The following is a 143,270-nucleotide window of genomic DNA, read 5'->3' on the forward strand; positions in this document are numbered from 1 at the left end:
TAATCACCATTTTGAATTGCTGAGCTTTTTATGCCAAAGAAGATTCCAGAAGCGTATCTATTAATGACCTTACAAGTGTTCCAGCTGAAAATAAATCCTAGAATTTATCAACTTATGGGAGTCACAGCAAATCAGTGTTAGAGGGGACTTCATTTTTTAATGGAACTGAATAATTTTTCCTAGCAGCCTGGTGCTATACAGAACAAAGTAGGATGAGAGTAGAGTCAAATAACTAGCCTGTCCTTTACAGTCCTGTAACACCTGGCTCTTCAGCCTCTCCAGTTTCATTTTCCGTAACCACTCAAAATAGGATTTCTACTGGTGCTTTTGGTGTTCTATGAACATTTTGTATTAATTTTTACCTTTCACATCTCTGTGCAGAATCACATGCCCTTCCTTCTGCCTTCTACCCATTATTCAAGAGTGGCTTCAAATCCAGTATCCTCTCTGAAGCCTTCCAATGTGCTCAAAAACCACCAAACTTCATAAGCAGCAAATCATGACAAGTGAGAATACATGCCTATAATTAATATTTAAACAACATCAGATAAACATTCTGGCATGACCAATCTGACACGCCATTAATGAGGCAGCATTGCATGTGTGCATGGTTTCTGAAATCAGACCTGAATCCCATCCTGGCTGTCCTTATCCTATGACAGCCTCAGATATGTCATCTGAAAAACATGGATAATTCTTACGTCCCGTGGATGCTGTGAGTCTTTAATCCCACAGTCTCAGTAAATGTTAACTGCTGTAATTACATTTATTATTGTGTGTAAAGAAGCAGCTCACTAAATGTCTACCATTCACATTATTTTAAGTCAACCTGTACTTTTTGTATACTCACTTTGTAAGTTACTCAGTGCTTAAAATGAGTATTGACATGGTTTAAAGGTGAACTTTTTTTTAATTACTGTCGCATATGAACTCACACGGATCAAAACCAGAATTCCACTTGAATAGCGAAAATTTGGTGTTGCCTGCTCTCAGCCAGGAGAGCATGTGACTCTTGATCTCAGGGTTGTGATTTCAAACCCCCCGTTGGGCATAGAGCTTACTTAAAGTAGCCGAAGTATCTAATTATAAGGAAAGTGGTTAACTAAACCATTGTAAATGTATATTAGAAAATATTATGCAACCATTAAAAATTATGCTTCTGAGGTTGTTTATTAATGTGACAAAATGCTTATGATATCATGTTAAGTAAAATATTTTTAATGCAGGGGTGGTGGCTCAGTCAGTTTGGCGTTGACTCTTGATTTTGGCTCAGGTCAGGATCTCAGGGTCTTGAGATCAAGCCTTGCATTGGGTTCCATGCTCAGTGTGGAGTCTGCTTCAGATTCTCTCTCCCCCTCTCTTCCTCTCAAATAAATTAATAAAGTCTTCAAAACAAAAATTTTAGGGGCACCTGGGTAGCTCAGTCGTTACGCATCTGCCTTCAGCTCAGGTCATGATCCCAGGGTCCTGGGATCAAGCCCTGCATCAGGCTCCCTGCTCAGCAGGAAACCTGCTTCTCCCTCTCCCACTCTCCCTGCTTGTGTTCTCTCTCTTGCTGTCTCTCTCTCTGTCAAATAAATAAAATCTCAAAAAAAATTTTTTTTTCATGTAAAACTATTAAGACAATATCATGTGAATATACATTATATATGCACAAATGTATGTATTTATAATATACACTCAACATATATTATTTATGCATGAGAAAAATGAAGAATTTCCCAATTTCCACACTGCTCATATATTTTATAAGGAAAAAAATCATGATTTGTATATCAAAGGCCCTTGATCTCATTTCCTAAATGATATTTTCTTGTCGACAATCTTTCTCCCATTCCCAGAACTTTCTCTTTTCCCCTATATGCTCTCTCATTTCCTATGCTTCTCCCCCCCTGTAAGAAATCCTTAAAGGAGATGGAATGCTGCAAAGACATTAGAGGACAAGCGTCCTGAGGACGTGTACCATAGCTTATTGATCTCTAAGCCAGCTTGGATGTGACAGCCAAGCATGGAAGTAGAAACTCAGTAGAATCATATTGAATGCATGAGTAGAGACCCAAGACATTGAGAAATGGAGTAGATAAAAGAAAATAAGTGTGAGATTGATTTAAAAGGTAATCATAAGTACGTATGGAGTCCCTTATTCTAAGTGCTTTATAATTCTTATGTTAATCCCCAACGCAGCACGGTTGGGACTGGCTAGACAAATTATGAGCATCCGTATAATGGCATGGTATGCAGCTGTTTAAAAAACAAAATAACAAGGGGGTGCCTGGGTGGTTCAGTTGGTTGGGTATTGACTCTTGGTTTCAGCTCAGGTCATGATTTCAGGGTCGTGAGATCGAGCCCCACATCCGGCTCCATGGTCAGTGAGGAGTCTGCTTGAGATTTTCTCTCTGCCTCTCCCCTCCCCGCTTGCGGTCTTGCTCTCTCTCTCAAGTGAATAAATAAATCTTTAAAAAAATGAGGACTCTATTTTATAGTGATTTGGAAAGATAACCAAGAGATATTAAGTGAAAAAAGCATGGTGCAGAACAGTATTACGTTATGCTACCATTCACAAGGAGGAGACTATGTATTCATGCCTGCCTGTGTAAAATACTTATGGAAAGACACACAGGAAGCGGACACCGTGGTTGCCTCCCAGCCATAGAATGGAAGTGAAACTGTACTTTAATTCTTTTTATACATGAATTTTTGAGCCATGTGAATATACTAGGGATTCAAAAAGGTAATTAAATGAAAATGGAGAAAAATCATTATCCCCATTTTCAAATAAGCAACCTGAGATTGAAGGAAATGAGGTTCCCTGCCCGCACCAGTAGTAACAGTCACACGTACGGAGCATGAGCACGTACTATGTCCCATTCCCCACGATCGGTACTTGGGAAACATTTTCTAATTTATTCCTCACAGATCTATGTTGAAGTTTTATGTTTAAAACTCAGTGTTACAGCTGGAGAACCTGAGGGAAACAAAGAATCTATTTTCCAATCCAGGACACTTTTGGAAGTGATAATTACTCTGGGACAGCAAGCATAAGCCAGGACCCAGGGTCACTCTGCTTAGAGAAGGCAGATAGTGTGCCAGATGTCCTGTCATCACGGCAGAATCGGAACGCGGTCTGTGTCACTCCACAGCCTACACGCCTAACTGCTGTTTACAGATAAGCAAACGAAGGGACAGAAAACTGATGTCGCTTGCAAAATGCACACAGCTGTTAAAAGTGCCAGTTCCGGCCTCAAATGTGGTCCTTCTGAACCCGAAGCCTATACCATGTGATGTGTCTCTGGTTAGAAATCTAATAATCCTTTGGCAGAGGAATTTAAGAAGGGAGGATGATAAATCTGTAAGAAGAGGGAAAGGATGGGCAGAGCCCCAAGGTAAGTCCTCTGGTACATTTGCCCCCATCCCCATTCAAAGACCCCTGGAGAGCATTTAGTTGCCAAACGTCTGGGAGACTGCTGACTGCAGGAGTATGTGCCCAGTGTTTTGGGGACGGTGGTCCTGGCCTCACAGAGCTTCCTTCCCATCCGTGTTCAGGATCAGCTTGCATAGATTTGGGGGCCTTTGGCTCTTTCTAAGTATTGGCCACCACAGTTCGTCAATGATTGTTCATAAGGAAAAGCAGATAATATATGCTAAGAGTCCCAGAAGACTAGAGAACAAGAAGCAGCTTTTTCAAATTGCTTTCAGGAAAAGGCTGATAAAGTTATGAGTGAAAAATTGTTTTCTGGACTACAACTCACGAAGCCTTTTTATGTGCTATGCCCATTATAGAAAAGTTTATGACCTGGGAAGTTTAGAAAATTTTCGTAATAAATAACATTTATTTTTGTTAGTGGTTCATGCTGATGCCCATAGAGAAATTATGTGAAAGATACAGGAAGTTTGGGCATGTGGCTGCATAATTGGAAGGAAAAGGTCAACCTAGGCATTAGGACTAATTCAACTATTATGTAATTAATTATAGAATTATAATTAGAGTTATAGATATGTAAGTTGATTACTTTGAAAAGACGAACAGATGCCCTGAAACCCTCTCTCTTCTGATCCCTCCAGTCCACAGTGAGGAATACTCACAAACTGAAAAACATTACTGAACTGGGGTGTGTGTGTGTGTGTGTGTGTGGTGGTGGTGGTGGTGGTGGTGGTGGTTGGGTGGGGTGTGTTAGTTTCAAACAACTGAATCCATTCTAACTAAATCCACAGAGATTTTATTGGTGTTTTGAATAAGCATGACGATTACTGATCTCAGAATGTTGTCACTGGAAATATAATTTAAGAATGAGAAGGGGGGGGACCCTGGGTGGTTCAGTCGATTAAGCGGCTGCCTTTGACTCGGATCGTGATCCCAGGGTCCTGGGATCGGGTCCCACATCGGGCTCCCTGCTCAGCGGAGAACCTGCTTCTCCCTCTCCCTCTGCCTGCACCTCTGCCTACTTGTGCTCTCTATCTCTCTATCAAATAAATAAATAAAATCTTTAAAAAAAAAAAAAAGGGAATGAGGAGGACACTAAGACTCAGGCAAGCTGTTTTTTGTATAGTCGTTCAACAAGCATTTTTGAGCCCTAAGTAGCCATCACTGAACAGAAATCCACAGCACTGGGTTTCCGCTCAGTCTCGTTTCCCAACAGGTTCCTTTCTCTCTCTGCATGGGCTTTAAACAATGCAGGTTCTGGATTACTAAATCAGCATCTCTAAATGACCTGGAAATCTGTCATTTCAAGCTCCCTAGATGATTCAGACACAATTTCTGAGTATGGAATCTGCTGGTGTAGTTGGCCCTGTCATAACGGTGTTGAGTGGCTGAGACGCTTGAGAAGCAGACCTAGGGCTGGACCCTGACCCTGACCTCCATGTTGCAGCATCTCCCACAGAACCAGCATGAATCTTCATTATAGGCAAGCAACTAATCCTTGTCTTAATTTGAAGTTAAAAATGGTGCCAGTTTTGTCATAGTTTTTATTTATAAATATCTGTGTCTTTTAAATAGGGAACAAGGTTTGTGTCTTGAGAATCATTTTGGAGACGTCACTTACCCCTATGTGAGTGTAGATGGGTCTGTTTTCTGGCCTATAGAGGAAGGGGGTTAAATTGCATCATCTTCAGGATGACTTTCTGACCTAGAAATCTATGATGAAAACTGTTTTTAAATCCCTTCTTTCTTAGCTGTGGAAAACAGGATTTGAACCTCTAGGTCATTTTGCTTTTCTGTGGCTAGTATTTTTGTTGGAGGACCTGTCAAAAGATTTGTCTCTTTCGACCATCTTAGAAGTGACATTTCTCGAGTGAAAGCTTGCATGGTTTTACAACTTGGTGATTTATATTTTAATCAGCACACTGGAAGCTCATTATCTGTCAGATAAGAGTCTGGTCATTTGATCTGCTCGTCTAGGTCCCTTGGTGTCTTTGCCACTCTTCTCCTGATAAGGGAGTTATTGATAGCCTTCGTGGCTTTAATAATTTATCATCATTGATGAGCGTTAAAAGTTCCCCAGAAGGACAGCCGACAGCCTGTCTTTATAACACCCTCTTCTCCTTTCTTGTCCTTACCCTTCCAAGAACTCCTTTCTTTTCCAGTAAGAAAAAACTGCCAAACAGGTATCTCAAGGAGGCATAGACCATAGCCAGAATCCTAACACCTCAGAAATATTTGAGAATCCCCATGTACCTCTGTCTCTTCCTAACTTACAGAGAGCTACAGTTGCCACACTTAGCAAGGGAAATATAAGATACCCAGTAAAATTTGAGATAAAGCATGAAATTTTAATATAAGTATGCTCAATGCAATATGCTTAAGTATTTGGTGTTTGTCTGCATTGAAATTTAATGGACATCCTATATTTTATTTGGCAACGCTAGAGAGAGTACATACCCTAATGATATCCTAAATCCACCCGATGTTTTGAAATCTAACTTCCTTTGAGACTTGCTCCTAATTTAAACCTAGAATGAAATGTTTGTAACACCTGAGACTTTATTTATGTAAATTTTAACAACTACACACAACTCCTCCTTGTTTTCAGAACTTAATAGAAACAAGACTTAACTTGAAAAACCTAAGCTAGATATTTTCCTGTTTCGTAGTTTTTTATTAGCGATTTCAAAGACACACATAAGCAAAGACAGTGATATAATGCATTGCCCACACTTTATTTACACTCTATCCAGTTTTTTTTTTTTCTTTTTTGTTGGGATGTGGGTGTTTCTACTGCCATTCCCTAAGTCAGTGGTTTTGACCTTCACCTGTGCCTTATCATCACCTGGAGACCTTTTTACATTCACAGCCCCTGCTTGCCTCCCACACCAATTAAGCCGGAATCCTTGGTGGGAGAGCCAGACACCAGTCCTGCCCCGGTGATTCCAGTGAGCGGCCAGGGCTGAGAACTAGTTCCCTGAATGAGAATGGTGGAATCAAAGAAGTAGTATTACTGCTGAATCGTGTCCTTATATTTCAAACTCATCTTCAAAATTACTTCAAATTATTTGTGGTTTTTTTATGTCTTTTTCATGTGTGTTTCTCTGTCTCTCGTAGGTTTTAAACCAGTGGTCCTCTACTCGTTAAAATCATCATAGGATGCTTTTTAAAGAAAAAGCCTGGGCTCCCCTCCTGGAAGTTGGGCTCTAATTGGTCTGGTATGGAGCCCAGCATTTCTGGGTTTTGAAAGCACCTGAGGAGATTCTGAGTTTAGGCAGAATTGAAAGCCAGTATTTTTTAATGCGTCAAATACTGATCTAGCTGATCATCTGAGTCTCCCAGGGTACTTTTTAAAATTTATTAATTAATTAATTTATTTATGGAAGAAAACACATTTATGTATTTATTCGTTTCTACTTACAAGTCGAGTCACAGACATCAAGTAGACACAGTAGTGCCTGGCAATCCCTTGTCAGTCTCTGGTCTAACTTCTCTTCCCTCAGACCTCCAACCGTCTCTCTTTCCTTCTCACTTTCTTTCTTATTTTTTTTTAATTAATATTTTTTTTAAGAATTTATTTATATGACAGAGAGAGAGAGATCACAAGTAGGCAGAGCAGCAGGCAGAGAGAGAGGGGGAAGCAGGCTCCCTGCTGAGCAGAGAGCCCAATGTGGGGCTCAATCTCAGGACCCTGAGATCATGACCTGAGCCAAAGGCAGAGGCTTAACCCCCTGAGCCACCCAGGTGCCCCAACATTTATTCCTTCATTTGAGAGAGACAGCAGTGGGGAGGAGCAGAAGGAGAGGGAGAGAGAAATTCAAGCAGACTCCCAGCCGAGTGCCCCTGAGATCATGACCTGAGTAGAAATCAAGAGTCCAATGCTTAACCGACTGAGCCACCCAGGCGCCCCTACTTCTCACTTTCAATACAATTCACAAAAGAGAAACAACTCATCTTTCCAGCACCACGTCCACCAGCCTAAATGCATTTGTGTCCATATACTCTGCCTTCCCACTGTGGACAGAGAGGAGCTGTCCTTGTCCTCCCCAAGGTCAGATCCTGCTGGTACACAAGAGCCAGTGTCTCCTAGGTAACTTTTAAAGCACACATGTAATTGCCCAGCTTCATAAAGTAGGAAGAATTTTGAGGTGCTAGGAGGAGGAGAAATGAGGGGTTGGCAAATGACCTTCAGAGTAATAGGTATAAATGAGGGATCCTGTCGAGGATAGCTAAAGGACTTTTGAGAATAAGGATAAGAATGTCTAATATTTTGGAAATATTTTATTTCCGGGGCCCCTGGATGGCTAAGTCGGTTAAGCCTCTGACTTTGGCTCAAGGCATGATCCCGGGGTCCTGGGATGGAGCCCTGCGTTGGGCGCCACGCTCAGCTGGGAGTCAGCTTCTCCCTCTCCCTCCACCCCTCCCCCGATCCTGCACTTTCTTTCTCAAATAAATAAAATCTAAAAAAAAGAAATATTTTGTTTCTTCTGCTGTGTTTCAATGTAAATACCTTTTCTGTTGCTCCCAACCCTTTAGAGAAGGCCGTCCCATGTGCATACAGCAACGCATGCCCACACCCACATGAACCGAATGAACACTGTCCGGCCCCGCCCCTGGAAATGCTATTTCAGGAGGTTCAAAGTGAGGCCCTGACATCAGTGCTTTAAACCCTCCCCAGGCCCCTGTGCCAAGTGGCCAGGTTTGGCCCCACCGATTGTAGATGATACAACATCACAATCCATCCCATTGACATCTGGGCAAATTGATGTTGGGGAACATAACATCAATGGCAAAACTGGGTTTTTGCAACAGGGAAAAAAAGAAAATCTGACTCTTATTAGGCCTCCATCAGATCTACTTATCTTTTTCTCTTTAAGTGACTCTATGAAGGAAGATACAACCTTTCTGAAATAGGACATTAGAAGACCAAGGAGGTGTACAGAAGAAATGAATAACAATACATTTTAAAGCAGGCTTACTCTCCTATACTATAAAAACCAGAGAGGAAGCATGATCTACAGAACAGTCATGAGCTCCAATCCAAAGATATCATTCATTCATCAAATACTGAGTGCCAACTAAGAGACAGGGACTGAGCTAGGTCCTTAGAGCTCAGGGTGTGGTATGACCTCAGGAATCACAGTCTAGAAGAGACCAATAATTACCATCAGTGGGAGGAAAAACGTGAAATTACCTAGGTAGTAAGTATAAACCCAGTCCATAGGGGATTAGAGAAGCAGGAGACAAAACCAGGCTTTTGAAAGATACAATGACCAGGGTATAGGGAGAATGGAAGGCGAGTGAGGGGGGAAATAGCATTTCTTATCAGAGTGAATGGAACTGTAGGCATGGACACCATGGCTTAAAGCAGCATGCATGGTATGTTGCCTGAAATATGGGTGGTTCTACAATACTGTCGTGTAATGTTCTGGAAGAGTTGGGGCAGGTGGAAGGCATACATACATCAGCCCGTCGTTCTTGGGTATTAGGATGAGTTCCCAGACTGGCCATAAAAAGTTAGCTGAGAGATGGGCAACCAGCCTTGCTAGTCTAAAACAGAAGACATAACGGGGTGCCTGGGTGCCTCAGTGGGTTAAGCCTCTGCCTTTGGCTCAGGTCATGGTCTCAGGGTCCTGGGATCGAGCCCCACATCGGGCTCTCTGCTCAGCAGGGAGCCTGCTTCCCCCCCCCTCTCTGCCTGCCTCTCTGCCTGCTTGTGATCTCTGTCAAATAAATAAATAAAATCTTTAAAAAATTAAAAGAAATGCAAGACATATGATCTCTATTTGTCAGATGCTGCTGCAAAATCCTCTTTCTCCAGACTAATCTGCTCATATCTTCCTTATTGGTACTTGCCTGGATTTATGGTTAGGCTTCCTTTTTATTCTGTACTCTGGAATTTTTAACCTCCTGGGACATAGGCACTTGTTTTTGTGTGTTGTGTTTGTGGTTGATCACACGACCCTGAGTTCGCTGTGAGTGTAATTTTCAGGTGAGGAACTAACTTTTCACCCCACAGGGATTACGTCGAGCAACGTCAGTAATCCCCCACATCCCTATGGTTCCCACACAGACACCTGTTAGCTCAGCTAACCGCCATCTCCTTTGCTCTTACCTTCCTTCAGGTGAGAACACTGGCTGTAGTTGTCGTGCACTGAATTTTTATTATAAGGTCTATAGTTCAAATATACAGACAGATACAAAGAAACATGTAACCAACGCCCGTTCACTTACTGCAAGGCTTAATCAGGTCTAATCATTTTGCTCTATTTGCACCAGTTTTTACAAACTGAAACATTGTAGATATTGTAAGTTAAAGCTCCTTCTCCTCTCTGATTCCCCTTCTTTCTGAAGGAAACACCACCCTGATCCTAGTGTTTCTCATTATCATTCATGGTTTTATACATTTACTACATATATGTGTCCATAAAGAACATATAGCATTGCTTTATACATTTTTAAGCTTTGTCTAAATTACTGCATCCTTGAAGTATCCATCTGAGCCTTGCATTTTTATTGAAAATTAAGTTTTTGAGATTTACTGATGATAACAAATAGATTTAGGTTGCTTTTTAAAACTACTTTATAGGGGCACGTGTGTGGCTCAGTCGTTAAGTGTCTGCCTTTGGCTCAGGTCATGATTCCAGGGTCCTGGGATCGAGCCCTGCATCAGTCAGGCTCCCTGCTCAGTGGGAAGCCTGCTTCTTCTGCTTCTCCCCTGCTTGTGTTCCCTCTCTCTCTGTCAAATAAATAAATAACATCTTGAAATAAAAAAACTATAGTGTGCAATATATCACTCTACCAAAATTTATTTTTTATTGTGTACAGATAGACATTTGAGGGGTTTTTTCCCCCAATTTTTCAGTGTAATAAAGCCATAGTGAACATCCTTGCACACATTTTCATGTGCACAAATGTACTGGGTTTTTATTCCTTGATCATTTACTTATATTAATAGCATTTACTTTGCAGCATATGTATACATGTGTATTATAATATTGCACTGACATTTTCAACTTTTGACCTTTCACTGGTCATCAGGAATTTTCCTTCTAGAGATGTTCTGAACCGTGGAATAATTTAAGGACTAATCAAATGTGAGTACAGCATTGGAGAGGAGGATAATATACCTTCAAGAAACTTGGGGTCCGTTTAAGGACAGATCTTGCCCCTTTTCCTGATTCCTTAACATGTAAATGGTCAGCGTCAGCCCGAGTCACTATTCCCTCATATCGACTGAAAGCCAGCTGCCTGCAGAATTTAGCCGCTGAATTTAATGCGAGCTGTTGTTAAAAGCACTCACATTACTACTTATTGCCCTGGGAGGAAAGAAGTCACAAGTGTTTTTTTTTTTTTAATTGATTTTAACTTCATTTGATTTATTAGTGGTGGCTAGCTACTGAGCTGTATGACAGGTGCTCTGGGACGTCCAAAGATGAAGAAGTCCTCCAAGAAACTCACAGTTCCCCAAAGAAGAGATGCTTAGGAACAGTCATCTGTCAGATTTTGGCGTCTGAAGTAGGCTCTTTATTTTCTCCTTTAGTGACACTCAGGAAATGCTTGTCTCCTGCTGTTGACGCATCATCTCACAGTACTATGGATCATGCTGAAGAAAATGAAATCCTCGCAGCAAGCCAGAGGTACTATGTGGAAAGGCCTATCTTTAGTCACCCGGTCCTCCAGGAAAGACTGCATAAGAAGGACAAGATTTCGGATTCCATCGGGGATAAGCTGAAACAGGCATTCACGTATGTTGTGTTTTAACCAACTTCTTTATTCCATCATTCGGTTATGACAGAAGCGAGGTCAAATATATCAAGAAAATCTGGTGTGGTGGGGAAAAAATGGTGAGCATTTAGGATTTGCAGACTGTCCACATGGTAACTCAGGGATGGGTACTTGAGTAAACCCCGGCTTCATTATATATTTTACCCTATTTATTAAATTCTGATTACACTTGCCTCCATTTAACAGTTTATCTAAACACCCTGCTTTCCCAGACTCCACCACCTTCAAAATATCCATCTCTTCCCTTCGTCTTTCAGGAATGTTCCAACCACTCTGTCTTTTTTTCCACCCTGACTTCTACCCCATTTGGCACCACCCTGAATTTAAGTCCCATTGCAGGCTGTCAGGGACACTCAGTGTCCTAGGACTCTTCACTTAGGAGACATTTACACAGCCATGTTGCAGGTCTGGGAATGGTAATACGTGTGTGCCTGACATGTGTCTCTTGAGAGCTCCCGGGATTAGGTTTGATTGCTGCCTCTGGACCCTTGGGACCACATGTCCATGCTCTGTGTTCACCTAGCTTCATAGGAACCCTCTGCTCTAGGTTTGATCATCAGGAGAGTTTTAAAATGTATTCACTGGAGTCAGACTGAGTTTTAATCCTAGTCCCAACCACCTGCCAGCCATGTGCTTTTGTTCCTGCTCTATAAAATGGGGATGTAAGTCAATGTAAGTCATGGTACTTACATCATAGTTACTGGGGGTTAAAATCTGTTAATATATACAAAGTCCAAGGCATGTGGCAAGCAGTACAGAAGTGTAGCTGTTATTAATATCTTAATTTTCTAAACAAGGAGACGCATCTAATCTAATTTGTTTCACTCAGATTCATGGCTGTTGCCACAGTTGGCCCAGATCTGCTTCCAATATCTTCCTTCAGCTGATGATCAGATACTTTTGTAAAGACATGGTACAAAGTACCATGCATACTGCAAGAACGCATTGTCTTTTGAATGGAACAAATTGCTTCCTTGTCACCCAGAGGACTTGGGGCTATCCTGGTGGTGATGGAACCCATCTGTCCATCTCTTATTCAGTGACGTCTCTGATGACTGGCATAGACTGGCAAAAGGACTGGCCAGGGCCCAGAACATAGTCTACATATCAAAATTAATTGAACTACATGGGGATTAAATGCAGGCCTGGGTTTTATTAGCATGATGTTCCACCTAATCAAGACAACCAGACACAGAATCCGCTACTGGACACCAGTGAAAAATGGCGTCTTGTTTTTTGTTTTTTTTTTAAGATTTTATTTATTTTTATTTGGGGGGGGCGAGAGAGCATGAGAGGGTTAAAGGTCAAAGGGAGAAGCAGACTCCCCATGGAGCTGGGAGCCTGAGGCAGGATGCGATCCTGGGACTCCGGGATCATGACCTGAGCCAAAGGCAGTCGCTTAACCAACTGAGCTACCCAGGCGACCCAACAAATGGTGTATTGAGTTTACCTAATCAAAGACCCTAAAGCTTTGAATACATATCCATAAAGCTCAAGTACTCGTATAAATTTCCTTCATTTTATGAGGACAGAGAAGACTAAATGGGCCTGCTGGTCAGTGGTTCCACATTCACAAACTTACTAAATCAGTAAGTAATTCCCCCACTTTGTTTTTACACCAACATAGAAAGTACATTAGGATTTCATCTGCTAAAATAGTAGCTTCCAGTATATCTCAATTATTTTGAAGCTAAATTCTTCTTATCTTTCATGGTAAGTTGTAGACCATCATTATGGAGCCAGTTCAGATGTTGCCATTTAAAAAAAAAAAAAAAAGGTTACATGCAGATCTTCTTGTTTCTGATGTCTGTAGAGTGGAGGAGTCATTCTTATCACAGAATGTGAATTTTTCCTTATTGCTCCAGGATATAGGGAAGGGAAAATGCCTTGGTGTGAATTCTATAGAAGTGTTCCTCATTTTATCTCTGGGGTTTTGTTTTGTTCTGTTTTGTTCTTTGTCCTCCCAGATGTACTCCTAAGAAGATACGAAATATCATTTATATGTTCCTGCCCATAACAAAATGGTTACCAGCATACAAGTTCAAAGAGTATGTGTTGGGTGACTTGGTCTCAGGCATAAGCACAGGGGTGCTTCAGCTTCCTCAAGGTTAGTAGGTCTATTTATTTCTTTGTGTTGTTTCCCTTGCTACCATCTCTTCAAGCAATTGTTGACCTTTTTTCCTGTTTTCTTTCACCATGGTTGCAAAGTCATAGTTTTTATCATATCATACTAGTAACCTTTTCCAGTCTAAAGGAATGCTTCAGAAACATTTGACCCTTAAAAAGCCCAGAGACAGTAGTAGTAGACTATGATGATATTAGTTTGCAGATCACTATATTTCTAGGAACGGCTGGGCATGGCCTAACTTCTTGCTAAGTTAATCAGTCACCTAATGAATGTGTTGTTGGAGTTGTCATTGTTAAGGTTCTTGACTTTTAAGTCCATACTCTAATTACAATGGACAAGGATATGTTGAATTCCTCTACATATGTGTGATTTTATGTGTGATATAAGAATTTAAGAAAATGCTCATTCATTTATTCATCTGTTCATACATGTTTATCAAGCATCTGCCCAGCCCTCCATATCCTTATGGAATTAACTATCCAATCAAGCAGAAAGGTATGAAGCAAATAAAAGCACATTTAACTGTATTTAACTACATTTAACTACAGACAGTGTCAAACACAATGAAGAAAAACACAGAGTACCAGAAGATAATAATAGGGGAACCGAACTTAAGTAGGTAAGTCACAGAAACTTCTGAGAGATTTGATCTGAGCCCTGAAGGATGAGCGGGGGCAGGTAAGGAATGAGAGGAAGCACACCTGAGGCAGAGGGCATAGCATGTGTGAAGACACTTAGCAGGAAAAGAGTTGCGTATTTGAAGACTAAGTTTGAAAAATTCACAGAGAAGCAACTTGCCAGGCGGGTTAGGGGCTGGTGGCCAGCAAGGTGGGCAGTGCTAGGTCTATAGAGCCTTGTTGGCCACTTTTTGGATTCTACTCTGAGTGCACTGAAAGCTATCACCATGCTTTCACTCGGGGTTTCTTTCTTTCTAAGAGGTCGCCAGGACTGCTGTTGGGACGAGGGGTGGGGATTGACTTGCTTGGTGGGAGGGCTACCAGAATGCAAGCAGGGAGACCAATTAGAGGTGACAGTACTCAGTATAGGGAAAAGGTGATAATGGCTTGAACAGCCTCTACATCAGTTGGGCAAGAATCTGTTCCATTCTCCAGTTTCCCAAAAATTAATTACAAAATGATCAATTTGTTTAAAAAAAAATCACTTTCCCTCATGATCAGTTAACTGTTTTTAATTTTCCAAGTGACTGACTTACCAGATCTTTTAAACAAAAGCCTTATACCAGGTTTAGGATGGTTTTTCCCATCCATTTTGGCACCAACACCCCAAGGGCACAGAAGAGGTGGGGAACAGAGAGGAGGACACCCAGAGGCTCAGCCTCTGAAATGGGAAATAAGGGAAACCATCAATGAGTCAAGTGGGACAGAAAAAGTGGCAGGGAGTGACTGCAGTGAACCTGGGTAAACTAATACTTCAGCGAAATCCGCAGGGTCGTGCCTAACTGGGTTAAAATGCCATTCTGCAGATTTATGTTTGACCTGTTAGCCGTCTTCCATCTTGAACTAGGGTGGTGGTGGTAGAAATGGAAAGAGTTAGAAAGATGCACACTATATTTTATGGTGAAATCAGCCATATTGGCTGTTGGATTGATTGAGGGGGGAATGGGGAAGAAAGGCATGTCGAGACCTGCTCTAAGGTTTCTGGGCTGATGAGTTGGATGTGGAGACACCGAGGAGGGAGGATGGTCAAGAATGACTCTCGGATTTCTGGTTCTCACCTCCGAGGGTTGGAGGTGTCAGTGGCAGGCATAATAGACTACAGGAGGAATGGCTTTGAAGGGTAAGTTTGAACATGTTAAATTTGAAATTCTTGTGAAATAGACAAATGGAGATTGCATGTTTATATTTAAAATATGATGGGCTAAAGAGAGCTGTGGGCTAGAGATGTCAGTGTGGGGATCTTTGACATACAGGGAACATTTAAGGCATGGAAGGCCACCCAGGAAAAGCATGTGGAATGAAAGAAAGAGAGCCAGGATCAAGCTTTGCCCAACGTTAAAGACCAAATAAAGAAGGAGGAACCAGCAGAAGAGACCGAAAAAGAAGCATCTGGAAAGGGGGAAGGAGAACCAGGAGCTTGTGGTATTACAGAAAGGAGGAAGGAATGATCCAGTAGGTTGAACACTAACAGGTGTAAGTCACCCCACAATCAAATTCATATGGATAAGGCATTTTTCTGCCCATCCTTAGTCAATGAAGATAGATAAATAGGAAAAACAAAATGTAGCAAAGACAGAGATCCAAAAGATAGTAAGTTGATTTCTTGTGGTTGGTAAATTATTAGTAAAAAGACTTTTTTAAGCATTGAATTAATAGATTCATGAATTTAGTTGAATTCTCTCTCTAATTCATTTAAAATTCCTATAAAATGATGGTAAAAGAGAAGAAAATGGTGTAAACTAGCAAGGACAAAGAAAACGGGAGAGCAGACACCATGGAGTAGGAAAAAAAAAAAATGGCAAGTGATGGACGAGTGACAACTGAATTATCAGAGTGGGGGAAGCTGGTATTTGAGTGTCTGCCTTATGGGAACGTTGGGAAATTGGCAGCTCCAAGAATTGTCAAAGGTGAGAGTCAGGCAGATGGCTAGAAGCAAGAGGATTGGTTGAAACTCTGTATAATAAGTAGCAAGTACATGGACACCCAAGTCCCCACTGACACCATTCAGTGGATGGCAGTGAAAACAATGAAAGATGTCAGGGGGAATGAAGTCTGCATGTTGACCTGTGCACTAACAAGGTCAACTCTTCCTTGCCCTGCACATCTCCAAAGAGCCTGCAAGAACTTACAGCCCAAGGCAAACGACGACCCATCCCCAGAGAAAAAACGCCAAAGTGACCACTGGGGGTTCCCCGACCAAGATGCTGACTGGTCCCCCAGTTGCCATATAGTAGAGTTCATCAGTAAATAAAGGGGCTGATGCACACGAACCTCCAAGAAGAAAAAAAACAAACAGAAAGAAGGACCTCGTTGGGCGTATAAATAATGGAGAGGGCAAAATAAAATCTTATTTTTTCTGTAATATTCTCAGCAAGTTATGAAAGCATATTGAATCCATGAGATAACAACAGGATGTGATTTTAAAGACGATTTATTTGGAGAGAGCGTGTGAACAGGAGAAGGGGCAGATGCAGAGGAGCTGACTGAGCCACCCAGGTGCCCCGGGATGCAATTTTAAAAGGAGCCTTCAGAGAACAAGAAAGAGCTCATAGAAATTAAAAATATGATAATTGGAACAAAAAACTCCATCATAGGGTTGGAAGATAGAGGAAATCTGGAAATGGAAGAAATAGGTGAGTACGTGAGCAGTAAGAAAGGTGAGACAGGGACACCAGAGGATCAGTCCTGGTGTTCTGTTGTGCATCTCCTTACAGTTCCAGAAAGAAGTAGTTAAAAGGGAAGAGACTATCAAAGAATATTTTCAGAATTGAAATACATGAGTTTTCAGACTGCAAGAAATGACAAAGTACCCAGCAGAAGAAATAAAAAAGAGGCACACCATAATAAAATATCAGAATGCCAGGGATAAAGAGAAGATCTCAAAACCTCTTAGAAAGGGAAAAAAAGTCAGATAATTATGACATAACTAAGTGGAAGCTGAAAAAATAGGAACTCAGTAGCTGTTTAACATCTAAAACTGATATACAGAATAATAATGCCAACACATTATTTAGAGAAGGGTTTCTCAGCCCTGCACCCTGCCGGGACAGCCCCCATCCTCAGACAGTCATGATAATAAGAAATGTCTCCTGACATTGCCAGATGTCCCTGGGGCGGGGTTAGGGGGAAAAATCCTCTCTGTTGAGAACTGTGAGGTAAATGGTAGAAAAACAACTGAACAAGTTGTAAGTAAGCACCTTTGGGGAGCAGAACCCTGGGGGTAAGGCAGGAGAGAGCTCACTTTTCTTTGGAGCTTTTTTTAAAGTACTGTTTGGCTTTTTAAACTATGGGCATGCATTGATTCCTTTTAAATAAAAATTTAAAAATAGAAATTTAAAAGAAAACCATGAAAATGACATATTATTATATATGGATTAGGGATGCTTCCCCACTGTTCTGTGGCTAAAATTTTTTTCTTCACAACATGACAACGCATTAAGTGAATTTTCTAGTTGTCCCAGATATTGGGCTGAGCCCCCTGAGCCGAGAACAAGGGTGTTTATTGTCTCCACATTCTGAAGAGGATGCCAGACCATCTATGCAAAACTAGGAGTGAATGACACCAAACCATGTCTTTAGTGCATCACTTCAACCGGATGCACTTGGGGACCAGGGAGATGATAGTAAATTTGGAGTGAGAATTTTCTAGAGAGAGGTGAAAGCACTATACATCTCGCCTCCACTTAAAGTCAAGGTAGAAGTGACTCCGAGAGAAGCATTCAGAGGGCTAGGCACGTGTCCTCTGGAGTTTTGGGGAATTGTTGCTGCCTAATTCTTGCAAGAAAAAAAATTCACAAATAAAAGGGTGTAAACTGCCCGCCCACACAGGCAGAATGGAAAGCCCTCCCGTGGGCGTTGCCTGCACTTCCGGAGTTTATTGGGGTAAAAGTGCCAGGCTTTCCCGTCGGATAAGTGAGTGCTCTGGAAGGTAACGAGGCTCGGCTCCTTTGAAAGGTACCTGCCCAAGAGGACTGCCTATGGAGGAGAGGAGCGTATGTCTGTGGAGGAACCTGGAAGAGGTGTAGGAACTGGAAACTGGGAGTGCCTTATTGAATGCCCACAAAAACACCCCATTAGAGAAACAGCCAGCATTTGGCCTTCAACAAAGATTGTAGCTACACCAGTCAAGTAAGACTTTCTGCCCTTATTTAGGTTGGAAAAGAATAAAACAGAAAAAAGTCCACCCTTTGGCAAAGAGGAGATGACGGGGAGAATGGTCTCAGCCTGGGTGTAGGACTGGGATGCAAGGGTGGGCAGGTTAAGACCCACCTGTTTAATTTCACATGGCTCTCAGCGAGTCCCTTAAAGCGCCAAGAGATGAGCACATAGAACCCTCCACTTTCTAACAATCTCTCCATTTCTGCTGGTTTCCATCCCACAGGGTTAGCCTTTGCAATGCTGGCTGCTGTGCCTCCCGTGTTTGGCCTGTACTCTTCATTTTACCCTGTTATCATGTATTGTTTTTTTGGAACCTCCAGACACGTATCCATAGGTAAAAGCTTAGAGCTGACGTTTTAGTGCCATTCCGTTTGGATTTCCGAGCTTTGCAGTGTGCCGAAGAGATCGCATGTCTGTTACCAGAACATCCACTTCCTCGAAACTTTTGTTACTGGACACCCACTAGGGGCTTTATAAAAATAGACTCCCCCCAGATTTCCAGAATGAATAGCTTTCTTATAATCTTGGCACAACGAGGGGGGAAAAAAGACCATTTTTCTTGTGTAAAAAGAGCAATTGTTGAAATCTGGGAAAGAAGTACTTTAGTTCGTAACATGGTTTGCTTGTATCTGATTTTTCTTTTCTTTTATTAGTGTTATTGCATGTTCCTAGTTACTATGCATGTGTCGCATTTTCATCCTGTTTGAGGCTCTGAATTATACATGACTTTTTCCCGGTGTATTTAGGGTGAGACTTACACAGACTTCATAACAGCCTTGGTGCCGCACGAGGCTGCCACCAACACACACGCACACGGTTTCCAATGTCTGGTGCTGGGTAACACATACCCCCCAAATGTAGCAGCTTCAAATATTTGCTTGATTATCTCGCACAGTTCCTGTTGGGTCAGGATTTGGGAAGCGCTCAACTTGTGCCATTCTCGCTCAGGCTCTGTGGGGTAGTTGAGAGTCAGAGGGGGAGCTGGAGCAGCTACTCTCTCTCTCCCACCTCCCCTCCTCCCCCTCCATCCTTCTCTCCACCAGATCCTAATTGAGCTTGTTCACACTCAGGGCCCCAGCACACACAAGTGTTGCATCTGTCGATGGAAGCCCCCTCACCTTCTGTCATGTAGCCTCAGAAGCCATGCAGTATCACTTTTACTGCATTCTTTGGGTGACTAGCATGTCACAAGCCCATTCAAGGAGATTCAAGGAGAGAGGAATCAGATTACCTCTTAATGGGTGGATGTCCAGGTTCTAGAAGAGTCCATGGGATGGAAGGTATCACTGTGGCCATTTTTAGAGAATACAGTCTGTACATACACAGCTCACACATAACCCAGGGGCAGAAGGCTGACGGAGAGCAGGGCAATTTTATCAGCCTCACCTGTGTCTCCTTGAGAACCAGCAACAACCACCGGAGATATGCTGGAAATCATTGCCTCAACTAATGCTTCATTATGTCAGGTCCATTTGCTGTGATTAGCCTGATGATTGGCGGCGTGGCTGTCCGACTAGTACCCGACGATATCGTCATCCCAGGAGGAGTAAATGCAACCAACGGTACAGAAGCAAGAGACGCCTTGAGGGTGAAAGTCGCCATGTCTGTGACCTTACTTTCAGGAATCATCCAGGTAATAGTCACAGATGGAGAAATGGGCTCTCATTTATCCATTTCATAAATATCTATTGAGCCTTTGTGGCTGGTCTACATGGTGGGCAGGGTCCAGCCAGAAGAGGTCCAGAGCTCAGGGTTCAGCGCACCCAGGAACACCAGTCCCGCCGCACGCCTTCCTGAAGTGCGTATTTATTAGGAGGTAGCAGGCCTCAGTTGGGCCCTTTAGAGATCCCCAAAGCAAGAAAAGTTTAAAGCAGGATTGATTAGTAATGGGAAGAAGGCCCCTCTTGCCCGCTTGGAAGGACGGGGAGGGGACATTGACTCAGCGTGCCCCCAGTTCTGAGGAGCAGGGAAAGTACAAGTGTGCCCCGTGCAGCCCCAAGCGGCCCCCAAACTTCCACTGTTTTCTCTGTGACCCGTGTTTCACCTGTGACCTGCTTCACTACCACAGAGGCAAGACCGTAGTGTTAGAAAGTGGTCCGGAAAGAACGCGTGTGTGTTTTCTGTGGGTTTTCACCTCCTGCTCTGTCACGTGACTTCTTTGTTTCTTTGTCATTTAAAAAAAAATAGTTTTGCCTAGGTGTCTGTAGGTTCGGATTTGTGGCCATATATCTGACCGAGCCCCTGGTCCGGGGCTTTACCACCGCGGCAGCTGTGCACGTCTTCACCTCCATGTTGAAGTACCTGTTTGGAGTGAAAACAAAGCGGTACAGTGGGATCTTTTCAGTGGTGTATGTAAGTCAGCTGCTCCCGACCGCCCGGTACCCGCTTTGCCTTCTTACTTCCCCTCTTGTCCTCTGTACCTCTGTCACCTTCGAGGCTCACTTTTCCTAGAATTGAAATGGAAAAGATCTCAGTATTCTAAGACTTTTCTGAGAACCCTTTTCTGTGACTTTTCAATTCCCTGAGGGGAATTGAACCTTAAAGTCCTGTTAAGGACTATTAATAAATAGGCGATACCTCACAAGGAGTTTTGTATCAGGCCTTTATTTGGTGACCTCACCTTCACCCTCATTAGCTGAAGAGACTGCTTTTTCTTTAGACCAAATTATGTTCTCTTTGGGAACTAACATAATTTAAAGGCATCACGGGAGAACATATCTGTCTCTAAAACTGCTTACTCAAGCAGGCCAAAAAAAAAAAAAGTAAATCTATAAAAGATTTAACCAACACGATTATCCATTGAATCTAATAAAGTCTACGTCGACCCTTGCACCTGAATCAGAGAAAATATAAATTATTTGCAAGCACATAGGGAACAAGCACATAGGGATCATGTTAAAACTGATCACAGATTCTAAAAATTCCTTATTTTCTCACACAGTGTAGTAGAATTAACAACCGATAACTAAATATAGCTTTAAAACCCCCATACATGTAGAAAACAACCTACTTCTAAATATTCCACAGATAAAGAAGAAGTTATAAAATAATTAAAATCAAATGACAGTCAAATGCTTCATATCAAAAGTTCTGAGATGCTGCTAAAGCTAGTGTTGGGCAGAAGAACCGATGGCCTTTGCGGGTGTTTGTGTGCCATTCACCACGCTGGGCACAGTGAGTGAGCAGATATGGTCCTTGCCCTCGTGGACCCCTGGGAAGGCAGATAGTCAACCGTTAATTGCGCAAATATGTAATTAATTGCAAACCGTGTTATGTGCTATGGAGGAAAGGTACAGGCGGTTGTGAAAGGTGAATAGGGAGACCTTTCGATTAGGGAGCTGAGAAAGTCACTATAAGGAAGTCACATTTACATTGAGTCCTTGATGGCTGAGAATGGGACCAAACTGTAGGAACATGCCCTAAATAACTAAATTCTTCATTTCCCATAGTAGTTGATGACCTGTTTCCTACACGGAGATTTCTCTCAGTGCCCTGTCACAAAGGAAATAGAACAGATAAGCCCCTGAGTGTGTTCTAGGCATCGACAGGCAAGGTGTGTAGCCTGGGCTCAGTGTAGCCCACTGTCCCAGGGGCCACATGAGTACTGACCACATTTGGAGTGCTGAGGCTGCAACCCTAGGATAAAAGTAGGAGACTTTTTTTTTTTTTTAAGATTTTATTTGTTTTTGTGATAGGGAGAGAGCACACATGAGTGCGTGAGAATATGAGCAGGGGGAAGGGGCAGAGGGAAGAAGAGACTCCCCGCTGAGCAGGGAGCCTGACGTGGGACTCACTCCCAGGACCCTGAGATCATGACCTGAGCTGAAGGCAGACACTTGACTGACTGAGCCACCCAGGCGCCCTGGACACTTTCTTTTCTAACTCTCCTGGGCTTCACCCAGACTTCAGCACGCTCTTGCCTTTGAAGTGGAGCAGTTTGCTTTTTCATCTGCTAACCATGACTTCTTTTTCCCTCTCTTGCCCCCAGAAAACTTTTCTGTATCTTTATCTTTGCATTATTTTGCTGATATCAACCCCTAATCGTTCCTCATGCTCAGGATTCAGCCTAAGGGGTACTTTTCTGAATATGATAAAACTACATTGAGCCATTACCAAATCTCAGAACATCATAATGTAAGATTGTTGGATAACAGTTACAACTACAGGGGCACCTGGGTGGCTCTGTCAGTTAAGCGTCTGACTCTTTCTTGATTTCAGGTCCACGATCTCAGTGTCATGAGATCGAGCCCAGCACAGAATCTGCTTGGGATTCTCTGTCCCTCTCCCCCACCCCTACTCGCTCATTCGTGCCCTCTCTCTAAAAAAAAAGAAAAAAAAATTGGGGCGCCTGGGTGGCTCAGTGGGTTAAAGCCTCTGCCTTCGGCTCAGGTCATGATCCCAGGGTCCTGGGATCGAGCCCCGCATCGGGCTCTCTGCTTAGCAGGGAGCCTGCTTCCTCCTCTCTCTCTGCCTACCTCTCTGCCTACTTGTAATCTCTGTCTGTCAAAATAAATTAAAAAATTTAAAAAAAAAAAAATTAAAACTATAAAGTTGTATGACTGGGTAAAAATGCCTCCTAATAGGTGGGAGAGAGAGATTTCAGTCTGAGAACTTTTCACTAGAAATACACAGTGATGGGATGGCCGGTGTGGATTAGTGCGCTAGTGTGTCTGTCTGTCCAGGGCAGGGGCTGTTGCTTGATGTAACCTCCAGTGTTCACTGTGTTACAGAGTACAGTTGCTGTGTTGCAGAATGTTAAAAACCTCAACGTGTGTTCTCTAGGCGTCGGGCTGATGGTTTTTGGTTTGCTGTTGGGTGGCAAGGAGTTTAATGAGAGATTTAAAGAGAAATTGCCGGCACCCATTCCTTTAGAGTTCTTTGCGGTAAGTCAAGTCAGCTTTGGCCACAAATGCCTGGCTCTCTTGGTGAGGGATTTGTACAGGGGAGGAACAGGGAGTACTACTACCTTTTTTCTCCCCGTTCTGCCAAGAGAAGGTTAGAATGTGTCAAGGGAAACCTTCACAAATACGCTAAAAGGAAGGTGTGGACAGAGATGATTTTCAAAATCTAGGTGAAGGCCATCCATAAAAATTGTAATATGAATTATCTTTGATGAGATTATGGGAGATTTTTCTTCCTCAAAATTTTTATTGTCTAATTGTTTTATAACGAGCACCTACAACATTAATAACCTAAAAAAATGAGGCTATTTCCATTTTTAAAAGATCAAGAGACAAGTTCCCAGACTTTCTTGTTTGGTTTCTGGCCCTTCAAAGCCAAAAGAAATACCGAACAGTATTAAGTAGTTAATGCATTAAGTGGTTAATACATATTTACAACTTAATACATATTCACATCTCACGACTTAGGAACTATTGTAAAAATAATGCACATGCCATGAACTACTGTATGTTCTATTATGTTCTTAAATGACTCCAATGGTTCATTAATAACATTACCTTATCATTGGTTTCCTGCAGCTGCCACTACTGTAAGGACTGGTTTGCTGCCCCAGCCAGCCCTCCTCCCCTGGATGGCCCACTCAGAAAGTCAGAAAGTTCAATAGCAGTAGTTCTTCAAGATGAAGGAACTTGCTTCTCCTCCTGTTATTTTTCTGTCGCACGTCAGTAAGGGCTATACTTTACACGCCAACTAAATCTGACCGTCCAGGAAGGCTCACGCACAGCGGCAGTCTGTGACCCTGAGTGTAGCTGAGGTGGGAGACCGCTGTGGGGCTGGCCGAGGCCTCGAACCCCAACGGGTGGGGACACAGGGTCAGTGGAAGGATTGACACACTGTTGGTACCTCCCCCTCACAATACACTCTCCAGCGTTCCTTGTTCCTGCCATCTTAGTCAGAAAGGCAGACGCGGCTTCTGGAAGGGTTTATGGCTCTTTCTGTTTGCAGTCAGCCGGCCAGACACCTCAGCAGGGAACAGAACAAAATTAAGAGGAAAGAATGCCAGGCTACAAGGCAGCCTTGGAGTCCATTCTAATTTTGGGGGGGAGGGGCCATCAGGAGCAGTTAGAAATGCTAGAGGCTAACTCTAATTCTGTTCTTTAACACTGTAAGTTGAAAGTGAGAATAGATTGTGGTGGTGGCAGTTGACTTTTCATCTATGAAGGCACATTCAGATTTGTGTCTGTTCTAGGTGGTGATGGGGACTGGCATTTCAGCTGGGTTTAACCTGAAAGAATCGTACAACGTGGATGTCGTCGGGACACTTCCTCTGGGGTAGGAAAACCATTTTAAGTTAACACTGTGACTTGAATAATCAGTAGATTTACTATTGTTTCTAACTCCTGCTTTAGTATTCTTACAATCAAAATCTCTTTTTCTTTTCCCTACATATCAAATAGCTGAGGCTTTGGGTTTTTTGGGATTTTAGAGTTGTTTTTTTTTAAAGATTTTATTTATTTATTTGACAGAGAGAGATCACAAGTAGGCAGGCGGTGGGGGGGGGACTTTTTTTTAATTGTAAAAAAAAAAACCCATAACAGAAAATTTACCATTTTAGTCATTTTGAAGTATACAATTCAGTCTGTTAAGTATATTTGCATTTTTGTGAAATGGATCCCATGAACTTTGTCATCTTGCAGATCTGAAACTCTATACCCATTAAACAAGAATTCTCTATTCTCCTTCCCCACCCTCCCAGCCCCTGGCAACCACCATTCTTTTTCTCTGTATAAATTTAAGTACTCTTGGTACCATATATAAGTGGAACTCTGTCTGTCTTTTTGCGACGGGCTTATTTCATTCAGCGTAATATCCTTAGACTTCATCTGTGTTGTAGCAAGTGACAGAATGTGCTTCCTTTCCAAAGTCGAATGAAATGTCACCAGTGTCTGTGCACCACGTTTTGTGTATCCATTCACCCAACCATGGACCTCTGGGGTGCTCCCACCTCTTAGCTGTTGTGAATATTACTGCTGTGAACATGAGTGTGCAAATATGTCCTCAGGACCCTGCCTGCAATTCTTTTAGATACATATGCAGAAGTGGGATTGCTGGATCATAGGCTAGTACGATTTTTAACTCTTTGAGGAACTTCCATACTTTTTCCCATAGTGATTACACCATTGTACAATCCCACCAACAGTGGTATGTAGTGTTTTCTTTTATTTCCTGTTGCTTAGCACTTGCTGGTTTTTAAAATCTCTCTTTGGATGGCATAGGAATTAAGGGCCAAAATACCTAGATCTAGCCTGACACTTATTATCTGTGTGACCTCAGGCAAGGCACTTACCCTCTTAAAGCCCCAGTCTCCTCCGCCATCAGGTTGGCACAGCATTCACTCCTGTCTGGGGGCAGCTGTGAAGTTATACCTGGAAGTGATCACCTGGAAGTGTTTAAGACTTGCCAGTTGGAAGTTCTATGGCTCATTATTTCAACAGATTTTTTAGTTTCAAGTCCTCTCTTCTTTGCTTCATTGATCTCCTTTTATCTAACTCTACCTTTAAAATGTTTTACTATTCTATGTTTGAGGAAGCTAGAATAACTATGAGCCTCTCTTCCCACCTCATTCTGTTCCTCTCTGACATGCTCTGGCTATCTCTGCATCTCTCTGTGTGTCTCTGTCTTTCTGTCTCTTGTACTGTCTCTTCCTCCTGCCATCCTTCTCTGTCTCTCCAGATGAGCAGAATCAGGTATTTGCCCAGATGCTGGGCATGGATGAACCTGACCTGCAGCATCAGGCCTTGCCTCTCAGATTCTCCTGGGAAACACAGGTCCAGGAGTTTCCCTTGAAGCCAGAGATCATCACCCACCCCAGAGCAGGTGTTGAAGGAGGAAGCATGCACTCCACTTCAAAACAAGGGATTGCTGGGAACCTGGGTGGCTCAGTGGGTTAAAGCCTCTGCTTTCGGCTCAGGTCATGATCCCAGGGTCCTGGGATTGAGTCCCGCATCGGGCTCTCTGCTCAACAGGGAGCCTGCTTCCTCCTCTCTCTCTGCCTGCCTCTCTGCCTACTTGTGATCTCTGTCTGTCAAATAAATAAATAAAATCTTTAAAAAAACAAAAAAAAAACAAGGGATTGCTGTCATGAACGTGTTACTTAGGATTCCATGTAAAAGTATGACCCAGTAGTAACACTTGCTTTTCGATTTGGACTTATATTTATAAAATGCTTTTATACCTGCCATCTCCAGTGGTGCTCACAAAAACACTATTGACATATATGCTATCTCCATTTTACACAATAAGGAGTTTCTTTTATGTAAGCATATGTTTATTGAATGCCTATTATGTGCCAGGAGTGCGGCAGTTAAAAACAAAGGCAGCCATGCAAGCAAAAAAATGTCTGCCCTCCGAGGAGTTGGGGGGTGGGTGGGAAGGGGACAGGGGAGAATGAACAGTGAAAAGTGCTGTGAAGGAGAGGGAGGCCAGCAAGGGATAGGGCGGGGCTGGGTTGCTGTGTGAGGTAGGCTACCAGAGAAGGCGACATTTGAGAGACGGGGATGCGGCTTAGTGGCTCACCAGTGAGTCCCAGCCTGGACCCAGAATACAGTCTTCCGATGCTCAGTTGCTTGCTGTTTCCATTACCTCACACCTGGGTCTCTAACAATTAGTCATATGCTAAACAAGCATTCGTCTTTGATTAGCTCCAATAGTTCTATTCAGGAATCACAAATAATTTGATTAAATGTGAATCCTTACATTTCTTTAAAAAGATGTCTCCTTTTAAAAATTCACATACAGTTCACCACAGTTTCTACCCAGTACCTTCCTTTCCCTATTGCATTGTACCCAAATATGTTGCTTTTCCTCCATGTGTGAGAGCCATCCTTTAAAAAACAAAAACAAAATGGAAAAATTGTACCTTTCTGTAACTTGGCTCCCCTTTCTGAACTTTGCCCAAAACCAAGCAGGAAACAAATAATGCTTACCTCACCACCTATCTACATATAATCATACCGTTTCCGTTATCTCTGAGTCTTGCAGCCAAAGGACAGGTAATTCTAAAATGGGGTCTTACAAGAACATCCATTTATTTGCTCACAATCCACAATCCAGGTGGGAAGCTGAGTGGTCTCCTGCTGTCACTTGGGGTCGCTCGGGCTGCTGTTAATGTCTGACAGTGTTGCTAGTGGGCTTCACTCCCATGTCTGATACGTCAGGTGGAGAGCTGGCTGGAGTCTTCTCTCCGGCATGGCGACCCTGACAGGAGAGCCAGACTCTTATGTGGTGACTCAGGGAAACAAGACAGAAAAGCAGAAGGTGCCAGGTGGCTAAAAGCACTCACACAGCTTCACTTGCCCCACGTTTGGTTGGCTAAAGCAAATCTCAAGACCAGCCCAGATTCACCAGAGGAGAAGCAGATCTCCCTGCAGTGCGGGAGGAGCAGCCCATACATGCATGGGAGGAACTGTTGGCGGCCATATTTGAACGCAAACTACCGCACTCATCTGTACACGCACAAATAACACACACAGGACTGTGTCCAGAAAGTGGCAGTTGACTCTTAAAGATGCCAGTCATGGCAGTACATCCTCGTTCTTGGTCTCCTTTCCTTAACTCATTCCAGTATACATTCTTTTCTCCTGTTCTTCTGCGGTCCCAAATCTGCTGCTTGGGCTTCCCTCCCGGCTAATACTTCTTCAACAAAGTACAAGGGATAGACAATAAGTTTTGCAGGCAGACCTCCTGGGCTGGATTCCTTGCTGCATCTCGAGCAAATAACTTAACATCTGCAAGTATCCATTTTTTCACCAAAAATTAAGAGAACAATGGCACCTAGTGAAGAGGATTGCTGTGAGGACAGATGGGATGACATATGGCAAGCATACAGCATGAGACGTAGGCTTAACTTAATATAGAGGTTTTTTTTTCCCCTTCTCCCCCTATCTTTCCCTAACCCCAGAACTTGAAACATCCCCTATATCACTGTGACATGACACAGTCGGAGAAACAGGTCCAGGGAGGCAGGTTCCTCATGGTTTCTGTTGTACTGGTGCCCATTTGTACCTGAGCCATTGGCCCTTGGACAGGTTGCTTAGTCTCACGATCCCTTGTTTTCCTCCTCTGTAAACTGGGGAACATGGTGGCACCTTGCTCATAGGGCTGTCAGAGATAAATAAGCACAGAACATGGCACAGGGGAAGCACCTAATAAATGGTTGTTATTGTAAAAAAAGAATAATATGGTATGTAAATTGATTGATGTTCCTATGTAGCCCAATGCCTTGAATTGAATCAAGTGCCTTTGAAAACCCATAGTGCCCCTTTCCCCATACCATTCTAGGAATCCCTATTCTGTTCCTTTAGGACAAAAAAGGGTCCCAAACTATGAGACTGGACCACAAAAACTGGGTTCCCTGTTGGTCCCTCCAGATTTCCAGAACTACCAGGTGAGACACAAAGAGTATCATCTTCTGTTGCTCCTTTCCCATGCTAGAAACTCACCTAAAGGGACCCTGGGAAGCAGAGTCTGTACTTGAAATAACAGAGGGGAGCAGTCTGGACAGCAGTTCTCCTCTAAGACAGCCCTTGCTGAACACCCTTCCTGCCCTCAGACTTTGGTTCAGATGTCTTGTGCCATCCGAGCCCTTCACTGACCCTCTCTTCTTCCTGTTCTCTGTCTTACTTACACCTGCCATACAGGGTGTCAGGAGGTATGAGGTTACTCCTTTTCTAAATAAAACCGCATCTAATGTCTGCTGATAACCCATTCAGGTAGGAAGCCAGTACTCCAGGGCTGGGACCTAAAAAGAACCCCTGTGTGTCAAAGAGGGTGTTCCTTTTTGCCAAACCGGAGCAAACAAGTATCGAAGTGTTGATGACCTCATTTGTAGATGATGCTGTTCTGAAATGCCCCCCACTAGCTGCATGTTCTTTTCGCAGTGGTCACAGTGCTTGGGTTAAAGTCAGCTTGACCTTTCAGGTTACTGCCTCCTGCCAACCCGGACACCAGCCTCTTCCACCTCGTGTATGTGGATGCCATCGCCATAGCCATTGTTGGCTTTTCGGTGACCATCTCCATGGCCAAGACCTTGGCAAATAAACATGGCTACCAGGTTGATGGCAATCAGGTAAAAAATCATTCATTCCCTGCAGGTGTTTCATTATGGTATAATCACGTGCTGGGCTACAGAAGGCAAACAATTTGGATTTCTCTGTCTTGTTAGAAGAACTTCTAATTTGATGTTGGAGGTATTAGAAACATGTATTTCTTAAACACTACAGTTTTTTTCATTATTTGTGTGCATTAGATCTTCAGAGCACTGAGGTACCGTCCTACCTCATATCATGGGTAGGGGTCCTGCTGGGAAGAGGTAACTTTTGATGGGAGGCTTTCAGTTTGCCATATGCCGACAGATGTTATCCCTATTTTTTTTTAAAGCTCACAGCCTGAGAAGCAAATGTTTTTCTAGAACCATTTCTGGGAAGACTTTCTTGGTTCATTAAACTTGGATATGTGATTCATTACTCAAACTCCACATTATATTTTCTGCCACCTCTTTTTTAAAAAAAATTTTAGAAGGATGGGAGAAGGGGCAAAGGGAGAGGAAGAGAGAGAATCTTAAGCAGGCTCCACACCCAGCACAGAGCCCAATGCGGGGCTCGATCTCACGACCCTGAGATCATGACCTGAGCCAAAATCAAGAGTCAGCCACATAACTGACTGAGGCCCCCAGGTAGCCCGCCACCTCCTTTTATAATCTATCTATAGAGAAGATTTTTTTTGTTAAGATTTTTTATTTATTTGCCAGAGAGAGAGAGTGAGTACACACAAGCAAGCAGAGAGGCAGGCAGAGGCAGCGAGAAAAGCAGGTTCCCTGCTGAGCAAGGAACCCGATGCGGGACTCGATCCAAAGACCCTGGGATCATGACCTGAGCAGAAGGCAGCGGCTTAACCAACTGAGCCACCCAGGCGTCCCTATAGAGAAGACATTTAATTTGAATACCATGAGCCATAATTTTGGCATGACAATGTCTCCTTTAATACACTGTGTATTTCTAAGAGAAGATGAAATGCTCCACATTCCCACCAGACTCAGTGATCCAACTAGGATGACCAGAGATAGCCATGAGAGCAGGGGTCACCCACGGGTCCCAAGAGGACACTGGCATGTGCTCCTTGAAGAATAAGAGTCCAAGCATGTAGAAGATGCCAACAGTTCTGTACACCAATAACTCTCCTGTAACAAAAATAGTTTGTCCCTTTTTGCTGCAAACTTCTTTTTACCAAAAAACCTATTAATTGTGTAAGAGAGTGTGTTTGGGAAAGTGGGGGGTAGGTAGTGAGTGCAGCTTTTGCCTCTGACAAAATAAAAGCTCCAAGTCTTTTTCATGCTAAAAAACCTCTTGTCTCTGGAAAGAGAATGAAGAGACAGCTACTACAGAGCATGTGTCTTAAATGAGCCATCATGCCTTTTTTTTTCCTGAAGAGTGACTGACCTCTCATGTGCTTTGTTTCAACATGGAAAAGGAGCTCATTGCCCTGGGACTGTGCAATTCCATTGGCTCACTCTTCCAGACTTTCTCCATTTCATGCTCCTTGTCTCGAAGCCTTGTTCAGGAGGGAACTGGAGGGAAGACACAGGTGTGTATACAACTCGCCTCTGAGGACGGGTAGTTTGGAGTGCTAAATTTTTTCTTAATTATTTATTTGTTTGACAGACAGATTACAAGTAGGCAGAGAAGCAGGCAGAGAGAGGGAGAGGAGGAGGCAGGCTCCCCACTGAGCAGGGAGCCCGATGCGGGGCTGGATCCCAGGACCCTGGGACCATGACCTGAGCCAAAGGCAGAGGCTTTAATCCACTGAGCCACCCAGGTGCCCTGGAGTGCTAAATTTTAATCCCTTGATTCTATTTGGAACCCAAACAAAGCCGCTGTGTCTGAAGCCTGGTGTTCCAGTGAGCTGTGTAGTGAATCAGAGAAAGGCATGAATGGTTGAAGTGAGTCACAGGCACTGAATCTGTAGGGAAGAGGTATATTCTCCAGTTAAACTGAGAATTACACAACACTGCCTGCTACTGGTAAATCTCAGAGTTCAGAAAGGGATGTTGCCGTGAGAGCCTGAGGCTGGATATGGATGGTCAGGATGCCAGCACCATCCAGTAGAACCTTCTGCAGTCTTGGAAATGTTCACTATTTTGCATCAGCTGATATTCCAGCCACTAGACAGATGTAGCCTTTGAGTACTGGAAATGTGGGAAATGCAGCCAAGACCTGAATTTTGCATCATATTTAGTTAAGATTTTGAAAATGTAATAGCTAGATGTAGTGAAAAGAAGGGCCATATGTACCCCAATGTTCATAGTAGCAATGTCCACAATTGCTAAACTGTGGAAAGAGCCAAGATGCCCTTCAACAGACGAATGAATAAAGAAGATATGGTCCATATATACAATGGAGTATTATGCCTCCATCAGAAAGGATGAATACCTAACTTTTATATCAACATGAATGGGACTGGAAGAGACTATGCTGAATGAAATAAGTCAAGCAGAGAGAGTCAGTTATCATACGGTTTCACTTGTGGAGCATAAGGAACAACAGGGAGGACATTAGGAGAAGGAAAGGAAAAGTAAATTGGGGTACAATTGGGTAAATTGGGGAGACGAACCATGAGAGACTGTGGACTCTGAGAAACAAACCAAAGGTTTCGGAGGGGAAAAGGGTGGGGGGTTAGGTGAGCCTAGTGGTGGGTATTAAGGAGGGCACGTATTGCATGGAGCACTGGGTGTGGTGCATAAACAATGAGTGCTGAAACACCGAAAAAATAAAATAAAATTTTTTAAAAATGTAATTTTTTCAGTGTTCCAGCATTCATGTGACTACTGGCTACCACATTGGACAGCAGAGTCTCCTTTGACTCTTCTGGTCCTTGTGGGTCTTGGGTCATTATCGCCTTTCTCTCACCCCAGGCAAGGGCATTTCTGTCAGAGTTTTTAATCATTTCAGCCTCTATTTAAAAGCTGTAAGAGAAAACAAAACTTGAGAAAGGGGTGTGGGAAGGAGTTAGAGGTTTATATAGTGGCTTTGATGAGTTGCCTGAATCCGTGTTTTCTTGATCTTCCCGCAGTGATTATCAAAAGACTAAAAGCCCCTTCCGTGTGTCTTCTCTCATTCAGCTTGCAGGTTGTTTGGCCTCACTAATGATTCTGCTGGTCATATTAGCCACCGGATTCCTCTTTGAATCATTACCCCAGGTGCATAGTTGGGACTTGGCGTGAAGTGTTTCCATGTGTAGAGATTTTGCTATTTTGTTTGTTTATATTTTTGTGGCAGTCTCATGGGTTTTTACTGTAACCCTAGCACAGTGGTATGAGAAAGGGCCAAAGCTGGGACCGAGATCCCACTCCACAATCTACAGCCCTGCCCCACAGTCTGGTACCTTGGGAAAGCCGCCTCGACATCTCTGGGTCTGACCTTCTTTATCTGCAAAGTGGGGGTTTGGACTGACTCATCTCCAAGGTCCCTTCTCTCTTTGATCTTCCATGCCCTTGTACTTCCATTAAAAATCTGAGATGACCTTTACTCTGAAGACAATTGTTTGCCAATCTGTTTAATCTAGCAGAGATGAGGGACGATACAGAGTGGAGAAAATCATAGTGTAAGAAGACCACGGGTGAGATAATTCCTCGAGTAGCAAGCTTAGTTCTGAACCTTTTAACCACCATGCAGGTTTGCTAGTAGGCTATAAGCCTGGTTTTCCAAGGCCCATTTTAGCTAACCAAATCCCGGAGATCCAGGTGTTCATGGCTCCAAAGTACCATCACTGCTGCGTGCGAGACCTGCGCAGGGCATGGGGCGGGCAGTGGGAGGACAGTGAGGAACCAGCAAAGGGGGCTCTGTTGCCATGAGAGGAGATGCATGTGTGATGTGCTCTGTTTCAGGCTGTGCTGTCGGCCATTGTGATCGTCAACCTGAAAGGAATGTTTATGCAATTCGCAGATCTCCCGTTTTTCTGGAGAACGAGCAAAATAGAACTGGTAAGTAACAAAGATGATTGTTAGGTTAATATGTCATTGAGACACGTGGATGAATGCTGGTAAAAATGTGAGAAAGAGAAGTTAATATAGTCATTTGTTATATGTGGTATGTAGTCTGGCAAGGTTAGGGTGTGTGTATGTGTGTGAGAGAGAGAGAGAGAGAGACTCTTAGGAAATTTTTAACATGATTCTACATAAAGCTGTCTGTCTTTCTTGTAGACCATCTGGCTTACCACTTTTGTTTCCTCCTTGTTCCTGGGATTGGACTATGGTTTGATTACAGCTGTGATCATCGCCCTGCTGACTGTGATTTACAGAACACAGAGGTGAGTGTACAAGTTGGGATGGATGTCATTCTCCTGCCTAGAACTGCAGTGTTGACTTTAAATATATTCTATTTGTTGACAGATGCCATTAGACGGGGAGCATCTTGGTTGTGAAGGGGATATTCCCAGAGTCCAATCCCTGACATATAGGGTGTGTTCGTTCTGTGAAAGCTTGTTGAAGGAATTCACCCAGAAAAACAGCTCACAGTCATACCATATATTCTAATGCACAAAGTCCTGGTGCATACCTGCTAAGAAGCACCAGAGCATTATAGCAAGTCCATGGAATGTGAGATCAAAGACCTTGAGCCAGATTCTGGCTTTGCCCATCCCTCTGACATTGAACAGCTCACCCCACTGGGTCTCAGTTTCTCATCCATGCAGCAGCAGAAATAAGCCTCGTGTGTAGGATATAATAAGGGAATATAAGGTGCTCAAGCACTAGTATATGTCATTATTACAGAATCCAGTTTGAGCCACATTGTCCTATAAAAAGAGGAGGGCTCTCAAAAATTAATGTTTAAAATCTATTCAAACCAAACTTAAGAAAACTTCCTTCTAAGCTAAAGAGATTTTTTTGTTTTTTTTTTTCCCCATACCTTCAGTTGATTACCAACCCTAGGAGTCAGAGCCTCTTATTAGAAACCGAAAGAAAGATCTCCTCTCCTACTTTAGAATGAGAGTAGGAAGACAATTCTATTGAGTGGATGAGAATTGGAGTTACACATTCCCTGGCGTGGCTTGAACTTTGCACCATTCACTTTTGCTCCCATCTTTAAATGCCCAGGTCTTTTGTTCTAACCAGATTGTGTGTGTGGGGTGTGTGGTAGGTGTGTTTGTGTGTGTGTGTATGAAGAGTGTGTGGATGTGTGCGTCGTGTATGTCTGGGGCAGGCTGTGGAGGCAGGCCGGGAAAGGCCCCGGGAATGTGATCCATGTGAAGCTCTCTGCAAAGAATATTCCTGAGCTCACTAGCAACTCCATACATGACATGTAAACTTTGCAACTTCCTGTTTAAATCACATATGGGGCCTGGAGACAATGGTGTTTTTATACGCTGTCCCTATGTCTTTAGTCCCAGCTACAAAGTCCTTGGACAGCTTCCCGACACCGATGTATATATCGATATCGACGCATATGAAGAGGTAGGACTTTTTTCTCATTTTAAATGGTAGTAAGCCAGATAAATAAAATCTTTTAAAAAATAAAAAATAAATATTTGTAAGCATGTCATGGGATCAGCTGACTATCATTTTTATGAAGGACAAAAAGTGGGGCTGAGAAGGAGGGATGTTGCATTTAGAATGAAAAGCTTGAACTTGAATTTACTGTCTGGATTCAGTTTTAGAGTTTATAGTCTACATTAATTACTCAACTTCCTAATATTTACTTTTCCTCTTTAATGAAAATAAATAGATATTCTTGGAATTAAAATATATATTTACCAAATACTGAACCTAAGAGGATGGTTTGTACATGCAAAATTTTGCACCTTCAAAATTGTGCAGTTCCTTGATTTGGACTCTCCTTAGGGGGCATCTAGAAGACTTGTACAAAACCTTTTAAAATTGGCTTTGTCTCTTTGGTTTGCTTTATGTTTGGGAAGAAATTCTCAGACCCACAATAAGCTACTGGGAAATGAGACCGGTATTTAGATTGTTCATTCTTCCTCCCTCTAAAGAATTCTGTGGTGGGTTTGTCACTTCCAAGCTGCATTCTAGAGTTCTTCCAGGCTCCTGGGGAAAGCATTCACTCTGTTGAACTCGGGTCTGTTTCAGCTCCTGCCTGCATTCCAGAGATGAAGGAACATAGCCTCTCTCCCCTCCATCTGCCTGTCCCCACAGTCCGAGCAGCAGCCTGCCCTCCCTACCAGTTTGTTTTCTTTTCGCTCTAACAGTTTTCGGTTCCTTCTTTGTGTTTTGCGGTGAATATGAAACAAAGACTCTTAAAAGAAATGTGAAGATGTGCATATGAAAGGCTTTCTTCTCAGACCTCCTTCCTGCAGGGCGCGAGTAGGTAGGCTAGAGGGATGGGATTTTATCTAAACACGAAGAGGGCCTTTAGGGACCTCTGCACTGATTTTTCAGGTTAGAGGAGGGAGGCGGGTGCAGCTTGACTCTGAAATATTTCCTTGTGTTAAATTCACTAACATTTTATTTCTCAGGTGAAAGAAATTCCTGGAATAAAAATATTCCAGATAAATGCCCCAATTTATTATGCAAATAGCGACTTGTATAGCAGTGCTTTGAAAAGAAAGGTGAGTCCCAAGAAATTGATTATTTTTGAGGGCACCTGTGGATTGACAGGAATGTGAGGGACCCTTAATTGTCTTGATACACCTTTTATACTATTTCATTCTCTCTTTCTGTCTCTCTCTCTCTCTGTTGCGGTAAAATATGCATAAAATTTACCATTTTCAGTAAATTCAACATTCAGCAGATGGAATTAAGTACATCCACATTGTTGTACAACCAACACCACTAACACCACTAGTCATTCTCTTTTATCGTGGGCACCTACTACCTTTTAAAAAAAAATTTTTTTTAAGAAAAAGAGTGAAAAAATAATTTTAGGTGTCTCACTTTTCGGATCATGTGGGTTCCTTTTGTCGTGATTAAAACTGGACCCCACACCACCCAGCATATAAGAAAAAAGTCTCTTAAATATAAGAATCTGATAGTACAGGATTCCTGGGTGGCTCAGTGATTAAGCGTCTGCCTCCGGCTCAGGTCATGATCCCAGAATCCTGGGACAGCCCCGCATCGGGCTCCCTGCTCAGCAGGGGAGCCTGCTTCTCCCTCACCCATTCCCCCTGCTTGTGTTCCCTTTCTGTCTGTCTGTCTCTGTCTGTCTATCTCTCTCTGTCAAATATGTAAATAAAATCTTTTTTAAAAAGTACCTGAGAGTGCATTTGAAAAATACTCCTTTGAAAATTCTCTTTGATACTTCAGGGTGTTCCCTGCTGCATCCTGCTAAATGCACATTAGGATAAGGAGAGTTACTCATGTTTCTTTAATGAAGGAGTCGCTCAGCTCAGGGTGCCTGAGGGACAGATAGAGCAAGAGGTGGGGTGATAACTTGGCTCCAAAAACAGTCACCGGGGAGATTTGAAATGTATTGCATTGGGGTGGGTTCCTGGGTGCCAAGAAGTGATTTTGCATGGATTGCTCTTCTGTAAAGACGGGAGTGAACCCAGCAGTCATAATGGGAGCAAGAAGAAAGGCCATGAAGAAGTATGCTAAGGAAGTTGGAAATGCAAATGTGGCCAACGCAACCGTTGTCAAAGTGGTGAGTGGTCTCGTGGCTGTAGCTTTCCCTCTTCCCTTGATCTGCACCGCCCCCCACCTTCATTCGTGATTAAAGTCTTAATGCAACAGGAAGCCCCCAAAAAGGAAAGCTTAGAAACAATCGAATTATGCTTTATGTATTAAAGATACAGTTATGAGAATGCTTCTGAGAAAGGTAGGGATATGAGCCCCAGAAAACATTGTTTAAAAAAAAATACAGGGGGGACACCTGGGTGGCTCAGTGGTTTAAAGCCTCTGCCTTCCGCTCAGGTCATGATCCCAGAGTCCTGGGATCGAGCCCCACATCGCATCGGGCTCTCTGCTCAGCAGGGAGCCTGCCTCCTCCTCCCTCTCTGCCTGCCTCTCTGCCTACTTGTGATCTCTGTCTGTCAAATAAATAAATAAATAAAAATACAGATCACACAATAGTACCTTAATAAATTGTACCAGGGTGCTGCGTCATAGATTCAGTCAGCTGATAGTAAAAACAAAACAAAACAAAAAACCCTCAAAGGCTGGATTTTGCTGCTCAAGCATGTGGTAACTTGTGGCCATGCTGAAGTTAATGGAACTGTTTTAGAAGTGAGCAGAGGTTGGATATGATGACTAAGGAGAGTGGATTTCATTGGACAAAACCAAGATGCAGAAGAGAAAAAAAGAAACTGAGCCAAAACCGAATATTATGTACACATCCTTTGTCTGTCCCATTACAAGGTGGGGATATGGCAGATATTTTAGAAGAAGTCTGGTGGAGTTAGTGGCTTGAGAGGGTGGGGACTAACTTTCCCGTATAAATCTTTCTCAGAACCAACACGTGAGCTGTTCATAGACTTCTGGTTTGGTTTACCCGTTGACAGGATGCGGAAGTAGACGGAGAAGATGCCACAAAGCCTGAAGAAGAGAATGATGAAGTAAAATATCCCCCGATAGTCATCAAGAGCACATTCCCTGAGGAACTGCAAAGATTTATGCCCCCCGGGGAGAACATCCACACCATCATTCTGGATTTCACACAGGTCAACTTTATTGACTCTGTTGGTGTGAAAACCCTGGCTGGGGTAAGCATCCCCTTAGATGAGGCATTTCATAGCTCTGTGGTGTCAGTAAAATCAGAGAGTTGAACTAGGGTCCCCTTTCAACTCTTAAAATTCTTCTTTGAGATTGTTGTTGTTTTCAACTTTTGACGGTGGAAAATTTCAAAACCATACCAGAGTAAAGAGCGTGGTGTAACGAGGCCCACTACCACAGCTCATCAGCCCATGGGCAGTCATGCTGCATCCAAACCCCCCAACCTCCCACCCCCCTCACCCGCTGGCCCCTTCCCCTACCCAAAGCACATTCCCGCCATCGTTCTTTGTGAATATGTCAGGGGATAGCTCTACAAGAAGATTCTTTTACCAATCAGTACCCCAACCCCTTTATTACACCTACATAAAATCCAAAAAGAATTCTTTAATAGCCCTTATTATCACCGTCCATATGAAAATTAAGAGAAATACAAAATTAGTTTTAAACGTTTAGCTCAAAGATGTGTAATTACCAAAGCAAAATAGCTCAGGTGAAGGCACTAGAGACTTGTGTCACTAAGTACAGACTGGTAGAGAATTGCCTCAGGCCCAGAGCCGAGAGAAACTAAACTTTATTTCAACATTATTACAGATTGTTAAAGAATATGGAGATGTCGGTATTTATGTGTATTTAGCAGGATGCAGCGGTGAGTATGCTTCTAGAATGGGGAGAAGTTTTAACATTTTGGGTTCATTTCTCTCTCTCTTTTTTTTTAATAACTTTTAAAAAGTTTGGAATTATTTTCCCTGAATTTTCGATTATTCTTCTGAAAATCACTTTGAAGCTAGCTTTGGAACTAGTCACTCACACACCTCTCTCCTGGGCTGTGGTGGCAGGCCTCCTGACCTGGACTTGGAGGGAAGGAGCTTATCAACCACTGTTCTGGGCTGGTACATTTTTTAGTAATTCTTTCATGGCAGCCCTAAACATAGTTCTGTAAAATCATTTAGGTTTTTCCATGACAATGCCTGCTGTTTTTGCTTCATAATAAGTTTTGTTTGAAACTGTACCTGCAAATGAAATCTACACAAAGGCATCACTTTTCCCCTGCCAGGATGGCGAAAAGGAGGAATGTCCGACAGCATGCGCCGTAGGCACTCCGTGGGAGAACAGGGACTCCCAGACGTTGCTGGCAGGAGTGCAAAATGGAACAGCCTCTGCGGAGGGCAGAGTGGCGTTACCTTTCCCAATTACAAACGCACTTTACCCTTTAACGGAGCAAATCCAGCAGTGAGCTGTACATGCTCAAAATGACATGCATACGTGGTTGACCATCTAAAGGCAGTTCTAGAAACTGATTACTGTCTATAAAAAAAGGCTGGAAAAAAGTGTCAAAGAAAAGGGACCACTTAAATAAACGAGGATATATCCACACAATAGAATACCATGTAGTGGTTAAAAAATAATAATTTTTTAAAATCCAGAATTTTATATCTATAAAATGCTAAGGTTTTGAGTAAGAAAAAAGAGAAAAATAAAAACATATATTTATATTTACTTATATTTGCATAAAGAACTACTGAAAGAATATGTAAGAAAATAGTTTCCTGGATAAAGAAAATGTGATATGTGTATGGGTGTGATATATATACTGATGTATACTACACGCACACGCACACGCACACACACACACATGCACACACTGGAATATTACTCAGCCATCAAAAAGAATGAAATCTTGCCATCTGCAATGATGTGGATGGAACTAGAGGGTATTATGCTAAGTGAAATAAGTCAGAAAAAGACAAATACCATATGATTTCACTCATATGTGGAATTAAAGAAATAAAACAGAGGAAGGGAAAGAAAAATAAAATAAGATAAAAACAGAGAAGAAGGCAAACCATAATGGAGGGGGATGGGGTAACTGGGTGATGGGCGTTTAGGAGGGCACTTGTTGGGATGAGCACTGGGAATTGAATGCAAGTGATGAATCACTACATTCTACTCCTGAAACCAATTTTACCATATATGTTAACAACTACAATTTAAAGAAAAAGTTGAATTAAAAATTTGAAATTAGAAAAAAAAAGGAAAATAGTTTCCTGATACTACTGGGGTGTGATACCATGGGGACAGGATTGGAGTGACACTTTTTACTCTATCATTATAATATTTAAACTATAGAAGAGTTCTCATTTTTTTTTAATGGTCAAGATAGATACCCAGAGTGTGGACTGATTTTCCTTTCTTCTTTTATAGCCCAAGTGGTAAACGACCTCACTCAGAATCGATTTTTTGAGAACCCGGCCTTGAAGGAGCTTCTGTTCCACAGCATTCACGATGCGGTGCTAGGCAGCCAGCTTCGGGAAGCCCTCGCTGAGCAGGAGGCCTCGGCTCTCCCTCCCCAGGAGGACTCGGAGCCCAACGCCACTGCCGAAGCATAGATGAAGAACTTGGATGGGATGGGGTAGGCGCCTCTCGTGAAATGACTCATTGTTACACAGTTTAAGTACTAGACACTAGTTTTTTCTTCCTAAGAGTAAATATCAGTATAGTCAAGGCTTGATTTAGAGGGTGAATGATGCATAGAAAGATGTATCTTACTTGTGAGGGTTTTTTAATTGAATATTTCAGAGATAAACTGTCCTCTCGTCTGCATTTCTTGTGCAGTGACTTTTTTTTACTTAAATTCAATTAGCCAACATAGAGTACATCCCTAGTTTTTGATGTAGTGTTCAGTGATTCGTTAGTTGCGTGTAACACCCCGTGCCCATCACAACACGTGCCCTCAGTACCCACCCAGTTTCCCCATCCTCCCACCCACCTCACCTTCTGCAACCCTCAGTTTGTTTCCCAGAGTCAAGAGTTTCTCATTGTTTGTCTCCCTCTCTGACTTCTTCCCATTCAGTTTTCCCTCCCTCCCCCTGTGGTCCTCTGCGCTATTCCTTATGTTCCACATATGAGTGAAACTGTATGGTAATTATCTTTCTCTGCTTGATTTATTTCACTCAGCGTAATCCCCTCCAGTTCCAGCCACTCCGATGTAAATGGTGGGTGTTCATCCTTTCTGATGGCTGAGTGATGGTCCATTGTCTGAATGAACCACATCTTTTTTATCCATTCATCTACTGAAGGACATCTTGGCTCCTTCTACAGTTTGGCTATTGTGGACATTGCTGCTATGAACATTGGGGTGCAGGTGCCCCTTCCTTTCACTACATCTGTATCTTTGGGGTAAATACCTAGTAGTGCAATTGCTGGGTCGTGGGGTAGCTCTATTTTTAACTTTTTGAGGAACCTCCAGACCATTTTCCAGAGTGGCTCTACCAGCTTGCATTCCTACCAGGAGTGTAAAAGTGTTCCCCTTTCTCTACAACCTCTCCAACGTTTGTTGTTTCCTGTCTTGTTAATGTTAGCCATTCTGACTGGTGTGAAGTGGTATCTCATTGTGGTTCTGATTCGTATTTCCCCAATGACAAGTGATGTGGAGTATTTTTTCATGTATCTGTTGGCCATTTGTATGTCTTCTTCGGAGAAGTGACTGTTCATGTCTTCTGTCCATTTCTTGACTGGATTATTTGTTCTTTGGGTGTTGAATTTGAAAAGTTCTTTACAGATCTTGGATACCAGCCCTTTATCTGTAGTGTCATTTGCAAATATCTTCTCCCAGTCCATGGGTTGCCTTTTAGTTTTCTGTGCAGCTTTTTATCTTGATGAAGTCCCAATAGTTCATTTTTTTGTGCAGTGACATTTCTGTTACTCTTCAGTATTAGCTTTATAAACTGAGCACTTAAGAAGTTATTTCTTTTAAGTACTTTACCTACAAATCAGACATGCTGTCCCCAGGTGGGTAGTGGCTCCTTGCTCTTATACTTCACTTACAGGACTTTTGTAATCAGATTTATCTAACAGAAGGAGCAAACACACAATTTTCTAGAAGTCCTTTTAAAACAACCTTTTATTATTTAACAGCCAAAAAATTAGGAAAAAAAAATAGAAGAAACACATTATATTGCTACCACTCAGAGGTTATCACTAACACTTTAATGCACTTCCTTCCACATCTTTTTCTGTGTATATATATTTTCCTCTTTTAACCAAAGGAAGATCATATTCAACAGTGCTCTATAATCCATTGTTTTCAATCAATATTCCTTGCTTTCTCATTCCAGAATACTTTCACCTCAGACCATATATTCAAATATCCGGTCGTCCTCAAATTTGTAGTTAACCAACTGTAGTTGGTCTGTCCAAACTAGTACCCATTTTGTGACCAACACTACAACTGGTCACGTCCCTTCAAGTCCCTTAGGTCCATCTTAATCCAGCATAGTCCCTTTTATGACATTGGGTTGTTTAAAGAGACTGGGGCAGTTGTCCTGTAGAATCCCATCTTGTTTTTTCAATATGTGATTTCTCTTGTCCCTTTATTTCCTGAACTACCTGTAATCTAAAAGTTATATCTAAAAGTTTCATGGTTTGAAATAAAACATTTTTTTGCTGGAATTTTTTTGCTGTTATCAGACATATGCTTTAAATCTCTTCACATTAGAAAACACAAACTCCCTAGTTGACCTACCATTAACAACGCTAAGGTAGATCACCAGATTAACAGGACAGCCTAATCCCCCACTTAACACTTTACCATCCGTGACTAGTGAGTTGCCTATATGATGCTCCTTTGGCATTGAATGAATGCCCAGTTCCCCATTAGCCCTTTAGGGGTTTTAACATCTAATAATAATCCTTGCCTGAATCAATAATTTTATTAAGGTTTGATTTTTTCCCATTTCTCTCATTTCTTCAGCATTTATTAGTTCCTGTTTCTTTATAAACTACAACTATTCTCTCCTCCACTTGAGCTATTTGGTCATCCTTAAATGCATTTTTTACTGGGAAGGCAGGTTAAACATTTTATTTTTTCCATTTAATTATTAACTTCAAAGTAAGGAGTTGGTTTAACAGATGATGACAAATTAGGTCCTTTTATATCTCTTTTTTTGTGTGTAATTATAGGCTCATGGATTTTTTTTTTTAAGATTGTATTTATTTGACAGAGAGAGAGGGAATACAAACAGGGCAAGTGGGAGAGGGAGAAGCAGGCTTCCTGCTGAGCAGGGAGCCTGATGTGGGGCTCCATCCCAAGACCCTGGGATCATGACCTGAGCTAAAGGCAGAAACTTAACCAACTAAGCCACCCAGGTGCCCCGGCTCATAAATTTTTATAGTTTTAATGTTCTTCAGTTCATTATAATTATTCTTTTTGGGGTTCAAATTGTTACAACTGTGACCAGAAGTTTTGTTGTTGGTAATAGTAAAGTAACCTTAAAGGCCATTTATTTAAGAGAGTTAACTCCTAGGTATAATTTAATATCTTCCTCAGGAGTCCATACAAGTTATCAGTTAATTCTTCTAAGCCTGTGAGTGAGTAAAATGCCTATTTGAAGCACTCTCAAAGTTGTCAAAAGGAGTGGGGGAGAACTTTAAGCCAATTTGTCATCAAAAGGTCTTAACTCTTGTAGTTCCAACTACTGCTTTATTCCAAATCAAAGCACAGATATGCCTAAAGCCTCCTCTGCTGAGATTTCCTGCTGATAATCAGAGTTGTTTTTTTTTTTTTTTTTTTAAGATTTTATTTATTTGAGAGAGAGAGAGTGAGAGCATGAGCAGGCGTCAGGGGAGAGCAGAGGGATAGAGAGAAGCAGGCTCCTGCCTTCAGCAGGAAGCCCCATGCGGGGCTCAGTCCCACGACCCACGACTCCACGATCATGACGTGAGCCGAAGGCAGACGCGCAACTGACTGAGCCACCCAGGCGCCCCTAATAGTCGGGTTTTTTTAACGTTTTCATAATGACTTCTTGTTTTAGTTTTCCTGAAGAAAACACTGCCAGGAGAAAAGTGGTCAGATCCCAGGAAAGAACTATGTTAGCATGGGTCTGCTCCAACCAAAACCTATGGTTTAACTGTTGGGTTTCTCAGTAGCTTTACTAATTTAATTCAAAGTAGACCCCTCCTTTCTAATCAGTTCTTAATGTAGATCTAGAGTGAAATCAGATTCGCATCCAGTTAACTTCTTTTGAAGTCCCCACAAGATCAGATACATCTGCATTCAAATACAGACTGCCTTCTGAAAGAGCACTTAGCTGTAGGACCTCAGCTTTAGTGGAGGTTTTTGTAAAAGGACCTGCACCATTTCAGCCACTAAAGCAGAACTTAATAATTTTTAAAAAAATGTTATAAAATACTTCATCTCATATACCTGAGCAACCGTCTTCAACAAATGCTTTACGTGCGCGCGCGGTAGATATTAACAGCCTTGTTGTTTGTGGATTGAAAACAGTGTACAAAAATAGTATTTACCTGTATCTAACCGATTTGTACTTAACTTTTTGCTCTTTAATTTTCAACCTATTTTGAGAATTTTACCATGTACATAAAAAGCATTCATGTCTTACTGAAGGGAAATCTGTTTTTGTTTCAGTATGCCTCTGAGAATGTAAGAGTGCATTTCAAGATGTTTTATTTCTATGTGAATATGTTGGCATGTTTTACTGAAAGTTATTTAATATACTAGAAAATTTCCTGAGCTCTTTTAAGTATGCCTCTAGGTTCTTCTTTCTGGATCTTCATAGCTACTAGTATCTGCTTTCTATTTACTCAGCCCTGGTTCATATTGTCTTATTGCCCTGTCAAAATGGGCATAATCCACAATGACAAATACCAGACTTTGCTAGTCTTATTTTACAACAATATGGGAAAGCCCTGCCTTCAGGAAGAGTCCCACACAGAGAAGCCCTTTGTCTTTCTCAGATCCTACACAATGTAACAGTGGTTGATTTCTGCCTCACGGGTAGATGGAGTATGTTTGAAAATGATTACGAACCAGGGCCCGGGAAACGAATTCATGTCACAGACATTGACTCTATGTAAAGTATCTGGCAGCTTACAGTGGGATCCCAATCTCCAGTCTTATCTGCAGTGGGACTCAAGAGAAACGAGAAAGGGTAGGAATTCTCTACAAGCCCTGGGAGTAGCTCATTGTAGTTTCCAGGTAACATCTAAAATACCCATTCCATGTGGTTTGATCCTTATTCTTAATTGTTCAACAGAGAAAGGAGGTGCCTGCCTCCAAAGGTACGTTTTGAGAAAACGAGTCTGCCCTCACGTGTGCATGGAGAGGGTAACAAACGCAGAGAACCTGCCCTGGAGTGCGTTGGTGTGTTTCTCTGTTTTGGGGGGTGGGTGGGGTGGGCTTGCATATGCCCTCGTGAGAGGCTGAGGGAGAGGGAAGATAGGGTATGGGGTAGGGAAGGCTTTATCTATAATGTCTGCCCCTTTAAAGATAGTAAATCAACTTAAAATTTAAAATCAAATAACGTCCCTGGTGTGAGCCTATGCTTTGAGTGCAAAAATGCTGTTGGTCCATTTTAGTGTATCTTTCAGGAACGTCTTGAGGATTCACTATGCTTAGATTGTTGATAATACAGTTTGAGTGTTGGTAAGAGCTGGTTAAAGAACTGATAAAAATACTGCCTTAAGTCTCCATATAGCCAACCAAAATGCATGCGATGGCTTTGAAACCCCTCAAATCCCAAATGTTCAAATGCTTATTAGCCCTATAGCAGGTAACCTGCCGGCTTACTGACTTGGATTTAATCAAGTCTGAGCATCTCAAAAATCTATCTTGCCTTTGAGAAAAAGCATACCAGACTTTTCACTTCACTTTATGTGACGGATAAACCTGAGCTTTGTGGAAATTAAGTTTTTATAAATCCAGTCACTTTTTAAAATGTTTACAGAGTATTTTTTAAAGATCACAACAGTATTTTTCTAAAGTCATCAACTTTGTATTCTGATTTATCAGCCCCCCAATACATGTAGAACATACATGTGTGTCCATAGACATGTCTGTGGACTCACATGTACATACATGAGGTGGAGGGGGTTACTGGTGAATGTGTTCATTTTTCTCTTTTAAAATAGGGTACAAAGATGCTAATCTAGATAGGGTTAATGCTGTTGGGCAGAAACACCCAAATTTTTCAAATAATTGTCAGTTTGATGTGTGGCATTAGAGTTTCATCATGTAACTGAGCTGTTAAGATTCTCCAGAGCCTACAACATGTTAGGCCTCAGTAAGCTCAATATAGCCAGTTTGAGTAATCCCACATTGGTGCATGATACTAGTATGTGGCTCCCTGAAAAACTGGTAAGACTTCAAATTCAAAGAGTGTGACGTAAATGCTTATATTTATCAAAACATTACAAAAACATATATCTTCATTTATTCAAGTGTATTTTATAATAAGCCTAACACCTAAAAAGGGCTTGCTCTGTTTCATACCTCATGAAAGACCAGGGCAGGCTTAGAAAAATTGTTCTGATCCATTTCACAAAAAAGAAAAAGAAAAGAATGCTGGTTAGATTTTATGAATGAAGGGCTTTTGTACTTCTCTTTGAAAACTTTCATATTTTAAATATTTCAATACAACATTTAAAGCATTTTCTATGTTGTCACTTTTTCTTCTGTGAATTAAAATGTATCGAGTTCTTGCTATTTTGCATTACTTTTTTATGACTAAACTGCAATAAAAACATTCTTTATTGTGCTTGGGTCTCAATATTTGGCAGGGAGGCTAATGGTGGTGCAAGATGGGAGAGGATTTGTCTGCACAAGAAATAATTTGAAAAAAAAGTAATTTGAGAGATCTGCTGAGGATCCCAATACAACTTTATTTTTAGAAATACCTTGCTTTAAAAAAAAAAAAAAAAAAAGAAATACCTTGCTTTACCAGAAGTCTAACAGGAGCTTTACCAATATTTTAAGTCATTAATTTATAAGATGAAAATAAGTACTCTGTATGAAACCAATTCTGGATTTTCTAAATTGGATTATTATGTGTACATATTTTTCTTTCTGCTTTACTACTTTGCTAGTCATTAAAGTCACTAATTCGTCTTGATTAACTTGAAATCAACTCAAATGGCAAAGTAAAACCTAATATATCAGATGCTTCTTCCACTTTAAAAAGTTTGCCCAAAGCTTTATCATTCAGTGTGGTAGGAAAAAAATTTTTTAAAAACCACTGAAACACGTGGTCCTGTGCCTAGATGGGCTGCTTTGATAAGGGGCAGAAGAGCATGAAGGTGAGGAATACAGGTACGGAGCTGACAAAGTTGGCCATGAATCCCAGCTCGGCTACAAGTATATTAAGCAGGAAAGTTTTTGCACGCGTTACATCAAAATGCATTAGATCCACCACACTGGGTAGATGGGAGGACACCACTGGCACCCAGCCAGCATGTGCCTAGCATGGACGTGGTCTAAGCAGGCACTTTATGATATGGGACCCTTCAATGGTAGTGTAGTGATCAAAACATAATCAACATACATCATAATAAGCTTTTCTGCCTAACGACATTAGATACCACTTTTTATTGTACTACAAAGACATCTGAAGAAAACATACAATTTGAAACGCTTTATTTTTGTGTGTGTCCTGGTTATTAACAAGGCTATTTAATAAAGTTAGGATTCCAGTGAAAGGAAGTTTTCATGAAAGCCTTCGGGGTCAGTTGTATGTCATATAGCGGGGAGTTGCACTGAATTTGGCGTAAGACTTAATGACCTTATTTACAGCCTCCAAGAAATCCTTCTCGGTAGCAATTTTTCGCCGTGCTCTGATGGCAAACATGCCGGCTTCTGTGCAGACGCTTCTAATCTCCGCACCTTTCAAACAAAAAGAAAACGACAGGCTTATCAAAGCAGCCTGAACAGACAGACCAGCAAATGTAACGAGCAAGACCTTTCAACCTACCAGTGCTATTTGGACACAGTCGCGCTAACAATTCAAATCTGATATCTCTTTCGACACTCATTGAACGGGCATGAATCTTAAAAATGTGAGTCCGACCCTAAAAATGGGGGAACTGATAAATATTAAAATGGAAAAACACAGGAAGAAAAAATTTCACACGAAGGGACTCTTGGGATCTCTGAAACGAAATGACTTTCTTACCTCTAGATCAGGTAAGCTGAATTCAATCTTTCTATCCAGTCTCCCTGGCCTCATAAGTGCTGGATCCAGGGTGTCTGGTCTGTTAGTGGCCATCAGCACTTTAATGTTACCTCGAGGATCAAAACCGTCCAGCTGATTGATCAGTTCCAGCATCGTTCTCTGCACTTCATTGTCTCCTCCAGCACCATCATCAAAACGAGCCCCTGAGAAGACAAAAGGAAAAATAAGCTCCTCGACGTCCACTCGAGGACAGCGCGACGCATAACCTGAGGTACTGTCACTGCCCGCTCCTTTTGGGACACCGGAGCGCATGAACGTCTCCCTGGGAAGCACACGCTCTGAGAAGAGCCTCCTTTACACAAAACTGATTAGAGAGGGCATCTTTCAAAGGGGCTCATCATAGATTTACGGAACAGAGGCTTCTTTAAAGTATTTTTTTTAACTTCTTTAAGGAATTTTGTTTTTTAAGTGACTCAAGAACACCTCCACTTTCAGCACAATACACGTCTGCATGAGGCGACAGAACACATGCGGACTCGAGCGCTATGATGGTGTCTGTATGTAAGAAACGGTCATACTCTTCCTTCCAAGTTTCTCAGAAACTCTCCTTAAAAATATGGCTAAATCCATAATACAGCACACTGATTCTGATGTATTATCTGAGCTTAATGTCAATCTCTCATTTGCAACCAAAATTAAAAAAAAAAGACCTCCAAATATATACTCTCATTCTTAAGTTGTATAAATACATAAGGTTGTATTAATGTATTATGTATATTATAAAACACACAAAAAATTGGAAAACTTTTAAATGAGATTAAAAATACAAAGAAAAATTCTAGATTTCCTTCCTGTACCCTAATACTACTTTATATACAGTGTACTTTGGAAGCCACAGCTTCAGAGCATTCTGACATCATAAAGCTTATTCCAAAACTACTATACAAATAACTTCAGAGTCACAACACTACATCGATGCACTGTGGTCACGTTATGTCCTTCCAAGACATTAACCACAGAAATGTCCAAACCTAACATCCAACCAGTCTAAAAACAAGATTCTAGGTAACCTAACTGCAGTCCCCAGAGAGCATTAGAGGGTACACTATGTTTTCAAGTCATTTGTGTCACTAAGTTCATTAAGTAACTGTCTGAACATATGACATCTTTTGAGCTGTTAAGAATTATTGGGGCGCCTGGGTGGCTCAGCTGGTTAAGCGACTGCCTTCGGCTCAGGTCATGATCCTGGAGTCCCATGGTCAAGTTCTGCATCAGGCTCCCTGCTTGGCAGGGAGTCTGTTTCTCCCTCTGACCCTCCCCCTTCTCATGCTCTCCCTCTCAAATAAATAAAATCTTAAAAAAAAAAAATTATTACTCCCAGGATGCCTGGCGGCTCACAGTAAATTGAACATCCAACTCTTGATTTTTCCGCTCAGGTCATGATCTCAGGGTTGTGATATCGAGCCCCATGTCTGTCTCCTTCTCTCTCTGCCCCTCCTCTCTCCTAAAAAGAATTACTACTCTCATAAACTATAACAATAGTCCAGGCCTACAGAACAGTTTAGTGTTCAAGGTCTATCTCACTTATTAACTTTTTTTTTTAAGTAGGCTCTACCCCAGCGTGGAGCCCAATGTGAAGCTTGAACACATGACCCTGAGATCGAGATCTGAACTGAGATCAAGAGTTGGACGCTTAACCAACTAAGACACCTAAGTACCCCTATGACTTACTTTAAATTTCTCAAAACCCGTGAAATAAACAAGGCAGGAATTATCATTTCCTTTATATGGTAAGCAACCAGAAGCTCCGTTAGTTGGAATAACCTGCCTGCATCACACAGCTAATACTGTATTTCATCAAATCCACAAAGCCAGCAGTAACATTACTTTATGTATACATTATGGAAAACCGCCACCAACTAAATTATGCCCTAGTGCTTTCTTATCACATTAAGTGAAGCTACATCCCCAATTAGAAATTGTTGAAGTGTGAAAACGTGTGTCACGTGAACAAAATGAGGAAAGGACAAAGATCAAGACTTTCAGAAATAACAACGCTCCATCTCTTTTCCTCTATGGCAGATCTCTGTTGTCTGTTAGATCTGCAGCTCACACATGCCAGAGCTCACAGGAGAGCTGGAATTAAAATCCTCTACAAGATTAACACATCAAGAGAACTCTACACATATTACTTTAGCATGCTCGTGAAAAACCAATCCTAAAGTAGTCCTCTAAAAAACCACCTACCTCCAATAGCATCAATTTCATCAAAGAAGATGAGGCAGGCTTTTTTCGTTCTGGCCATTTCAAAGAGCTCACGAACCATTCGAGCCCCCTAATGAGAAAAATAATTCAGAACTGGTTTAAAACATTTTTTAAGCACAGTAAGAATCTACGCTTCAAACTTTCCAATATTCCTAACAGTATTCTCAAGTATTAATAATACCTAAAGCTTTTTTAAAAAACTGAAGTTGGTACCTATTCCATCAAATTAATCTTATTACCCTCCAAACAGTATTAATTTCATGATTCTATACCTATTAAATAGCCAATACTTCAAGATCTGAAGAGGTCAAATGAACACTTGAATAAAGGCACCATAACAATCAGTTAAAATTGAGGAAAGAAAGCTTCTGATTTATCATTAGCATTTGTGAGAACTAATTTCACCGTGTACTTTTTTTTTTTTAAGATTTTATTTATTTATTTGAGAGAGCGAGAGTAAGACAGAATAAGCAGAAGGAGGAGAAGAGGGAGAGGGAGAAGCAGGCTCCCTGCTGAGCAAGGAGCCCAACGCAGGCTTGATCCCAGGACCCTGAGATCATGACCTGAGCCAAATGCAGACGCTTAACCAACTGAGCCACCCAGGCTCCCTGCTTTTTAAGTTTTGATCAAGGAACAGATCAACTCATGCAGCTCCTTTACTGAGTCTTATTCTAAGTATACTAATCATTACTGTTTCAGATGTGATATACACAGCCCTAGACCTAATTGTAATGAAAAAATAAATTGTATGTATACGTGTGTGTATGTGTATACACCCTCATACATATAAAGACGATTATGTTCTCTTTTCATAATAACATATGAAACGCTGCCCCTGAAAAAGTACTTTTGAATGCATTCACTACATTTCTGGGGTCTCAGAAACCAAATCTGTAGAAAGGCCATCCTTCTGAAGAGGAAGCACACTGATTACAAGTTTTAGGCAATTGTTTGTTTCCAATGACCAAGGGAAGGCCAGTGGCTTCTGAGCTACTAATTACAATCCATCAGTCAAGAAATTTCACGTCTCAGTCCTTCAGTGTGGAACTGTTATTCCACATCATAAACCTTTCACAGGGCTACGTAATCATTGATTCTGATCAATGTACTTTACCTCACCGACGTACTTCTGTACAAGTTCAGATCCAATAACTCGAATGAAGCAAGCATCAGTTCTGTTAGCAACTGCCCGAGCACAGAGGGTCTTGCCTGTACCAGGTGGACCAAAGAGCAGCACACCCTTGGGAGGCTCAATGCCAAGGTTAACAAACCTCTCTGGCTGTGGTGGGAGACATGATTTTTACATTTATCACTTCTGTGTAATAAACACAGAACTACTTCTGTATCATATCTGTAAATATCATTTATTTAAACCAAAGTCATTAAGGCCACATGTATACACTTGATCTAAATAAGAATTTTGCTTATTCTAAGACACAAAATCTAAACAGACTCACATCAATACGTAATACTGAATGGCTTTTAATGGTGTTTTTCTTATCCAGGCTTAACAAAATATTTTCCCCCCGTTTTAAAAAAATTACAGTGTTTTAAAAAACAAAAGTAAAAAAAAAGTAAAAAATAAAAATAAATAAAAAACAAAAGTATTATCTGGTGTTTAATATTCCAGTTTTCCATTATCCTCCCAAGCTTATTTTGACTCAATTTAAGTCTACATCCTCTTGGTATCATTAAAACACGTGATTTCTTCTACAGTAACTTATAATAAATTCTAACATATCGCTAAAGGTTATACCCTCAATCTCCTCTGTCACTCAAGATAGCAGATCTGTTTTTTAATAGGTCTGACCAATCCTTTTGCTTCCTCTCTTCTGGAATGTACCAACCACACCTCTATCCTCTACCCCCTCAAAAGTTTTCACTAAGGAAAACATAAAATTTTTAAAGCTATCTAATAATAGTTAACTTAGTCCACAGATTCAGCCACTTACATGAAGTAATGGGGTTTCAACTACTTCTCGAAGTTTCTCAATCTGTTCCTTACAGCCACCCACATCACTGTATGTGACATCAGGTTTTTCTTCCACCTAAAAGAAAGATGAAAATGTGTAATATAGAGCCATAGGCTTTTGAATACTAGTTCAAATGTTCTATCCACTACAGCAGACCCAACACCCGAAAAGAAAAATGAGACTCGTAGCAAATAAGAATAACATAAAAATGGAATCCATTGTCCAGTGTCCTACCACCACTTGCAATACTACTTTCTATGATACTAAGTGAGAGACAAACCAGTAAAAAAAAAAAAGACTGATAAAAACTTTCTCATCTGAAAAACTTTAAAACATTTTGTAACTCTCCAGTATATGCCCACATATTGACAGTTTATAAGTCAAAGTTTCAAAATTCTTTGAGATGGATGCAATTGTATTCAAAGTCATGCCATTCCTTTTCCCTCCCGTATTTTCTTACCTGCATCATGGTAACTGTTGGGTCAATCTTGGGAGGCAGCGGAATGTGAATCTGATACTTATTTCTGTCCACCCTAAGGATTGTAAAAAAGATCATCATTCAACACATTCAAAAAACTTACTCAGTTAATCATCATGTATTGTATATACATTAACTTACTTAATCCTGACTATCTTAGAGCAAGTGCTCCCTCCACTCACACCATGTTACCTTAAGTAGACCATCAAACTCAACTCTCAAATCCTGCACTTGAGTCTGACGTTTAAAGCCATTCACAAAAAGCCCTAGTGGGGTAAAGGAAAGAAGCAGATGTGGAAGAAAGGGTGTTCAACGGTAGTACTCTACCACAGGGTATTGCTCCGTATTCTACGGCACCCAGTTCATTCATTCCAAAGAAGCCAAAGATGTGGATGTGTCATGGTATCTTTAATGAAAGAAGAGTATTTACTGTAAATACAATCTTACCCAACTCTCATCCCTTCTTCAATGTCGGTAGGTGCTACCTGATCACTGAGGTCCACCACAAACTTGGCAAACTGCTTCACATTGATAATGTACTTTGGGTCCTCCGAGTCAGCATTGATTATCTTCGTACACCTAACAGCAAAAGGCTTGATTAGAGTAAGGAACCTAAACCACTAATAATGAATTCAAGTAACTAGATTCTCTCCTGGGCAAGCAGTATACTAATGAGCAAGTAAAAACTAGAACTGCAGAAATTAGATCACTGCTAATGATCCTTTATTATAGAAACCCAAGGGTCCACTCAAATTAAGCTAAGCTATAAATTTTTCAAAAGACACATTCCCCTAGAAAGTTAAACCCAAATATTTCATTATTAAGAAGTTCTCTAATTTCTTGAATTTTTTTTTAAGATTTTATTTATTTATTTGAGAGAGAGATAGGGACTGGAAGAGAGCACAAGCCGGGAGAGGGAGAAGCAAGCTCCCCACTGAGCAGGGAGCCTGATGCGGGGCTTGATCCCAGGACCCCAGGATCAGGACCTGAGCCGAAGGCACATGCTTAACTGACTGAGCTACCCACGTGCTCCAATTTCTTGATTTTCTTAAGTACATTCCTTAGTGATACTCCTCTATATCTTAAGTTACTCTCCATTTTATTGTCCCTTTAGGAAGATGGTCATCTTGTCTCATAACAAGTTAAGTAATAAATGTGTTTACTTTCTTTTCTGAGTTTATACTCCAAATCCATGTTTATCATTGCAGCTATTTTTAACTCAAATGTATTCTTTTTCTGTGTGACATGGTAAAGGCAAATTTGTAATACCATGTACATCATAGTAAAAAGCAGTCTACTGCCCTTTCTCTTCTGTCTATGGAAGAAAAACAAAAAACAGAACTCACTGTAGGACAAATCCATGTCATAAGCTGTAGCACTAATACGGGGAAATACAAAATAGTCTAGAGTGTACATAAAGGTAGAGCCCAAAGTAAGCTCAAGAATGCTTTGTCCAGTCTTGAGCATGGTGTGGCTCAGCTCATGATCCTGGGGTCCTGGGATCGAGCCCCAAATTGGGCTCCCTGATCATTGGGGAAGTGGGGAACCTGCTTCTCCCTCTCCCCTCTCATGTTCTCCCTCCCTGTCCCTGTCTCTCTCTCAAATAAATAAAAACTTTACAAAAAGAAAAAAAAAAATGCTTTATCCTTGCAGCTAAACTGTGTGATAGGACTCTGTTTTCTGTTACCAGTCAAGGTCTACCAGGGAGGATTACATATAAAGTACTGATCACTACTTCCTCTGACAAACCATGTCCACAGTGTCTGCACAAATAAGGATTTTTTTTAATCCAAAGCTGAGAAAGTATATATACGTAAGGACATCGACTTTCAGAATGAACCTGAGTTTCTCTCAGTTCTTAGGTCTACAACTAAAATCAATGTATGATTGATTTATCATCAATCATATGTATGATCAATCATACATTGATTTTAGTTGTAGACCTAAGACAGACATCTAGCATAAAAGATAGACCCCAAACAAGCGAAGGGGAAAAAAGCACCTTGGATAAAGTAGAAACCTTGCAGTTATCATTCATTTCCTTAGTGATGAGACCATCTTACAACCATGATTCAAAAATAGAGGACATTCAAAAAAACAACAAACACCTATATTGAAAGAATAAAGAGCTCTTAGAAATTAAAAGCTTGAAAAGAGAAACAGGAAGGAACAAAAAAGGAATAAAAGGACTTAACATTAAGAAAATCTCAAAAGTAGAGCAAAAAGACCAAAACAAACAAACAAAAAACCACTGCACAGGAAAGATGAGCATATTAGCAGAGATATCCAGGAGATCCAAGTAATACAAGTCTGGAATAGAGGACCAAGAAAATAGAAAGAAATTAACAAATAATTTCGAGAAAAACTGCCACAGTGAAGGCCATGAAAGCCAAGCACCATGGATGAAAATTCACCAATACTGAGGCATGTCATTATGAAATCTCAGAATCCTGAGAACGAGGAGACTCTACAACTTTCAGATGAAATACAGGTCACACATACAGGACTGGGAATCAGAAGAGCTTCAGATCAACAACATTGGGAGGTAGAAGACCGTGGAATGCTGCCTTCAAAATTCTGAAGAAGGAACATTATACCAAGACATTTTCGGACATCCATGGTCTCAAAATATTGCCTCCCAACTTGCTTCTTTCAGGAAGCTACTACAGAGCTACTTACACCTAAAGCAGGTATACGTAAACCAACACGAGAAACTCATGGTACGCAAGCAACAGGAGAGCAGCAAAGGGAACCTCCAGGATCAGAGGTCAAGGATAGTTGTGATTTAGTATGTGCAAAGCGCCATGGTGCAAACTGAAGCAGGTGAGCAAGTGCTGGGAAAGACTTCTTCAAGACAATGGACTCAAGAGAACCTGAGGCACAGCTGACATACCTAAGGTATGTGTGAGAAAAAATCTGCCGGACCTAACACATCTAAAGAGCAATTTTAGACGATCAGGAAAACCTGGAGGGTTGAGTTTTTATATACATCGAAAACCGGCAAATGAGAAAGACGATTATGACAAGGAAAACAAGAAATGGTACAAGAAAGAAAATAATCACGGTTTACTACTTGCCTCTTAGTGAATAGCGTTACTTAGCCAGTTATGAAAACAGTGACTACTGACCTAACCAAAAGTTTACTGTAATTACATTAGGAGGATGTAGGGATAGGAAAGGTATGTTCTGGGGATGAAGGCAGAGGAAACAAAACAAAATCCTCAAACCAGCAGATAATACCTAAAATTAAAAAAACAAGACACAATCTACAATACGCAAGAATTGTGTCCTTAAGAATCATGAAGGTAGAAACCAAACCACCAGTTAAAATTTTTAAAAATAGGTATCTCTAAGGGTAGAGGAATTGGGAAGGACGACTATTGTCCTAGCACTGTTTAACTCTTTAAAACCACGATAAAACTGAAATATAAACCAATAAATGGAAAGAAGACAGAAAAAGAAGAAAAAGAAGAAAAAGAAGACAGAAAAAAAGGAGTGAGGGAGGAAGGAAAAGAGGAAAGGAAAAATAACCTTTAGCTGTAGTAAAGAGTTAAAATTGAAACAAAATTTTCAATGATTAGAATAAAACACAGGAGAATATAATCTCGGATTGAGCTAAGCCTTCATAAGCAACAATCAAACCCAAGAGGTATAGTGAAAATATATTAATTTTATTTTTTATTTTAATTTAAAATTAAATGAAATTTTTTATTTTTATTTTATTTATTTAATTTTTACTTATTTATTATATTTATTTTACACATTAGTACAACAAAAGGTACCAAGAAGTTAAGTGACAGAATGGGAAAAAAGATAACTATCATATTGAAGAAAAGATTAATATGTACAATATAGAAAGTGCTCCTAAAAATTCACATAAAGAACCCAATAGAACAAAACATGAATAGACACAGAAATACAAATGTTGGGGCACCTGGGTGGCTCAGTGGGTTAAAGCTCTACCTTTGGCTCGGGTCATGATCCCAGGGTCTTAGGATCAAGTCCCGTATCAGGCTCTCTGCTCAGCGGGGAGCCTGCTTCCCCTCTCTCTCTGCCTGCCTCTCTTGCCTGCTTGTGATCTCTCTCTCTCTGCCAAATAAATAAATAAATAAATAGTCTTTAAAGAAATACAAATGTTTAGTCAGTATAAGAAGCTGTCATACTGGTAATCAGCATAATGCAGTGCTTGCTTCAGCAGCACATATACTAAAATCAGCATAATGCAAATTAAAATGAGATTTTTATTTCCCCCTCAAATGGTAAAAGTGTAAAAACAGATGATCACATATCTTATATTGATCAGGGAAACAGATATTTGCCTCAAAGCCTCATGTTAGGGAGTATAAATTGGTCAAAACACCTTTTCCCAGATTTTCAAAACTGTAAATGCCTTTGACCTCCCAATTTCACTGCTAGTAAGCTATACTACAGAAGTGTATGCACATAGAGAAATATTTAACATGAATGTTCAGTATCGCAACTGTACAATAGTACAGTTTGTACAGTAACAAAACTGTAAATAAACAAAAATCTACAGAATATTAGTAATTTTTTAAAAACAAGAGAAAGACGGGGCGCCTGGGTGGCTCAGTGGGTTAAAGCCTCTGCTTTCCGCTCAGGTCATGATCCCAGGGTCCTGGGATCGAGCCCCGCATCAGGCTCTCTGCTCAGCAGGGAGCCTGCTTCCTCCTTTCTCTCTGCCTGCCTCTCTGCCTACTTGTGATCTTTGCTGTCAAATAAATAAATAAAATCTTTAAAATAAATAAATAAATAAATAAAACAAGAGAAAGAAAAAAAGAAGTACTAAAAAAAAATCAGGACATGTTTCTTTGCATGCAAATATATATATGAAGATACACAGGAGGGCTAAGAGGACCAAACTATTTTCAGTTACAGCTAATGAGGGGATATGGGACAGCGAAGATGAGAAGGGAGGTTTTCCTGTTTTCATCTGATCTTTTTGGTACCATCTGAATCTTTCGAATCTTTTATATGATTATATCTTCACCTACTTTTTGAGTAATTGTTGAAAGCATAAAATTTAATCCCAGATACTTCTATAAAAGCTTTGTTTACTTCAAACTAGGAATAAGAATTTTAAGAACTACTGCATACACCTGGGTTCTAAAAAGTGCTTAAAAGTACAGATAAAAATAAATTTCCAGCATACTATGCATACCTTGCAACCTGCAAAGGCTGTTCACTCTGCAGTGTTTGCTTATCTGCAGCCAAATCCCAGAGTGCTGGTGGGGCCAGGCCAGTATCAGACTCTTTAATACCTAAATAAAGAGAACAAAACCCACTGAAATGTAATGCATCACCTGTAAGCAAGCATTCTCAAGCTCAGCACCACTGACATTTTGGATGGAGTAATTTGCTGTGGGGGGTGTCCTATGCATTTTTGGGTAGCGGGCAACATTCTTGGCTGCTCGCCACTAGATGCCACCAGCACCACCTCCCCCTCAAGTCATGAGCATCAAGAGTATCTCTAGTCACTGCCAAATGTCCTGGAGGAAGGGGGCACGGGGGTAACACTCCATCTGAAAACCACTGCCCTAAAATAGTCACAAGCCAAAATGCAGTGTGCTTACTTCAAGCAATACCCTGGGAGACCATATATTTTTATTCACTAAGAAACATTTACTACTTTTTTTTTTTTGAAACATTTAGTTCTTTAATAGAGTTTATTGAACTTGGCTCTGAGCAACAGAAACATTACTTGCTTAAAGGATGAGGTTGCTTACCTGCTTAAGCACTCATCTTGGTTGTAAAAGGTAGCAAAAGATTATTAAAGGAGTTCTAATTTCTTAACCAGAGGGTAATAATTTTTTTAATCTATAATTCATGAAAGAGTTAGTTTTGTATTTATACTCTTTTGATATAATTAATACAGGACATTTAAAGAGGTAATAATAATGAAATACATACCAGTGAGCTCATTAATTTTCTTGAGAAGTTGTTGAATGTCATCTTCAACCTGCTTTATCTGCCTAGAGTAAGTGCTTTGACCCTAGAAGATAAAGATCACTTGAATTAGAACATTAAGACATCAATGTATTAAACTGCAAACAAAGTGTTAACAGTTACAATCTTAATAGCTGTTATTGACCCAAAGCTTATGAAGTGGAAATAGAGCGTATCTTTCAGAAGTATTCCTGAACCAGTATTTGCCCTCAAACAACACACCATTATGTAGGCTAACAAACGGAAATCATGCCTGAAACTAACGAAAACTACAAGTCCATTTCTATGCATTAAACTTTCCATTTCAGATCTAATTCAGTTGCATACATTTTAAATATAGTACACACTGGTGTATGTTAGTTCAAGTATCTCCCAATGTAGGACCATACTTACTTACAAATAGTATAAAAAAATATACAAGCTTTGATATGCTGAATATTTGCTCTCGACCTAATCTAGAGAGAAACTGTGGTAACGTAACTTTTCAGTGAGGATTATTACAAACTGCTAGACTTTCTTTTCTAATTTGGAAGGATAATACCAATAATAGTTCTTTTTTATTTTATTTTATTTATTTATTTGAGAGAGAAAGCGAGCGAGCATGAGGAGGGGAGGGTCAGAGGGAGAAGCAGACTCCCCTCAGAGCAGGGAGCCCAATGCGGCACTCGATCCCAGGACTCTGGGATCATGACCTGAGCCGAAGGCAGTGGCTCAACCGACTGAGCCACCAGACACCTGCAACAATAGTTCTTATTTCAACATAAAACATCTACATTTGGGACACCTGGGTGGCTCAGTCGGTTGAGCCACTGCCTTCAGCTCAGGTCATGATCCCAGGGTCCTGAGATCAAGTCCCACAAGGGATGGGAGGGTGGTCCTTGCTCATCAGGGAGCCTGCTTCTCTCTCTGCCTCTGCCTGCCACTCTGCCTGCTTCTGTGCACACACAGGGGCGCGTGCTCTCTCTCTCTCTGACAAATAAATAAATAAAATATATATTTTTTAAAATCTGCATTTAGTAGACACTAAAAGGACTTACGTAAGTTTTCAGCAAGGCAATATCCCCCTCATCCAGAGCTAAAATAAGAGAGAATACATTAGGTTCAAATCCAGGAAATTAGAGCTAACAATTCTTTTCTATTAAATTTAAATTGCATTAATTGAGTGAGAAAAATCACGCAAAGTTAGTAATGACATAAATACAACCAAGAAAAAGTTCCTGGACTCAAGGAACTTTTATCTTAATTGGGTAAAGGCAGATTTTTAACCAACGGCGTCACATAAATGCTGAAGAGTCTTAAAGTCCTGTGACACAAAAAGAACAGGGAGCCCGAAGAACAGTTTGAGAATAGGAACAACCTGGTCACTAGCAAAGTTGCAGCAAGTCATGCATTTGCTAAAGTAACGCTGGAAAAAAAGAATCTAAGCATCAGTTCTGTCATCTGAGAAACAGAGAACACTCATTTTACCCTCATAATGCTGCTATAAAGACCAACTAAGATATGGGTGAAAAAGCACATAAAATTCTGTATTAGTCATAACTATATACAAATGATACATTTACTGATACATTTACAGAATGATAACCTACCCAGGGACATACACGGATGAAATGCTAAATCTCTGTGACTAAGTTTTCTACTAGGTGTCTGAGTAGCTCTGAGCAGTATCCTAAAATACTGCCAAGGCAAAGAGTAAAGTGTGGGATGAACACAGAGAGAAAATTTCTTTCTTTGGCAGGGAGGTGGAAATGGAAAAGAAAACAGTGCTAGGAAGGATTGAAGTTGTTTACGAAGGGAAGAGTAAGAGAAAAGAAAGGGGAAAAATGCAAGAATATTTTTTAAATAGTCTGTAAGGAACAAAAGAAGAAAGCAGCATAAAGATAGGACTAGAAGGGGAAGAAATGTGAGCTGGGCGTGCATTATCTCCTGCACTGTGGGTAGAAGTGTCAAGCCATATAGTCCCTACACAGAGTAATTTCGCATTATCAAACTTACAACTCCATTTCTAAAACGGACCCTACAGCTTGTGTTTGTACTGGGATAAAAGTTATATGAACAAATTCGTTGCTCTAGGATGGCCGTCAGATTGGAAGACATCTACATGTGCATCAATAAGGATTAATTGTATATATTACTGCTCCCCCAATAAAGTGGGATACTATGCAGATGCAGAGGTAGGCAGACAGCATGGATTTTTTATAAAACAATATGAACTTATCCCTAAGACACATGAAGATGGGGGAAAAGCAAGATGCACAATATGCTCCTTTATAGGTAAAAATAAACGCTTGTTTATGCACAAAATGTCTAGAAAGATAACGCAAAATGGCAACACGATCTGCCTCCGATAGCTGAGATACACTGAGGGGTCCAGTGTATCTTTTTTTATGCCTTTACTGTTTTGAACCATTTGAATAAATTAATCAAAGGAATGTGTGCCCCCCCACCTCGGTTGTGGTTTTTTGTTTTTTTTTGTTGTTGTTGTTTTTTGTTTTTTTGCTTGTTTTGTTTTGTTTTTAAGAAAACCACGTCTCAGGATTCCGGCTACATAGAGATAGCACCAAGCCGTTCCACTAGAGGAGGAGGAGGGACAGGAAAAGAGGATCCAGGCGGTCAAGCACCGCCAGGCGGGGACACTTTTCAAGGCAGGCAGGGCCAAGCACGGTGCGTGACCTCCTCAAGACGTGACAGCTCAGTATGAATAAAAACCTCGATCGGAGGGAGATGAATACAGAACTGGGACCAACATGTGGGGCAGAGGGAAGGCACGCCGGCTAAGCCGGCTGCCGCCACCGACTAAATCATCAGGGGCACAAAAGGAGCTCAACGCCGAGCGGCGAGCAAGGAATCCAGCCTCCCATCCGGGGCCAAGCCTGGTTCTGCTCCGGCCCGGACCGCCCGCCTGTGTCAACCGACCTCGGATGGGCTTGTCGTCCTTCTCCTCCTCTTTGGTTTTCCTCTGATCGGCACCGAGGTAATCCGGCATTTTCGGAGCTCCGAGGGCCTCAACTGCTCAGTGATTACACAGCACCTTCGTCGCTTCCGGTGGTGCCGCTCTTTCCTTTCCTCACCGGAAGTAAGCGGAGCTCTGCGGACCGGTTTAGTCTGCGCACGAGAACCGGAAGAGAGTCCGGGAGGACAGGAGCTGGCGTCCCCTCGCAGTTCCGGGACCAATTCCCGGTGGGAACCGGACGTGGGTCGGCCCTGGTCCCTCACTAGGGAGAGTTTACCTGAACAACACCTTGGCCACGGCCCGGAGTTTAAATCCTCATTTAGTCATTTCTTCACTGTGCGCTCTTTGGTACCTACTCTGTGCTTTAAGTTTATCCTTCATCTCACAGCGGTGTGAAAATAGTATTAAATAACGGTGTTTTCAAAGTCTCTGCAGTATTAGATACGCAGTAAGTAGTAGCTAGATCTACAAATAGAGTGAAGGTAAAGAGAGGTTGTTCCTTAATTTGATGTCGGTGTGAAATGAGATAAACAGTTTCAGTGTTTCAACCTCCTGCCAAAGAGGACTGGTAAGGAACCATCCTCAGGTACGGGGGAGTTGGGGAAAAGAGCAGGTTTTGAGAGAAATTAGTTTAGGTGATGAATAGAAGTGAGTGGTTAGGAAAGAACTGAATTTACAAATGAAAACCCGACCCTTCTTTACGCTAAGGCCGGACATAGGGAATAGAGTGAAAACATAACCTACAGGGTGGGAGAAAGAATTTGGGTGTCATAAATTCGATAAGGGATTAATATCTCAAATATAGGAAGAACTCCCAACTCAAGAGGAAAACAGCCCCATTTTAAAAATGAGCAATGGGGGCGCTTAGGTGACTCAGTTGAGCCTCTGACTCTTGATTTTGGCTCAGGTCACGATCTCAGGGTCTTGGGTTCGGAGTCGGCTTGTCTCCATTTTACTGTTCCTCCCCTTGCTCACACTCTCAAGTAAATAAAATCTTGAAAAAATAACTAAAAATTCAATGGACTTGAATAAACATTTCAAAGAAGATACATAAATGGCCAGCAAGTACAGGAAAAAGATGCTCAATACTAGCCATTGGGGAAATGCAAATCAAAACCAGGAGATACTACCTTACACCCATTAGGATGGCCACTATCAAAAAAGGGGGGGTGAAAAGAAAGAAAAGTGTTGGTGAGGATGTGAAGGAAAAGGAATCCTTCCATACTGTTGGTGAGAATGTAAAATGACAAACTAGGGAAAATAGTATGGCAGTTCCTCAAAAAAAATTTAAAAATGTAATTACCATATGATGCAGCAATTTCAGTTCTGGATATACTCAAAAGAATCAAAAGCCAGGTCTCAAAAAAAAATAATTTATATCTCCATGTTCATAGCAGCACTATTCACAATAGCCGAAAGGAGAAAGCAACCCAATAGGCAAATGAATGGATAAGTAAAATGTACATACCATGAAATACTATTCAGCCTTGAAAAGAAGTTCGGACACATACTACAATTGTAAAGACATTATGTGACATAATTAACCAGTCACAAAAAGACAAATGGTGTATGATTCCACTTATATGAGGTACTAGAGTAGTCAAATTCTTAGAAACAGAGATTAGAATGATGGTTGCCAGGGTCTAGGGGGAGGTAGAAATGGGGAGTTGTTACTTATTGGGTTTCACAAGATGAGAAGAGTTTTGACAATTGGTTGACAATTGGTTGTGCAACAAAATGAATGGGGCCCTGCGTGGGTCAGTCAGTTGAGGGTCTGCCTTCGGCTCAGGTCATGATCCCGGGGTCCTGGGATCAAGCCCCTCAGTGGGATTACCTGCTCAGCGGGGAGCCTGCTTCTGCCTCTCCCTCTGCCCCACCTCCCTGCTCATTCTCTCTCTCTTTCAAATAAATAAATAAAAATCTTTATTAGAGGGGCACCTGGGTGGCTCAGTTGGTTAAGTGTCTGCCTTTGGCTCAGGTCATGATCCCATGGTCCTGAGATCGAGCCCTGCAGCAGGCTCTCTGCTCAGCAGGAAGCCCTCTTCTCACTCTCTCTCTCCCACTCCCCCTGCTTGTATTCCCTCTCTCACTGTCTCTCTCTCTGTCAAATAAATATAAAAAATCTTTTAAAAGGAAAGTATTTTAAAAAAATACAAAATGAATGTATTTAACACAACTAAGCTGTACACTAAAAAAATGGTTAGGATGTGAATTTCACATTGTGTGTATTTTACCACAATTAAAAAAAAAAAATCCATATGACCTTAGAGGTAATTCTAAGAATGAATGTGGTAGGTGTGAGAAAAAATTAAGAAAGTGGAAGCAGGTTACTTTGAGCCTTAAAGCCTGTCTTAACAAGTGCTTATATTAATAAAGAAAGGTATCAGGAAGAGGTTTAGGGGGAGATAATTAACTTACCTTTGAAATGTCCATTTTGAAGTGACAGCTTGGTTATGTGGTAGATAGCAGGCCTATCAACTTACTTAACAATGAAAATGTAATTCATAGAGACTAATTCTCCAACTTCTGGTGCTCTTTAACACATCGTCTTTCCTTTTGCTCAACCTACTCTAGATACAGCCGCGGGGCTGGAGGGGGGTGGGGGAGAGGGGTGAATCTTGGTCCACTGGTTCCCTTTTGCTAGTTTTTGCGTTTTACCTCAGTCTTAGAAGGAATCATAGTAGAAGTACAATTGATTTTATTATACATTAAACAACTAAGTTCCAGAATCCTGTAATTGGTAATATCTTGGAGGGGGAGGAGGAGGACAACTTCTTGTTTTTAGAGCAGTGTAAAGAGATTGCTGGCCTTGGAATAGAATCTTTCTTCTTTTTTTTTTTTTAAGATTTTATTTATTTGACAGAGATCACAAGTAGGCAGAGAGGCAGGCAGAGAGAGAGAGAAGGAAGCAGGCTCCCCGCCGAGCAGAGAGCCTGATGCAGGGCTCGATCCCAGGACCCTGAGATCATGACCTGAGCTGAAGGCAGAGGCTTAACCCACTGAGCCACCCAAGTGCCCTGGAATAGAATCTTAACACTGAGGAGGTAGTCTTCTCCAAATGTTATGATGATTAAATAAAACAATATAGGTAGATTACTTAGTAATATCACAACAAACATTTGTTGACATTATTATTTAGGTAGACACAAATATGTTACAGATCTATGTACTAAATTTTTCTATAGATGCGTAAAGACTACAATAATCTCAATAGTAATTCATACATATCTTTACTTTTTTTATTTATACGAGTAGGGGTACTGGAAAAATCAGCGGTTAGGCTCGGGCTAGCAGTGATTTAAAAATAAAAACACCATTGTAAGAGCTGCTTCGGAAAATTATGCTCCACGTGTAGCACCTGGTGGAGGAACACAATCCTTTTCGCCGCGGAACTGAGCATCTTAGGAACCTTTCTTTTGTGAGAGTCTGTCCCAAACCGGATCTGAGTCAGCTGAGGAACTAGGCTGCCGCACACGTTGGCGCGGTGTGTGGGGGTGGAATTGGCCTCCGCACCGCGAAAGATCCATCCCGGAAGTAGTTATTGGTCGTCTCCATGCGCCGGTTCCTGGGCGTCGTAGAGTCAAGGCGCGAGGCTCGGACCGAGAGGTAGAACTGGAGGGGACGCTAAGCGCCCTCCGCCCGGGACGCGAACCTCTGCCCCCGCGGCGCTGGTCCCGGGGCCAACATGCTGCTCCTGCCGAGTGCTGCGGACGGCCAGGGCACCGCCATCACCCACGCTCTGTCCTCTGGTACGTGCCCACTCAACCCCGGCTCCGTCCCGCGTTAGCCGCCCTTGCCTCAGTCTTTCACCAGCGCGACTCCAAAATAGGTCTGTTCTTGTCCCTGGCGACTAGCCCCCGGACTTGTGGGGCCGTGGCGCCAGTGCCTTTTGGCTCCAGGCTCTACAGTAATCCTTGCCCAGCCTGAAAGGAAGGAGGGAGGGGGCGTCTTCTTTCTGCTCCTAGTTTCTTCCTCCTTTCCCGGCTGCTGACTCATGGACCGGCCGGGGCAGTTCGGGACCGAACCCTCTAGTACCCTAAAAAGGTTCTTGAAAGCATCTCCTTGCCAAGGCGAGAAACTGCCCGCAGCGAGCTCCCACGTGCCTCGGGTCGTACAAAGCCTTGCTGCTGGTGCTCTGTTAAACACCTCGCTCCCGCTCTGCGTTTGCTTTGGCTTTTTTAAACGTCAGAACTCAAGACGCTGCTCCCTATACTCGTAGTTAGTATGAAAAGGTCGTTGCCAGTACGGCTGCTAAGATTTGTGTAGACAAAGTTTTTGAGGAATGATTAAATGAAAGTTAACTGGCTACTGTAGTTTCTTTAACGTATAGCCCAAGACAGTCGTGGATATTGTAAACCTAGTCTCCAGTCGGCGATCCACATTAATTACTAGTGCCGCTTGTAGAGACAGTTGTCGGGTGTGATTTTGAGCATATCTCGTGGCACATGTTGCGTTCTGCTTACGGAAGTCTGTGTGTAATCCTAACACCTGAAGGAAAAGGCTTGAAAGGCGATGTTCTTAAAAACTGCACCCTTACAACACAGCTAGTACTGATTGAACGGAGAGTTTGAATCCTGTGTTGTGTATGGTGCAGGAGATCTTAATTTCCCAAACCAACTAAAGCATGTAAAGTCAGTTATTCTTAGAAAATTGTGGCCATTAGGTACAAAGGGCAACTTACATTTGCGTTACTTATTGCTGAAAGAGTAAAGCTTTTTTCATTCATATGGTCTATGGAATTAAAATGAGTTTATTTCCCTGACTCATTACCTTTTTGGAATTGTTAATATACAGATGTATGGTGATTTATCCCTGCTTCTCAGGAATGATGAGAAAGCCTTACTTTGTGGTTTTCAAAGTGGTTTCAAAATATGGTTTGTCATTCAGTCTTCCAAGGAAACCATAGAAGATAGATATTGTACCGTTTTACAGTTGAAGACATCCCTGACTCGTTTCACATAGTTACTAATTGTCAGAGCTAGACTAAATCCAGAGCTCCTGATTTCATATCTAGAGCTTGTTTCACTATAGCAGAGCTGTGTCAGTAAATCCTCATTAGCTGCTTGGAAAATTGTCTCCCAGAACAAATCATTGCTCATGAATTCTTAAAAATTTTAAAAGCTATCTGAATTCAGGGTTTTAATTAAGATATTTTGACTTGTTTTTGAAAATTTTTTTTGATGAGGATGGTTTATCATTTTATTACAATCATTAGTCTAAAAGGAAAGCACTTGGCAACATTTCTCCCTGCTCGTCACCTTCCTCTCATATTCTCAGAAAAGTTTTGATTTATTGTTGACATTGCTGAATGTTTTGTCAGATAACTGGAAGAGGTTGATTGAATACTCTGTAAATATTAGGAAATGATTATTGCTAACCCTCATGTTAACTGGAATGCAGGCATACCATGTTTAATGGCACTTTATTGTGCTTTGGTGATAGTGCATTTCTTACAGTTGAAGGTTTGTGGCAGCCATCTGTTGAGCAAGTCTATCAGCACAACTTTTCCAACAGTATTTGCTTACTCTGTGTCTCTCACATTTTGGTAATAAAGTATTTCAAACTTTGTCTTGATTCTTATGGTGATCTGTGATGTGATAATGATTCGCCGACAGCTCAGATGATGGTTACCATTCTTTAGTAATGAAGTATTTTAAAATTAAGGTATATAGATGTTTTTTTAAGACCCGATGCTATTGGACTCTTAATAGACTACAGCATACTGTAAACATAACTTTTATATGCCCTGGGAAACCGAAAAATGTATTTGATTCACTTTTTTGCGGTTTTTGCTTTAATGGGGTGGTCTGGAACCAAACCTGAACTATCTCTCAGGCATCCCTGTACTGCAATTATTTCTTCAGTTGATGGTTTTAAAATTACATTCTGATGCTGTTTTGATCTTATATTGCCTCGAAACAGATTTATTCCATGCAATACATTGAAGCCTCTCTTAACGCTTTCAATCACAGCCTCAACACTCTGTCAAGTTGAACCTGTGGGAAGATGGTTTGAAGCTTTTGTTAAGAGGAGAAACAGAAATGCTTCTGCCTCTTTTCAGGAACTGGAGGATAAGAAAGAATTATCAGAAGAATCAGAAGATGAAGAATTACAGTTGGAAGAGTTTCCCATGTTGAAAACACTTGATCCCAAAGACTGGAAGGTATTTAATATCTGAATCTTTTGTTCAGTCAGATGCTTTGTGAGGTATAAGAGGTTTTCCCACGAGTTTTCCATCATTAAGCCACGTTTTAAGATGCTTCAACAAGAGAACCATAATTGAGCACCTGTTTATTGTTAAGCTCTGAGTGGGATAGCACTGACTGTAGAATACTATCTCTGCTGGAAAAATCCAGGAGGTGTTCCCAAAAAACATAATTTTTGAGCTGGCCCTAAAAGGATGACTGACAGTTTATGAAGCAGAGAATGGAGAAAAGGTGTTCTGGGCAGAAGGAATAGATCTGCAAAGACACAAAGGAGTAAAGAATGTATAGCACTTCTTCGGGGATTAGTGAAGAGTAGGCTGGGTAGGGTGCTTGAAGGGTAGTGGTGAGAAGTTAGTCCTGAAACAAGACTCTAGACCAAATTCTGTTATACTGTCCTTTTTATGCCATGCTAATGAAGGAACTCAGATTTTATTTTCAGGGCAGTAGGAAGTCTTCAAAAGTTTCTAAGCTAATTTTAGCAAAGTAATCTCCTGGCAGTACAGAAAATTGCTTGAAAAGGGAGGGCAGGGCTGGAGGGGAAGTGAATAGTTTGCTGTTACAGGGCTAGTGCAATAATCCAAGCCTGCAAATGCATACTTGAGCTAAATTTATGTCCGGGTTTTGAGGAAGAGGGAATGTGTGCTTTTTTTGGAGGTAGACTTGATAGAGCTTGATGACCTTGACTGTGTGGTACAAGAGAAGGAGATGTACTCAGAAGACCCCTGAACATTCCAGCTTGAATGACCTGCTGGAGTTTGATGTCGGTCACCAACACTGGCATGCAGGAAAAAGGAAGTTTGTGGGAAATGTGGTGTTTGTGCTCAAGTTGGGCTGTGTCAAAATTCAGATATTAGTAACATACGAATGAAGTCTTCCTAGTAAATGGTTAGAAACTGGTCTGTGGTTCTGAAAGGAGGATAAAGCCAGAAACGTTGGCAAGTTGTAGGTGGTAGTGGAACCTGGGGGAATTGAATGACATCAGCCGAGAAGAAGAATATAGACAAATAGGTATCATAAAGCTTAAGTAGAAAACAGTATAATACTTAAATATGTGTACCGTGGAATTAGAGTGCCAGAATTCAAATCTGATTCTGCCCATTAAGGCACTGGGACCTTGGGAAAGTGACTTGACACATCTGTTTCATGCAGGGAGATTGCTAACAGCTCAAAGGAGTATGGTGAGGATCAATGCAGTGATGCATGTAAAGCACTTAACCTAGTGCTTGACACGTGCTAAATACTAAACAGGCAGTGGATGACAAGTTCCTGTCTCCTAGCTCGGGAGGGTTAAATGAGAGAAAGTGTATGTCTAAAGCACGTAGGAAAGTAAATAAGCCTTCAAAATGTTAGCTGATTCACATACTGTCATTATCCATTTTAAAAGAAAAGAACTGAACCAAGTTGAGGGCCTGAATATTTAAGGGGTGGGCAGAAGGAGAAGCAGCAAAAGATACTAAGGAGGGTGAAAGAGGTAGAAAGAAAACAACAAAAGAGACATTTGGTAATCCAACTAAGGTTTTTTGTTTTGTTTTGTTTTAAGATTTTATTTATCCATTTACAGAGATCACAAGTAGGCAGAGGCAGGCGGAGGCGGGGAGGCTAGCAGGCCCCCTGCTGAGCAGAAAGCCTGATGCGGGGTTTGATCCCAGCCCAGCCAAAGGCAGAGGGTTTAACCCACTGAGCCACCCAGGCGCCCCTCAGCTAAGATTTATTAAACATCAGGCACTAGACTCTTCCAGAAACTAAGAGAGGAGGAAGTCTCAGGAAGGACAAAACAGTCACGCATTGGAGAGGTCAGTCACATAATATGAGTAATAATAAAAGCCACTGGGCTTGGCACACAGAAGGTAGGTGACCACAAAGAAAGCAGGTCTGGTGAGTCATTGGGAAGGCCAGGAGTTACAGCTGGGTTGATTAGGAGGTGATGAATTGTAGACCACAGTGCAAAATACTCTTTCAGGGCTGGGCTATTGAGAAAATACTAACTTGAGAGAAAGGCAGGGTCAGGAGAAGATAGAATTGGGGACCATTGAGGTCTACCAGAGAGAAAAGGAAGAAAGATGGAGGTCTATCTGCCTTCGGCTCAGGTCATGATCTCAGGGTCCTGGGATCGAGCCCCACATAGGACTCTCTGCTCAGCGGGGAGCCTGCTTCCCCCTCTCTCTTTGCCTACTTGTGGTCTCTGTCTGTCAAATAAATTAAAAAAAAAAAAAAAAGGTAGCAGTGTTCATACATTGGTTCACTTAATTGTTTCTTTGATTGAACAAACAGGGATCAAGCATCTGCTTTGTGCCAGATGCTGTTCTGGGGCCGGAGGAGTCTGCCAAACAAGACAGTATCACTGCTCCCACATAGCTTCTATTCCAGTGAGGAGACAGACGATAAGTGAACAGTCGAGGACATGGTCACCCGGTGCTGGGCAAAGAAGTAGAACAGGGTGCTGTGATAGAGTGTCCTGATGACTGCTGTAGGTTGAGTGGGTGGGAAATGCCTGTGGAGTTGACATTTAAGATAAAACCTGAATGACACGCAAAGATCAGGGAGAATGGCATTCCGGGCAGAGAGCTTGTGTGGGGGCAGAAAGAATTGTGTCAGGAACTGAAGAAGGCGAATGGGTAGAACAGCGAGGATAAGGGAGTGGTGAGGAGGTTAAGGAGCAGTAGTCACTGGAAAGCTGTTGGAGAGTTGGAAGCAATAACAATTTGTAAGTCCTTTAGGGGAAACAAGAAGGAACAGAGTAGGCAGAGAAGGTTGTTTTAAATAACGTGATAACATTTATCCTGAGGACTGCAGGATGAGAAGATGGCAGCCATGTGAAGAGTGAGGGAATGTGCCAGGTGGGGAGAACAGCATTTGAGGAGAAAGGGCTCGGTGTCTGCACTGAACTGCAACATCAGTCTTGTATTTGGAAGTGAGTGACCAAGGTGGAGAGGAACAGACCAGGAATAGTGAGCGAGAGTTGGAGGTGCTCCGTGCATCCGGGGCTCAGAGGGGAGGTCTGTGCTCGAGCGAAGTGGGCACTGATAAGCATATACGGGTACTAACTATATTCTAGCCCTGGCGTTGGCTTGTATCACCCAGGACCAAATTATAGAGAGAGACAAGAGAAACCCCAGAAGGGAGTTTTGCAGGTCCTAGAGAAGCCAGTAGAAGTGGCTGAAAAAAGGTACTGGAAGGTGGGAGGAAAAGAGTGAATGCGTAAAAACACTAAAGGAAGATAGTTATTTCAAGGAAGGGGTCAGCTGTGCTGCCACTGAGAGCTGAAGTCAGGTGAGGGCAGGTGAGTGATCTTGGACTTGGCACCTGGAAATTCATACTGAAGAGAGCAGCCTCATTGCCCCTGGGTGGGAGTGAATGGAGCAGAACCAAAGTGGAGTGGTTTGAAAATGAATGCTAAAGGAGGTAAACGTGTGGACGGCCTTTTGAAGAAGTTTACAATTGGCAAAGAGCAGAGAAATGGAGATAGAGTGAAATGGAGATAGTATCTTGGAAGATACTCTTCCAAGAGTATTCCAAAAATACTCTTGGAAGTATTTTTAGGATGAGAGCTAACGGGGGCACCTGGGTAGCTCAGTCAGTTCAGCACCTGCCTTCAGGTCAGGTTGTGATCTCGGGGTCCTGGGATCGAGCCTCACGTCAGGCTCCCTGATCGGTGGGGAGCCTGCTTCTCCTCCTTCCTCTGCCCCTCCCCTCTGCTTGTGCGCACGTGTGTGCGCTCTCTTCTCAGATAAATCAATGAAATCTTTTTTTTTAAAAAAAGAGGATGAGAGCTAACAGCGTCTTTTCATACGGTTGAAGATGATCCAGTTGAAATTTAAGAGATAACCGAAAGATGTTACTGTTTTGAGGAGACTTAGAGAAGACAGGGCTCAGAAGCAAGAGGAAGGATGGAGTAGTTTTCTCTTGGTAGGACAGGCTCTTCCAGTTGTGAACGGAGGGAAAGGGAAAAGATCTATGGATGCCAGTAGGGTGGTAGGAATTCGAGTAGGGTAATTTACATTGCTCACTTAAGCAGGAGGCAGGGCTGTTGATAAGAGGGTGGAGAAGGATCTGTGAGATTGAGGAGACACTAGAGAAATAGTGACCTTAAGGAGTGGAAAGGGAAACCAACTGGAACAAAGTATGATTGCCAGGCATAATAAAGAAGCCCATTCATATGAACTTTGCTTTCCTGAATTTAAAGGGAAATCAGTCAGCCCTGCTTGACTTTTTCTTTCCATGTTACATGCCCTCAACTCCCTTGCCTCCCCACTCACTCCTCCAATACCAGATACACCCTTTGAGTTCTGTAGGGAGATTTCAGTTGCTACTTCAACTTGTAAATTCACAAGGATGTTAACCAAAGCAGAGACAAAAGCAGGTATTTCCTCTCCAGAGAAGCCTCATCGCTCAGTTTTGCAGTTTCCATCCAAATTACCTTTTTGCTTAACGTGATTCCTAGGCCTGTCATTGCCTTGGCCCAACCCTGTGGGGCTGTGATAATGCTTCCCTCTGTTCTGAAATCTTCCTGGCTATACTCTGATTTAAGGATGGCCATAAGATATTTGTAGGTGTTAAGAGAAAAATGGGCTCAGTAGTCAAGGAAGTTTGGGAAATGCTGGGTTTTGCAGGTGTGTTTGCATGGTGGTTGTTTGTTTTTTTAAATGGCAGGACTTCTCAGAGCCTTTATTAGGCTTATGTGTGTATAAATTATCACGAAGGCTGTATCACAGTCCACCACATTTCCCAGACTTACTACAGAATCCATTTTATATGCAATGTCTCACTGAACTCCTATTATGGGAAGCAGTATTTTAGGGTACTAACGTGAGGAATAAGATATATTGCTCCATTTCATACTTGACTCCCTTTTGTGTCTTTATCAGAACCAAGATCATTATGCAGTACTTGGACTTGGCCATGTAAGATACAAAGCTACCCAGAGACAGATCAAGGCAGCTCGTAAGTACTTAGTTCTTTTGAGAGAATCCAATATATGGAATATAGGAAGTGTTATCTTTTTTAAAAGATATGCATGATCATAGTCTATCGTCATAAATCTATATTCAATAGCATTTGATACATGTTCATAACATTGCATAACTACAATGTCCTTTACCTTCAGAAACAGAAAAAAGCAATCATTCTCATGCATGGGAAGGAGAAATGAGAAGGTGGGTGGGGTGGGTGTGTTTGTGACCAATAAAGAACATTCTCCCAATGGCAAGTTTTTAAGAAATAATGTTCATTTCCCTTTAGAAGTATGGCCAGCTGTATTTAGTGGAAGCTGCCTTGTTACTTAGGTTTTTTAATGTTAATTTGTGGTTTAGGTTACGTTTTTATTGATGCCACCTGGGTCTTCTACCCAAGAGAGAATTATCTGATGTTTTGCTGCTTTCTTTGTTAAAAAGATTAAAAATTTGGGGGGAAGTGTTGGGAACCTTGTCTTCACATGGTTTATAAAACAGCATCCCCTTAGTGCTCTACACCCCGTTTGCTTCACCTGGTTAGTAAAGTTTGATGAAAGAGGTGAAGGTGATTAGTTTTCTGTGTTTTATCTTAGGAGAATGTTCTGCCCTCCACTCTAGAGAATGGATATTGAGGTCAGAGGAGGTAAGATTGTGACCATATGGAAAAGGAGTTAGTGAGTCAAGGCCAGTCAGGAGGAGAAAGTATTGTGCTTGGAGGAAGATGGCTGAATGAGACCCATCTCATGTTGAAAAATACTAGTTGAGACTAAGTATAGTTGATAAACTCAAAATTTTCTCCACTAATGCTTATATTTAGGAAAATCAGAGGAGAGATATTTTTAATAAGATGAAGGAATTTATGAGATTATTTTAGATCTGTTCGGTTTCTTAAAAAGCTGGCATAGTTTTCGACTAAGCATATGTTAATGCATGTGAATAGTCCTTGCAGTATACATAAATGCCAGGGAAATTGATTTGCCGTGGAGAAATATTTGCAGAGTCTTGCTATGTGAAACAGCAGCATATAAATACCAAATGAGTCTTGATACATGGAAGTATGAAAACAGTTGATGTTTTAAGGTAAAGGAATTGTTTTTTTCTCTAAAGATAAGAAATGTACCATGAGCTGTAAAAGAAACATTCATTTGTTTCTAAGTCCGTTCATTTTATTGGCATAATAGAAGTTAATTTTTTAATACTCTATAGCCAGAAGTTCTGCAACCCCAGTGCACCAGATTGTTAACATTAAGTAGAATTATAATTCACTCTCTCCCACTATGTTGATATTCTTAGTATTTATTCAAAAGGAAACTGATGTTCTTTCTTTTTTTTTTTTTAAGATTTTATTTATTTATTTGACAGAGATCAATAGTAGGCAGAGAGGCAGACGCTGAGCAGAGAGCCCGATGTGGGGCTCTATCCCAGAACCCCAAGATCATGACCCGAGCCAAAGGCAGAGGCTTAACCCACTGAGCCACTCAGGCGCCCTGAAACTGATGTTCGCTTACCTCTGTCATTATAAAAAGGGCAGTTGCTTGCTTTACTGCTTTCTGAAATTTAGTTCAAAAGTAAAAATGCAAAGTTAGTGTTTATAAATCTGTAATGATTAGCACAGAGAGGCCTCGTAAAAATAAAAGTCTTACTGCATTTGAGATCCTTCAAGTGCTTACATCCTGTTAACACACATACAAAAGAGTTTTCTATTGTTTAATGCATTTTGAATTGCTATAATGAAAATTAGGAAGTCAGTGAAGGGTGAATAAAATAAGTGGTCTTTTTTTTTCCTTCTCTGCATTATCTGAAAAGAATAAATCACTAGAAAAGTTGAATGATGGGTTAAGAGCAAGTACTTGAATACTAAAAGTGGAATTTCGGTTGCTTACATAATTTTGATTTGAAGTAAAGTAGCCACACTGGCAAATAATGCACGTAGGTTTGCTACTCTTTGCACAGAAATAAAGTCTTTGGTGATTGGAATTTTCTAAATTTAATAATTTTAGTTCAAAATATTTCTGACATTTTAAACTGAAGCTGTTCCTTGTACTTCTTAAAAATTAAAAATCCCGTTTAGAGTCATTTTATAATAATAGCAATATGAATGTACAGTAAAAGCCTTTTTGCTAATGTACCTTCAGATCATTCCAGAAACTGTCTTCAGTGGGAGGAAAGGCAGATACCTTTGAAATTCCAGTAAGCAGCTGTTGTTCACAAATTACCCTTGTTTCTTTTTCAGACTGTGTTCTTTGGCATCCTTTATTTTTAATATTGAGAAATATCTTTTGCCCCCTCCACAATGGACAATGTAAGACCTTCTCAGGACTCTCTAATATACATGGATGAGTAAAGATTAGGCAGAAAACTCAGGGAAAAAAACCCAGTGCAGTATGAGGAGACTATCCAGCAAAAAATGGAGATATCACCTCTCTTAGACTTACAAGGTTCAAAAGAAAATTTAAGCATCTCCTCATGTTTTCAATAAAATATGAAGATACTGCTTTGGGGGTGTGGTGTAGGCATTGCAGAAAGAGACTAGGGAGAAAGAAGTAGAACTGTTTGTGGAAACTGATAACATGAGAGCAGAACTTAGAATTCCAAAGGTTGACATACACTTAGAAAAACAGTAAAGCAAAGGACAACCTTGAGGAATGTTCCCAAGATTTAGAGAGAAAGTATAAAGAGGTGCCAGATTTCTAAAGAAGTCAGAATAAATGTCACAAGCCATAATTACAAATAAAGAAGGAAACTGACCAATTTATAAGAAGATACTTCTTGGGATTGAGAATGTTTGCAGGCATGTGACTTAAATTTTACTGCCCAGCACAGTTCTTTGAAATTGATAGGAGAGCAGCGTGAGTTTGGCTGTACTGCACGGATTCTGTTTTGCCAGCAGGAGTGGGGCGCACTGCAAAGCTTTTGGCTTTACCCCACTGCCCTGGCTGTGGAAGTAGCCTCTGCTCCCTTTCTCGAGTTCCCCACGGTGCTGGGATCATCATACCTCCAAACTGTTGGGTCTGATTTGAATATAGTTCCTAGGTACATAGCTTCCAAGCCCTATAGTCTGACTCCTTCAGAGATTCTGTGAGCTGCCTGATAATGTTTATTAAATTCCTTTTCTGCTTAAAACAGCAAGAAGACAAAAATGCTTCTTCTGGAATGTTAGTGAGGAAACGTGATATACTAGACTGTAAAAAAAAAATTGGAGTTCAGAAAACAAAAATGTATTTGCCAGTTTTTGAAGCCCTGCAGTATACGTAGAAATTACTAACTTTATTATGCCTATAAAAAGATTTGTACATAAACGTTTATAGCAACCATATTCACAATATCCAAAAACTGGAAACCACCCAGTGTTCACCAGCAAGATCATGGATAAACAAACTGCTGTATATTCATACAGTAGATTAGTGCTAGGTGGTTAAAAAAAGAACAGATTACTCAGACATGCAGAAATGGTGATGAGTCTCAAAACATTAGGTTGAGCAGAAAAGTTACAAAGACAAACTATAATTCCATTTACATGAAGTTCAAGAGCATGTGGGTGAAGGAAATCAGGTGGTATAGGGCATGGGAGTTGACTGGAAATAGTAAAGGGACCTCGGTGATGGAAATGGTCTGTATTTTCTTTGGTGGCAGTTAGAGGGGTGTATACAGTTGTCAAAGTTCAGTGTAAATTTTTAATTCAATAAAAGATGTGATTAAACAAACAGTCACTTGAGAAATCAGATACACACTTTGGATCTTAGAAAGATAGAAAAATTGTATTAAGAGATTCTTTTTGTAAAAGTAAAATCATGGCCTATCAAAACTTAAGGGACAGCAGTTAGAGCTGCGCCATAAGTAAGTTCATTGCCTTAAACTAATGTTACTTTTTAAAAAGGAAAAATAAAATGGGTGTCCAATTCAAATGTTTAAAAGAATAGCAGTAAGGAACGTGGAGGGAAAAATAGAAGGGAAAACAGGAGTTCCCCAAAGTGAATTTATAAAAAGAAAAAAAAAATAGCGAAATATAGAAAGAAACCATTACAGAAGATATTTTTATTTATTTTTTTTAAGGTTGTTTTTTTTTTTTTTAATTTTGAGAGAGAGAGAGAACAAGCGAGCAGGAGGGACAGAGACAGAAGCAGGCTCCCCACCGAGCAGGGAGCCCACATGGGGCTCAGTCCCAAGACCCTGAGATCATGAACTGAGCCGAAGGCAGCCCCCTCACTGACTGAGCCACCCAGGCGCCGCAGAAGATATTTTTAATGGAGACCAGTATTAAATGTAATAGATGCAAAATTTTTGATTAAATGAACCTTTTTGAGGGGCGCCTGGGAGGCTCAGTCAGTTAGGTGTCTGCCTGCAGCTCGGGTCATGATCCCAGGACTCAGCTTGGGTCATGATAGAGCCTCAAGTTGGGCTCCCTGCTCAGCGGGGAGTCCCTCTCCCTCTGCATATCCCCCCCACAACTTGTGCTCTCTCTGTCTTTCTTAAATGAATAAATAAATAAAATATTTTTTTAAAAAATAAATGAACTTTTTTGAAATTGAGGAAATTTTAAAGGCAAGTGTTTCAAAGCTTTTATTATTATTATTATTTTTTTTTTAAAGATTTTATTTATTTATTTGTCAGAGAGAGAGAGAGAGAGCGAGCACTGGCAGACGGAGGCAGAGGGAGAAGCGGGCTTCCTGCCGAGCAAGGAGCCCGATGTGGGACTCGATCCCAGGACGCTGGGATCATGACCTGAGCCGAAGGCAGCTGCTTAACCAGCTGAGCCACCCAGGCGTCCCAGCTTTTATTATTTTAGAAAGAGAGTGCACAGGATTGGGCAGCAGAGGTGGGAGAGAGAATCTCCAGCAGACTCCAATGAGCGTGGAGCCTGACTCAGAGCTTGATCTCACAACCCTGAGATCATGACCTGAACCAAAACCAAGAGTCGGATGCTTAACCGACTTGAGCCATCCAGTTGTCTCTAGGAAGAAATTTTAAAAGCTATGAAAGAATTACCCCCTGAAAAAATGTTTCTGGGGCAGCTGGTTGGCTCTGTTGGAAGAGCATACAATTCTTGATCTTGGGGTTTTGAGTTTGAGCTCCACAATGGGTGTAGAGATTACTAAAATAAGTACATTAACTTTTAAAAATAATAATAGCACATTGAACTTAACAGCACATTAAAAGAATAGTATGGGGGCACCTGGGTGGCTCAGTGGATTAAGCCGCTGCCTTCAGCTCAAGTCGTGATCTCAGGGTCCTGGGATCGAGCCCCGCATCTGCCTCAGCATCCCTGCTGAGCAGAGAACCTGCTTCCCCCTCTCTCTCTGCCTTACTCTCTGCCTACTTGTGATCTCTCTCTCTCTGTCAAGTAAATTAAAAAAAAAAAAAAAAATCTTAAAAGAATAGTATGAACAGGTAGGATCTCCCTCAGAATTCCTCTTGGGAAATATTTTAATAGAGCTAAATCTATTTATAATTTAGATAATATGTGATTTCCTAAATAGTTAAAATGTATAAAACAGTTTAATAGCCATTAATAAAACTTTGCAAAGAAATAATGGTTAATTTCCTACTTTGGTAAGTATTTCCATACCCACAGCTAACACACTTAACCTTGTGGTATTAATAATATTACCATTAAAATCCATGGCAGAAACTAACCTGTTTATTATTTTTTATTCTATTTTAAGAGTGGTTTATGAATCAAGATATTAATTAAGAGAACTATTGGAGAAGAACTGTATTATTTGTGGGTAATACAGGCTCTACCTAGAAAACCAAAAAACGGTTGAGGCAGGTGGCTGGATGCAGGAAAAATACACAAAAATAACAGTTCTTGGAAGTTACCATCACATTTATTAGGACGGTATAATCATTTTAAAGATGATCCCAGGGCAAGAATAGGTAACCAGAAACAAATCTAGATTGAATTTACTGTGATAAAGGAGGCATCATACATCACTGGAGAAGGGATGGATTCTTAGGTGTGATTAGGACTTCAGTTAATGAGGGTTTAGATGTTTACTTGAATATGTTAAAATTCTTTAAAAATTTAAAGAATTTTTTTAAATGTTCACTTTAAACATGGAAAATACTAATGAAAGTACAAAATATATTGAAATTGTTGAGAATGATGAAATACCTTATAAGGTATAGGTACTGAAAAAAATTATAAAGGAAATGGTCAGTAAATATAAATGAAAATGATATATTTTACCTTATGTAAATGTAACTATACATATATATGACATATTTACATATATGTTATTTTTATATACGTAAAACTTCTGTTTTGAGGATTTTTCCACATTTAGGTTTCCTATTAGGTTAATTGGCAATGAAAATCTCACATCTCAAGAAGTAGAAGTTTTACATGTTTATAAATACATGTCATGAATATACATGTGTAGATAGGTATAATGTATGTGTATGATATGTATCACAAAGATACAAAGTGTTCATTGAAAAGCATCTTAGAAACAAATACAGTAGGTAATCACTTTTTGAATTAAAGCTGAGGTATTAAGAATATCTGACTTTGAGGCCCCTGGGTGTCTCAGTGGGTTAAGCCTCTGCCTTCGGCTCAGGTCATGATCTCAGGGTCCTAGGATCAAGCCCTATATCGGGCTCCCTGCTCAGCGAGGAGCCTGCTTTCCCCTCTCTCTGCCTGCTGCTCTGTCTACTTGTGATCTCTCTCTCCCTGTGTCAAATAAATAAATAAAATCTTTAGAAAATAATTATTTAAAAAAATTTGCTGAGCAGCAATAGAACAGGAGGGAATTTGGGGGTCTTTTTTCATTGTAAAATTTAAAAGGTGACTAGATAATCTTTCACATCTCTTCTAGTTCTAAAATTCTTTTTTTTTTTTTTTTAAGATTTTTTTAAAAATTTGAGAAAGTGAGCAAGAGAACATGAGCAAAGGGAGAACAGAGAGAGAAAGAGAGCAGACTCCCTGATGAGCCCCAATGTGGGGCTCCATCCTGCAACTCCAAGATTATGACCTGGGCTGAAATCAAGAGTCAAGACTTTGGGACGCCTAGGTGGCTCAGTTGGGTAAGCGTCTGCCTTCAGCTCAGGTCATGATCTCAGGGTCTTAGGATCCAGTCCCACTTTGGGCTCCCTGCTCACCAGGGAGTCTTCTTCTACCGCTCCCTCTGCCCCTCCCCCTGCTTGTGCTTGCTCTCTCTCTCTCTCACTCTTTCTGACAAATAAGTAAATACAATCTTTTTTTTTTTAAGATTTTATTTATTTATTTGACAGAAAGGAAGAGATCACAAGTAGGCAGAGAGGCAGGCAGAAGAGAGAGGGGAAACAGGCTCCCTGCTGAGCAGAGAGCCCGATTTGGGGCTCGATCCCAGGACCCTGAGATCATGACCTGAGCCGAAGGCAGTTGCTCAACCAACTGAACCACCCAGGCGTCCCAGTAAATAAAGTCTTTTAAAATAAGATATAACTGGCTGAGCTACCCAGACACCCCTGATTACACTTAACATTTTAAAAAACCATTCTCTCTCTCTCTTTGGCGAGTTTCCTCTCTATACATTCCCCACAAGCATCACAAGCTATTTATTACTTAATGTTACATGAGATAAAGGTTTTAAGTAATAAATGATGTAAAACAAAAGAATGTTTCAAAACAAATGGTCACTTCCCTTAAAGTCATAACTTCTGTTTATAATCTTTTTGGCAAATGTAAAGTGTTCAGTTATTAATACAGAGAAGAATGCTTTAAGAGTGATCAGTAAGATTGTCTGCCTTTGTCTCAAGTCATGATCCCCAGGGTCCTGGAATTGAGTCCCACGTCGGGCTCCCTGATCAACGGGAGCCTGCTTCTCCCTCTCCTCACTGCTCATGTTTTTTCTCTCTCTCTCAGATAAAGTCTTAAAAAATAATTTATAATTCTACCAATAGTGCATGAAGGTTCCCTTTTCTTTGCATTCTCACCAAAGCTTAGTTCTTGACTTTTTGATAATAGCCTTTCTGACTGGTATGAGCTGATACCTCCTTATTGTGGTTTTGGATTGAATTTTCATGATGATCAGTGATACTGAGCATCATTTCATGTGTCTGTTGGCCATCCATATGTCCTCTTAGAAAAATGTCTATTCAGGTTGTCTGCCCATTTCTAATAGGACTATTTGTTGTTTGTTTGTTTTTTTAAGATTTTACTTATTTATTTGACAGAGCACAAGCAGGGGGAACGGCAGGGAGAGGGAGAAGCAGAAGCAGACTCTGCAAAGCAGGGAGCCTGATGGGGGGTTGGATCCCAGGGCCCTGAGATCATGACCTGAGCTGAAGGCAGACGTGTAATGACTGAGCCTCCCAGGTGCCCCTATTGGGGTTTTTTGGTGTTCAGTTCTAGGAGTTCTTAATGTTTTGGATATTAATCCCTTATCAGATAAATCATTTGCAAATCTCTTCTCCCATTTAGTAGATTGCCTTTTTAGGCCATTATGTTTCCATTTTTATTTGTGTCAAAGTATTTTCTTTTTAATTTCCTCTGTGATTTCCTCTTTGACCCATTGGTTGTTTAGTAGTATGTTGTTAGCCTCTATGTGTTTGGCTTTTCCCCGTGTTTTTCCTATAATTGATTTCTGGTTTCATACCGTGGTGGGCATAATAGGTGCTTGGTATAATTTCTGCGTTCTTAAAATTTGAGACTTGTTTTATGGCCTAACGTGATCTATCCTGGAGAATGTTCCATATGCACTCGAGAAGAAAGTATACTTTGCCACAGTTGGATGGAGTGTTCTGTTTGTTAAGTTTATCTGGTCTAATGTGTTGTCAAGGCCAGTGTTTCCTTGCTAATTTTCTGTTTGGATAATTTGTCCATAGATGTAAGTGGGGTATTAAAGTCCCCTATGATTATTGTGTATTACTGTCAATTTCTTTTTATAGCCATTAATTTTTATATTTAGGTGCTCCTCTGTTGGGTGTATAGATATTTGCAATTGTTACATCCTCTCGTTGGATTGATCTCTTTATCATTAAGGAATCCCTTTTTTTGTCTCTAGTTATGTTTTGTTTTAAAGTCGATTTTGGGGGCGCCTGAGTGGCTCAGTCGTTAAGCATCTGCCTTCAGCTCAGGTCATGATACCAGGGTCCTGGGATCAAGTCCCACGTCAGTTCCCTGCTTGGCGGGAAACCTCTTCTCCCCTCCTGCTTCCCCTGCTCGTGTTCCCTCTCTCACTGTCCCTCTGTCATATAAATGAATAAAATCTTTTAAAAAGTAAAGTCGATTTTGTCTGACATAGTATTGCTACCCTAATCTCTTTTTTTTTCCACTTCCACTTGAATATTTTTTTCAGTCCCTTCACTTTCAGTCTGTTATGTGTCTTTACAGCTGAAGTAAGTCTCTTATAGGCAACATATTAGATGGGTCTTGTTGTTTTTAAAGATTTATTTGAGAGAGAGAGAGAGAAAGCACAGAGGGAGAGGGAGAAGCAGACTCCCCCCACCAAGCAGAGAGCCTGATGTGGGGCTGATTCCAGGACACTGGGATCATGACCTGAGCCACAGGCAGATGCTTAACGGAATGAGCCAGCCAGATGCCCCATGGATCTTGTTTTATCCATTCAGTCACCCTGTGTCTTTTGAAGCTTTTAGACCATTTACATATTAAGCAGTTATTAAAGGTTATTAAAGTTATTAAAAGTTATTTATTTATTAAAAGTTATTAAAGTTATTAAATGTACCTATTGTCATGTTGCCAGTTGCTTCCTGAATTTGGTTTTATTTTATTTATTTGTTTGTTTTGGGGGGTTTTGTTGAGGGGGGGTGTATTTGGGAGCTCTTCTGTTTCTTTATCCTCATGCTGTCTTCCCTTGTGGTGTGATGACTTTCTTTAAAGTTAGGCTTGGATTCCTTTATTTATTTATTTGTTTTTATTTGTTAAAGGTTTTTGGTTTGCGATTACCATGAGGTTCACATAGCATCCCGTGTGTATAGTAGCAGTCTGTATTAAGTTGATCGTTGCTTAAATTCAAACACATTTTCAAAGCTTGACTTTTTTATTCCCCCACGTTTTATGTATATGGTGTCCTATTTGACATCATTTTATTTTGTGTATCTGTTGACTGATTTTTGTAGGAAACCATTGTTCTTACCACTTTGGTCTTTTTTACCGTGATATAATGGCTTATAGGTGATTCATCTTCACTGTATGTTTGCTTTTACCAGTGGAGTTTTCCTTTCACCATCTTCTAGTTATGGCCTGTTCTTTTCACTTAATTTCCTTTCACATTTCTTACTTCTTATAGGGCTAGTTTAATGCTGATAGACTCCTTCAACTTTTTTTGTCTTGGAAACTCTTTATCTCTCCTTTTATTCTGAATGACAACCTTGCTCAGTGCAGTGTTTTCGGTTGTACGTTTTTTACCCAGCACTCTGAATATATCACCCAGCTTTCTTCTGACGTGCAAAATTTCTGCTGAAAAAAATCATCCTTCTCAAGGTCCCCTTGTATGTGACTGTTTCCTTTTCTCTTGCTGGTTTAAAGATTCTGTTTAATTTTTGCCATTTTAATTATTATGCACTAGGGTAGACCTTCTGGGTTTCTTTGTCCCTTTGTGGGGCTCCCTTTGTGATCTGTATCCATTTCCTTACAGGTTGGGGAAGTTTTCAGCCATTATTTCTGTCCTATCTCTGTCCTTCCGTGATGCCTATAATTCAGACGTTCCCTTATACTTGATGTTGTTGCAGAGGTCCCTTAACATATCATTTTTTATTTTCTTAATGTTTTTTAAAGATTTAATTTGTCAGAATGGGAGAGAGCACGCGAGTGCACAAGCAGGCTCCCTGCTGAGCAAGAAGCCGGATTCAGGACTCATCCTAGGACCGGGAGATCATGACCTGAGCTGAAGGCAAAGGCTTAACCAACTGAGCCACCCAGGCATCCCACAGAGCCTCATTCTTTAAATTCTTTTCTTTCTGCTCTTTGGCTTGGTTGCTTTCCATTATCCTGTCGTCATTGCTGATCTGTTCTTCTGCGTCCTCTAATCTGGCCTTGAGTCCCTGTAGTTTGTTTTTCATATTTTCTTTGTTAAGGTACTTACTGAATCATCCACTCTTCCCTCCAGTGCTAGTGAACATCTTTATGACCATTACTTTGAGCCTTTAATCAGGTTGAATGCTTATTTCCATTTTGTTTAGTAGCTCTTTTTTCTTGGGTTTTGTTTTGATCTTTCATTTGGATCATGTTCCTGTCTCCTCAGTTTTCGTGACTCTCTGTGTGTCTGTGTATTAGGTCAGTTATCTCCCTCTCCTGTTTTTTAAAATGGTGGGTTTCTGTAAAAGGTGTCCTGTGATGCCCAGTAGTGCATCCCCGCCCCCCAAGTCACCAGGCCCAGGCCCTCCAGAAATATTTTGTGTGGGGGCTGCGTACCCTCCTGGTGTAGACTGGTCCAGGACTACTGTGGGGGCCGCAGTAGGCCCGGGGTGCCCCCAGCACCGCTGCTTTGCAGGTCAGGCTACAAGTGCTGCAGGTGTGCTGGTGGATGGGCTGCCTCCCTACCACCACCACCACCCCCCCCCCCCCCCCGCCCCGTCCATAGGTGGTTTGGAGAGGCCCTGGTTTTGACCGAGGCTCCCTACCAGGTGTGCTGGGATGAGAGCCACTTGGGATGGGCACCTTTGGGTGCCAGGGTTCTATAGGGGACCATGGGGGGAGCGAGTATTGTTAGCTAGGTAGATGGAGGGTGTCACAGCTGGCTTCCACCAGCATCAGGGGAGTAAGGAGGGCAAGGAAAATGGCACCTGCCTGCACTTTTCTTTCTAGAGTTCCTGCAGATCCCTGCTCCTATAATTAGGGGCACATGCCCTATAATTAGTCAGTAAATCTCTGTCACATGTAACCACGTGCTTTTCAGATTGCTCCCTCTGTGCTGGGTCTCAGAATGAGGGCTCCAGTGCGCTGGCCCTTTAAAAGCAGTCTCAGTATAGCCTTCTAACTCCTAGAGTGAAGCCCCACTGATTTTCAAAGCTAGATGTTGTGGGCTCTCCTCTCCTGTGTGAAACTCCAGGGCAAGGGTGCCCAGTAGGGGCTTGACCCCCACTCCTCACGGAGGACCCCTGTAGCTGTGATATTCTTCCTTCAACCCCAGCGGGTTGCCACACTGGGGATTTGGTTCCAGACTACATCTCTTCCCCCTTCCCCTGTCAATATGGCTTTTTCATCTTTAGCTGTGGAAGAGCTGTTCTGTTGGTCTTCAGGTCCTTTTCAAAGTGGGTTGCACTGCACGTAGTTGCAGTCTTGATGGGTTCGTGGGAGGAGATGAGCTTAGGATCCTCCTACGCCGCCATCTTCCCAAGCTCCTCATCTTTATTTTTAGTTTTGATGCATAAAGTGACAAATTGTCTAAATCTGGCTTGTTTTGTAGATAAAGCAATGGTTTTAAAACATCATCCAGACAAACGGAAAGCAGCTGGTGAACCAATAAAAGAAGGAGATAATGACTACTTCACTTGCATAACTAAAGGTAAGAAAATATTTTAGAGTCAGGGATTTCTAATAGTGATGATTATTTATTAAGTGCTGGGATTGGATTTCTGGTGTATATTCTGTAGTTAATTTAACTATACCATGACATTCAGAACACTCTCAGTTGTTTCTGGTTGCTTCTGATAATCTGCCCCTGAGCCTCACCACAGCTCTGTGAGGTTCTCCCAGCCTCTGCCCTCGCATCAGGAATGCAGAAGCTTGGGCCCCACCCCATAGCCGCTGACGCAGTCTGCAGTTTAATGAGCTCATCCTAGAGATTAATTCATCATAAGTGTTATTTCTAACAAGGATACGAATTTCTCCATTTCAGTTATTTTGTAGGACTAAATTGTTCCTCAGATGTTTTTGCTAATTTAAATCCAAAAATTGATTATATCCTGCTAAGGACCCCAAGACAGTTTATTGCTCTTTATATGGCCATGTCATCATCAAGCAAATTAACATAGGTTGTTGCCATTTCTAAATGGGTTCTTCAGTGTGATTACTCCCAACACGGTGCTTGAACGTGCAACCCTGAGGTCAAGACCTGAGCTGAGGTCAAGAGTCAGACAGTTAACCCAGTGAGCCACCCAGGTGCCCCTGATTGTACATGCTAAATTTTAAAAATTGTGTACACACCTTTCAAACTTACTCTTTTGGGCCCAGTCTTACACAGTGCTTAAGATGTTAAAGATTCTTTGATTTTTTACAGCCTTGGAATCTTAACAGTTAATTTTCTATTGCTTTTTCCTTAGAGTCATGCATTCTTAAGTGTTGAGTATTTAACTGTTGTTTTGTTATGTAACTTCCAGAAGAGATTCTGAAGAAGTTGTGAAGTGAGATTATATCCAGTAGTGTTGGAGGTGTTATTACCCGGATTCAGTCTCTTCCAGCCCACAAGCACACCAGATTTTTAAATATGAAAAATAATAACCTTTTTTTAAAGGAAGGAGTTTTTTTTTTCCCCCTCACAGTAAAAAATACAGAGTCATGGTAATGTGACCTTACCATTTTTTCCTCAGCTTATGAAATGTTATCTGATCCAGTGAAAAGACGGGCATTCAACAGTGTAGATCCTACTTTTGATAACTCAGTTCCTTCTAAAAGTGAAGCAAAAGACAATTTCTTCGAAGTGTTTTCCCCAGTGTTCGAAAGGAATTCTAGGTGAGTTAAGGGATCCCCTTGTGATCATAATGTTCTGTTGGCTTCCTGCATGTGCTTCCCGGCCTCTGCATCTTTCCTCTGATAGGAGTTTCTGCTCTCTTTCTCCTCCTCTCCAGACTTGAGCCCCTCTGGTGAACGAACTGCTCTTCATTTATTTTGCTCTTTGAACAGAAGTTCTGCCTTTCCCATGGCGAGATTCCTTTACACCTCATAGGATGTTTTTCTTTCGGATTTCCTTTGTGGGAAAGAACAATAGCTGACTTTATGTCGTGTGATAGTGTAATTTAGGTGATGCTAATTTCCCATTCTTTTGCTTCCCCTTTACTAATGTGCATGTACTCTCTTTGGTCCCTTATCATTTGATTAAGCTTTTGTTCTTTCTGAGCTGTTTCTTGGAGCATTTCATTATCATAAGGTTCTCTGACAAAGGATGATATAACTTTAATGTGAGCGTTATATGTAATTTATTTCCTAAGTCAGCTTTTAAATGGCGTATATCAGTATTCTACATTTTTTTGATTCCATCTGCACTGGAAGGTTTCCTTAGAGTACAGCTTGGCTGCACACTGGCGTCAGCTGGAGAGCTTGAAGACCTCCTGATGGCTGTGTTCCACCTGGGGAGATTGAGATTTAACTGTGATTTCGATTTAATGAGTTTGGAATGTCTGTCGGATGTTTAAATACTCCCAGGTGATTCTACTGTGCAGTCAGGTTTGAGACCCACTATTGGTTTAGTGCAGCTTACCTGCCCACTCTCCTCGTTCTTGTTTTGTGATAGTGTTGAAGGTGGTAAAAACAAGAGTGAGATGTATTTTGTTGTGGAATGGTTTTATAGAGTAGAAAACATGGGTCAGTGACAGCCTCAAGATCCTTCCAGAGATGGCTTTGAGGTGCTGAACTGAGAAGTCTGACTCTGAGGGGGGGTGGTCATGGTGCTGATGGGGTGGGAATCCTCTCCCTGTATCGACATTTGTAAAAAAAAAAAAAACCTGGGCCTGGTTGTTTCCGTACTGCCTGTTTAGAGGCAGGAGTAAGTGTGCTTGGGAGAGGGGGCTCACGCCAGTGTGGCAGCTGCTAATTTATGGAGCTGAAGACAACCTGATGCTGAGAACACGGTTTCGTTGTTTTCTCCTCAACCCTGTCTACCCGCGCCCTCTCTCATTGCGCCTGAATGGGTCCGTGTCCACTGCTGACCTTCCAGCCCCACCTCCTAGTCATAGGGAAGGGGATTAGTAAAAATTTTTTTTTAGTAAGTTAGCTTCTCTGTTGACCTTTTATACACAATTTTGAATTGAATTTTCCTCTTCTAATGTTTCAGGTGGTCAAATAAAAAAAATGTCCCTAAACTTGGTGATATGAATTCATCATTTGAAGATGTAGATGCATTTTATTCTTTCTGGTAAGTGAATACACTGTTTCTATGATGCTGTCATTTCTTAAAAGGATAATTACTCAAGAAATACTTGTTCCTTCATAAATTAATTGAAGGATAGGAGAGTCACAGAACCTTTCCTGAACAAAAGCACTCTAATCAGAAGTAATCATAAAGGTTTTCACATAATGCTGTATTATCTCTCCTATATGATAGACATTCGTGGTCTTTTAATCTGTCTTCTAATAATCAGCGGTCCAGATGTCAAGCATACTATAGTGGTAAAAAATGAAAATTAAGGGGCCATTTGAATTCAATAAAAATAAATACATTTTCATTTGTCTTGCCAATAAAAATACTTGAATACATGAGGAAGGCAGTGTTTGTCTCTGTAACTAATTCACTAATATTTAATAAACACGGTATTCATGGCCAGTTCATAATTACATGTGCTATATTTTCTCATTAAGTATTTGGTAAATGCAAACATGAGACTGATATGAAACAAAAATGACCAAATTTAGCTCTACCAGTTGTAGTTGCTGTTTTCCTTCAGATGATACAAATCAGAGATGCGGTAACCACTTTGAGGGTTACCTGAACACTTCACAGACTAGGACAGGTGAAGGTAGGGAGACCTTTAACAAGTCCCAGGCAAGAAAGGCTACTGGAGGTGGCAGGGAGGTGTGATTTTAATTTAGGAGTGATGAATGTACCTTTAGATTTTCATGCCAAATCCAGTGTCCTTTAAGAAAGAGGAAGAAGATGACTTGAGCTTAGTGTTCGTCCCACCAGTGGAGGGTGGGGCTCTACTAAGACAAACTCATCCATTTGCTGTTAATGTTTCTTAGAAGTACTTGCGTCTGAATTTTAAAAGGAAGATTTTTTTTCATTTGTTTTGGCTTAATTTTGTTTTTATCTGTGCTAGGTATAATTTTGATTCTTGGAGAGAATTTTCTTACTTAGATGAAGAAGAAAAAGAAAAAGCAGAATGGTATGTATGTAAGTCACTAATAAAGGAAGATAGTTATTTGGTTCCTTGCGATGTTATATAAATACACTACACATATTTTATTAAATGTGTGTATCCTTTTTTTAATTTTTTAGTAGTATTTTGAGATCCCATCTCACACGTTAAACTAAATGAGGCCAAATCAACATGATATGCTTAAGAAATTGCCAAGAAATACAATTGTCACAAAAGCTCAATTTAGCAAGTTATTTTTCTTCTGTTTATTTAACTGGTTTTAGTTTTCCCTGTGTATGTAGGGAAATACTTTTGACATGAATATTCCCAAAAAATTAACCAAAATTAATATTAAGTTGAATCACCTTTTAATGTTAGTAGTGATAAGGCATTTTAACCTTCTCAGACATTATTTATATATAAACTTATAAAATAATTACATTTGTTAGTGTTACCATCTCTTATCAATAATTTGCAATATTTTCTATTTTATAGTCGTGATGAGAGGAGATGGATTGAAAAGCAGAACAGAGCAACAAGGGCACAAAGAAAAAAAGAAGAAATGAACAGAATAAGAACATTAGTTGGTAAGCATAACTGGTATTTTTTAAAAGGTTCTTTAAATATTGGAAGTTGAAAAAGTTAACTTTTTTTTTTTGGTAGACAACGCGTACAGCTGTGATCCCAGAATAAAAAAATTTAAGGAAGAAGAAAAAGCCAAGAAAGAAGCAGAAAAGAAAGCAAAAGCAGAAGCAAAACGGAAGGAGCAAGAAGCTAAAGAAAAAGTAAGATGATGAAGCTGGATTTTAAGTGTTCATAAAATCTTTAATCCTCAGATATATTTAAAAAGCCATAATGCTGAGGGGCACCTGGGTGGCTTAGTTGGTTAAACATCCCGCTCGTGATCTCAGGCTCATGAGTTCAAGCCCTGTTGGACTCTACATTGGGCATGGAGCCTACTTAAAAAATAAACAAACAACTATAACCTTAGAGAATTAGGTGCTACATGAATAAATCTTGATAAATTGGTACCATTGATACTTACAGGCATATTCCTTGAAGCACATTTTTATTAAGCAAAAACATGTCCTATATATTCCTTTAATATTGTCCTTATTTCTAATGTGCCTATTTTACATTTCAAAAATGTAGAACTGTGACAGCTGCTTTTCTTAATTCAGCCTCAGTCTTCAATAAGTTGACATGTCATCTTTTTTTCCTAATTTATTTAAAGGTTGAATTTTTTCGAGTAAGATTATAGACATTTAGAAATCCTAGTTTTCTTATTAAAATGATTTTATTTTCCACTATTAAAGCAAAGACAAGCTGAATTAGAAGCTGCTCGGTTAGCTAAAGAGAAGGAAGAGGAGGAAGTTAGACAACAAGCATTACTGGCAAAGAAGGAAAAAGATATCCAGAAAAAAGCCATTAAGAAGGAAAGGCAAAAACTTCGAAACTCATGCAAGGTACGTCAGACTGTGATTGAACCAACACTAGGTAACAAATCCAATTGCTGATTAAACTTAAGAATATTTCCTTTATTATACTATGCAAATATAATTAAACTGTTATATACATTTTATCTCATTTAAACATCTTAAATGCTTTTAAATTCACTTTTTAAAAATTTCACATGTGCATATTTCAGTGTGCAGCTGTGGTAATTGGGGGGTTTTTTGACATAAACATCATACTATTTTCAGACCTAAAAAAAAAAACAAAAAAAACTTGCTCAGTATTCTGATAATCTCTTTGGTTATCACCAGAATGTCTTTGTATGGTTGGTTTATTCAAATTAGGATCTAAATAGGATTATTCCAAAGGCTTCAGTTGTATTTCCCAGTTGTGTCTGTAACAGACCCCCCCATACACACCATCTCTTCCCGTTCTCTCATTGCCATTCATTTCTTGAAAAACCAGATCATTTGTTCTGATAATGTCCCATAGTTTGGTTCTGGCTGGTTGCTTCCTTAATGGTGTAAAATCAATATTTATCTTAGAAGAAGTTATTTTCGAAGTTGAACTTGGGTTCTTTTTAAGGATCTGAAAGGTTTCATTTTTATCAAAATGGATATCATTTGGGGGAGCATCGTAGTTTGCATTCAGATAGTGTTCACTGAAAAATATTGACCAAAAAAATCCGAGAAGTATTCAAATGTAGTTTTGTTCAAGAGCTGTTGTTAACATTTACAGTTGGTAGAGTCAGGGACCAGTATTGTTCCTTATCAAATAGCACTGAATGAATAAATGAACTGCCAAGCTATAGGGAGAGATGGCCATGCAGTGTTGTGTACTGTACTGTTGAGTTAAATCCAGCGAGTATGTAAATGCTTACTCTGTGTGGAGACATTCTCTTCCATGTCACTGTCCAGAGGCCCTATCAGACATTGGATATACATTTTAATATATGCCATCCTGAACCTTCAGTTAATGTAATTGAAGTTAACCCGCCCCCATCAGCAGGCTTTGAAAGAGATTGAATCAAAATATAAGCACAGGTAATCACTTCAGGCTTTTGGTCAGCAAAAAGAAATAAAATAGAAAAAATGAAGTATTTTCCTCAGATTTCACCCAGAAAATTGTTTTGAGAAGGATGCATTGTATCATAGTGGTGAGTTCAGGTTGAGAGCAAGTCGCCTGGATCTGAAGTCATTCTGTATTAGGCACTTAATATCTGTGGGCCCCCAGGAGGTTACTTCAACCACTTTGTCCCTCGGTTTCCTTACCTACACAGTAGCTGAAATAGGACCTATTAATCGAATTGTGAAGTTTAAATGAGAGCATTCACATGTGGTGCTCTTGGCATGCAGTGAGGAATCTGCAAACTTGAATAGTTAAAATTGAATCGTTCTCGGGGTGCCTGGGTGGCTCAGTGGGTTAAAGCCTCTGCCTTCGACTCGGGTCCTGATCCCGGGGTCGTGGGATCGGGCCCCACATCGGGCTCTCTGCTCAGCAGGGAGCCTGCTTCCCCCCCTCTCTCTCTGCCTACTTGTGATCTTTGCTGTCAAATAAATAAATAAAATCTTAAAAAAAAATTGAATCGTTCTCTTAGAGTTGGTGCATAAATGAGGTAAACGTTCTGGTATTAGGTACCCGTTTTATTGCTGCTTTCCAGGATGAGTTCACTTATTCATTTATCAGTTATCTGGTGAGCTCTTACTATGTTCCAGGCAGTTATGATTGCTATAGATATAATGATATGGTCCTTGCCTTCCAGAAATCTGGCTAATGGTGGAGAATTAAAAGTAAACACTGTAAGACAAGTACTAGGAAGAAAGTACAAAAAGGTAGTCAAGGAAGGCTTTCTGGATCTGGTAGGATTTGGCCAGTTGAAGCAGCGTATGCATGAGATCAGAGACGAGAGAGGTCAGAAGGGCGCAGAGGTCCAGGGAAACGCGGTGTAACGAGCCAGAGGTAGCTGAAGAGGTGAGGAGCCGGGTCCCGAAGGACGATATAGGTCTTGCTAGATCCTGTCTGCCGCTGAGCTGGCTGGTTTCAGTCAGGATTCTGAGAGATGAGCAGAGGCAGGGACAGTTGGGGGTCTTTTGCCAAGATCCGAGTGAGAGAGAGTGTTGTGCCTTTATCTGAGAGAGGGTGGGAATAGGAAAGGTGGAGGAAGTGAACCAGTATTTGGGAGGTAGCATAGGCTGCTGCCTGTGAGACACTGTTTTGTATGTTGGAGGTGGGGGATTTACATGTGTCCTGCTTTCCTGCATGGAGCGCTGGGTGCATGATGGTATAATATAATGAAATGGAAAACAAAGAAGGAAGAGGCTGAAAGGAAGTGATGAGTTCTGTTTACTGCCATTTCCACCTGCTCCAGTCGACTTCAGTTTAGGGCATGTTGAGCACATTGAGATCCTCAGATGGAAATTCTGAGCGGGTGGTTGGCGGCACAAGTCTTGAGTTCAAGAGTGGGATCACTAAAGTCTTCTCTGTCTCAGTGCCACCAGAAACCATGTGAGTAGCTCACCCAGGAGAGAGGGGTTTAGGAGGGGGGAGGTTGCAAACACCCTAGTTAAGGTACTGATAGAGGAAGAGGAGCCTGGAAAGGGGTGACCCAGACAGGTAAGAAGAAAGTCAGTAGTGCTTTTGGACACTAGGGAAGGTCAACAGTAAAAGCAGCATTGGGACCTTAGTGAGAGCCAGACTGCATGAATTAAGGAAGCATTAAGGTCATTAATTAATGTCTCCACTAAATAATGGGAGACATTGAGCACAATCTTTAGTTAATCACAATTTTTCTAATACTTCTTGTTCCTTAACACATTACATTATCTTGAATTTCACATTTAAGATTTCTAGCAAATTTTACAGTTCAGCACAAAGAAAGAAAAGGCAGCCCAACAAAGAGAATTTTGAGTCGTCACACAGAATTTCTTGATTCTTAAGTGGTTCTGTGGGGAATCATTCTGACTTTTATGACATCTAGCGATCTTCTACACCATCACCTTTTTTCTCTTTTACTCTTCCATCCTCTTGGTAATGGTAATGGCAATGGCTTTTTTATTGCTAGCTGGCCAGGGAGAGCTTTGGGAGGATGGTTGGTAGTGGTCAGAAGGCTGTAAGTTCACCTCAGGAATCTCTTGAGAACTCAGATGTTTTGCAGTTGTGTTTATGGACATATTCTTTAGTATCAGTGGATAAAAGATGAAAATGTTTGTGTTTGTGCTTCTAGACCTGGAATCACTTCTCTGACAATGAGGCAGAGCGGGTTAAAATGATGGAAGAAGTGGAAAAACTTTGTGATCGGCTTGAACTAGCAAGGTATAACTATAGGAGTGCTACTGAAGTCTTGTCTTGGGCTTCGGATGAAGTTTCATCCCCTTTTTTCCTTTAGCTTGCAGTGCTTGAATGAGACACTCACATCATCTACAAAAGAAGTAGGAAAGGCTGCTCTGGAAAAACAGGTAATAGAACACATCACTTCTACCTTCATGTAGCATTTAATTCTGCTTATAGTGTTGCTTTCACCTCAGTATTTCCCCACCTAACATGTTTAGGTTATAAAGAAGGGCAAAGAATCTCATTTCTCTTTGTGTCCCCAGTATGTTTTGCTGCTAGTAAGTGGTGGTGTTATTTTAAATTGGAGTCAGTCTATAAAGTTGTTACCATGTATATAGTGTTTGAACTTGTGGTATCTATAGCACATTTATCATAGTTTTTTCAAAATCACTGTTAGAAAAGATAATTGTTTTGGCTATTCCTTGAGCATCTTTATAGGATAGTAACATTTGGAACCAGAAGAAATCCTTGTTCTGTCTAGTGTACACCTTTTTACAGATGAGCAAACAGGCCCAGAAATTCAGTTCAGTGTAACAAGTGTTGGTACCTACAGTGTATAGCAATATATAGCCTAGGTAGTTCGGAGAAATTTCTCATGCTATTGCTGCCTCAGAGGAGTACAGGAAGTTATGCTGAAGAGAAAAGGCCTGAGGACCAAAAGACGGAGGGTCTGGAAGTCCCCAGGGCAGGGCACACTGGCCAGGGAAAGCTCAGTGAGGGCTGTGAGCCAGCCTTGAAGGATGGACGGGGCTAAGCTGCAGGTCAGGGGAAAGCATGAACCCTAACACATAGGTAGGAGCAGCAGGGGGGAGAAGTGGGAGATGAAAATGGTTAGGAAAAGTAGAGCCCAATGAAACAGGCTTTTAATATCATGATGACTATTTTCCATTACTGCAGATGTTTGAGTAACAAAGGGTTAATGTACTTTCAATCTGGCATTTGTTGGCAGGATGTACCAGATAAATGTGACTAGTTGTAAGACTCTGACTGGAAGGACTTGGGCTGTGAGGGGTGATGGGAGTCACTGGAATCTCTGGCTCTGGGTGACTGGTTCTGAGGGGTGGGGTGGGAAATGGGTAGTCACAGATGAGCCCTAGAGAGCTGTTGACAGGAGCTACAAGGCCAAGTAAAGGTTTTTTTCTTCTTTGTGCATGTTTAAAGGTAGACTGGAAGTAACACTGTGAAGGATGGAACTTTAAGATAAAACACTGGCCACTTTCTATGCCTTTTCCTTTTTTAGAGTGGATATGAGCTTAGAGAGAGCTTTTAAATGGCCCTTATGGGAGAACAACCCAGTGACCATAGACTCGACAAATCGTGTCCAAGGCAAATAGAAGCCACAGGACATGAATGCAAGGCAGGGGCGGCTGAGGGTGGTTCTTGGTGTCTCCGGTGGAGCTGTGCACCCTGGAGGCCAGAGTGAGGCACAGCCAGAATGAAAACCTGATGGCCAGTTTCGGGGTTGGCCTGGGAAGTGTGTAGGGCATTGTTGGGAGGATACTGAGAAGTGAGAACCGCGGAGCCCTGCCAGAAAGGGAGTGTAGCAAGATGTTTGAAGTCCCTGACTTACCCCTGATATTTGTGTAGATAGAAGAAATAAATGAGCAAATTAGGAAAGAAAAAGAGGAAGCTGAGGCTCGAATGCGCCAAGCATCTAAGAATGCAGAGAAATCAACTGGTGGAAGTGGAAATGGCAGTAAAAACTGGTCAGAAGATGATCTGCAATTACTGATTAAAGCTGTGAACCTCTTCCCTGCTGGAACAAATTCAAGGTACTGGTTTTAATGAAACTTTTTAAGGTTTTATTTATTCATGGCGTGCCTGGGTGGCTCAGTGGGTTAAGCCTCTGCCTTTGGCTCAGGTCATGATCTCAGGGTCCTGGGATCGAGCCCTGCATTGGGCTCTCTGCTCAGCGGGGAGCCTGCTTCTGCCCCTCTCTGCCTACTTGTGATCTCTGTCAAGTAAATAAGACCTTAAAAAAAAAAAAAAGGATTTTATTTATTCATGAGAGAGAGCACAAGCAGGGAGAGGGAGAAGTAGGCTCCCTGCTCAGCGGGGAGCCTGACAGACGTGGGGCTCAATCCCAGGACTGTGGGACCATGACCTGAGCCGAAAGCAGATGCGTAACCACCTAAGCCACCCAGGCGCCCCTAATGAAACTTCTCTTGAGTTCATTCTAGAGCCTAGGGAAAACGCAGATAATACCCAAACAGCCTTGGTTACAGCAGAAACTTCTAGGGTTATGCCTGAGTCTAAACTCACTCCTTCCACTGGATTCAGTGCCACAGTAGAAAGTGTGAAAAGCAGAGTGCATTTTGAGTCTGCGGGATTTTGCAGTTTACACCAACACATATACAAGAGAATGCTTCACTAATTTCTTAGGAAATTAAAGGCTGTGACACCTAAATCTTGACTCTCAATGCTGGCTTACTCCATCCTGGCTTATCCTGGGGACTAGGTCAGGTTCCACAGATTCTTTTTTTTTTTTAAGATTTTATTTATTTATCTGACAGAGAAAGAGATCACAAGTGAGCAGAGAGGCAGGCACGGGGGGGGGGGGAGGGTGTTGGAGGGAAGCAGGCTCCCCACCAAGCAGAGAGCCTGATGGGGGCTCAATCCCAGGACCCCAAGACTACGATCCGAGCCTAAAGCAAAGCCCCACCTATGGAGCCAGCCAGGCACCCCAGAGTTTTTCTTAGTCTTAATCCTCCTTTCTTGATTACCACCTCAAAAGAGAACTGATTGCAAAGTCTAAGTTTAGAACTCGGAAGGTGCTTTCAAGATCCGGCTTCCCTCTTTCTATAGGTGAGGAAACTAAGGCTCTTTGCAGAATTTCTCTTTTTGTGTGGTCTTACTACTCTTACTTACTTACTTTCTACTCTTACTCCTTACTTACTTCAGTAAGGTTTTTATAGACTTGAAACCAAGATTAGTTTAAACAAATGAAAAGCAAAAAAAGCTCTAGTCCAGGTAATAGTAATGAGACCACCACTTGAGCTAATTCTGTAGATATTCTAGCTAATCCCTATGTATTACAAATGGAAGGATCATTCTAACTTTTATTTGGACATTTTATTCTCTAACTTATCATATTGCGGTCTCTAGATGGGAAGTTATCGCTAATTACATGAACATACACTCTTCTTCCGGAGTCAAGAGAACTGCCAAAGATGTTATTGGCAAAGCAAAGTCTCTTCAGAAACTTGGTGAGCAAATCAATTTCTTTGCTACCTTGAATACAAATTTTTTTTTAAATTTCTTTTCAGTGTAACAGTATTCATTGTTTTTGCACCACGCCCAGTGCTCCATGCAATACGTGCCCTAATACCCACCACCTGGTTCCCCCAACCTCCCACCCCCCCCCGCCCCTTCTTGAATACAAATTTTTAACATAATCTGTGCAATAAAAGACTAAATGAGATGATCTGTAATATTTTTTTCATTTTGCAGACCCTCATCAAAAAGATGATATAAACAAAAAGGCATTTGATAAATTTAAAAAAGAACATGGAGTGGTGCCTCAAGCAGACAATGCAACACCTTCAGAGCGATTTGAAGGTAATTAAATCGTTTTTTCTTTAGAAAATGCTAGCCATGTACTCCCACTGTGATAGACCAAACCTAGGGTCTGTGTTCAGAATAACTGGAAAATAGAGCGTTTCGCAGACCAGAAGGTAGAAAGGAAGCATTTTCTAGGACGCAGATTGACTTCACCTGACACCACTGAGAACTGCAGCTCCTCCATTTCAGGTGCATTAGGGGAGGGGCTGGGTTCCTTTTGGTGACTTGATTTACAAATCAGTAGTAAAGGATATTGGGCCAGTTGAAATTTGAATGAGTTCTACAGACTAGCTGATGGTATTTTATCAAGGTTAACTTCCTGATTTTGAAAAATGTAATTATGTCCTTGTTTTTAAGGAAAAATGAAGTTTAAAAGGAATAAAGGGCATCGTGTCTACAACTTACATGGTTCAGAATAAATTAGGGTGGTAAATGTATAGAGAAAAAGCAAGCGTGGTAAAAATGTTCAGATTTGGGCAGTCTTGGGAGCATGTACAGGGATTCTTTATTTCAAAATAAAGCTTGGTTAAAACCTGTGGGGGTTTGTCTTGGGTGTTCTTCCCTGGACCAGTGTCTTTCAGACCGTAAACTGTGACCTTTTTTTCTGTGAATGGCTGACCAAAAAAGGTGAGAAAAGTTCTGTTTCACTTGGTACCTTGTGAGCCACCATCTGTTCTCCCTAAACTAATTTTGGGATATGCCTTCCAAATCACAGTTCCAAATACATGTTTCGGGATCAACTACCTCTGATAACCATCCCTGTCCCCGGAGTCCCACTTTTCCTGTATTCTTAACCTGGTTTATTATCCCAAAATTTCAATATGAAAGTATTAAAGAGGCTTATGCTATAAAGAGCCTAAAAATCATACTGCGGTTGCAAAAGTCAGGGGGTGGGGTTTTTGGGGGGTATTTTGTTTTTTTTTTGTCTAGGCTGGGCATTATTTAGGCTCTTTTAAGGTAAGTAACAAAGGGAAGTTCCAGGGCACTTCTGAAGGGGTTTACGTTCCTGCTCCCTATGTCCTCCATCTTTTTTCCAAGAGAGGAAATGAATTCAATCCATGGTGTCAAATGTGGGCCTGAGACCAGTGAAAGGAAATTCCACTAAGGGCTTTCTGCAATTTAAAAGCTGACTTCAGCTGTTTACCCATTTAGTATTTTTGTTTTCCCACAGAAGTGTGATGTGTAATACTTACATTACACATCACATTATTTACTTCCTCCTGAGGAGGAGGACCTACTATGTGAAAGGTCTTGTCAAGCACCAAGGGATTAGTTTAATAGAGGTTCTTACTAGCATTAGCTCCCGCAAGAATTTAGTGGATGGATGTGTCAAATGCCCCACTGCAACACAGAATCTAATGCGCCTAGAGCACTGAACCCTTGGGCACTTGGCTTAATTATGCTAGACTCTTTCATCCAGTGTAAAAGAATGTTTTCAGGGTCTTATCCACCTAAAAGTTTGGGGTTTTTTCTAACCAACCAGTCTGGTGAATACAGTAGATTTTAAGAGACCAGCAATATAAGGCAGATATTTCTGACTATGCTTTAAAAAAAAAAAAAGATGAGGCATTTTGGGGGATGTGAGTTATTAAAAGCTTCTTCTCTCATTTAGTACTTTAGAGGTTTTCATGTGTGATGAAACACATGATGTTGGTTCAGAATCCCCACAGATCTGAATGGCTACTTACCAAGATACCTATGCACCAAAACTCACCTGGGAGGGTGCTGCAACAGAATTTTCTATCAGGCTAAGATATTTCAAACAGAAATTTTTCTTAAACAGGTCCATGTACAGATTTCACCCCTTGGACGACAGAAGAACAGAAGCTTTTGGAACAAGCTTTAAAAACGTACCCAGTAAATACACCTGAAAGGTGGGAAAAAATAGCAGAAGCGGTGCCTGGCCGCACAAAGAAGGACTGCATGAAGCGATACAAGGTGATGGAGGTTCTAGAACTTAAGAGTCCATCAGCATTTCAACTATATTGTAAAGAAATGACAAACCTTAGCAGCTTTCTAGCTCTGGCAGTTAGTGCAAATTGCCTTGGCACTGGTGTCTTAATGACAGATTTCCCCAGCCTGGCACCAGAGCCAGGCTGAGGGGGGGCTGCCAGCGCTACGGGCGTCTTCGCTAACCCCTCTCTCCCTTCCTAGGAACTCGTCGAGATGGTAAAAGCAAAGAAAGCTGCTCAAGAGCAAGTGCTGAATGCAAGTAGAGCCAAGAAATGACTTCTGACAATCTTTGTTGTGTGTGCATTTTTATAATAAAACAAACTATTGTACAAATTTCCATTCTTAAAATTGCTAATTACAGAGCAGGCTGATCTGCTGTGGTCTTACCCTCGCAAAGTCGGACACAGCAATTCATTCGAATTTCCAGGTACATACATTTTTATTTTTTGCTTTAAGGACTGGTAGCTTAAAACTTGCAAATCTGTTAACGTTATAAATACACATGCTCAAAATATTTTGAGTAGGAGCATTTTAATCACGAAGCCAGCACATGTTCCTCTGAATCTGGTTAAACTCTGGCAGCTGTTCAATGGGACCTAAGGAAGAAAAGAAGATAGGAAGGTAAAACTCAGTAAAAGACAAGTACTTGGGCACGTTGTGCGTGAGAGAAAAGAAGCCGGGGCTTACCGACGGCAGCAAGAGCTGGACTCTTAGCATGAATGTATCTGGTGCACACTTCTTGAATTGTCTCAGCATTTACAGCCTGAAATAGAGAAGATACCAGCATTCAGAGTTCTGTGTCGTTAAGACAGAGTCTATACCTAGAACGTCTTTAGAATTTAAACAGGGATTTGTGATACATATTTTCAGCTTTTTAACAGGGAATTTTTATACAAGCGCCTATAGTGTCAAAAGACTACTTACATCAATTCTTGCTTCAAGCTCAGGGACGGGAATTCTTCTGTTGTAACATAACATCTGCCTACCAATATCTTCACAGATTGGGGTAGAACCTGTTTAAAAGGGAAGGAAAAACTACTGGAATACAGATCAACCCTATGAGAGTAGAATTTAGGTCCTTACTCTTACCGTCAAGCTGCAACAACATGTTTGTTTTCAGGAGATTTTTGGCTCGTGCAACTTCGCTTTCAGTTACACTTGTACAGAGTCGCATCCTAAAACCAGTGGGAAAAAGCAAAATGACAAGTAGTTGGAAAAGGTTATGTGCTTTTTGAGTGAATGACTTAAGATATGATGCTATATATTCTATGTACTGCACCACAACATACAAGGATTAGGACTCCAGCTTAATGGAAAGCTGCAATTTTAATGATCCTAGTAGCTACACAAAAGCTGAAAAGTCACTGACTATTCTCCTGGTATTGTTAATTTCTCAAAAATAGTATGATTACAGATAAAGGTTCACTCCAGCATGAAAGCAGGCTGACTGCATCTTGAGAAATACTTTGCCAGTCCCTGTGTTAGAATCGAACATGCTAGCGGACTGGTCTGGAGGCCACTGATTTCTCAAAAGAATCCAGTGGAATCTAACTTAAGCCTACTAATCAACACCACCCAGCTGATGAGACTGAGAGACCTATAAGCCATTTAAGAATGGAGGAGGGCACCTGGGTGGCTCAGTGGGGTTAAGCCTCTCTCTTCAGCTCAGGTCATGATCTCAGGGTCCTGGGATCGAGCCTCGAGCCCCACATCGGGGCTCTGCTCAGCAGAGATTCTGCTTCCCCCTCTCTCTCTGCCTGCCTCTCTGCCCACTTGTGATCTGTCAAATAAGTAAAATCTTAAAAAAGAATGGTGGAGGAGAGGAAGCAGAGTTAAGGATGTTTTTCCAACAGCGTGGGCCTTTCTGCCTCTGTCTCAAGGCGCCAGTTCTGAGTAAAACAACACAGTTTTCTTTTAGCAATGGCAACTTCACATTCATTGCCATAACACCACCTTTCCAAGCCAGATAACCTGTAGAGATATCTTCCAAAAAAACTTTTAGGATTGTCTTTCTGAAGTAATCTGCTTCTTAAAAGATTAAGAATTTCCTATAGAATAAAGTCAGCTAGGGGCACCTGGGTAGCTCAGTTGGTTGGGCAACTGCCTTTGGTTCGGGTCATGATCCTGGAGTCCCAGGATCGAGTCTCGCACCGGGCTCCCAGCTCCATGGGGAGTCTGCTTCTCCCTCTGACCTTCTCCCCTCTCATGCTCTATCTCTCTCAAATAAATAAAATCTTAAAAAAAAAAAGCTTCACATTAGACTTCAAAAACGTGGGAACAACTGCTACTCTTCAGTCTTGTTCTCTTGATTAAATGCTAACATCACTATCAAAACCAATCACCAATCATGTGAGGAGGAAACTAGTTTTAAAATGTGAATTATAAGCAAGACTTTTCTCACCATTCTTTTTGAACAACATGTAGCATGTCGGCAACGGTGGCCGGTTCACAAACCATATAGATTCCCCACAATCCCGTATCCGTGTAGGAAGTGTTGAAGGACTGGAAGCTGTGACAGAGGTTGCCATGGCAGGTGAGCTGGGCCAGCTTGCTGGAGAGATTCTGTAAGGGAAAACATTGTCCAAGAGAACTGGAGGCATACATGCCTAAACTACCAGAAAGAAACATGAGTTCTGTGGCAAATAGTGAATGCCACAATGGGCGGAGTTTCGATCTAGCAACATCTCAAGAAGTTAAAATTCAAGGAGACTAAGAACCATACTTCTCACCAGCCCAGTGTAGCCCCAGAGAAATGCATGATGTAAAAGCAGTAAAACCTGTGCTAACACAGCTGCAGCACTTCTGCTAGAGTAATACACTGCTGTCATCGGCCCCATCTGTAAGGCTCTTGGCTGTGTGTGCTTAAAGATTCGAAATTCCACTGTGTGTGAAGCTGAAGATAGTTACACAAAGTGTATTTTGTTGAAATCTTTCAGTACAAACATACTTTGTATTTTGAATTTCAGACAGAAAAGTTACAAAAATAGTATAAGGAATTCCCTTTATCCAAATTCCCTAAGAACTGTTACTTTACCATGCTTCTTTCATCATTCTCTTTAAAAAAAATTTTCAACTGTTTGAGAGTACACTGAAAGATCTGATGCATTTTACCCATAAATGCTTTGTGTACACTTCGGAAAAACAAGGAAATTAACCTCCGTACAATCATTAAAACTAGATTAACATAGATATGGTACTATTAGTGAATTCTAACCTTACTCAAATTTTGCTACTTACCCTACCTAAAAACTAGGGCACCCACACAAAAAAGTTTTTTCTGGCCCAGGATGCAATCCAGGATCAGTTTATATTTTAAGTCCATTCACAGTACAGAGTTTCACCTTGTCATTTATTATGGAAAACTATTTTTTAAATCACTTACCATTCCTCCTCCAAAAGAGCGATCCCAGTTGCCAATCAGTGTGTTTGCAACCATCAGACAGATCGTATCTGGATGTGCCCACCCAACGGCCTCGACAGCTACTGCAATATGCGCCAAAGGCATCTTGTCATTCCTCACTCGTATCTAGTTAAGACAAAACACAACTCTGGTTAAGACTGCTATCATGTAACGGGCTTAAGAAAGAAGGTTTAATCATGCCACATTACAATGAACAGTCTAATGTGGAAAAATCTCTTGAGTTCTGGAAAGAAAACTTCACCAGAAGAGCTTTCGAAATAGTTGAAATACTACAGACATAGCCATTAGATGATTACCTGGTCAAAAAGAATTAGATTTTTTCACTGGCAGAGATCAGTAGTATTCTGATACTGACATAACAAGCTTATTCTTATGCCACGGATGCTACATGGTTCCATGCAGCTGCCAGCCCTCTCCAGGTACTCCTCTGAGCGTCCTCCCTAATGCGGCAAAGGAGGCCGCTGATGAACTGAAGGCTATAGCTGGCAAGCAGCCGGCCGTCTGCAAGTTCTGTCTCTTAACAGCTACTCCCAGAAATGTACTATGAGCAGAACTTAACCCAATGTGAAAGTCAAAATTTGGGGCATTTGAAAAATATACTTCATACCTCAAAATATATGAATGGGCACAGTGTTAAAGAAAAAGCACAAAAAGAGCAAATTATGACATTCCCCTCAAAACCTTGCTTCTTTAGGAAAGAGAGAAGTGATTAATAATGGAATATAAGTCCATTCTCTTCCCTTTTTCTTTCCATTTAAGCCTCTTGTTTCTTCCATTTTACTCCTGTTCGAAATAACCACATTTTGCACACTCATTCATAAACACAACACAAGAAGCCCTAAGGGCTAAGTACTAGCTAAGGAGGCTTACCCTACCTCACTTCCTGTGAATTTGCAGGGAGGCAGAGCTGGTATTTCTCCTTTGTGTGTGGACAAAGAGTCACCAAAATGAAACTTTGCTAACTCAAGCAGTTCATCATGGGAAACTCCTAAATTGAAGGAAAATATTTCATATATCTAGTAGCACAATCTAAGGCAGACAACTACCTGCCAAACTTTGTTTTACAGTAAAGCTCCAGGTGGAATGCGGTAAAAGCCATTACAGAGTAAGCCCACGCCACACGCTTTCTCCCTGCTGTTACAAGGCTTGCACAGCTCTCAGTCTGTAGAACAATTAACAGTTTTCAGCAACAAATTCACAACTAAGGATAATAAAACAGCTTGAAAATACCACATTCTGTACAGAATCATGTTATATTACTGAAAGTCCTAGAATGCAAATTAGCAAAATCACTTTTCAGTACATTGTAAATAGAAAAGAATGTAAATGTAATACGAGCTTTGTTGTCTGAGCTCTGCTGCCAGAATTCAGGAACAAAATAATGTCATCTAAATTTCTGAATAAATCTGTAGCTAACCAAACATTCACTGTTGACCATCTAAAAACCTAAGAATTCTATATACGTGACTGTTGGAACTCATGACCCAAACAGATTCAGTGAAGGAGAAACACAAACTCAGAAAACAAATTGAGACATGTGGCAAGTGCTTTAAAAAATATCACCATGAAGGTTCTTTATATGAAACCTTTCTTTAGGATGTAAAAGCACAACTTACACCCGTATTTCCCAAACAAATCCGTGGCATAAAACAAGACCAGGCCCGAGTGCCTGTTTTCAGAAGCACTGTGTAGGACAGCCGCCTTGGCTATCAATCCAGAGGGTGATGGAACAACAGGAAGGGCCTAATGTTCCAAGAATGACAAGCAGAGAGTGAAAAACCATGGACGTGCATACAGTTCTCAGCACCTGACACCAACTCCCATTGTTCTGACTTCACCTATGGCCCTCCTGACTGGACACTGCAGATACTCGGTTCCTACTCCCAAACCTCTGCATATCCTTATCCAAAAGGCCAGGAACCAGTAATTTTTTTTTTTTTTAAACAAAGCTAGGTTTGGTCTTTTTCATTGAATAAGAAGCCATTGTTTATAAGGCTCATCATCACTTAATGTATCAAAAAGACAAAATGCTAATTAATATACGACAGGCCACTAATTGTAAGATGTCCCAACTTGAGCGATATCAAAGTGAACCTATGGGAACTACGATAAAACCCATGGTGTCCATATGCCACCAACAGCAGAGACATCCCAGACAGCGTGGTGGTTGAGGCCTCCTCTCACTAGGTCTTCCTGTTTCCCGGGCAGTTTCAAATGCCGACCCCCCAGTCAGCACCAGCCATTTTAGAAACAATGTAGCTCAAGAGAATCTCAGCGCACTGCCTGCTGTGCAAAGGTAACCTGATTTAGAGTCAGAGGCCAATGACTAACCTGTTAGACTTAACCCCTATGTTCATTTTCTCCATTATTCCCACATAATTACTCAGAATTCTATTCAGAGCAACCAGAATTTTAATTTACTGTCATTTCTGAAGAGAGAAAAATTAAGTCTATACAAAAGAACACCACCTATCTCTGCTTTACCCTAAAAAAAAACAGAAAACAAACCTGGAAACCAAAAGTGTACTGTTTGCCTAAATTCAGACTGCCAGGAAATCTAGCAGAATCTACTGGGAATTTTCTTTCATTCACTGTCTTCAAACGTGTCCCCAAGGAAGCCTTGTCCTGATGCCACCTGCATGTTGGGATTCCCATTAAACACTCTCAGTGGTTCCCTATATACTTCCCCTTCTCAGTACTTAGCTCTACTGAATGAATAGACAAAGAATGAACCAACACAACACACTCATTTCATGCCTGGCCAAGAATGAAATTGGTTCTCAAAAAATAATTTAAAATCAAGAGATTCCCAGGGGCACCTGGGTGGCTCGGTGGGTTGGGCCTCTGCCTTCGACTCGGGTCATGGTCTCAGGGTCCTAGAATTGAGCCCTACATTGGGCTCCCTGCTCAGCAGGGAGCCTGCTTCCCTCCTCTTCTCTCTGCCTACTTGTGATCTCTGTCAAGTAATAAATAAAATCTTAAAAAAAAAAAAAAGATTCCCAAAGTATAGTACACCGTCTCCCAAATGTCATCATCACCTAGTCATTTAACCCCTTTCCTTGCAAAGTAAATCCCAATCTGTGCGTACATTTATGTAAGTTTTTCTATTAAAAAAAACCTCTACTGAAGAAAAGACAGAGGAAAAGTCTATTTCCAGTGCTGTACATTCCCCTTAAACAGCGTATGAAACAATTTGCTCAGTAAATAATAAATTCCAGGACATGTCCCAGCAGGACCAAACTAATAAGCACAATACTCTACGACTGCGTTTAAACAGATACAGAGATGGAAATCCACGAACCTCCAGCAGCAGCAAGTACTATTCTTGGCCCCTTATAATGTGTGGTTATGTAATCCACCAAGTCCTTCCGATTTATAGATCTGTAAATGGAGCGAGAAAAGCAATATAAAAGGAAACTAAAAAGCACAGATCTTCATATAATATACCTGACATTAAATTGGACCTTAAAGGCTCTAAGTTAAGTGTAGTTAGAAATGAAATACAGGCAACAAGTATCAAAACAATTCCAACTTTTTTATATCAAGAAAAAAGCTGACACTGTTACTTGTTATGTCAGTAGTAGGCATGGGCCCAGGCACCTGGGAGTTAGGTGGGGCTAAAATGTAGCCAACCACAACTTTATGTGAATTACTAGGGAGGAAAAAAATTACATTTTGAAACACATTTTTTGAATGTTTCTGAATGTTAATTTTCAAAACTCAAATTCCCCTCCCCACCAAAAAAATCTTGAGAATTAAACCTACTTGATATTTTCAGTTGGTCCCAAAATTGTCCGTCCAAGTGCAGTATTTTGATAAGCTGTGGCATGAAGATAATCAAAAACAACTTCCTGTAAATTGGTTTCAACTTCCTGCATCTCTCTAAGGATTACGCCACGCTCACGTTCAATCTCTGCTTCTCCCAATGTGCTGTTTTGTATTATATCAGCAAGAATTTCTACAGCTAATTGAAAATAAAAGAAGAAACACTAAGAATCTTAATATTCAAGATTAAGATTACACTAGCATCAGAAACCATGACACAGCACCATTCAAATTTGACTAGATGATTAAACTAGGGAGAAACAAACTTTTCTATACATTCAATATACCTAAAAGGACAATATTAAAATTAAAAATATAAAATATAAACCTCTGTGGTACCAAAGAACTTGAGGAAAATTCCTACATTTCTTAAAGATCCCCACAATACTTGTAATGACTCTACAACTTCAGACACGCCATAGAATCTGTACCTGACTGTATATTGTTCTGTATGAAAATTACAAAGTAGAAAATCATCTGCATTAGAACACCTAGGTACCTACACAGGATTCATAGCACCCAAGTATTTGCTACCCTGGTTCCCACAGCAGTGAGGCTGCTACATAAAGAAGGCAAGAAACAGCATAACCTAAAATATGTCCCCAAAGAACCACTCACAGAATTAGTGTCTTCTCGAATATCCTTCCCCACTTAACTTAATCCCAGTGTCTGTTTCCATGCATTTGATCCATGTGGGCTATATTCTCACCATTAGCAAAATCACTGATAAATCATGATCTAACAGAGGTTAACATGAAGAAAAGGCTAGATATCCCAAAAGGTTAAAAGTGACCCTTCGGAAAAACTGATGGAGCCCTCAAATATTATCTAAGAATGACCCTAATTTGCAAAAAGCCAAAAGCGAACACAAGGACATCCTAATATGCTGTTACGCAATTTTACCAGAAAAATTACTTCTCCCAAAAGGAAAAACCTAATCTACTCTTCAAGAATTAGTACACAGTTGCAATCACAATCTAAATTTTAATAAATATGAAACATTTATAATCTTTAGTCTCATTTTTTTTCCTCTACTGCAAACTTTTGTTCCTCGTTTTACCTTCACTCTAAGGGTCCTTGTCTCGGCAGCAATTATGTTACATTCCAACTATAATTAGTTACCTCTTGTCTACCCAACATGACAAAAAAGACTGCTAGGCCCAAGCAAGCTGGGGCAGTGATCATGACCAAAGAGAAAAAATTATCTGTGAGACCAAGTAAAAACCATCTTGATCATGACAGTCCAGAGGTCATGATGATGACTGGTGATGAACAGTCCAAAGACACAGGAGCACAAGGAATCCTGTGTGAAGGCTCTCCTTATATGGGACTGGTAATCTAGACTGCTATTTGCTCAAGTGTGAGATCATATTTCCTGGAGTTTGTTTTAATCAGAATCTTTTTAATGTATATTTAATATTCTGTGTTTTAGTACAGTAGTACCTGTATTTAATTTATAAATATACCTATACTGAAGTCTAATCATGTCACTTACCAATAAGGCGGGGTGATCATAAACATTGGAGACTGCTAGTCTGACATCACGTTATTACTTCATACACCAGGCTAGGCTTCACGCAACTGAGGGGACAAAAACCTCAAGCAAACCCCCCCGAAAGAGAGCTGCTTCCAAGAGCACTTCCACCGTGGATTCCTCAAGGAGCTTCTGGGCTTTGCCACTGCCACTGGCAGAGGCTCTGTCCTTCCCAACCAAAAGCCAGGAGGAAAAAAATGGTCTTCTACTTTGTCTTATCCTTTCTCTAATCATTTTTTGTGTGTATGGTTTTGGGTTTTTTTTGCTTTCCCTGCGGTTTCCTGTGTAAAAAAAGGAGAGGGATGAGCTAACCAACCCTTTAAAGTAGCCTGGTCTACCCTCTGTTCTTAGTCCCTAACTAGTCCTGGGGTAAAACAGTTCAAGGAAATCATTAAGAACCTTATCAATGTTTTTTGCAATTCAAACCAACACACCCTCTTGTCATTTTCATTGGTTGTAATGCAAGTTAGACTACCATGTTATAAAATTTTTATTTACTTGCAGGTGGCAGGTTGTTGTTGTATAGAACGGGAAATTTAAAAAAAAAAAAATGCTTCTGGGGCACCTGGGTGGCTCAGTGGGTTAAACCCCTGCCTTCGGCTCAGGTCAAGGTCTCAGGGTCCTGGAATCGAGCCCCACATCAGGCTCTCACCAAGGTGGGAAGCCTGCTTCCTCCTCTCTCTCTGCCTGCCTCTCTGCCTACTTGTGATCTGTCAAATAAATAAATAAAAACTTTTTAAAAAATGCTCCTAATAACCAGAGCAATTACACAAGAAAATGAAATAAAAAGTATCCGAATTTGAAACAAGCAAAACCATCACTATTTGCAGGTAACACATTATACACAGAAAACCCTAAAGAGTCCATCCAAAAAACTTCAGAATAAATCAAGTAAAGTTGCAGGACACAAAATCAAAGTACAAAAATCTGTTGCATTTCTACACACTAATAATGAACTAGCAGAAACTAAGAAAACAATCCCATTTACAACTGCATCAAAAAGAATATCTAGGATTAAACTTACAAAGGAGGTAAAAAGACAAACTCTGAAAACAAAAAGATATTAAGGAAAGAAACTGAAGATGACAAAAGTAAATGGAAAGCTCTTCTATCCTCACAGATTAGAAGAGTATTAAAATGTTCATTACTACCCAAAGCCACCTACAGATTCAATGCAATCCCTATCAAAATTCCAATGGTATTTTTCACAGAATTGGAACAAAGAATCCTAAAATTCGTATGAAACAACAAAAAATCCCAAATAGCCAAAGCAATCTTGAGAAAGAACAGAGCTAGAGACATCACACTCCCTCATTTCGGATTATATTACAAAGCTACAGTAATCAAAACAGTATGGTATTGGCATAAAAAGATACATCTAGATGACTATAACAGAACAGAGAACCCAGAAATAAACCCACACATGAACCGTCAATTAATTTACAACGGAACCGAGAATATGCAATGGGAAAGGGCAGTCTCTGCAATAAATGCTGCTGGGAAGTGTGGCCAGCCACACGCAAAAGAATGACACCACTATCTTGGAGCACCTGGGTGGCTCAGTTGGTTAAGCGATCCTGGGCTCAAGCCCGCTCTGGGCTTGCTGCTCAGTGGGGAGCCGCCTCCTCCCTCTCCCTCTGCCTGCCACTCCCCCTGCTTATATGCTCGCTCTGTCAAATAAATTTTTTAAATCTTTTTAAAAGAAAAGAACCTACCACTATCTTACACAATATACAAAAATTAACTAAAAATGGGTTAAGGACTTGAATGTAAGATCTGAAACAATGAAACTCATAGAAGAAAACATAGGCAGTAAAGTACCTTGACACAGGTCTTAGTAATGATTTTAACTGACAACAAAAGCAACAAAATAAAAAATAAACAAGTGGGACAACATCACACTAAAAAGCTCCTGCGCAGCAAAGGAAATCATCAACAGACTGCAAAGGCATTAAGAATGTTTCACTACATACATATGGGTCTGGAGAATGTATTTTTGAATCAAGTGTTAGGGCCTGGTTTGTACAAGTCTTGCAGCTTCGAACTATTTGATACTATTTGTCATATTCACAGAAAAAAATAAAAACAGGTGTCCTCTCACCCAGAGTTTGATTCATTTTTTCACATTTCTGAGGATTACACTTCCACAACAGACATAGTAAAAACAGTACTATTTTTGAACTTGTGAAAATTACCTATCTGCACTATACATAATAATAGTACCTCTTGGCAGATCTTTAGAGAATGCTTTGGCATAATAAACAGTCTGCTCTCTAGAGGTATAAGCATTGAGATGAGCACCCATGTTTTCAATCTCAAGTTCCAGATCTAATTGGGATCTCTTTTTGGTGCCCTGAAACAAAAAAGAAGAAAAAGAAAATTATGATGCCTTCCTTTACCTCTCATTTTTCTAAACACTTCAGGCAAAGAATATGAGGATATAAGCAACGTCAGTTTCATGCAAGGACCAAATCTGATTTCTAAAGTGCATCGGGCCTCAAAAACACTGGTATACTTTGATGACACTTATATCCCAAGAGAAAATCCTTGTTTCAACTCTACAAAGCAACTTTCAGTAATTATTTCAGATAAAAAGATTAAATAAATAAACTATACTACTGGGGTCACTTGAGTGGCTCAGTCCGTTGACTGTCCAACTTGATTTCGGCTCAGGTCATGATCTCCTGGTCCTGAGATCAAGCCCTGTGTGGGGCTCTGCACCCAGTGGGGAGTCTGCTGGAGATTCTCTCTCCCTCCCCCTCCCACATGTGCATGCACACATGTACGCTCTCTCTCAAATAAATAAATCTTTAGGGGCGCCTGGGTGGCTCGGTGGGTTAAAGCCTCTGCCTTTGGCTCGGGTCATGATCCCGGGGTCCTGGGATCGAGCCCCGCATCAGGCTCTCTGCTCAGTGGGGAGCCTGCCTCCCCTCCTCTCTCTCTGCCTACTTGTGATCTCTGTCTGTAAAATAAATAAAATCTTAAAAAAAAAAATTTAAATGTCTTTAAAATGTATATATATATATATATATGTATGTATATATATATATACCTACTACTTTAGTAGTTCTCCTTGCCCTAGAATGAGAATTTGTGCTTAATGCCTCCTAAAGAAAATGTATTTTTATAAAGTCTTACAACTTGCCTTGAAAGCCATATGCTCCAAAAAGTGAGCTGTGCCATTATTCTTCTCATTTTCATAGCGACTTCCAGCATCAATCCAGAGCCCAACCTTAATGTAAACAAAGAAAAATTAAATAAAACACCATTTTCTTTCTTTTGGGGGAATGGAACTGGAGAGAGGGAGCAATTTCCTTCCTTTTTTCCCCACAAAGGCTTTCCAATCCTAACACTAGTTTTCTTGACTTCAGCGGATTGACAACACATTCCTATGAACTATGAGATTTAAAGATTTTGGTCATTGAGCTACTGCTGGGTGCTAAAGCATCTACTTGCCAGTTTCAGAGGACCCAGATTTTTAGCCCAACTTGTTGGTATAGCCAATTATACTACAGTATAAAGAACATTAGAGATTGCCAGAAAATCTAGGTTCAAATCCTGGCTCTGTCATGTATTAGCAGTGTGACCTTGCACAAAACCATTTACCTTTTCTGAACTTGCCTCTCAATTGGGTGTGATGGTGTGTACCATAAAGAATTATTTTAAAGATCAAGCAAGACAACGTGTGTAAGAACAGCACAGAGTAGCCTAAGAGAATGTACTTCCTTCACTATCATCAACACTACTAACAACACAATAATAGGCTATCAGAACCAGATGCAGACCATTAAACAAGGTACACATGCACTTGCTATGAAAGTATCACTAGAAGAAAGATTCGCAAATGAGAGTCATCTGTCAAGGTAAAGTTAAGTGCCACCGGTTTTCAACCACCGCCACCCAATAAAAAGCTGAGATTAAAATCAACAATGGGGCACCTGGGTGGCTCAGTTGGTTAAGCGATCGCCTTGGGTTTAGGTCATGATCCTGGAGTCCGTGCCCAGCAGGGAGTCTGCTTCTCCCTCTGACCTTCCCTCCTCATGTTCTCTATATCTCATTCTCTCTCTCAAATAAATTAAAAAAACTTAAAAAAAATTAAATAAAATCAACAATCGGCTCTCTCCTAGTGAGGGGTCACCTAAACAATGGTTGCTGGAATGACTTACTGTGCATGTTGAAATGCCAGAGTCTTCAGAGGCCACCCTGAGTCCGTTGTCCAAACGCGATACTCTGGTTTCAGGAATATTCAGAACCACCTGGGTAGCAGCCTGTGTACTTCGCAATCTGTTCCCTCCAAAATATAATGACTGGTTGGGAAGTGGTGGGAGAGAGGAAGCAAAACACATCACTATTCTGATATTAAATGTTGGTTATACAGAGTCTCTATCCCAGTCTCTTTCCTCCTTAATTTTTGTTCCACTGGGACCCAGCCCTTCGCCTGGCTTAGGAACTTGGCTCAACCAGCCAGAAAGCCAGCAGCATGCCTACAAACATGCCCTTCCCTTAAGGAAAGCAAACAGTTTTTATCATCATCCAGAGAGAAACTGCTTTTGTTTCAGTACCTCTCCTAGACATGTTTAATATTATAGAGGAAACGGGGGGAGGAGGGCAAGAAAAGGAGAGAAAAATGTAAAAATACCTATACACAACACAAAAATGAGATTTAGGTTCTCTGTTCAAGGAAAAAGCAGAAAGTTTTGGAAAAGGTATAAAGTGAAGATAGGAAGAAGGGCAGATGCTCCAGATACACTCTGGCTGGTTTGTTGCTGACTACGGACTTCTTGCCTGCTGTGGTTTTTCTTTTCCTTTAGATACATGTGAAAGTCCCACATACCCTGGAGAAAGCTAGAGGTTCTCGTGAGAAAAACATACATCCTCACAAAACTTTCTTTTGGCTACCCCGGGGCTCGCAGAAAGCACAGCTGGGGAGGAAGTTCAGTCCTCGGCAAAAAGAGTACTCTATTCTCACTTTTTAATTTTCCCCAATTTGCAACCACCGCACGCACTCTTTATGACCCCTGGCAACTGGGGGGAGGGCCGGTAATCAGCATCATCCCACACTTTTCTAGCAGGTCACGCGGGGTGGGTGACCAAGGTCAGCTCATCCCCGGCGGAAGTGAGCACCCCAATCTCAGGCCGCGGGTGCCGACCCACCGTGGGGATGCGGGGCACCGACCTCACCGCTGGGCCGCCGCGCATGACTCAGGTCTGCCGCACGGGGTCCCGAGGGGAGGGCCCGGCCCAGTTCTGCGCGGCACCCAAGTGGAGAGGAGTGAAGTGGAGAGAAGCGGAGAAAAGCTCACCCTCCCGGCAGCGCCTCCAACCAGAAGTCTTTCCGCGAAACCCCAAAGCCGCCGCCGCACCGCGGGGAACATAACCCCTCGGACTGCAGTCGCCGCCATCTCCGCTGGAGACTGGGTGGAGGATGTGCTTCCGGGTCGTGACCCGAGGTCCCAGAGGAGAAGGCGGGCTCCACCTTGTGGCCATAATAGAAATGACACTCTGAAGCTGTCCTGGAAGGAACGGAGCTGGGCTTGGTGCTGAGCAAACGGCCCTAGATAATAGCAATAAGGGAGGGAGTCTGTAGGAGGTCATGTATTATCAGTTACTTAGATCGACTGTGGCGTGTGAAGTTCAGATGTGGAGGAGTTAAAGGTAACCTGGTGCGGCTTATTGCGCCATTAGTGGCTGGAATTGATTGGACAAAGTGGAGTACAATCCAAAACTCACTCACCGTCCTTAAGGAAGCATCTACTGGGAGAGACAAGCATGGTGAGAGGAGGGAAGGTTGCGTCACTGTTGACCCGCATTCACTCTTCAGCCGTTTACAGGCTGGTTCGTTTCATTACACGAAGTTGCTCCTGGTGAGGCCACTAACTGCTTAAAGAGGGAGGCTTCATGGAGTTACCATACCGTCCTAATGGCAGAATTTGGCGTCGTAGATCCCTTTGAAATTTCCTTCTTGGATCTTAGACCGCTTCCTCCTTTGCAAAGTACCTTCTTCTTTACTTTCTTGGGCAGCTCTTTATTCACAGATCTCTTGATGAAACTAAAAATAATAAGCACTGTTCTAACTGTCCTATTCCTACACTCACGTTACAGATGTAGAAACTGAGGTAAAATAAATTGCCCGAAGGGCGCCTAGGTGGCTCAGTCCTTAGCGTGTGCCTTCCACTCCGGTCATAAACAAGGGGTGCTGGGATCCAGTTGTCATCAGGGCTCCCTGCTCAACGGGGAGCCTGCTTCTCCCTTTCCCACTCCCCCTGCGTGTGCTCCCTCTCTCACCGTGTCTCTCTGTCAAATAAATAAATAAAATCTAAGTAAATAAATAGCCTGAGGTCACCACGCTAACAAGAGGCTGTCTGGCTCCCAAGGCTGTACTCCTGAACACTGTACCATTTTGCCCTAAAAGTTGGTGTTCCCCAGGGGTTATGGACCCCTCTTCTGCACATTCTCCCTAAGAGTTTCCGTTTCCACATAAGGACTTCCCTGTCTACCCAAAGGCCTTTCTCCCAACCTCCAGGCCCACTTACGCCTTCAGTGACTAGAAAACTGCAAGTATCTATCCCATTAGCACCTCAATACCCACTTGTCCAAAATGCAATTCACCGCCTGGCCCTAAGTATCTTCCTGTATATCCAGTGCAAAACAGCCGAGGAAACTTCCGCTCACCCAGACATCCAAACCAAAAACCTGGAATTCATCCTTTCTTCCTCTTTTCCACCCTCTACATCCAACTAATACACCCTGCTCCTACCTCTTGAATCTGTTCCAATTGTCAGCTTTTCCACATTGTTGTCCAAAGGATCTTTTTAGAATGCAACTTTTAGCATGATAGTCCCATTATGAAAAATTCTCTGGTAACTGCATGGTCAGGATAAAGTGAAGGCTTCTTAGTATGGGAGATAGGGCTCTTCACGACCTGACTCCCACTTATCTTTCTGGACTCATCTCTCTCCACCTACCCTCTCTGCTATGATTCACAGGTTTGGCCCACATGCTCTATTACATAATAAGGACAGCCAAGGTTGTTCCCTCATATTTCCACAACAAATGTGTGTTAACATTACTAACAAAATATAAACATGCGTACATATATACAAAAATGGTTAGGTATAATCACAGGAGGCTCCTGGGAAATTTTGGCACACTTTAGCTCAAAATTAATTTGGAACATCAGAGAAAACGACAGCATAAGGACCTCCAAAAGTTCTCTTGTTCTCATTAAAAAAATGAGAAAACTGGTTTAAAAAATGACCAGAAGTAGGGGCACCTGGGTGGCTCAGTCCATTAAAGCATTTGCCTTCAGCTTGGGTCATGATCCCGGGGTCCTCAGATCCACACCCCCCCCTCACCCAGGCTCCCTGCTCAGTGGGAAATCTGCTTCTCCCTCTCCCTCTGCCTCTCCCCTTGCTTGTGCGCTCTCTCTCTCTCTCTGCCTAGCTCTCGCTTGCTCAAATAAATAAAATCTTTAAACAAATAAAATAAGTTATTTAAAAATGTTCATAGAACTAAAGGAAACAATGTCTAAAAAGCAAAAACTAAAGGGAATTATGAGGATGATGGCTTGCCAAATAAAAAATACCAAAGAGATAGAGTTATTATTTTTTTAAAAGTCACAGTTCTGGAATTGAAAAATACAGTAACTAAAATGAAAAATTCACTAGAGGGGTTCAACAGCAGGTGTGACCTGGTGAAAGAAAGAATCAAAGAATTGAGGACAGGTCAACTGAGATTATCAGTCTGAAGAATTAAAAAAGAATGAAGCAAAATGAGCAAAGTTCCAGAATGCTGTGGGATAGCCCCAAATCTACCAACATACACATACTGAGAGTCCGAGAAGGAGAGGACAGAGAGAAAGGGGCACAAAGAACCTTTGAAGAAATCATGACTAAAAACACCAAACTTGATGAAAAACAGTAATTTACATGTCCAAACAGCTCAATAAATTCCAAGTAGGAAAAACTCAAAGAGATCCATACCTAGAAAGACAAAATCTCAAAAGCAACAAAAGAAAAGCAATTTATCATATATATTTGATCTTCAATAAGCTTAGTAGCTGATTTGCCATCAGAAGCCATGGAGGCCAGATGGCAGTGGAATAACATGCTCAAAGTGCTGAAAGGCAAAGAATGTAGGCCAAAAATTCTCTATCTTATGAAATGATCTTTCAAAAATAAAGGAAAACAATCCAAAAATAAAATTAAGACAATGATTCCATTTTTTTAAACATTTTTATTTATTTATTTGACAGAGATCAGAAGTAGAGGCAGACAGAGAGAGAGGAGGAAGCAGACTCCCCGCTGAGCACAGAGCCCGATGCAGAGCTCGATCCCAGGACCCCGGGATCATGACCTGAGCTGAAGGCAGAGGCTTTAACCCACTGAGCCACCCAGGTGCCCCAGACAATGATTCCATTTTTAATAGCAATCAGGAATGTAAAACTTTGGGGAAAAGTCAGCAAAGGAGAGACACCCAGGTAGCTTAGTCGGTTAAGCATCAACCTTGGCTCAGGTCATAATCCCAGGGTCTTGGGATCGAGCCCTACATTGGGCTCCTTGCTCAGCAGGGAACCTACTTCTCTCTCTGCCTCTGTCTGCCACTCTGCCTGCTTGTGCGCTCGCTCTCTCTCACTCTCTCTCTCTGACAAATAAATAAATAGAATCTTTTAAAAAATTTGAGGTCAAAATCACAACCCCTAGGAGATACCATTTTACCCCCACCAGGATGACTACAATAAAAAAGACAATAAAAAATGTTGATAAGGATGTGGAGAAACTAGAACCCTCATGCCCTGCTAATGGGAATGAAAAATGGTACAACCACTTTGGAAAACAATCTGGAGGTTCCTCAAAAAATTAAACACAGAGTTATCAGTTAACACAGCAATTCTACTCCAAGGTACATACCCAAGAGAAATGAAAGAATGTCCACTTGTATACTAATGTCTATAGCAGCATAAGTCATCATAGCTGAAAGGTGGAAACAACCCACACGTCCATCATTGATGCATTATTAAGTAACACTTGTATATCCATACAACAGAATATTATTTGACAGTAAAATGAAAGACTCCTACATGTTACCACATGGGTGAACCTTGAAAGCATTATGTTAAGTGAAAGAAACCAGTATATTCCATGATTATATGAAAGACCGCATATTCTATGATCGCATTCACTGGAAATGTCTAGAATAGGCAAATCTACAGAGAAAAAAAGGACATTAGTAGTTGTCTAGAGTTGGTGTTAATGGGAGGATTGGAAGTTGGCAGTTAATAGGTATGGGTTTCTTTTTTGAGGTGATTAAAATATCCTGGAATTAGGGGCACCTGGGTGGCACAGTCAGTTAAGTGCCTGACTCTTGATTTCGGCTCAGGTCATGATCTCAGTTTTGTGATCTCAGGGTTGTGAGATCGAGCCCCATGTCAGCTCCTGGTTCAGCAGAGTCTGCTTAGGACTCTCTTTCTCCCTCTCTCTCTGCCCCTCCCACTCATGTGTGCTCTCTCTTTCTCTCAAAATAAATAAATAAATCTTTAAAGAAAATCCTGGAGTTAGTGGTGATGATGGCACAACTCTATGAGTATAAAGAAAACCACATGGACGCCTGGGTAGCTCAGTTGGTTAAGCATCTGCCTTCAGCTCAGGTCATGACTCCAGCGTCCTGGGATCGAGTCCTGGGATTGACTCCCAGCTCTGTGGGGAGTCTGCTTTTCCTTTTGACCTCTCCCTCTCATGCTCTTTCTCACCCTCTCTTTTTCAAATGAATAAATAAAATCTTAAAAAAAGAAAGAAAGAAAGAAGGGAAGAAAGAAAGAAAGAAAACCACTGAACTGTATACTTGAATTATATGGCATATGAAATTATATCTCAGTAACACTGCTACCAAAAATTAGACAAAGGATTTGAACAGATATTTTTCCAAAAAAGATATACAAACAGCCAACAAGCACATGAAGATGCTCAACATCATTACCCATCAGGAAAATGTGGGTCAAAGTTCTGATAAGTTACTATTTCACACACACCAAGATGGCTATAAAGAAAGAGACAGTAACAAGTGTTGATGAGGATATGGAGAAATCCCAAACCTGAGCATTGCTGGTGGGAATGTGAAATGGTACAACCACTGTGGAAAGCCGTTAGGTGGTTCTTCAAAAATTTAAACACAGAGTTACCATTTGACCCAGAAATCCCACTCCTAGTTATATACCCCAGCAATGAAAACATGTGTCCACACAAAAAAATGATACAGAAATGTTCATAATGGCATTATTCATAATAGCCTAAAAGTGAAAGCAACCTAAATGTCCATTAACTGACGAATGGATAGACACAATGTAGCATACCTGTACAATGGAATACTATTTAGTGACAAAAAGAATAAAGTATTAGGGCGCCTGGCTGGTTCGGTCAGTAGAGCATGTGATGTTTGATCTCACAGATGGGAGTTCAAACCCCACATTGGGCATAGAGGTTACTGCTTAAAAAAAAGGAACAAAATATTGATATATGTTATAATATGGATATTTGAAAACATTATGCTATGAGTGAAGCTAGCTACGAAAGGCCACATATTACATGTTCCGTTTATATGAAATGTCCAGAATAGAAAATCCAAAGAAACAGAAAGTAGATTAGTGTTTACTAGGAGCTAGGGGCAGGGAGGAATGGGGAATGACTGCTAATGGTTATGGGTTTCAATAGGGGCGATGAAAATTTTCTGGAAATAGTGGGGATGGTTGTATGACCTTACAGATACACTAAAATCCATTGAGTGTATATATATATGTATATATATATATATATATGTATATATATATATATATATATATTTAAAGATTTTATTTATTTATTTGACAGATAGAGATCGCAAGTAGGCAGAGAGGCAGGCAGAGAGAGAGGGGAGGAAGCAGGCTCCCTGCGGAGCAGAGAGCCTGATGTGGGGCTTGATCCCAGGACCCTGGGATCATGACCTGAGCCAAAGGCAGAGGCTTTAACCCACTGAGCCAATCAGGCGCCCCGAGTATATATTTTTATAAAGATTTTTTATATTAGGGCACCTGGGTGGCTCAGTTGATTAAGCAACTGCCTTCGGTTCAAGTCATGATACTGGAGTCCCAGGACAGAGTCCCACATCGGGCTCCCAGCTCCACGGGGAGTCTGCTTTTCCCTCTGACCTTCTCCCCTCTCACGCTCTCTCTCATTCTCTCCTTCTCAAATAAATAAATAAAGTATTTAAAGAAAAAGATTTATTTATTTGACAGAGAGCGAGCACAAGCAGGGTGAGTGGCAGGCAGGGAGAAGACTCCCCACTGAGCAGAGAGCCCGATGTGGGGCTCGATCCCAGAACCCTGGGAGCATGACCCGAGCCAAAGGCAGGTGCTTAACCAACTGAGCCATCCAGGAATCCCAAATATTATACTTTAAAAGGGAAATTCTATAGTATGTAAATTATATCTCAATTTTTAAAAATACCGCAAATCCTGCCATTCAAAAATTATCACCAGTAACATTAGGGTGTAAAATTCCAGATATCTTTTTATTTGTATATATAACTAGAAAGGTAGGATGGATGCATGGATGGGTGAATACATAGCTATGGTGACTCAATTCTCAATCAAGAGTCTTTAAAAGAATGGGATAATAGAACAAATGCTACCTTTATTAACAGTATCTGGATATCTGCCTTTCGTCCCCACTCCCCACACTTTTCCATTCTATTCTTTAAGTAGCCGACCTGCAGATTGCCCGATTCATCAGGTTTTTAGTTGGGTTTAGCCATGAAAGTCACAGCAGGTTACAAAGGAGAAGAGAATGCCTTCATCTCTCAGCTTCCTCCCCAGGGCTTGGGGCCAAAGCCACAGCCTCTTCAGCTATCCTTTGCATTCTAGCAGCCTTTCCTTTTCTACCTTTGAGGCTAAGTGGGGCAGGTCTCTACTATTGCTAGTTCTAGAATACTGGACTTCCCCTTGTTGGTTTCTCTAAACCCCACCCCTACCTTTGTAAAAAAGCCCCCTTATTAGACTCTCTTCAAATTACTCTGTTCGAGTAAGCCAGAAATTGGACTGACAGCAAGTTTAAAATTTGTGTTAATCAGTATTAGTATGAATGAGTCATATAGTATTTATTATATTGTATTAGGGTGACAACTTATTTCATAGTATTGTTATTCATCAGTATTTCATTTTCATTTAATAGAAGAAAACAAAAGCTAAAATGAAACTGAAGGAAATCATTGAGCTTCAAAGATCTCTTCACAAGAGATATTATTCCCCAAAAGCTACTTCTTTGGAGGTCAGGAGCTACTGTTTAAATTGAAATACGTGGGCACCTGGGTGGCTCAGTGAGTTAGGGCCTCTGCCTTCGGCTCAGGTCATGATCTCGGGGTCCTGGGATCGAGCCCTGCATTGGGCTCTCTGCAAGGCAGGGAGCCTGCTCCCCCCCACTGCCTCCTGCCTGCCTCTCTGCCTGCTTGTGATCTCTGCCTGTCAAATAAATAAATAGAATCTTTAAAAAATAACTAAATAAATAAATGTAAATACGAGGTTACCTGGCAAATCTTGATCTTGGGGTTGTGAATTTGGGCCCTATGTTGGGTGTAGAGGTTATTTAAAAAGAAAATCTTTGGGGCGCCTGGGTGGCTCAGTGGGTTAAAGCCTCTGCCTTCAGCTCGGGTCATGATCTCTGGGCCCTGGGATCGAGCCCTGCATCGGGCTCTCTGCTCAGCGGGGAGCCTGCTTCCCCCTCTCTCTCTGCCTGCCTCTCTGCCTACTTGTGATCTCTGACTGTCAAATAAAAAAATTTTTAAAAAATTTAAAAAAATAAATAAAAATACGTAAATACAGACAAAATTGAAATATATTTTGGTCTAGGATTCTCTCTAAAACAGGGCACGTAGGTGGTTCAGTTGGTTAAGCCTCCGACTCTCCATCTCAGTTCAGGTCTGATCTCAGCCTTGGGAGTTCAAGCCCTGCATGGGGCTCTGTGCTCAGCGAAGTATCTGCTTTGGATTCTGTCTCTCCCTCTGTCCCTCTCCCTGTTCACATGCATGCATGCTCTCTTTCATTCTCTCTAATATAAATAAATAAATCTTTGAAAATAAAAAAAAAAAGTTAAAAAGTTAAAAAAAATAAATAAAATCCTCTTTAAAGATTTAAAAACACACGTTTGAATAGGAACAGTAGCTCTTGGGGCACCTGTGGGTGGCTCAGTGGGTTAAGCCTCTCATGATCCCAGGGTCCTGGGATCGAGCCCCGCTTCCGGCTCTCTGCACAGCAGGGAGCTTGTTCCGTCCTCTCTCTCTGCCTGCCTCTCTGCCTACTTGTGATCTCTGTCTGTTGAATAAATAAAGAAAAATATTTTTAAAAAAGAAAGAAAGAAACAGTAGCTCTTGACTCCCAGCTTTGAGTCAAGCTCTTTCTTACATTTCCTCTGACCTCACTCCTCCACCTCCTGATTTTTGTTGGTTATGTAATTATTATTTTTACATTACTCAGATGTATCCCATTGATACTCTGTCCTGTATGGTATTCCCATGCATTCCCATTACTGTTTGGTACTAGTCCTAATATTTAAATAGATCAATATTCATCATCAATCCCTTTATGTGGCTTTTTTGTTCCTGAGTTCTTTATATCGATCAACATTTTAGTGGACTGAATTTCATCGTCAAACAGTTGTTGCTATTTTTGTTGTTTTGAAAGTTTCATCATGGATGTCATAATCTTTTCATTCTTTCACATTTGAACAACTCTGGTTTTGGCTTTACACTGAATCATAATCCTGACAAGATGAAAATGTGGCCAAAGAATATCAGGACCAGATAAATTATTAAAGCAGAAGGAATATTGCCTTGGAAAATCTCAGGCTAACCAGACTTTTTCCCACCTTTATGTGCGGCTTGCTTTATCTTTCAAATATCTAAAAAATTACTTTATTCCTAAAGTTTAACCTCTGAAATGGTCTATGTCTTAATATCCAGCATTCTTTGTGTTGAGTGATTTTTATCAAACTTTCTAGAAATACAGCATGTTCCTCCAATCTGCAGATTCATTTCTTCCCTCATTTTAGGAAAATTCTCTTTCAATGTATCTGGCATTCCGTTCGGGGGTTCTTTATTCAAGGGTAGCAGTTATCCTTATGCTGAATTAGTTTATCTATCTTCCACATTTATTGGCATCTCTCTAATTTCCTGAAGCTTTGTCCTGTTTGGTTTTTTTTTTAAGATTTTATTTTTTTATTTGACAGAGATCACAGTAGGCAGAGAGGCAGGCAGACAGAGAGGAAGGGAAGCAGGCTCCCTGCTGAGCAGAGAGCCCGATGTGGGGCTTGATCCCAGGACCCTGAGAACATGACCTGAGCTGAAGGTAGAGGCTTAACCCACTGAGCCACCCAGGCACCCCTGTTTTGTGGTTTTTTTGTTTTTTTTTTTAATCTCAAACTTGAAGCGGACCCACACACATCTGCCCAACTAATTTTTTGCAAAGATACAGAAGTAATTCGGTAGTCAAAGGATAGCCTTTTCCAAAATAGTGTTAGAACAACCAGATAGTCCTAGGCCTCCTTCTTTCCAAAAATGAACACCAACCTAAGCCTCACACTCTGTATAAAAATTAACTCAAAATGACTCAGAGCCTTAAATATAAAACTATAAAATTTTCAGAAAAACACACAAGATAAAAATCTTTGGGATGGAAGCCTAGAGAAAGAGATTTTTAAGCTTGACACCAAAAGCATAATTCATTAAAGGAAAAACTGATAAACTGAACTTCATCAAAAGTAAAAACTTTTACTCTGCAAACGACACTGCTAGAGGATGGAAAGACAAGCTATACACAGAGAAAATAATTGCAAGCCATACATGCAATAAATGGTGTCCACAATGTATAAGTAACTCTCAAAATGATTAAAACAAACAAACAAACAAAAAAACCCAGGGCACCTGGGAGGCTCAGTTTGTTAAGTTACTACCTTAACTCAGGTCATGATCCCGGAGTCCCAGGATCGAGTCCCACATCGATCTCCCAGCTCCATGGGGAATCTGCTTCTTCCTCTGACCTTCTCCCCTCTCATGCTCTCTCTCAAATAAATAAAATCTAAAAATAAAAATAAAAATAAAAACCCCAAACAAAAAAATAATCCAATTAAAAATCGAGCAGGAGACATGAACAGATATTTCACTGAAGAAGAGATACAGATGGCAAACAAACATATGAGAACCTCACCATCATTAGCCATTAGAGAAATATGAATTTAAACCATGAGAGGTCACTATACATGTAGCAGACAGGCTCAGGTAAAAAATAGCCTCAACACCATATTGTTGGCAAGGATGCAGAGAAGCAAGATTTCTCCTACAATCCTGGTGAAAAGGTAAAATTCCAGAGTGGTACAGTCAATGCAGAAAATAGATTGGCAGGGTTTTTTAAATTTTTTTCTTAGATTTTATTTATTTTTCTGTCAGAGAGAGAGAGAGGAAGAGAGGGAGCACAAGCAGGGGGAGAAGTAGAAGGAGAGGGGGAAGCAGGCTCCCTGCTGAGCAACAAGCCTAATGCAGGACTCCATCCCAGAACCCTGTGATCATGACCTGAACCCAAGGCAGACACTTAACCGACTGAGCCACCCAGGCATCCTTTTTTTTTTTTTTTTTTTAATAAAATTTAATACATGCTTACCCGATAACCCAGCAATTGCACTCTTGGGCATTTATCCCAGAGAGATGACAACATCTACATGGTTATTAATAACTGCTTTAGGGGCGCCTGGGTGGCTCAGTGGGTTAAAGCCTCTGCCTTCGGCTCAGGTCATGGTCTCAGGGTCCTGGGATCGAGCCCCGCATCGGGCTCTCTGCTCGGCGGGGAGCCTGCTTCTTCCTCTCTCTCTGCCTGCCTTTCTGCCTACTTCGGATCTCTGTCTGTAAAATTAAAAAAAAAAAAAAAAAATCTTTGAAAAGAAAAAAAAAACATGTTAAAAAAAAAAACAAAACTGCTTTATTCCTGATCGCCAAAAAACTAGAAAGAAACCAGATGTCCTTCAACAGGTAAATAATTAAATAATTAAAGGGCTAAAAAAAAGTACATCCACACTATGGAATATTACTCAGCACTAAAAACAAATGAACTCTTGGTAAATGCAACAACAGACACGGACCTCCAAAGAATTAAGCCAATCTTAAAAGTTATATACTATTTGATTCCATTTATACAACATTCTTGAACAGACAAAATTATAGACAGAAGAGATTAGTGACTGCCAGGGGTTGAGGTAGGGAGCGGAGGAGGATAGAGACAAGAGTGAGGTGAGCATGGCTGGAGTAGCAGGAGCGATCCCTGAGGTGCCGAACCATCCTCCATCCTGAACATGGTGATGGCGGCACGAAGCTCCAGGTGTGGTAACAGTTCACAGAATTCAATACACGCAAATGAATGCATGTTAACTGGCCAGATGAGGTCAGTGAATCATGTCAAAGGCACTCCTGGTCGTGTTCTAGTTAGGCAAGATGTTACCTTCGGGGCAAATAGATGAAGGGTATGTAGCATCTCTGTATGATTTCTTAAAACCGCATGTGAATCTACAATTACCTCAAAATCAAAAGCTGAATTAAAAGAAAAAACGAGGTTACGTTCGTTTTCACTGTGAGAGAGGAACAGCGTGGGAAGAGTGCGGGTTTCTAGTTGCTGATTATTTGTATCAGTCACACGGTCACGTGCTTGTGTGTGCGCGTCCACGCATGCGCGCGCCCGCACCAGGCACGCGGTTTCCTACACCAATTGAAACAGGAGGGGGAATTCAGAATTGTTCATCTGGCCATAACTAATAAAGCAAGTAAAGGAACCGCAGATGAAGTGGAGGGGAAAAAAAAAATCTTTTGCGTGTTTCACGAAGCTTTCCTGAGCGGGCCTTTTCTACAATGGCGCCCCGGGGAAGAGGGAGCCGTGAGTGTGCGGTGAGATGTGTAATGTGACAGTCGGAGTAGCTCCCTGCGTCTGGCTGCGGGGCTGACCGCCTTTGTGCCCAGTCTGGACTCACTGAAGTGTTTCTGCTTTCTTTCTTTTTGTCTCTTGCCACTTAATGAGGCGGGGGGGGGGGGGGGGGGGGGGGGGGTAGGCCCGGGGGTAGGCCCTGAGTTGAATACAACATCACCATGGGAACCGAGGCCACGCTCAGTCCCTGGGAATGTGGCTCACAGCCCCACACGTCTGCTCTCAAAGTCCTGCTTGTGCACTTTCCTGCGTTCTGAATGTTTCTGAGTGTGAGCGAGTGTGTCTGTGTGCCTGTCCATGTATGCTTACGGTGAGCTGACTTGTCCTTGAGGACAGAGGCAGAAGAAAATGTAGGTCAGTTTATACAAACAGCTTTCCCTCCTTCAAACTTCTGGTTAGGGCTTGTTAGCTGGGAATCAGTTCTAATTAAGCACACAAAAAGAAAAATCGTTTCTGAAAAACCTGAACTCCCACTTACCCCACGCAGGCCGCCATATCTCTCCCACAGGAACAGCAGTTATGACCCCAGAAAAATCTGATTTTCTATCTTCCATACCTTCATTTCCTCTTGGCCTACATGAACCCAAATTGTGATGATATTTCCACACCCAGGGGTCTTCCTGGAATCCTTAAAATCATGAATTGCCTCCGCCTTTTGTTCTTCTCTCTGTTCATCCATCCATGCTTCTAGATTCACACAGAATTAATGTTTACCGAATGTTTCTGCCCCTAGTTTATCATCATTCCACAGACGTTCCCAGAGACACTGCGTTTCCTGTAGTGGAGACAGGCAGTGCCTTCTAGACACATGTTTTGCTCCAGATGTCTCCAGTGGTACCCTTAGGAGAGACTTAAAACTGCTAAATCTTCGGGGTGCCTGGGTGATTCAGCCAGTTAAGCGTCTCCCTTTGGCTCAGGTCATGATCTCAGGGTCATGGGCTTGAGTCCCACGTTTCCCTGCTTTGCAGAGAGTTTGCTTCTCCCTCTGCCTCTCCCTCTGTCTCTCCTGCTCATGCTCTTTCTCACTCACTCTAAATAAATGAATACAATATTAAAAAAAAAAAAAAAAACTCTGTAATCTTCTAGAGAAGACTCCAAGGGGTTTGACAAAGAGGACGAGAGGAAAACAGAGTCTAATTTAATGTGGGAGGAGCTTCAATAAAGATCTCAAAACAAATTGACAAGAATGCCAAATATCAAAAGCACCTGGGTCCCAAGATGCTCTTCTTCAGATCTGGGTGTAAGACTTGTGCAAAAGCAGATTGGACCTATTCACATTTGCTCATTTTCCTGGTATCCGAGAAAAGAATAAATTCAGAAGCTGCAGGGATGAGGATTTGCCAGTTAACTTAGATTTCCAGGGAGACAAGGTAGTCAAGTGAGTTTGATTACCTATCTCCCCGAATCTCCTGTAGGCGCCCCCCTCTTCTTACCCCTGGCTGCTTTCACCAAAATTGGGTATATAGATCCTGAAGTAGAAATTTAATGGTAAAGGTATTTTTAAAAGGGGCACCTAGGTGGCTTAGTCGTTAAGTGTCTGCCTTCGGCTTGGGTCATGATCCCGGAGTCCTGGGATAGAGCCTCAAGTCCAACTACTTGCTCAGTGGGAAGCCTCCTTCTCCCTCTCCCATTCCCTCTCCTTGTGTTCCCTCTCTTCCTATGTTTCTCTCTGTCAAATGAATAAATAAAGTCTTAAAAAGAAATTCCTACAAATCCATGAGCTGGCATGAATCATGCTTCTGTAATTGATTGTTTTTTAGGTTCAGTTTGTGGTAGGCGGAATTCTAAGGTGACCAAAACCCCGTTATAATTCCTTCCCCATGGAATCTCATTCCTGTGATTAGGTCTCACCAGATGGCCACGGTGAAGGGATCTTTCATGGGGAATTAAAGTACCTAATCAGTTGAGGTTAAGTGAATCGGATAGCCCTGGGTGGGCTTGACCTAGTTAGGTGAGCCTTTTAAAAGGGTCTAGAAGGAAGAGATTGTCCTGCTGGCCCTGACGCAGCTAAGTTACTGGAAAAGTTCATCAGCCCCATGGAAGTGAAGTCTTCCAATAACCATGTGAACTTGGAAGAAGACCCCAAGCCTCATGGGAGACCCCAGTGCTGACTGACACTGTGGTTATAGCCTTGTCAGACCCAGGAGTGAGTCGGTCGAGAACCCAGGTAAGCCACCTCAGGCTCCTCAACCACGGCTGCCGGGCTAGTATGTGATGAGGTAAGTCACTGAGTTTGTGTCTTTGTTATGAGGCAATATTGAATGAGTTTGTCATTTAATTTCCTTATCTTTAGAGGTTTGGCTGGCTGTTCAGAGTGGCGGTGTTGTGACCTTACTTCAATTGTCCTTTTTTTTTCAGAGAAAAAAAATAATAGAAAACAAAAAATACTCTCAACACCAGGGTCTAAGCCTGTGTTTTGCATATAATAAAAAAGAGGGGAAAACGTATAGGTAAAAATTCTTACTTCTATCCCCCACCAAGATACAAAACTTTCCCCATCACAGGCCATTCATTACCAAATTCTGTTGATTCTACCACTAAGATCTATCCTGAGCCATCCTTGTCTTTCCATCCCCATTCCCCCCTCCCCTAAGCCACCGTCACTGTAGCCCAGACAAGCACAATCCAACCTCCTGCATGGTCCCTGGCATCTTCCCTTTCCCTCTCAGGCCATATTCTCTGCCAGCCCAAAGTGATAATAAAACATGGGGGAGGACTGTGTTCCCTTGCTTTTTTTCTTTTTGGGAGCGAGAACATGTTGAGTGGCATAGACGGAGAGAGAAAATCTCAAGCAGGCTCTACACTCAGGAGCCCGATGCAGGGCTCAGGGCTCCATCTCAAGATCCTGAAATCATGACCTGAGCCAAAAATCACGAGTTGGACACCCAACTGACTGAGCCACCCGGGTGCTCCTGTCCCTTCCCTTCTTAAAAACCCTTCCGTAGTTTCCTGTTTTCCTAAAGACAAAATCCAAACGATGTCGGTTCTCTCCCAAATAATCTCGATCGCTTTTCCTCCCCTCCCAGTTCTCCAGTGCAGTTTTTCTTTGGTTTTCCTTCACACACCTGTGGTCTCTGCAGTCTGCTATCTTTTCTTGGGCTCTTACTCCTCTTTCAAGTCTTCGCTCAGAAGTGACCTCTTCAGAGAAGCCTCCCCTGATGCTTTGTCGCAGAGGCTACTGCTGCCCTGTCCCCCTCACCTTTGCGTAAGCCGTGTGCCTGTCTCTTAGTTGCTGCAGGTGTGGCTGCTGCTAATAGCTCACACCTGCCCCTTCCCCCAAAGCATTGCTTCCAGCTGATGGGCACCACCTGGCTGAAAGACGCCTGGAGGGGGGTTATCCTGTCTCCAGAGGACAACCTTCACCAGCGATCAAATGATATGGGGTAAAACTATTCAGCTCCTTTGCCTGGGAGTGGGACAAGTTTGGTCCTGCCCTTAATGGTCCAGAGCTCTCCATGAGATCAGCCTGAGGCTAGAGTTCTCCTGAAACACACCCCCCCCCAATTGCACAGATTCTTCCCCTGCTCTCACTCTTACTGGTTTCTCCTGGGAGCACTCCCTCAGTGAATGTCCTGCCCAAGTATCCCTGTCCCAGCCCCGCTTTCAGGTTCTGCTTCTAGAGAGCCCGACCTATGAGTCCCCCAGTAGAAATGACTTTCTCCCATGACCACCTTACATATACTCTTTGCCTTCATTGCACTATAGAAAAATAGCAATTTTGTGTTTGTAGGTTTATGCATTTTGTTTCCCTATGAGCCGTGAGCTCTGTGAGTGTGGAGACCATGCCTGTTTCATCCACCTCCGTACCCCCAGCAGGGGCACCTGGCCCTGTACCAAGCGGGGGAGCTAAGAAGTTGTTGACTGGATGAACAAAGGTGTCACTTTGGGGTTTTTCCCCTCAAGATGAGCCCAACTGGCAGTGGATGGAATGCTTACATTGTATCTTAGACCATGACTTTCAAGTTCTGTGTTTTTAAGTGGAAGCCCTCAGAAAACCAGTCTTTAACTTAGACGCTTGCCTCATGTGAAGAATGAGGAGGAGGAGGAAGAAAAGGGGAAAATGTATAGTCAAGTGGCGGTGCTTGTTTCTTGACCGGGGAGTGTTGAGTAAAACTGACATTCGGGGGCATGGGGTCATTTGTTCAGGACACAAAACAAGTGTAAGTCTGAACTGTAAACTGGATCTTTTGGACTCTAACTCCTGTGTTATTTCAAGCTACTGGTTAAATGATTGTGGACTCCATCTAAGTGAAAGGTTTAGTTAACTTGTTTGAGTTAATGTCAAAACTAGATAGAAGCCTTAGAATCCTGTTGGTCTTGGGGCACCTGGGTGGCTCAGTTGTTAAGCATCTGCCTTCGGTTCAGTTCATGATCTCAGGGTCCTGGGTTCAAGCCCCGCATGGGGCTCCTTAATTGGCAGGAAGCCTGCTTCTTCTCCCACTCCCCCTACTTATGTTTCCTCTCTCACTGTGTCTCTCTCTGTCAAGTAAAATCTTTAAAAACAAAAAACATACACCCTGTGCCATTACCATATTATGTTGGTCTAAAATTTTTAATTTTCATTCATTTTATTTTTTAGTTGGTAATTAAAAATTAATTAAAATCAGATATGACCAGATAGCTTAAAGGAACTAAGGTTGACTTTATAAAACCTGGAGCCATAAAGCCCCTTGAAACCGTTGGCCTGATACCTTGCTTGCATACAGAGTTCCCAGCAGCCTCACCAGGTGAGCAAAGAATGTCACTTCCTGGCATGTGCAGGAACCTCAGGATACTCTGGGGACCTCAGAAAGAGAAATACGCCCGAATTGACTGGTATTGCAGGCATATCTGATGGCAAGTACTTGGCTTGGCTTCTGGCCTGGAGAGGCTATTACAAGTTCAACCTAGAGTTTCCTTATAAAAAGTTCCAGCAAAGCGGATTCTAAAAGATCTATATGATCACTCACTGTTCTGGCTGAGCTCATGTAAATAATTAGGCCAAGTTTGTGAAAACTGGACTTATTTTTCAAATAAGTTAGTCCTCATTTGACTACCTCTGAAAATGAGGGTTATTTTAGAAAGAAAAATTATGTTTCAGTAACACACCTTTGTGAATATTGAGTTCTAGATTTTGTTGTCTTTAAATGTTTGTTTACCTAAGCTAGACAACTTGAGATAAACTTCAGAGAAGTTGCACAATAGCTCGTTTAGACGATCTTACCTAACATTCTGTAGGAATAATAACAGAACCCATTGGACACAAATATATGTTAGTTTTTATAGATACCTTTTCAGGCTGGGTAGAGACCTTTCCCGCCAAACATGAGATGGCAGAAATAGTAGCCAAAAGAGCCACAGAAAAAATAATTCCTAGGTTTGGGTTGCCTCTCGCAATCAGGTCAAACAATGGCCCTGTATTTGTAAGTTCAGTCTCACAGGCATTAAAATTAAATTAAAAACTACACTGTGCCTACCGGCCCCAGAACTCCAGACAAGTAGAAAAAATAAACCAGACTCCTAAAGAGACCTTGACGAAGTTAATTCTGGAAACTGGCAATGGATGGGTGGATCTCTTTCCCTTCGCCCTCCTTAGGGCGCAATGTACACCCTACTTAAACAAGGTTACCCCATTTAAAATAATGTTCGGGAGACCCCCTCCACTCTGCCCATGGCTACAAGAGGTTGCCCTAGCGAAAATGACTGATCAATCTGTACTCCAGTCACTGCAGGCACTAGAGTCTGTCTTAAAAAAAGCCCACGCAGGGATCTGAGCTGCCTACACTGAGACAGAGACGGAGATGGAACCACATCCGTACCAACCCAGAGACTTGGTTTGGATACGCTGCCACCGAATAAAAACTTGAAGCGTCGCTGAAAGGGACCATTCACTGTCATCCTGACCACCCCCATGGCAGTAAAAGACATCAGGACCTGGATTCATACCTGTCACACCAAACGAGCCAAAAGCAAGAACACCCCCCCAGAAATGGGAATTGCCGCTGGTGGACCCCACCAACGGTGGACTAAAACTAAGACTCAAAAGGGTTTCATAACTTTTAACCCTGTTCCTACTCAGCAACAGCCAGGAAACACCCCATTGACCTAAAACAGCCCAATGGACCGTAATAGTCCCTACTGTCTTCACTAACTTCTTTAAGGCCCCCACTGGAGCCTGGTTTGCTTGCAGTTCAGAAAGAGTCAAAGAATTGACTAATCTCCAAAGAAAAGGGGAATGTTGGGGCTGATTCCACGTTAAAACCTGTTAAAACCCCTAGCGCCTGCCTGGGCCTACTTAGCCATAGTGACTCCATGTTGCCTAGGTAGACATTTTGTTGTTTAATAAATGCCTCAGCAGTTACTGATGTCTCAGGTAACTGTTGCTAAAACACACACCTAAAACAAGGCCATTTTGTTTAATAAAATGCCTCAACAGTTATTGATATCAGTTCCAGGTAACTGTTACTAAAACACACAGGTAGGAGACATCCAATCAGCCAAAGACACATACGTAGAGGTCTGCGGTTGCGCCCTATAAAACTAACCTGTAAGACCAAGGTGGGGTCGCTCTCTTCGGAGGTGGTCCTGGCCGGTCAGTCTGACTTCTAATGCTTAGTGAAAGTTATGTAAAGCTTTATTCTATACCATGTCTCAGCCTAGTTCCCCTGGCCAGTCAGTCTAATTTCTAATGCTTGGCATAGAATAAGGCTTTGCATAACTTTCACTTTGTCTCAGTCTCGTTCCTTTGATAACAGACCCAACAGTTCAAAATTCAGAAAGTAAATCCTATGCCTCTTCTTCACCCTGTCCTCTGGCCACGCGTCTCTTTCACAGAGACAACCTAGATCTTTACTTTCTCATTCCTCCTTTGAGAACTTGACCAGTATACAAAAGTCAACATCATGTTGGGTTTTTCTTCCTCCCTTTCTTTTACACAAATGGCAGCATATTGTGTACAACTTTGAGCTCCTGCGTTTATTTTTAAGATTTTATTTAATCTTTACACCCAACATGGGGTTTGAACTTAAAATCCTGAGGTCAAGAGTTCTGTGCTCTACCAACTGAGCGGCCAGGTGCCCCTTCAGCACCTGTGTTCCTTAAACTATAGCACTATATAAAGATCTTCCTCTTAAATATACAACTACAGACAATTCCACCAAATTGATGTCCCATCTACATAACCAATCCCCAATGGGTGGAAATTAATTTCTAATTTCTTGCTGTTACAAACAACACTACAGTAGATGCTGGCAAATGGGCATCTGTTGGTAGACGTCTATGCAGCATGAGCTTGTATCCTTACCGGTCTGTCCTGGCTTAGGCTACAGGTCCCCCTGGCACAGGAGAATGATGCATAAAGCATCTCTGAATTTACTCGCTTTGAGCAGGATCTAGCACATGGTAGGCAGGCCGTTCAAGTTGATTCCACTGAAGGTACTGTACAAGGAATAAGCTGGTCTCCATGACCTTTGTCACCTGCACCGGTGTGCGAACCACTAGTCAGGTAGGCCAATAAGGGTCTGTTGGGTTAGTCTGTTTGCTCTTTCCCTCCCCTCTTCCATTCTCTGTCCCTCATTACCCTGCCTGGGTAAACAGGAGCTGAGCCTTCTCAACAGCATCCCTGCCTTTGGCTTCCGGGGGTCATCCAGGGGGAGGCACTGCCAGGAGATGGAGAGTGTGGCAGTGGGAAGAAGGAAGTCCTTTCCCGCTGCTTCCCTGCCTCTTCAGCTAAGGTTCCAACAGTGGTTTTGTCTTCCTCTGGGTGGGACTACAGCTCCCTCCATAGCTCCAGCTTTCCTTGTGCTCACAATGAACTTTCTCTCTTCAAGGCCTGGGGAGTAAGAGCTCCACTGTGAGCCCTGGGGGCTTTCTCATCCCTTTTTGGATCCCTTAACCCTGCCCACATACCTATAAATCATCTTGCATTAAATGATCTTCAGGTACATCTTTGGCAGGGAATGCTGTTTTTCTGCCAATACCCTCACCGATAAGGGGTCCCTTCTGAACCTGAGACTCCACCATTCTAAGTCTTGATGGAGAATTTTCCAACTGCTTTGAAACATAACAAAACGTACTGGCTACACAGGTAGTCACACCATCACCGATCCCCCGTAGCTCCATAATAATAATGTTGAAAAAAAAGACACACATGCATGCGCATGCGCACACGCAGGCACATACGCACCCGTCCCCCTGGTTCCACTGTGAGTACTTGGTCAGCATCAGCATGCCTGATTCAGCCTGGAATGTTTAATAAAAATATGCACAGGGTTTAAAGAGGGTCTCAGTGGCTTCTACCCAGAGGTTCTTTTTACTTACTGAAATAGCTCATAGGAACTGAAATAATAAAGCGAGCAAGTAAGACCAACAAGGTTTTGTGTGAATGAAGCAGTATTCAGCTTTATACATTCCTTATAATGTATATAAATAGTATTTTCAATGTGTCATTTCTTGAATAGCTGTTCATTAGTGGGTGGTGAATTGCTTTTTTTTTTTTTTTTTTAATCTGTGGGTTGCCCTCCAACCAATTAAGTTGAAAATTGGGTTTTTTCCCATGATTAGTCACTGAGAGATAGCTTGAAGAGTCTTCAGGGCATGGAGATTGATTCTTTGTACTTGGAGTTGTAGGGATATCTGGTTTCAAGTAAAACGTAATGGCTGCGGATTGCATTGTTGCTCACTCATTAGCAAAGCTCCAGCTTTTGAAACTGGTGATTAGAATTTTTCCTTCAGGGAAGATCAGGCTGCAAAGTCTTCACATGCAGATTTTTGCTGGTAGATGTCAGCTACCAAGCCCTTTAAAAGACCCACAAAAAGTAGGCCTGTCCTTTTGTCTCAAATCAGCCTGCTTCTAAGAGCTAGAACTTTCTCAGGCATAAAAAAGTAGTTTGAATGATTCATGAAATCCTTTCTCCACCCTAAAAATATAGGGATGAGGGAAGGACCAAATGATTCATTTAGTTCCAGCAAGTAAATGAAATTTCCTTTGGGGAAAATAGTCTGTGTGCACTGGTGTATATGCACATACGTATATGGACAGGAAATGCAGATGCGTTGTCAACTCTTTGCAGAGACTTTGCCTTAAAGACAGTATTCCCATAGGATTAAGTTTAATGTTTTTAAACCCCTGACTTTTTTTTTTTTTTTTAAGATTTTACTTATTTGACAGACGGAGATCGCAAGTAGGCAGAGAGGCAGGTAGAGAGAAAGAGGGTGAGGCAGGCTCCCTGCTGAGCAGAGAGCCCGATGCAGGACTCCATCCCAGGACCCTGAGATCATGACCTGAGCCCAAGGCCAAGACTTTAACCCATTGAGCCACCCAGGTGCCCCCCACCCCGACTTTTATTTCACATCATAGCTTACATGTATATTCTTAACGTTTTCATTTAGAATAGCACTGACAGCATGATAGGGTACCCTTAATTTTAATCCGATGGGGACATTGAATTCATGCATTATACTTAGGTACTCCTTCCTGGTTGACTAGCAATTGGATATTTCCTTGGAAAAATAGGCCAATATTAAGGTTTTTAAATCTCATATGGTTGTGTGGTCATATTTGACGTTGGAGTTTTGGGTCCCCTAACTCTTAATAACATTGAGCCTTATCAGGCATTGGGACCAACTTGCTGTCAATGGTGGGGGTAATATGGTTGTGTTTCTATGGAGAACTAGGTCCTGTTACTATTACTGTAAAACTGATATTTTTATATATATGAGTAAGAGTTACTCAGTTTGTATGGGAGTTGACTGTTTTCACAAAATGCTAGTCCTTACTATAAGATGGTAAGCCGCTAATATTACAGCCAGCTTACAAATGAGGATCTGAGAATATCCCACAGCTCCTTAGAAAGCAAGGTGAGATGCTGAGAAGAACCAGAGCTCTGAAAAAATTGTTTTATGAACCCCCCCTCCCTGCCCCTGTCATCCTAAGTCTTCACTTTCATGGGATGTCTGTTTAAGGAATTTCCCCCAAAGAACCTCAGCCTGGAATTTTATGGTACTGAAGGCATCACTTTAGTTAAAATAATGAAGAAAAATTTGTTTAGGGAGATTTTCCATAAGATATCTTTCCTGTTTTGCTTTAGAAGATCAATATAGAAATGAAAATAGTCTTCCAGATCTTGTCCCAGGTCACTGCTCAGTATAATAGATTAAATGCATTCAGGTCTAAAGGAATGGACCAAAGGTTAGTTAAGCCATCATTCTGCCAATGAGAAAATGTTCAGCTTTGGAGTAAAGAACTAATACATGTTACCCATGTTGATACTTGTATTTAATATCACTCCTATTCCATAAGTCACAAGATGATGTGCTTTCTGATGGATTTCAAAATCAGTTTCTTAAAATGTAGCATGTTGAGGTGCCTGGGTGGCTCAGTGGGTTAAGTCTCTCTGCCTTTGGCTCAGGTCATGATCCCAGGATCCTGGAATTGAGCCCCACATGGGGCTTTCTGCTCCGCAGGGAGCCTGCTTCCTCCTCTCTCTCTCTCTGCCTGCCTCTCTGCCTACTTCTGGTCTCTCTCTGTCCAATAAATAAATCTTAAAAAAAAAAAAATGTTAAAAAGGTCCTCTGAGTCCTAGGAATAAGAGTAGCCTCTGTTTTTCTCCTTTGTGTGTTATGTTGGGTAAGAACACCTGCTCCAGGCAGGCTGCCTGGTTTGAAACCTGCTTTTGTTTACCTCACAAGCTTCCCTCCCAGGGCTGTTGGGAGAATTAATTAGGTTAATACATATGAAAGCGTTTAGTGTGGAGGCTGGTACATAAGTGCTCAGTCACTTTTCCCCTCTAAACATTGTTTCCTGATGAACATATGCGAAGTTCTCTTTAAGCTACAAGAACGAAAACCTACCCGTGTCCGAGGTACTTCTCTCTTCATGCTGGGTTGGATGATGATTTTATCTGCTGCTTTATCCTTCACTGTATTGTAAGTCTAAAGTGAACATGGATTATTTTCATCATAAAATGTTCTTCTTTGTGACTTAGATAATTGCCAATAGGCAGACAGAAGTTGGTAACACAGGTCTTCACAGCAACACACAGTGCTTGAAACTTCCCCGGGAAGCCTCATGGGGGGGAGGGGTGACCAAGTCCAGTGATTTGCTGGGTCTGAGTTGGGCGTACCTCTGTGGCAGTGTTGACAAAACAGTACCAGCCTTGCCTGCTTAGGATTTTTCAGCTCCTAAATAGTCAACAACCAACAGCTGTGTCTTTTTTTTCAAAAAGAATTGGTGCTATTACAACAACACATATCTACCATCTCAGCCGAAGCCGTCTTCAGCGAACCAGTGATGTGAAGAACAGCCAGACTCTCCAGGTCTTGGCAACGTGAGCATTAGAGGTTAATGCAGAGCTCCACACAAGTGGTGACTTGCCTGCATCCTAATATTTGTAGGGCTCATTACCATTCACAAGGTCAAAAGGTCAAAGGTTAACTAGGTCTCCCACACCTCCCTGTGGCCCTCGGGTGAAGGCTTTGTATAGTAGTTTCGCTCTCATGGTAAATCTCCAGTATGGACAGGCAGGAGGAATGAACCGCATTCAGGAGTTAGGCCTTGAACTGGGTTGGGACATGGATTCGGAGAACATGTCCTGGGTGAAAGGAGGATCTATAAGGCAGGAGGACTCACTATCCAAGCCAAGTGAGGGGAGGTCTAGGCCCATTTGGGAATGTCCCAAATGGTGAGAGACAGGCCTCGTGATCCAGAATAGGTGGTAGTTGGAAATCCGGGCAGTGGGATCGGGGAGGCTTGTTAGCTGGTGGCTGGACCACAGTATGGGACTGGCCTTGTGGCCATGTCCTTGATTCTCCCTGTTGCAGAAGGACTACAGGGTCTGAGACGTCTGACAGGAGGGTTTCCAGAGAGACAGACTTGGTACAGGATGGAGTACCAGGATTCAGGCCCATAGGAACAGAGCAGAGGTCCACATCTCCAAGCAGAGAGGGAGTGTGTATGTGTGTGTGTGTGTTGGGGAGGGTTGAGGGCAGGAAAACTAGCAGCTGGAAAGTGTTGATGGTGAGGTCCGGATTGGCCTAAACACCAGCCCAGAACTGAGCCATTTGGTGGGAAGCAGAGGCTAGAGGGAGTGTGAGGCGGCCTCAGACTTGAGTTAGGGGAGAGATTAAATAGTTGGGGGCTAGCTAGAACCGGGCAATAAAAAGAGCAGGTGCATGCTGGGCACCTACTATGTGTCAGACATGGTACTAGGTCTTTGCATTCATTATCACTAACCTCAAAACACTTCTGTAAGGTAGAAGTAATTCTAACACATAAATGAAGAAACTGGGGCTCAGAGGACGCCTCATAGCCCAAGGTCACAGAGTTAAGAAGAGGCAAGTTGAGGTCTGCCTAAATCCAAACCGACAGTCTTTCTAGTCCATGAACACATTCACTCCTTACTGTATATGAATGAGCACTGTTGGCTCCAATTTCTTTGTTCTTAGGGGCAACATCTTACAAACAACCTATGATTAATGTTAAAACAGTAATACAAAAAACTTAGTAAGAGGGAAAATGGGAGTGGGAGGAGGGCCGGAGGGAAAGAATTTTTTTTAAAGGTTTTATTTATTTATTTGACAGTGAGAAGAAAATCAGGGGGAGTGGGAGAGGGAGAAGCGGACTCCCTGCTGAGCAGGGAGCCCCGGAGGCCTGGTCCCAGAACCCTGGGATCATGACCTGAGCCGAAGGCAGAGGTTTTACCACTGAGCCACTCAGGTGCCCTGAGGGAGAGAATTCTTAAGCAGACTGCCTGCTGAGTGCAGAGCCCAATGTGGGGTTCAGGCCCATGTCCCATGAGCCCACGGCCTGAGCTGGAAGCCAAGAATGGGCTGCTCTACTGACTGGGTCACCCAGGTGCCCCCAAAAGGTAATTTTTTTATTTGTGGAAAAGTATGCTCGCCCATCAGGCTGGTGATATCAAATAATATAGTTACATACTGAAATAACAGGAGATGGCCATTACTCTAAGAAAATATGAGGGGCGCCTGGGTGACTCAGCTGGTTAAGCATCTGCCTTTGGCTCAGGTCACGATCCCATGATCTTAGGATGGAGCCTGGTGCCAGGCTCCCTGCTCAGCGGGGAGTCTGCTTCTCCCTCTGCACAACCCCCCTGTCCCCATGTGTGTGCACACACACTCTCCTTCTCTCGAATAAAATCTTAAAAACAAAAAAAAACACACAGGACCTGGCAGTAGCTTCAACATTCTTACCATTTCACTAGTCTGGCGGAAGCCGTGCAAATTAACATCAGGTGGCACCTGATGAACCCTTACTCCAAATTAGAGTAGATTAAAAGAAAAAAAAAAAAGCAATGATAATAGAAAAGACAGGGAAATAAAGACAGATTCAGGGCCTCAGAAATATTGGTGTTCCAAACACCTGGATTGCTTTGGGTTGCGGGAAATGTTTTGTGCCCAGAGAGCTACTGCTGTATTCTAAATGTTAAACGTTGGTCCAGTCTGTCTGGAGGCTTTTTATCTATACCTTTCCATAAATATCTATCATCTTAGTCATGTTTTTGCCACATAAAAGGATGTTTGACCGAGACCCAGTCAAAACCTAAAATGCGGCCAGTTGGCTGGGACGACGGGCCCAATGTTCTACAGTAAGATTTCATAGATACAAACTTAAAAGCACTCTTTACTTTCAAAGAATAAACTGTATAAACAGGAGATGAGGGGAGGATTGGACTAAACAACCAACAACGATCTTTTTGCAAACTGCGAGTTTATAGTAACAATAGTATGACCCAAAAAAAGTAATTCCATCTTAAACAATTTCTATAAAGTGACAGTGTTCTATCCAGGAGAATAGCTCTTCCCGCTCTGTTCTGTACATCTGGCTCTCCCTGGATATGGTGTTCAGGCCTGCGTATGTGGGTACATCCTTAAGAAATTTTGGAGGTGCCCCCAAGGTGAATCTATCAGAAGACACAGCTAAACTTTAGGCTGGCCCACATGTGTCTGGTGGTTGACGGACAGATGAGCATCTCGGGAGAGAATGGAAACAAAGGAAGAGTCCGGCAGCGAACCCTGGCTCACTTATGAAGCCTTGAGTGTGGAAGGATGAGCGGTCTGGGCTTAAGGCTTTTTGTTGTTGTTTTTCAAAGGGTTTTTGTTGTCGTTGCTGTTTTTGCTTTTTAACATAAGTCATTCTTTTTTTGCTTAAATGAGGATTCCAGAGACTGTACTTGGTTTTACACACTGTAGTATCCCCAGGTCTTTCCATGGTGCCTTAAGGAAAATTACTGCAGGTTTTACCTCCAGGATTCATATACCATAAGAAGTTCCTCACAAAATCCCCAAAGATGATTTCCCAGAATACATTGCATTGGCACCTTGATCTTGGACTCCCTAGCCTCCGGAACTGTAGTAGCAGTGTCTTTTTTTTTTTTTTTTTTTTAAGACTTTATTTATTGTTAGAGCGGGGGTAGTGGCAGGCAGAAGGAGAAGCAGACTCCCTCCTGAGCAAGGAGCCAGATGTGGGACTGGATCCCAGGACCCCGGGCTCATGACCTGAGCAGAAGGCAGATGCTTAACCAACTGAGTCACCCAGGCATCCCAGTAGCCATGTCTTGATAGTGTTGTCAAAAAGATGCAAGTCTGTAAACTAGAAAACAAGGGGCTGTTCTTACCTCCAGTTGTAGCAGAGCTAGGGTAGTCTATATATAACTAATAGCCTCTTCAAAGTCATTCTGACAAAATGTTCATGGGCAATAATTAGAATTACTGCCCAAAAACTGGCTGATGCCTTCTGTCTTTGCAGAGAGACTTAGTATATGAGCGCAGAGAGCATCCTTTTTCCTCCACTCCTTTTTGGTGTGGTTTTTCTTTCTCTGTATCTCAATGTATTGGTGTCTCTCTGTCCATCTCTCTTTCTTCAAAGGGTTTTTTCAACTGGATAGCTGACAAACAATATTGTGCTAGTTTCAGGAGTACAGCAGTGATTTGGTATTTAAACAGGTTACCAAATGGTTACCACAGGAAGTCTGGTTACCATCTGTTGCCATGCAAAGTGTTCCAACACCACTGACTCTATTCCCCATGCTATGCTTTACATCCCCGCAAGTTTTGTTCGTCCCTGGAATTCATCTCCTGATTCAGGCAGTCCCTTCCCCTCGAATTCATACCTGATCCCTACAGAGAGGGCATGGGAGTGAAACTGTTAAACAGCAATTTTGCCAAGACGTTTCCAGATTTGGGGTCCAAGCAACATGTTCTTTGTGCTTATGGAAGACTGCCCACCACCTGGGGTTAGGGATAGTGTCCCACTTTGCCCCAGAATGAAAATGTTTCCTGAACCCTACTGCAACAGTAAGGGTACCCAGAAGTGACAGAAGTGTTTGGCACCAGCAACAAACTTGTGGGCAGAGATGGCATTAGCAAAGGGCAGCTGACCAGATTGGAAACACAAGTGAGGTGTCCTTTGGGGACTTAGAAATGACCAAATGTCTTCCCAAGGGATCTAGAGGTGTGATCTGTGTGGCCTATCTCAAAACAAAAAGTCTGGGAACACTGACAACTGAGTAATAGTTGAGGGACATCTGGGTGGCTCAGTTGTTAAGCATCTGCCTTTGGCTCAGGTCATGATCCCAGAGTCTGGGATCGAGCCCCCTGTCAGGCTCCCTGCTCAGCGGGAGTCTGCTTTTCCCTCTCTCTCTGCCTCTACCCCATGTGCTCTCCCTCCCTCTCTCCCTTTTACTCTCTTAAATAAATCTTTAAAAAATGAGTTATAGTTGAAAGAAATTTCACTTAGGAAAGAAGGCATGGGGGACTAGGATAGCGGTCTTCCATTGTTTGGGAGCAACTGGGAAATGGAAATGAGATAAGGTGCCCACCCTGGATCCATGTCTTCAACACCATGCCCAGTGCTTCCACATTTGATTTCCATAGTAGTCATTCCTTCCCTTTTCCCAAATGTGAAAATCAAGGCTTGGACGGTTTTAAAATGTGTCTGAAGGACGCCTCGGTGGCTCAGTCATTAAGTGTCTGCCTGCGGCTCAGGTCATGGTCTCAGGGTCCTGGGATCGAGCCCCACATTGGGCTCCCTGCTTGGCGGGAATACTGCTTTTCCCTATCCCAATTCCCCTGCTTGTGTTCCTTCTCTCCCTGTCTCTCTCTCTGTCAAATAAATAAATAAAATCTTTAAAAAAAAAATGCATCTGAAGGGATGTCACCAACAGGTGGCGGAGCTGGGGGTGACACAGCAAATCCAGGGGTGTGCTGCTAAGGGTTAATTCCCTGCTCTCCGGGGGAAATGGAAGTTTATAGCGTTTGCTGATTTCTCTGGTGTAAATATTCCCAAGACGGTGGATTCCAAGCTGCCAACATAATGCTATTAAACATAGGGTGGCTCAGTGGGTTTAAGCCTCTGCCGTCGGCTCGGGTCATGATCTTAGGGATCAGAGAGCCCCGCGTCGGGCTCTCTGCTCGGCGGGGAGCCTGCTTCTGCCTGCCTCTCTGCCCACTTGTGATCTCTGTGTGTCAAATAAATAAATAAAATCTTAAAAAAAAAAAAAAAAGTAGGGTGGGGAAGAGATACACGAATAGCCCGCTCCTCCAAGTTCTAGGAGTCACCCCAGTATATGGCTTCATGTCCCCCTGATATACTCTTCTCTATCTGCTTCATTCCGGGACCAGACTTCATCTCCATGGGGCACATGATGCAGTAGCTAATGACTTGAAATTCAAAAACCAGGTGGTCCTGAGGTGGCCGGCTGCCGGGAACAGGAACAGGGTTTTGAGAGAAGGAGACCCATCCATTCACTGAGCATTGCCGGGCGTTCCAAGCCTTCCTGCACATCCCAGTCACCTGGAAAACTTGTTAATGTACAGGTTCTGGAGACTACAGCATAGAGGCTAAAGTACCGACTCCAGAGCGAAGGAGCTTATGTTCAAGCCTGGTTCAGCCCCAGCTAGCTGGGTGGCCTCGGGCAAGTTCCTTAACCTCTCTGTGTCTCATTTTCATCACTGGTAGATGGTGATGGTAACAACATTGACCTCACAGGGCTGTTGAGGGGTTAAATGAGTGTTTGTGAAGTGCTTAGTAGAGTGCCTGGAACACAGGAAACACTGCTATAGAACGTAGTAGTTGTGGCTATTGCTGGGGCTTAGACTGGGTGAGGCCTCTGCGTTTTTATGTTTTTATTTATTTGTTCTTGAGAGCATGTGAGCTCGCACATGCAAGCACGCTCACACAGATAGGGCATAGGGGCGTAGGGAGAGGGAGAAGCATTTAGGAGGGAAAAACCTTTAGGATGGACCCTGATGTGGGGGTCATCCCAGGACCCTGGGATCATGACCTGAGCCAGAGGCAGAGGCTTAACCGACTGAGCCACCCAGGTGCCCCTCTCAGTATTTTAAAGACCCTTTCCTAGTAATTTTCACACACTCGTATGGGTTTCCTCATAGACCGCTGGGAAACCACCGGAGTCTATTATTCTTGTTCTTGGGGGAATCGAGTAGCTTCTTGGAGGAGTCAAGACCAAGCCAAGAGTGAACTTCAGACTGTCCTTGCAAATATGGAACAATCTGAGCCCTAAGTTCACTGCTTGTGTTAGAAATTCCCTCAAAGTCCTTATCCCTCCATAGAAGATCTGGGTTGCAGATTATGTCTACTAAAAAATCAATCTTAGGGGCACCTGGATGGCTCAGTTGGTTGGGCATCTGCCTTTGGCTCAGGTCATGATCTCAGGGCCCCGGGACAGAGCCAGTGTTAGGCTCCCTGCTCAGTGGGGAGTCTGCTTCTCCCTCTGCCTCTGCTCCTCCCCACCCTCCACCCCCTCAACTCATGCGTGCTCTTTCTCAAAATCTTATAGAAAAAAATTGATCTTAGTTCACAGTGGATTTCATCTTAATGATGGCACAGACCATGACAGAGCTTGTAGGTTAATGTGAATTTCTGTAAAGCATTCTAATTTCCACTACTGTTCCCCTCAATGTACATTGACATGTACATGGTAAACCTGTCTTTGATTTTTGGTTTAGATCCATGTAGAGAGTCCTTGGGGCTCTAATTCTGCTCTCCCTAACTTTAGGAATTAAAACAGTAGTTTGTGGGGCGCCTGGGTGGCTTAGAGGGTTAAGCCTCTGCCTTGGGCTCAGGTCATGGTCTCAGGGTCCTGGGATCGAGCCCCACATCGGGCTCTCTGCTCAGCAGGGAGCCTGCTTCCCCCTCTCTGCCTGACTCTCTGCCTACTTGTGATCTCTCTGTGTGTCAAATAAATAAATAAAATCTTAAAACAAAACAAAACAGTAGTTTGTTTTCCAAGAGGGTTAACCATCAGCCCTTAATGCCGGGGACACTTGGAGCATAAGGGGTACACAGCTCTACTCACCCAGATGATAATACTAGATGACAAGCTGCATGATGGCAGTGCCTATGTTTTTCACAAAGGAAATTGTAGAAATCTTGAATTTTGAAAGCCAGGATTACATTTATTCGTACCCCATACCCCTACTCTAGGCTATTGTTAATTGCTAAGTGGTCTTTATTAAGCATTATAATGCCACATTAGCACTGTAAAAAGCAAGCAAGAGGAGAGTCTAATTATTGGATCCCTCCATCCAACAGAAGTGGGCCTGAATCTTGCTTCCACATCTTCCTGGCCTTGTGCCCTTAGGAAAGTCAGTCTCTCTAAATGTCCATTTTCTCCTAAGAGGAGTGTCATAACACCTAGTGTCTGAGTTTGTTATGAAGACGGAGAATTGGAAAGTACTTAACATAGCTTCTGGCG

At 41.7% G+C, this 143,270-nt stretch overlaps 4 protein-coding genes across 5 annotated transcripts in view; 2 read left to right on the top strand and 2 right to left on the bottom strand.

Annotated features, from left to right (window-relative positions):
* SLC26A5 (solute carrier family 26 member 5) overlaps positions 1-41,707 on the top strand; it is a 52,541-nt gene extending 10,834 nt beyond the window's left edge. Inside the window, exons 2-20 of the mRNA XM_080818993.1 lie at positions 10,965-11,169; positions 13,177-13,316; positions 18,396-18,506; positions 19,639-19,805; positions 20,360-20,524; positions 22,903-23,055; positions 24,324-24,406; positions 29,054-29,201; positions 30,602-30,715; positions 32,250-32,327; positions 33,015-33,110; positions 33,330-33,436; positions 34,511-34,580; positions 35,600-35,692; positions 36,616-36,723; positions 37,580-37,780; positions 38,382-38,436; positions 39,993-40,200; positions 40,746-41,707. Of these exons, the coding sequence (XP_080675119.1) occupies positions 11,018-11,169; positions 13,177-13,316; positions 18,396-18,506; positions 19,639-19,805; positions 20,360-20,524; positions 22,903-23,055; positions 24,324-24,406; positions 29,054-29,201; positions 30,602-30,715; positions 32,250-32,327; positions 33,015-33,110; positions 33,330-33,436; positions 34,511-34,580; positions 35,600-35,692; positions 36,616-36,723; positions 37,580-37,780; positions 38,382-38,436; positions 39,993-40,177 (2,226 nt within the window). The 5' untranslated portion in view covers positions 10,965-11,017 and the 3' untranslated portion in view covers positions 40,178-40,200; positions 40,746-41,707. The remainder of the gene's footprint in view (positions 1-10,964; positions 11,170-13,176; positions 13,317-18,395; positions 18,507-19,638; positions 19,806-20,359; positions 20,525-22,902; positions 23,056-24,323; positions 24,407-29,053; positions 29,202-30,601; positions 30,716-32,249; positions 32,328-33,014; positions 33,111-33,329; positions 33,437-34,510; positions 34,581-35,599; positions 35,693-36,615; positions 36,724-37,579; positions 37,781-38,381; positions 38,437-39,992; positions 40,201-40,745) is intronic.
* A 4,723-nt stretch (positions 41,708-46,430) lies between these two features.
* On the bottom strand, positions 46,431-61,507 carry PSMC2 (proteasome 26S subunit, ATPase 2). Its single transcript, XM_080818810.1, has 12 exons — positions 61,349-61,507; positions 59,470-59,507; positions 58,397-58,478; positions 57,648-57,747; positions 52,916-53,047; positions 52,451-52,523; positions 51,970-52,065; positions 51,132-51,296; positions 50,000-50,087; positions 47,753-47,955; positions 47,552-47,648; positions 46,431-47,463 (listed from the first exon to the last, which is right to left on the bottom strand). The coding sequence occupies exons 1-12, from the start codon at positions 61,416-61,418 to the stop codon at positions 47,306-47,308; spliced, it is 1,302 nt and encodes a 433-aa protein (XP_080674936.1). The 5' UTR covers positions 61,419-61,507; the 3' UTR covers positions 46,431-47,305.
* A 3,331-nt stretch (positions 61,508-64,838) lies between these two features.
* Positions 64,839-99,126, top strand: DNAJC2 (DnaJ heat shock protein family (Hsp40) member C2). 2 transcript variants are annotated; one of them, XM_080817954.1, is made up of 17 exons: positions 64,839-65,134; positions 67,358-67,548; positions 72,457-72,532; positions 84,891-84,989; positions 86,014-86,155; positions 87,474-87,554; positions 88,456-88,521; positions 88,990-89,081; positions 89,158-89,279; positions 89,811-89,960; positions 93,173-93,261; positions 93,335-93,404; positions 94,867-95,051; positions 96,385-96,485; positions 96,730-96,837; positions 98,624-98,778; positions 98,995-99,126. In XM_080817954.1, the coding sequence occupies exons 1-17, from the start codon at positions 65,071-65,073 to the stop codon at positions 99,067-99,069; spliced, it is 1,866 nt and encodes a 621-aa protein (XP_080674080.1). In that variant the 5' UTR covers positions 64,839-65,070; the 3' UTR covers positions 99,070-99,126. The 2 variants fall into 2 exon arrangements, with proteins under 2 accessions (XP_080674080.1, XP_080674081.1); XM_080817955.1 differs by having other exon boundaries at positions 64,855-65,134; positions 67,447-67,548.
* PMPCB (peptidase, mitochondrial processing subunit beta) lies at positions 99,088-112,986 on the bottom strand. The gene is made up of 13 exons (XM_080817956.1): positions 112,877-112,986; positions 111,740-111,880; positions 110,719-110,805; positions 109,797-109,926; positions 105,980-106,178; positions 105,516-105,595; positions 103,090-103,202; positions 102,176-102,319; positions 101,195-101,355; positions 99,883-99,968; positions 99,718-99,806; positions 99,481-99,556; positions 99,088-99,389 (listed from the first exon to the last, which is right to left on the bottom strand). The coding sequence occupies exons 1-13, from the start codon at positions 112,973-112,975 to the stop codon at positions 99,325-99,327; spliced, it is 1,470 nt and encodes a 489-aa protein (XP_080674082.1). The 5' UTR covers positions 112,976-112,986; the 3' UTR covers positions 99,088-99,324.
* Between the last annotated feature and the right edge of the window lie 30,284 nt (positions 112,987-143,270).

This window comes from Martes martes (assembly GCF_963455335.1).
Source record: "Martes martes genome assembly, chromosome: 11".
NCBI classification, from domain to species: domain Eukaryota; kingdom Metazoa; phylum Chordata; class Mammalia; order Carnivora; family Mustelidae; genus Martes; species Martes martes.

What these genes read in the sequence shown, in the direction of transcription:
- PSMC2 (XM_080818810.1), bottom strand. Translation starts at nt 61,418, where the DNA reads ATGCCGGATTACCTCGGTGCCGATCAGAGGAAAACCAAAGAGGAGGAG. An exon ending in GGACGACAAGCCCATCCGAG is followed by an intron (nt 59,508 to 61,348) that starts GTCGGTTGACAC and finishes CTCTTATTTTAG; the next exon opens with CTCTGGATGAGGGGGATATT. An exon ending in ACTGTGTCCAAATAGCACTG is followed by an intron (nt 47,464 to 47,551) that starts GTAGGTTGAAAG and finishes TTTGTTTGAAAG; the next exon opens with GTGCGGAGATTAGAAGCGTC.
- DNAJC2 (XM_080817954.1), top strand. Translation starts at nt 65,071, where the DNA reads ATGCTGCTCCTGCCGAGTGCTGCGGACGGCCAGGGCACCGCCATCACC. An exon ending in AGCAAGAAGCTAAAGAAAAA is followed by an intron (nt 89,280 to 89,810) that starts GTAAGATGATGA and finishes CCACTATTAAAG; the next exon opens with CAAAGACAAGCTGAATTAGA. An exon ending in AACTTCGAAACTCATGCAAG is followed by an intron (nt 89,961 to 93,172) that starts GTACGTCAGACT and finishes TTGTGCTTCTAG; the next exon opens with ACCTGGAATCACTTCTCTGA.
- PMPCB (XM_080817956.1), bottom strand. Translation starts at nt 112,975, where the DNA reads ATGGCGGCGACTGCAGTCCGAGGGGTTATGTTCCCCGCGGTGCGGCGG. An exon ending in GGACCAACTGAAAATATCAA is followed by an intron (nt 105,596 to 105,979) that starts GTAGGTTTAATT and finishes CTCCATTTACAG; the next exon opens with ATCTATAAATCGGAAGGACT. An exon ending in CATGTTGTTGCAGCTTGACG is followed by an intron (nt 99,807 to 99,882) that starts GTAAGAGTAAGG and finishes CCTTTTAAACAG; the next exon opens with GTTCTACCCCAATCTGTGAA.